The 144,179-nt window shown below is 40.4% G+C and overlaps 1 protein-coding gene and 1 pseudogene across 1 annotated transcript; both read right to left on the bottom strand.

Annotated features, from left to right (window-relative positions):
• Positions 1-54,619: 54,619 nt before the first annotated feature.
• LOC141420949 (U2 spliceosomal RNA) lies at positions 54,620-54,787 on the bottom strand (annotated as a pseudogene).
• Positions 54,788-59,897: 5,110 nt separating this feature from the next.
• On the bottom strand, positions 59,898-120,069 carry Rala (RAS like proto-oncogene A). The gene is made up of 5 exons (XM_074065355.1): positions 119,818-120,069; positions 76,933-77,083; positions 75,335-75,543; positions 68,671-68,845; positions 59,898-61,900 (listed from the first exon to the last, which is right to left on the bottom strand). Exons 2-5 carry the CDS (start codon positions 77,044-77,046, stop codon positions 61,778-61,780), a joined length of 621 nt encoding a protein of 206 aa, XP_073921456.1. The 5' UTR covers positions 77,047-77,083; positions 119,818-120,069; the 3' UTR covers positions 59,898-61,777.
• Between the last annotated feature and the right edge of the window lie 24,110 nt (positions 120,070-144,179).

Raw genomic sequence — 144,179 nt, 5'->3', positions numbered from 1 at the left:
GTTTGGTATTTATTTAGGGTTCCTATGATTTCATTTATTTGTTTCGGTATTTTCTCATATTCTTTAGTTTTTTTTTCTTGGAATTTCTTGAGTGCTCCCTGTATGTTTTATTGACCATGTCTAGTAGCACCTGTATGAAATTCTCATTAATTACTTGTAGAATTTCTTCTTTCAGGGTTTTCTTGTGGTCTTCGTTTGATTCCTTGGAATAGTTTATCTCTGTTTTATTGGAGTTTGGATTTGGGTATCTGTTTTCTTCATTTTGCTCTAAATCCTGCACTATATTTTTGTGGGGAGAATGGTTTGCAGCCCTTTTTCTTCTTCCCATATTTCCCCTAGGTACCATTTCTAGTTCCTGGACTATATGTAATTTAGTATTACCTGGGTTACAATATTAATACTAACAAAATCGTGAGAGAAGGATAAAAAAGAGAAAGAGAAGGAACGATAAAAGGAAGAGAGAAGAAAGAAAAAAAATGGGAGAGATAGTGGGTGATCAAACAGCAAACCAGGCAGCCAAATCCTTAAAGAAGGGAGAAAAAAAAATGAAAGAAAAAGAAAAAAAGCACCAGTTATGAAACAGTAGAATTGCAGGGTTAGTTGTTCTGTTACTCCTTTAGTGTTCATTCCTGTCTGTGTGAGTCTTTCTCTAGTGGTGGCCCAAGTGGGAGCCTGGTGTAGTGGTTATCTGGAATGCCTGCAGAGCTGGGGTCAGCTCCACTGGAGGGGAGAGGATCCTGGCAGGCTGGTGCATGCAGCTGTCTCACACCAAGCTGTGCCTGTCCCAGTGGGGCGGGGCTCCAGTTCCACACGGAGCTGGAGCCCAGTAGGGCCTGAGGGGTGGGGGTCCGGTCTTCCCACGCATAGCTGGGGCTCAGCAGGGCCTGAAGGGTGGTTGGTTTGGGGATGGGGTTTGGCACGGCTGGGGGATGGGGATCCTGGTGGTCGTGAATCTGCCTCAGCCTGAGAGGTGGGGATCCCACCGTGCATGGGCCCGGCACGGGGCCATGGCGTGGCGCAGCCCAAGGGGTGGAGAGTCTGGCAGAACAGAGCTGTGGTTCTGCAGGCCTACGGGGCAGGGATTTGGCAGGCCAGCTGTTCTTTTATTACTTTATGGTGTGGAAAAGCCTTCCACGATCTAAGGGTTTAGAGTGCTGTATTTTTGGCTCTTCTTGGTGCTTTACCTCAGCCAGGCGTGTCTCCAGCTTCTCTTCAGGATCTCTGGTTCAGGAGTTCACGAGGTCTTTGGCTTTGTCTCCATTGCCATCTTGGATCTCCCTCCTTCTTCTTGATGGCTTATAAAATTCCACTGTCTATAAATACCACATTTTCTTATTCATTCATCAGTTGTGGGACATCTTGGCTAATTCCATAGTTTAGCTATTGTCAATAATGCTGCAATAAACATGAATGTGACGGTGTCTTTATTGTAACCTGACTTACATTCCTTTGAATATATCCCTAGTAGTATTGCTGTGTCATATGGTAGTTCTATTTTTAGTTTTTTGAGAAATCTCCATACTGTTTTCTGAGTGGTTGTACTAATTTACATTCCCACCTGCAGTGTATTAGGGTTCCTGTTCCCTCATATCCTCCCCAACATTTGTTGTTGTTTGTGTTCTTGATGATAACCATTCAAACAGTAGTGCAGTGGAATCTTAATGTGGTTTTGATTTGCATTTCCCTTATGACCAGGGATGTTGAGCATCTTTTCATGTGTTCTTTTGACCATTTTTACTTCTTCCTTTGAGAAAGTTCTGTTTAGTTCATTTACCAATTTCTTCATTGGGTCGTTGATTTTTGGAGGTAGTTTAGTTTTTTTTTAGTACTGGACTTTTGTTTTTTTTCTTTTACTTTTTGATGGAACTGAGGTTTGAACTCAGGGCTTCACATTTGCAAAGTGGGTGCTCTACCACTTCAGTCATATATCCAGTCCTGGGAGTTTAGGTTTCAGCTTTTTGTATATTGTGATTATTAATCTCTTGTTAGATGTATAGCTGGTAAAGATTTTCTCACATTCTGTGGGCTGCCTCTTCAGTCTGGTGACCATTTCTTTTTTGTGAAGGAGGTTTTTCATTTCAAGTAGTCTCATTTGTCAATCTTTTCTCTTAGTTGCTGAGTCATTGGAATTCTATTTAGGAAGCTATTGTTTATGCCTATAAATTCCAGTGTATTCCCTAGTCTTTTCTACACTACTTTCAAAGTGTCAGGTCTTATATTAAGGTCATTAATCCAGTTTGACTTGATATTTGTACATGATGAAAGACATAGTTCTAGTATCAATTTTCTGCATATAGATATCTAGTGTTTTCAGCAACATTTGTTGAAGTGACTGTCTTTTATCAATCATATGTTTCAGGCACCTTTGCAAAAAATCAAAGCTGAAAGGATTCATATCTGGGTCATCTATTCTATCCCAATGGTCTTCATGTCTGTTTTTGTGTCAGTACCCTGTTGTTTTTATTTCTATGACTGCATAATATAGTTTGAAGTTGAGTATCTTGATACCTCCAGTGTTGCTTTTTTTGCTCAGTATTTCCTTGGCTATTCCCAGTCTTTTGTGTTTCCAACTGAACTATCTTGTCACAGGCCCCATTCAACCCCTGAAGGGCCACATGCACATCCAACATGTAAGACCTGTGCAGTTTTAATTGTTGTGGGCGCGGGGTAAGCCGGAACCTTATCTACAATGGCATCAGGAGTCACTTTCATCTTACCCAACCAGACAACCCCCAAGAACTTGACTGTCAAGTCAGGCCTTTGCCGCTTGTTTTCAGCGGTCACCCATCCACATTACTTCAAATGTGCATAAGAGAGGAACAACAATCTCCAAATCAACAAGAGAACTACACAGTGAGTAGATGGCCTCCACCAAGGACAGTCATTACATCAGCCCATCACAGAGTGGATAGATGGGCCTCCATTAGGGTCAGCCATCATGTGCCCCATTTCACTGTGGGGAGATAGCCTCCTGAGATCCCCTCTAAGTCTTCTCAGGGTTTCTGTACCATGAGCAAACCTTCACTGACAGCCTCTGCTTTGGGCTCAGCATCTGCCTCAGCAGTAGGTTGGGACCCTGTGACATTTGATCTGGGCTCTGCCTCTACTGCTGATGAACTGTGCCCTTGCTTACAGCAGCTTGGCTCAGTTTCTCTCTTTGTTGCAGCACTGGCTACTGCTGTCATTCCTCCCTCTCCTGGGCCCCAGGGACTGGGCAGTGGCTGTGGAGGTAGAGCTGCCTCCCCTTTTGCTTGCTTGCTGTTGTTGCACAGGACACCTGCTGCCTCTGATGTCTCCAAACCATGTCTACCAGCTTGAGCCCAGCTGGCCTTTGGTATTATTGTTTACCTTACAGTAATGGCATTGAAATTCCAAGATTATATAGGTTTGTGGGGAGAAGGCAGCAAGGCAAGGGGAGGAGGGGGATTGAAGCGCCAGCTCCCTCCTCCCCATCCTTAGTTCAGTCAGCCCCCTCTGGACAAGGCTTGTGTCCTGACCATGGCATCTGCTTGGCCCAGCCTGCATCTCTACTCACAGGTGGCACTGCCCCACATAAGGTATGAGCATTGCCATCAAGGAGTTCAACAGTTTTATCTCTCTCATTACCTGGCCCATGGTTATTCTAATTAAACATAGCCTGCCAAATACCTGTTCTCACAGTCTCTGGGTCAGATCTGTGACTGCCATTTACTAAGGACCTCGGGATAAAACTTGTTCCGTCTGGCAGGCAGCCGCAATCCAACTTAAAAGAGAATAGTTCCCCTGCCTATACTGAGAATTGTTCAGCAGCCTCTGTCTCAAGGCTAGCTGCAGGGTGACTCCAGCTAACATTTTTATCTCTGGAGCTGAGAACATCACTCTTTCCACCCCGTATAGCAATGTGATGCCAATGGCTCTCTGGCCCTTTGCCAGAGCTATCTAATTCTACTAATTTTGCTTGTTTGCAGAAGCAGTAGGCCATAAATTCTGTCATCTGTTGGGGGCCCAGCTGCCTGACCCCCAGGGGCTATCAGCTTCATTTTCTGAATTATTACCTGCCAGGCATGGAATGTGATGTCAGGCATCTCCTCTTCGTGAGATGCGTTGACCATCACCAGAGGAGTAGCAGACACAGCTGGGATACCAGCACTTGCTGCTTATAAATCTGCCTTCAGAGCCTAGATGCTCAGTTCCAGGGCATCTTCCTTGTCTCCTAGTTCCCGTAGTCCAACTGCTTCAGCAGGAGCCTTCTCCATGACATTTCTTAACTCTGTAAGAAAGAGTTAGCCCCGCCCCACCCCTGGGGCTGTTTTGGCACTTTGCTTTTCTTTAGTCTTACTACAAAAGTGAGAGTCTTCTTCAGGCTGGCTGGTTGCTCGCCATGCCTGGGGTGGGGCACATGCTGCTAGCAAGCCATGCTGCTAGCAAGCTTGTCATTGCCATGCCTGCATCCTTTCATCGCCCAAGGTTGTGAATGGCTTCTTACTGGGCAGGTGTGAATCCTGTCACTCTACCATAAATGCAGTTCTATATACGGCTGCTCAATTTCCTGATAGCTGTGTCAATTGTGAGTCAAATACCCTGCTTCAAGCAGATAGGTTCTTTGACTCGAGCAGACCTGGGGTTCAAACAGGAGCCATGAAGGAGTTTATATGCTTTATTATCCATTGCAGCCATCAGCCAGTCAGTCAGTCAGTCCCAGCAATAGCAGCAGCAGCTCTTGTGCAGCTGCTCAGTGTAGGGCGTTTTATGCCAATATAGACAAAAGTGGCATCTAGCCAAGTTATTACATCTACTGGGCATGGGAATCCAGCTATTAATTTCACAGCTAGCTGTCCTTGAGTGGTCACTTGGTAACAGTGTACTAACCTCTACCGCTTGCCTGGGTACAGGCGATTCGCTCAATAACCGCTTTCCTTACATCCTTTACAAAGAAAATGCTAATTAACATTTTACATTATTTTCTCTCTCTTATTTTCATCGATCCCTCCAAGCAATGAAACTCCACTATGTACCAGGTACTTGTCCACGGTGGAAATGAAGATAGGACAGGTAAACCAGGCCTTTCAGATGCCCTCACATCTGTTAGGGCAGGCGGGGCTAGGCCAGGGAAACAACAGCTTATACCTTCAGGTGCTGAACAGCCTTTCATTTTTTAGCTAGTGTCATAATGCAAAATCATTACTCAGTGTTCTATTTTTAAGCAAATCCGTCCCAGTAGTAATTTTCAATTTTACTTGTTACCAATATCAGACTTTCAGACAATGAAAATATAATAGAAAAAGCAAGCCACTTTTTATTGTTCCTTCTCACCCACTATTCATCTGCATTTTGTCTTAAACAGAGCAGGTGCCCAGTGGAACACTGTTTGGATTGCTCTCTTTCAGTTCCCAACCTAAAGAAATGGTAATGCACCTTATGACCACTAGGTGGGGGTGAGCGTCAAAGAGAAGCCAAGGAATCCCAAACTAGAAAGCTCTATGGGTAACAAAGGATTCAGGTGGATTCCTCATGTCCTTATTAATTAAGGCTTCTAATTAAGGAAATGTATTACTACTGGGAAATTGCATTAGGCGTAGAAAGGTAGTAGCTAGAAGTCTTTTAGTTTTAGAAAAAGCAGAAAATCATGAAAAATAAGGTTAGCTCTCTTTCTTAAACGAATGAGTCCTAGGATATAAATATCTGAATGAACTAATGCCTTTAATGAGGTAGTGGGCACTTTAATACTTAATTCTGATTTTTCTAGTCTACCTTGTAGATAGAGGTACTTTAGCCAGAGCTGACATGATCAGTTCTGCTTTTTTCATGGCTGTTTTTTTCAGGTTGTTTCCCTCTTTGGCCATAGCCACAAATGCTACTATGAGCAGCAGCACACTTTAGTTTTCTTTCTTTTTTTTGTGGCAGTATGAGGTAATCAACATAGGACCTTGCACCCCTTAGGCAGAGCTCTATATTGAAGCCACACTACCAGCTGTTTTTTCTTTAGTTGTGTTTCACAGAGGTTCTCACACTTTTTGCTTGGGCTGGCCTTGCACTTTGATCCCCCCATGTAGGTAGCAGTACAGGCACATGCCCACCAAGCCTGGCTTATTCTTTGAGACAGGATCTCACTAACCTTTTGCCCAAGGTGGCCTTGAACCTCATTCTTCCCAATCTTTCCATCTGATTAGCTGAGAGGACAGGAATAGGTTCCATTTCTGTTTTTTTTCCTACATTGCATATTTTCAAGAATATGAAGTAGAAATAAAATTATTTATATGGAATAAAAATGATAGATGGCGTTATACATTCATTTCCAAGCAAATATACCTTGTTTACCAAACACTGCTCTTGATACTAGAGGTATAAAAAAGACTTGGTTCAATTTCACTTCATTTTTCCTCAGTTCAAACAGAATTTGTTACAGAATATCTTATAATTCTGTGAAAGTTGTTAATTATTTGCAAAAAAATAGTTTGAATTCATCTAAGCAGGGTCACCAGAGTAGGGAAAAATAAAAGCCAAATATTTCAATTCTGTCTCTCTTGCTCTACTGTGGATGGTACCGAGGGCTTCTCATGCCAGGCACGTGCTCTGTTGGGAAGGTCACCTACAGTACTCTGTAGTGTTCTGAGACAAGGCCTCATGACTTGCTACAGCAAACCTTCAATTGAGATGCTGGGATTATAGGGTGGCCTTCCAAAGCTGGCTTAAATTCAATCTGAAATGCAAACTGTGGCATTGGTTAAGAAAGTCTTTTCTAATCCTGATTTCTAGAGTATTTTCATCCCTTGTTCTTTATCTGTTGATGACCACATCTTTCTTCCATAGTGTGATCATAAGCAAATATACACTCTCTACTTTTGAATGCTAATGCATTCTTGTATTCCATATTAATCCTGCTTGCACACGATTTCTTATTCTACTGGTGTATTTGTGAGTCCATGGGCTGATATTTTGTTGAGGATCCCTCCTCTGCACTAAGAGGACTATTGGCCTCGGGAGTGCTTTTCTTCTAATGCTATCTCTAGTTTTGGCATCCTGGTGATTTATTTCTTCCAAATGAACTCTGGTAACAGTGAGTAAAATGAGTTGAGAAATGCTTCTGTAGTTTGCACTATCTGGATTTTTTTTAAAAATGTAGAACAGATATTTTCCTTAGATAAATTTACAATTTATTAATGAAGTTGTGTCTGAGTTTTCTTTGTACGAAGGTTCTTAGCTATAAATTTGTTTATAAATATCAGATTATTCACTTAATCTAGTTATTCTTTAGTGAGCTATGGTAGGGTGTATCTTTGAATAACTGTTTCATTTTATCTGCTATTGAATTTATGGACATAAAACTGTGTGGATTATTTCCTTACTAGCCTTTGAATATATCATCTGTAGTGAGACCCTTGCTTTCATATTCTATATTGATAATTTACATGATTCCTTTTTGTTTTCCTTAGTTGGGCTGGTTAAAGATTTATGAATTTGTCTTCAAGAAATGTGGTTGTCCTGGGGGACTGCCTCAAGTTGCAGAGCACCTGCGTAGTAAACATGAGGCCCTAGTTCAAACCCCAGTACTGCCAAAAAGAATTTGTGCTTATGGTTTTACTGAATTTATCTGTTGTTGAACCTTGAGCAGTGTCTTCTTTCCTAAAGCTTCCCCTGGTTACTATGTCTGATCACTTCCCAGAGTCCTGAGATTGCTGATTCTGATCTCTTCCCCCTTCAGCTTAATGGGTGCTTTCCTGGAGAGACTGAGTCCAGTCGTTCCCCCTCAGCCATTTCTTTAGCAAATGGTATTTTTTCAGAACACCCAAATTCCAGTGGTTGTTCCAGGCTCTGTGACAGCACCTCCAACCTCTAACCAGGAGTCCCTAGGGAGCAGTGTGCCACAACCAGTTTCATGAGCCTGAAATGAACACTTGCTCTGGGCAAGGTGGATGTGTGTTTCCTCCAGCCTGCTTGACAAGAGGGCTGGCCTTTCCTAATTCTGCACAAAATAGTGTGAGAAATCTGCAAGATTTCTTATTTCCTCATGAAATGTGTAATTCTGTCTCATTATTAACACAGGAAATATAAGAAAAAAATGATAAGGACCTTGGTATTTGTGAAAACTTATTTTAATATTAAAATTTAATGTTATATTCCTATTTATTCCATGTGCACATTACACCAGGTAATCTGTAGTGAAGGTGACAGAGCCTAGTATAATTATTGTAATATGATGCCCATGGCAGTGTAACTTTCCTAGGCCTTCTCAGAGGGAAGGTCCAGCTGGTTCCACATTTGCCTGCAGGGCCCTCCATGAAGGCTTTTGAATTTACGATATGGTCCTGTATGGATGTAGACATATTTGAAGTCTTTTGGATGCTGAGCTCTGGTGGGAGAGTAGCAGAGATGTAGTCAGTGGCAGTCACTGGAACGCCCCCACCATTACAGAACCTCTACTCAACCAGGTCTGCCCATGGCCCCAGTACACCTCTAGCTCAGCTCCTGGACACAAAAGGCTCCCTCCCAGTGATTCCTGGCAAGGAGTGGACTGTGCATTGGCCCTGAGGAAACCTAATGACACTTTCTCAGACAAGGACGCTAGCACACCCTACTTAGCCTGGAGCTGGCAAAGGGTCATCACACACCCCTTCACTGGTGCCCATCTGGTTTGCACTTCCCACAACAGCTGGTTTACTGGACTCTAGTCATCTGTGCTGAAATGCCGCCCTCTCATAGGTGAAGATTCCAAGGATTAGAAAAGGAAAATTCTTGCCCTAGGTCGCCTAAGCCTGGGTCTTGGGAGACCTTCATATCCAGTGGGCTCCAGGAATCCAGCAAGTCTTTCTACTGGGCGGCTCTTTCCCACTAGAGTACATGGCCTAGAGTCTTCTCTCAACAAGCCCTTCAATGGGATCATGCTGCTGTGGGCATTGTCACTTCTGATCCTCATTTCTTGCCCTCTCTAGGTCTCCTCTTTCTATTCTGTATGACTGGAGCTTCTCCAATTCTATCTCCATAACCAAAATGGTGCAATAAGCTCCAGGGTATTGGAATACAATGTCTAGGGATGGGTGGTGACACTGCTCATTGTCTAGCCTAATGTCAGGACTAGGATGCTTAGCTCCTTGGAACAAAAGCAGAAAATGGACAACATGTACATTTGACTTCTGGGGTCCATGTAGATCCAATGGACTTTTCTGTGTGATTAAGCCCTCTGTCAGATTCTCCAGTGTCCTGTGTGCCATGGGGCACTGCAATGGGATCGTCTGCTTTCATGGGGTGAATGTAGAGGTCTAGGGAAAGGTTTTCTCTGCTCTGGGGGGAGCCCTTAGGCTAATCATGGGCAAGACTTCCTCACTTTCCTCACAGTGGAATCAGGTGAGCATGAGAAAAGCTGGAGAAGAGGAAGAAAGGCCCGGGAAGGCGCAAACGTGACAAGACAGGGCCCGTGGGCACAAGGAGAGGACTATGATGATCAGCCATGCCATTTGATGGATTCCCTAGGGTGGACACAGTCACAGGGGAAGGGAGCTGCACCTAGGAGGGCTGTGCACCCTGCCTCCTTTTGGGCATGAACCTGCAGGTACAAAGGACTTGGAACTTTCCAAGGTTTCTGAACCTAAACTGCTTGCTCTGAGCCTGGGCTTCTTTATTCTGTTCTTCTTGGGGTGCCTTGGCTCCCCACAATGTGTGTTTCTTGTCACACACATCAATTTTAACATGTCACCCTTCAAATAACACAATTCCCATTCTTTTGTGATTTTTCTTCTTTTAGCTGTGCTATGATTTGTAACAGGGGCCTTCTGCATGCTAGGAAAACGCTTTACCCCAGAGCTCCAACCCCAGCCCCTGATTCTTTCTGAAGTGTACATTTTCTAGGATAGTCAGAAAGCCACCCTGACTGGGACTGGTCAGTCTGGGTCCTCTGCCCAGGAGACAAAACTTTCCTGTCCATTCCTCATTTCTACCTAATCATATTATTGGCTGTGCAAAGCCATGGAGGTTCAGCAGGCACTGGGGTAGTGAGGAGACCCGGGAACATGAAGGGTTTTCCTTGTTCAGGGTACTCTGTGCTCAATTCCCACTCTGATCCTGTGTCTATGTGTTCTGGGCCAGAGGGCCTTGTTGCCTATCTGATTCTCCAACTTACCGGAATCAGCTGTGATGACCTCCAGCCATTTGCCGTCCTCAGACTCATGCTGATCCCGTGTGGGTCTCTCCAAGGAACTGGAAATAGCAGCTGGGGTAATATCCAGGCTGCTCACCTGGATCTGAACAGACAACAAGCCATCAAGCCAAGGGCCCTAGAGTGGCTACCAATTTATAGTGGCCAGGCCCCTTGTGCTACGAACTGAGCTCTAAGTGCAGGGCTCACGGCTGGCTCAAGTGATCCTCACTTTTTCCCCATCAATGACAGTATCCCCTATGTAATGAGGTAGGCTCTTGCCAAATGCTCCTAGCCCACATCTCTCACAACAGCCTGTGACCTCCTCCCATGCCACCTTGGAAAGGTTGCAGGGATGACAAGATCAATGAGCCTGGCCAATTGATACATCTATTGTGCAGCTCTAGGACAGGGGGAGACAGTCAGATGCCAAGGAGCCTTCTACAGGTGGCTCCTAATGGGAGCCAGAAGCTGCAGCAGTGGACAACACAGCCTTGATTCCCAGCTGCCTCTCATCTGAGGTTCAGAATGCATGTGAGACTCAGACTCTGTGCTATGCAGTGGCTGCTAATGACAGCTCTTGCAGAGTCTGGCAGCAAGAAGTTCAGTCGTGCTGGTGTGCCGTGGGGCACCTGACAGATCATGGGGAAGGCAGGGCTGTAAGTGACTCACCTGTCGCCGGAAACCAGCACACGCGAGGAGTCACCCCTTGTATGACTAAACATATATGAGCAGGTCCCATGGCCCCAGGTTCACATGACATCCAGACCCTGACACTGCTGGTCGTCTCCAGGGCCATCAGTCTGCTGTGGCTCCCACTCTCCCAGGCTTGATTGCAATTGCAGCTCCCTCAGCAGCCTCTCTGTACCTTGGCCAACATCCCATGGGTAGGCCATAAGCCACTGCTGGCCCTCTCTAATCTAACTCCTACTAGCTCCGTCTTCCTCCAAGAGAAAGTCAAGGTCTTCTCTGCCACTTGGCCCTAGCCCATTCCCGACCTCATCTCCTCCATTTCTGCTCCTTCACTTCTGGCCTCTTTATTGTCCCCTTGGCCTCCTGCAAGCTGGGCCCTCTGCTCCCTTCCACACTGCTGGTCAGGAAGTGAGTAGTAGACACTCCCTTACGCTGGCCTATCCATCCTTCCTGAACATGAGGTAGTCAGCAAGAGGGGACGAATGGTGTCCAGGGTTCCATGCTTGCGTGCAGCCTGGCTGAGTGAGGACAATGAGTGAGTGGCCTGCCATCTGGCTCATAAGGATGGCCTAGGGTCTGCTGACATCATACATGTTGACCCAAACAATATAACCGTCACCCTTGTCTTGTTGTACAGCAAGGAGAGGGAGATAGACAGCTCTGGGACAGGGTGCTGTGGGCACATGTGTTCACCACAGGGGTGGTGGAGCCTGACATTGGGGAGAGGCTGCTGGAGGCCGACATGATGTGGGTGCTCCTGTCGGGATGAGGGGGAGGCTGACTGCCAGAACTGTGGGAGACAGAAACCTCAGTAGAAGCTCAGACCCTGCAGGGTTCCTCAGCATGGCACCAGATCTAGGTGCTTCTGGAGCCATGTTCATGAGCTGGAGCTTCCAAACTCCTGTATGGACATAAGAGGGAAGAAAACTGGCAATAGGAGAGGAAGGGATGATCAGATCATCACCTTCTCTTTGCTGTCATCGCAGGCTTCCAGCATAATGCTTTTTCAAGGTTCTCCTTGTCAGTGCTAGATGAGCTGGCCGAGTTCAGGCTCCATGGGTCACTGATGTTCCCGCTGCTGAGATCAGGACTAAACGTCATTTCATTGCAGGGCTTGCAGAGGGAGCTGCCGCTCATTTTTATGCCTGTCTTGGAGTCCTGGTGGCTGAATATAGGGGCTGCCTTACTTCAGGGACCTCTCTAAGTACATATCCCAACCCCATTACCCAGCTGGACTCTGCTCAAGGTTCTCAGTTCTTAGATAATGAACAGGATCTCATTCTGAAGGATCAACCCATTTCTCAGATGAGGACACTGAGGCTGGCAGATTGAGGTCACACACCCCAGACCCAGGGTGGGTCAGAGGTGAGGTGGGATGCCCAAACTAGCCTGACAGGTTCACATTTCCACTTCCCAGGACCTCTCTATCCCTCCACTACCTGGAATCAGGCACTTACTTGTTCAGGCATTTCCCCACGGCTCTCCTCCTCTTGGTCTTTAGAGTGTGGCTGGCTGTCTTTGCCGGGGGCTCCAATGCGCAGGATAGGTGGTAGCTAGGACACAGGTCGCTGTGAACCTACTAGGAGCCACACTCTGGTTCCTACTCAGTGCCTGTCTTGGAAGTTTGTGCCCAGATCTCAGACATTACCAGGCAACAATGTGACATAGTAACAGAGCAAAGGCTGCAGGCTCTCGGGAGCCAGCCCTACATGTGCTCCAATCTCTCTGCCCCCAGTACCTGCCCAGCCTCACCTCTCATTCACGCTGAGGGGCTCCATGGCCTGAAACAAGGCCAGGAAATGCTCATCTGGCATGATACAGTCATGATTGCAGGCTGACTGCAGAACACTGATCTCTGAGATGATTTTGAATTCCTGAGCAGGGAGAGGACAGGATAGTGACAAGCCTGGTTCGTTGTCCTCAGTGACCAGCCTCTGGGTCATTACTCTGCGTCACCTCTCCTGTCACTCCCATGCAGGCTCCTTGCTGTTCTCACAGCAGGATTCAAACAGCCACTCCCAGGAAGCAGTCCTAGCTCCTACCTCAACATCCCACTTTCCTGTGATGGCCCATCCTTTCTGCATCAAATGTTCCCATATCTCAAGAGGCAAGGCCTGCGTAAGTACACCACCGTAGGGCATTCCTGCAGTGCGGGCAGCATTTGCTCACCTTTCTCTGCTTTTGCAAGTTAATCAGCCTCCCCTAGAAGACACACAGCCAAGGTGGTTAGTAAAGAACCCCAGCAGGATTCTAGCCTTTCTGTTTTATTCTGCACTACCAAGAGTGGCCACCAGGGGATAGGGAGCATCACACTTGGACAAGGCCTGGCTTTCAGGCCTGGGCAGGGCTACTTGGGGTCACAGATTCAGGGTCCTTATTGCCCAGCACTCTCTGAAGACATCAGAGACTGAAGCTTTAGGGGAAAAAGCCCTGTTTGTCCCACAGGCTGACTGAGCTTAGAGGGACTGCTGTCACGTTCCCATGGTCACCACCTGATAGATGTGCCAAGTGCACCTGCAGCTCTGACGTCAGGTAGCTCTGTATATCACCAGGTAGTACAGGTGAAGTTGTTAGAACCTGATCAGCTGTGAGGTTCTCTCTATTAGATCTCAAGGGTCAGCAAGGGGCCCTCTCTACCTAGCGCCTGTTCCACAGCCCCGTGTTCACTCACATGTATGTGATCTTTCATTTTATTTTCCAGCCTTGCCATCATAGTTAGGAACATGCCCAGGTATGGAACGGCACCTTCGATGACACACTGTAGTTTTGGGTGGGGGACAATAAGCAAAGTCCAGGGTCCCTATTGCTGACCACATCTCAACTTGCCTCTAGCCACCACCAGGGCCTCCCAGTGAGAATAGACTAGGAACCAAGGCAACCATTCCTGAGAGCTCCGTGTCCTGTGTACAATTCCCAGATTGGCATTTGTCCCATCTCCCAGGCATTTCTCCCTTCCCACCACCTCCCCTTAGGTTCTGTAGGCCCTGCTCTGGTGCCTGCAGGACATCTCTTATGATGCCTGGTGTTCAGTGTGCTGGAGGTGGGAGGGTCCAGAGGCCATGTCAGATGTGCATTTCAGGCAGTGCTACCACAAGTGGGAAGCTCTAGTGAAGCCATCGCCACTGCTGCTTCCAGGGTGTCCCTGGCTTTGGGCATGGTCACTCACCGAGACTCTCCTGTAGCCCATGGCCTCTGTTGATGTTCATGCACATGGTGGCCCATTTGGAAGTCTCTCCCTGCCAAGATTGAGACAGTGTTAGCAAGGCCATCCTCCTCTCAAAACTCACTTCTTCACTTCTCAATCCTTGTGCCTGGGAGTGTCCCGAATGGCTGTGGCAATAATCCTGACACCTGCTATGGCAATTCTAGATTAGGCCCTGTCAAAACACTCACTGAAGCCAGGTGTAAGTGGTTCATGCCTTTAATCCTAGCTACTCAGGCAGCTGAGATCAGGAGGAAGGAGGTTCGAGGTCAGCCTGGGTAAAAACTTCTCACGACTCTATCTTGAAAAGCCCATTACAAAAAAGGGCTCAAGGTGTAGGCTCTAAGTTCAAGCTCCAGTGCACAAAACAAACAAACAAAAACAACGTGCATTGATGGCAGTCCTGGTATGGTAACCTGGCCTCCCTGTTCCTGTTTCATCTGTAAAATGCAGATGACCATATACCTGTGTTATGGGGACAGTGAGGACTCAATGTCTCCTTCTTCCACTGGTGCTGTGCTGACTCACCCCTATGGCCAAATCCACTTCAGGACTCCTGTACCTTCCTTTTCTCCCTACCCACTTGTCTCTGATGAAGGTAGAACCCCAGGCTCATCACCCATCCAAATGTCAGATGAGAAAACAGACCCAGAGAGATGTGTTGACATGCACAGCATTTGGCAGGGGGTGAAGGGAGCAGGAGCCTAGCTCCCATTTGTTCCTGAACAGAGTCCTGTCCTACAGCCCTTCCATGTGTGCTATGGTTCCTAGCAGAGAGGAACCACAAATGGAGAGAGAAAAAATGTGAGTCTCCTGCCTACCCCAGTCCTCGGTCACTGTTCCCTGAAGCATACTGAGCCTGTGCCAAAGGTTTACTATCTCTGTGGTGACACTCACGATGTTCTCCACCATGAAAATGCCCTTTTACTCCCTCTGGTATCCAATCCCCTAACAGATAACTCCCCTGGGATGTGCATCCCACACAGAAAGGTGACAGAAACCTGGATTCATGAGAATCGGATGGGATGGCTTTGGAGGCAGTGCCATTTGCTTCAAACCACTCAATAGTTGGGCTGATGCTACCCAGTAGCAGGAGCCCACAGACTACCTCATTTTGCTGCTTCTTCCACCTCCACAAACACTTGACTGCCTCAACGGCATTCCATTACTAGAGACTTCCTGTTTCCAAACTCTACCCCACCTGCCTGAACACAAAAACTTTCTTCATCCAGAAGACAGGGGTCTGGACTTACTCAGAAACTTTTTCTCTTAGGAATTAATGTCCCTGCCCCCTTTGCCTATTGTACTCAGATTCCCACCTACCTCAACGAGCCCCTCTCTGCTCAGGCAGTAGATTGTCTCAGGAGTCAAAACACTGGACAGACTTTGGAATATCTGAAGGCTGTTGCTGCAGGAAGGGCAGAGAGAAGGTGACGGGTAGGGTGGGGAAGGATAGGAGTGTGAATCCATTTTCTTTTAGTACCATGACTAAAAGTCTTCCAATATGATTGAAGAAGGGGTTTGCAAATGGTTCCACTGAGCACTAAGGTCGCATGGGTCTGGAGCAGGAAGTTCCTGCTTGTACAGTAGGGTCCCTACCCATTAACTTGAGGGGTGATAATTTGGGTTTAATCCTCAAATGCTGTGCCTACAATGTAAGTGTGAAAACCTCCCGAGTGACCCTGCCCTGTGTGAAGCAGTCTAGAAATCCAAACCCTGTCACAGACTTACTGGGCTCATGTACAGTTGTGGACATCAGCAGCCCCTGTCCCCCAGGATTGCAGCTGGGCTCATTGAGGGGTGATGGCAGCCCAGGTGCATCTTAGGAGAGAAGTACACTCACCTGGAGACGTCTTTCCAGGTCTTCTTCAGGCGGTGGATGGCCTTGCTGTGCAGAGCAGCCAGAATGGCACAGAGGGAGGAGAAGTTGTTGAGAGCTCGACATTCCTGGGAATGAGGACACTGTGAGGCATGGGTGGAGCTCCTGCCTCACGCCCTGGGGCTGAGCCTCTTCTGATGAGATGCATGGTGGGGAGCTCCAGGGTGATGCCATAGACCAAGGGGTAAGCAGAGGATCATGTTAACGCAAACCAAGTATAGAAAAAGAAGAGGGACTCTTGCTGTGGCTGTGCACTATGACTTTCTAGCCAGTGTGGCCCTAGGCCTGGGGCCCTGGCATCCATGTTGAGGTTCTTGAGATCAGAGAAAGGAGAACAGGGTGTCCCCAGCCCCTCTTGCAGCATACCCAGGCCACCGCAATCCAGTGCTCCACTACTTTGGCCCTGTCTGCAGCCTCCATGCTCTGGTCCCCCAGGCAGGTGGTGATGACACAAGTGGTGACTTTGTGGAAGTGAGTGACAGTGGCCTGGATGGTGGGTGCCACATGCCCCTTGTCATCCTTTTTCCAGTGGGTGCAGATGTAGTCCAGGCAGTGGTAGGGCACCACCTTCTTCAACAGCTCCTGGGGATGGGCTGAATGTCACCTGCCCTGATGCAACTACTACCCCGTTGTCCAGGTTGGCTCCCAGTGATAAGGGCTGGAACTTGGGGAGCTGAGGATGTGGTTCCAGCCTTATCCACTGTCCAGATTTTGCTCCCTGGTCACTGAGGACACCTAGCACATGAGTTACAAAATTAATAGATGCCAGGGAAGAAAGAGTGGATTTTCTAATAAAAATCTCAGTCTACTCATCAGAAAGTGGCTCAACCTGCACAGCCAAGGTGGCACCTCTGCCCTCCACCAGGAAAACCTTCTATCTGTCTCCACTCTGAAACAATTTTGGTACAACCAGTGGGTAGAACTGTGTCTGCCATGGTTCTAGTGCACTTCAGGCCCTGAATGAGTGCTGAAGCTAAAGAGGCGTCCAGGACAGATAAGAAGTGATCCATGGGACTTGGATGCACCTCTCATTCAATCCCTAAATCTTCATAGTTACTGGGGTTGGTCCCAACTCCACTGTCGGAATGGGAAAGGAGGCTTTAGGTTTAAATCGCTGTCATGGCTTTTGCACCAGTGGAGCTGGGATTTGGACTTAAAAGTGGCTTGGTACCAGGGTTTGGCAAGTCTGGGCAGCAGAGGCCAGGAGGAAGCCCACCCATACCCTGCCCTGTGGAGGCACTCACAGCATCCATCAGTGTTAACTGTTCTGCCACCAGTTGCGGAGGGAAGAACAAGATGGAAGGCTCTTCCTCGCTCAATGTGCTATCTATAGACACAAGGGATTCCCAGGAAGAATCCCTTGATGAAAATGGTGACAGAGCTGGCTCAAACTCTATGGCATATGAGCAAGCTGGATCCAGTTCTGGAGCAGGTGCTGGACATGATCCATGCTGTGAAGGTAGCAAATGGATTGGTGCTTGCTCCAGGGCAAGTGCTAGAATTGACTCTGACTCTGAGTCTTCTGATGACACCAGCTCTGGATCTGATGGTGGTGTTGCAACTGGGTTGTGTACCATAAACGGTGCTTCAATATGTTCCACCTGTGGAGTTGTTCTCAGACAAAGCACTGGAGATGGAGAGAGAGATGAGGAGGAAGACAAGAGCCCCAACAAGACTTCCTCGTGCTGAGCCTCTGCAAAGGCAGAGAAGTCCCCTGCTCGCCAGAGAAGCCATCAACAGGATGTCTTGCTGGAGTGTAGTCCACCCCCTGCAGGGCCCCTGGCGCTGCCTTACTCCTGGCCCCATGGCAGCCCTGGGCCCTCCTGCTTGTGGGGCCAGCACAGACCCCTCCTCGTATGTTCTATGTTCTCCCCAGGCTCCTCACCCTTAGACTTCTCCTTGCTGGGTGCCAGGTGCTCCATCTGGGCAAGGAGAAGTTTGGCATGGCTCTCTTCATCTGAGCCAGGAGGTTGACTTGCAGGTAATTCATCAGCTTCTTGAGGCAAATGAAGTTCAGAGGTTCAGTGAAGTCTTCTGAGTATTGTTTTAGCCAAGTGCCCACGATGAATGACATGGCTCTGGGGACAGACAGGCAGGCCTGAGAGTCAGAGGCCTGGCCTCTTCTCCTGGCCTTCCCACAGCACACCTGTGGGAACTGGACTCCTGTGATTGTCCCGTCCAATCAGAGGCCAGCACACCTCTGAGTCCAAGCCCCTTTAGCAGTCCAGGCAGTGGCAGGCCAAGTAAACAGGCAGGAGCCACAGACAAACTCCACGGGGGCCACCCTAGATCAAAGGTGTGAGCTGTTCTTCCCCTTCAGGGAAGCTCCTCACCCTACTCCGTGTGCCATGCGTCCTAGGCATCTGTATCCTAGACTGCCACGTCCACGAGGCCCGGTCCTCCTGTGTGGCATCTACAGCACTCACCTACTGTGGTGCCTGCTGCTCCCTTCTGCATCAGCCATGTGTGGGCTGCTTTCCTGTGACAGTGTTCTCTTAGTGGCACAACCTTTCCCTGAGCAGTCCTTGATTCCCTGGAAACTGCTGAGTGCCCACTGCTAAGGAGTGAGCGCTCACACCTTCTGTGGGCTACGATATCCAACAGGGTGGGCAAGTCTGGCTGCAATGGGCTGTGGTACAGTTGATGGCTTCTCACAGGCAGCTCTGAGGCCCCAGACCATCAACTTCCCAAGAACTCAGTACCCCACCCACTCGCCCTGTCAGGACAGCTCTCTGTCTTCCTCCACGTGCAGGTAAAGCCCTAGACCAAGGTCCTTTAGTAGAAATTATGAGAGGTATGGGACCACAGTTTGCCATCTTTCCCCAACCCATCCCAAATGTCCTCACTGTGGAGACAGAAAACCACCCTATTGTCCGAACGGCTACTCACTTCTTGAGTTGCTCCTGTGGTCCACCATCCTCAGTGGAGTAGAGGAGGAAGGAGGCATATCTAGGGGAGGTTGTGAGGGTTTCACTCTACTGTACTGCTTGTTATGTCTAGTGACCCTGTGTTACTTCCCAATAGCCATGGAACCACTTAAGTCAGGGATTTTTCTGCTCCTCTTAGTGAATTTTACTAAGTGTCTGGAAATGTGCCCCCACAACAGATACTACTCTATATTTGTGCAATGAACGAGTCCAACTGTCTCCTTCCAGATACCTCAGTGGGCTTGGGGCCCCTTGGCTACATTAGGTTAGGGACCCCCGATGTTAGCTTGAGCCACTTTTAAAAGTGGGGAAAATGCTTTGCCCAGTTCTCAGGGAAGTGAGGCCTCAGGCAAAGAGCTTCTTCATTGGGGAGGGGAAGTCACACAGAGCAGCTGAGAGCGCCCTGGGCAGCCCACTGTGCTGGGGCAGTCCTCCCCCGCCAATACCCATAAGCACTTCCAGGGTCCATCCCATCTATCCTGTTAACTCCCAATGAGGGTTGATCTCTGAGTAGCCCAGTACCCACAATCACATTGGGCACAAGAGACGACAGGCATGCCCAATCCTAGCCAGTAGGTAGGGAGTCCTCTACCCTGCAGGTGACCCTTACCTAGTTAACAGCAGGTCCAGCACCTGCTGTGTGGTGGCAAAACGTCGATAAGTGCATAGAAAGATAGGGATGTCCATTGGGTCCCCGAAGAGCAGGGCAGGCACCAGGTGGTCCACCAGCTGCTGCAGAGTGCCTGCTTTGAGCATCCCTGCCTTGCAGGGGTCAGCCAGGGTCGGGGCCAACTCTTTTGCTCCTAGGATGGGAAAAGTAAGAGACAGCTAGTCACACCATCAAACTGGAGAAAGACTCATCGCCATACTGGAAAGTGAAAACAGCCTGGAAAGAATTTTCCAGAACACACACCCACATCAACATCCACATAGACACACACACACACAGACACACACAGACACAGACTCTCTCTCTCTCTCTCTCTCTCTCTCTCTCTCTCTCTCTGGCAAGTATTTGGTGCTTCCTGGACACATCTGGGTGATGGGCTGGCCCTCCTTCACCTGCCCTTGGTTGCCCTGAGTCACCTTTGGGATCCTGTGGCAAAATCTCCAGAGACGGCCAGAGCGAGGGCTGACCCAGCGTCTTGAGACGTGGTCATGACCTTCACTCGGGCCTGAGCCTTCGCATACACGGAGACAGCAAGAGAACATGTTTGCCTCTTCACGTTCTCCAGAGAAGTGAGCTGGGTGGGGTTGTGCTGGAATGGAAGTGCCTGGTACCCAGGTTCCATGTTCCACTTTGCCCATTGTCAAGACTGTGAGGTCATTTCTGGAGGTGCCTTCATTTCAGCCTTTTCCATAAAGAGCCCCCCAGGGATCCCGTGGGCTACTGACTTCCCCACCCACACCTATGTGAGAAACTGGACAGTGGCACAGCCACATTTCCCCAACACACAGTCAGGGGCAGACTGTGTGCCATCAGTGCCCCAGCTTTTTTATTTTTCTTAACTGGGGTTTAAACTCAGGGCTTTGCACTCTACTGCTTCAGTCATACCTTCAGTCTGGTGACCCAGCTTTGAAGAGACACATCAACATTCAAACCCTACCCTCCTTCCAACCACTGTGTGTGACCCAGTACAAGTCACTGTGTCTGTCATGACCTCCCCAGTCTCCCCACTGCTGTGTGGGGATCAACTTAGCATCTGGTTCCTAGGATGTCACCAGTTGTACATTTCCACAAATTCCTGGGTTCCCTGTAAATACGATTGATGGTGTCACTCGGTGATGGTGTACTAACTGAGAGATGTACAGAGACACAAAGAATGAAAAGTTACACAGACATCCTCTGTCTCAAAACAAAAATAGGAAAAATAAGCCAACTAAGGCTTGGGTTCCACAGTGGAAGCTAGGGAGAGTCACAATTTCACACAACTATGTGTACATGAGAGGCTTATATAAGCATACATTCACATGCCAGAGACACATGGACATGCACTCCCAGGTATACTCGTGTATAATGTGTGCACACTCACACAAAGACACACAAGGAGGTAAACAGACACGTGCACACATGCATGTGCAGAAGCAAGATGATGCCATGGCTCTGTGGTACAGATGTGGGAGCAGAAGAGAAGATGAATGACAGGTCAGGGACAAGAGAGCGGTGGGATGGTTGAGTCAGAGGTTTGTCTCTTGAGCCCTCCTGGGGTCTGGCAGGAGGGTTGAGGTAGCATCCCTGGGAGGAAGTGGATTTGGGATCATTCTAGGGATCATTCTAGGCTGATGGGCTCCAGGACTGGGGCTAAGAACAGCTAGAGATTTGAGAAGTCAGAGAACCAGTTGGAAGGGGGACACAGGATTCAGAGAGTGGAGAAAAAAGAGGGAAACTCAGATCATAGGGGTTGGAGCTGGAGGAGTCATTGGGCATCATGAGAGCTGTCCTTGGAGTTTTGAGATCTCGGGGGAACGTGGAGGTGTGGGGACTTTGATTAGTGTGGGAACTGGGGCCCTTGTGTGGGCAAGTGTCTCCAGAGTGTCTGTCAGGACCAGGGCTGACCCTGGCACCTGTGGAGGGAGAGAGCACTTGCCATCCTCTGGGGCACTTCTGCTCTGATAGCCTCTTCCCTTCACAGGCAGTCATGATGGCTATTACACAAATTAAATATTCCATTCATCCATTCAAATAAATTTGTGCATCCAGCCCAGCAGTGTATTGGGGGTGGGGTATTGATGGGCCTGGAGGACCTCAGAATCACTTTGAGGATGATGCTGATGTAGCCAGGTGTATTGCTGAGGCAGGAGAGAGGTTATGTATCTGCCTTGGTCCAAAACATACACCACAGCACATACAGGGAAGCTACAAGATGTGCGGGGAAGAAACTAGACCAGGAGCCCTCCTCACAGCTCATGGTGTGGAGACTTAGTCTGGCTCTTATCAGAAAACTTTTTTTAAGGACACATAACATTTGTTCATAGCTATGATGTATCATGTGATGTTTCCATACAAGTGTACTTTGTGTAATGGTGAAGCCTAGGCAAGCATTTCTATGTTCTCAAACAGTCATTGTGTCTTTGTCATGAAAACATTCAATACCTTTCTCTTCAAGCTTTCAGGTGATGTACATTATTATTACATACAACTTGTTCCCACTTTTCAGACATTAATAAGAATTTTTAGAAGAATTTGTTCAAATTAAATAATTTCATATTTCTATGCATAGTCGCAAAATCAAAAATTGACATTCTCGAGAATTAATACTAGCAATCTCTGATACAGTGCTTACTATGTGTCAGGCACTGGTTTAAATGCTCATTTAATTCTCACAAGCACTGTGAGATAGGAACTATTATCTGTTCTACAGAAGGAGAAACTGAGACAGAGAGGGCTAAGGAACTTTCCCATAGCTACAGTTCTGAAGAGCAACAGGGCAGGGTTTAGACTGATTAGCCTGGATCCAGTAGTTCTGCTCTTATGTTCTACATTATTTGATCCTAGAATAGAAATGGGTTACTCTTCAGGAAACTGTCCTCCATATTAAGGTTAGAGGTGATGAAAACAATGTCCTCATTGCCTGCTTCTATTTTCTTTCTTGGTCTCCTTGCTGTTCTCACAATTAGTGAGCTGGAGGCATACCTGCCACAAAACACATCATGCTAAGACAACTTTTACACATTGACCTCCCATTCACCAAGAGGACTTCTGTGAGTCAAGTCCATGGCACATGGTTAGATAAGTTAAATGCACAGGTATTCCATGAAAAAGCGCTGTGAATATTTGTATCAACTGTATTTTGTGTATTCCACATAAAGACACTTATCTCAAGTCTCTCAATGATAATTTTTTTGTATTTATTTATTTTTTATTTAATGTTTTCATTAACATATATTAGTTGTACAGGGGTTTTTATTGTGACATTTCCATATATGCTTACAGTGTACTTAGGTTAGGTTCAACACAACCATCATTCTCCCTCATTCCCCTACTTAAAGCAATTTCTCTTTTTAAATTGTTTATACATTTATTCATATGTGTATACATTGTTGGGCCATCTCTCCCTCCTGTGCCCCACGCCCCTCTTCTCCCCTCCACCCACGCTTCCAAGCAAAACATGTTCTTGCCCTCTTGTCCAGTTTTGTTGAAGAGAAACCAGAGATAATAAGAAAGACATAGCAATTTTGGCTAGCTTGACGTAAAGATAGCTAACAGAGAGATTCCTAGCATTGCTTCCATGCACATGTATATTACAACCCGAATTGGTTCATCTCTACCAGACCACTTCACTACTTCCCAGTAACCTTCCCATAGTGGCCTCTGCCAGTTTAAGATTACTTTATTCACTCCTCTACAGTAGGCACATCAACACTTTCTAGTTTTAGGTTTCCTTCCTTTTCCCTATTCCTCCTGTACATGTTCTCCCCTTCATATGTGACCCATATCGAATAAAATCACTGCATTTATTTTAGGTCTATAATCTGCATATGAGGGAACATGCTGTTCGTTTGCCTTCTGAGCCTGACTAACTTTACTTATCATGATGCTTTCCAGTTCTATCCATTTACTTGCGAATATAAGATACCATTCTTCTTCATGGCTGAGTAAAATTCCATTGTGTATAAATACCACATTTCCTTAATCCACTCGTCAGTAGTGGGGCATGTTGGCTGTTTCCATAAATGGCTATTGTGAATAGTGCTGCAATAAACATGGGTGTGCAGGTGTCTTTGGGTATTTCCCTAGGAGTGGGATTGCTGGACCATATGGAAGATCTATGTTTAGTTTTTTAAGAAGCCTCCATATTGTTTTCCAAAGTGGTTGTACTAGCTTAAATTCCCACCAGCAGTGTGTAAGTGCTCCTTTTTCCCCGCATCCTTGCCAACATTTGTTGGTGGTGTTTTTGATGACAGCTATTCTAACAGGGGTGAGGTGGAATCACAGTGTGGTTTTGTTTTGAATTTCCTTTATGGCCAGGGATGGTGAGCATTTTTTCATGTGTTTTTTGGCCATTTGGATTTCTTCCTTTGAAAAAGTTCTGTTTAGTTCTGTTGCCCACTTCTTTGTTGGTTCATTGATTTTGGGGGGGGGGCGTTAGTTTTTTGAGCTCCCTGTATATTCTGGTTATTAGTCCTTTTCAATGTATATAGCCAGTGAATATTTTTTCCCACTCTGTGGGTGGTCACTTCAGTTTAGAGACCATTTCTTTTGTTGTGCAGAAGCTTTTTAATTTCATGTGGTCCCATTTGTCCATTCTTTCTCTTAGTTGCTCTACTACTGGAGTTCTACTGAGGAAGTCCTTACCTATACCTATTGCTTCCACAGTATTCCCTGCTCTTTCCTGTACTACTTCAAGGTTTCAGGTCTGATATTAGGTTCTTAGTCCACTTTGAGTTGATACTAGTAGAGGGTGATAGGAATGAATCTAGTTTTAGTTTCCTCAGGCAGATAACCACTTTTCGCATCAACATTTGTTGAAGAGGCTGTCTATTCTCCATCGTATGTTTTTGGTGCCTTTGTCAAAACTAAGGTGGGCATAGCTGTGTGGATTCATATCCGGGTCCTCTATTCTGTTCCACTGGTCTTCATATTTGTTTTTGTGCCAATAGCACGCTGTTTTTATAGCTATGGCTCGGTAATATAGTTTGGAGTTGGGTATCATAATACCTCCGGTGTTGCTCTTGTTGCTGAGTATTGCCTTGGCTATTGGCAGTCTCTTGTGTTTCCAAATGAACTTTAGGGTAGATTTTTCAATCTCTATGATGAATGTTATTGGGATTTGATGGGAATTGCATTGAACATGTAGATTGCTTTTGGTAATATAGCCATTTTTCCTATGTTGATTCTATAATCCATGAGCATGGGAGAGCTTTCCACCTTCTGTGGTCTTCCTCAATCTTTTTCTTCATAGGTTTGTAGTTCTCCTTATAGAGGTCATTCACATCCTTTGTTAAGTTTACTCCTAGGTATTTGATTTTTTTTGAGGCTATTGTAAATGGGATTGGTTTCCTATATTCTTTCTCAATTTGTTAATTGTGGTGTATAGAAAGGCTACTGATTTTTTGTAAGTTGATTTTGTATCCTGCTACATTGCTGAAGCTGTTTATGGTGTCCCGGAGTTTTGAGATAGTATTTTGGGTCTTTGAGGTATAGGATCATGTCATCTACAAATAGGGATATTTGATAGTTTACCTATTTGTATTCCTTTTATTACTTCATCTTCCTTATTGCTCTGTATAGGAATTCCAGGACTATGTTGAATAGGAGTGGGGAGAATGGGCACCCTTGTCTTGTTCCTGATTTTAGGGGAAATTGTTTCAGTTTTTCTCCATTATGTATGATGTTGGTTATAGGTTTGTCATTTAAAGCCTTTATAATGTTGAAGCACATTCCTTTTATTCCTAGTTTTCTTAAAGCTTTTATCATGAAGTGGTGTTGAATCTTATCAAAGGCTTTTTCTGCATCTATTGAGATGATCAAGTGATTTTTGTCTTTGCTTCTATTAATGTGGTATATTACATTTATTGGTTTGTGTATGTTGAACCATCCCTGCCTCCCTAGGATGAAGCTGACTTAGTCATGGTGAATGATCTTTTTGATGTGTTGTTGAATTCAGTTTGCCATTATTTTATTGAGGATTTTTGCCCCAGTGTTCATTAATGAGATTAGTTCTCCTTTTTGGATGTGTCTTTGCCTGGTTTTGGGATGAGTGTAATGCTGTCTTCATAGAATGAGTTAGGCAGTGTTCCTTCCCTTTCTATTTTGTGGAAAAGTTTAAGGAGAGTTGATATTAGTTCTTCTTTAAAGGTCTGATAGAATTCAGCACACAATCTGTCTGGTCCTGGACTTCTCTTTTTTGGGAGACTCTTTATTGCTGCTTCAATTATATTTTATATTTTTTATTATATATTTTCTTATATTTGCTGAGGCTTGTTTTGTGCCCTAAGATATGATCAATTTTGGAGATAGTTCCATGGGCTACTGAGAAGAATGTATATTGTGCAGATGTTGGATGGAATATTCTGTAGATATCAGTTAAGTCCATTTGATATATGGTGTGATTTAGTTTTAGAATTTCTTTATTGATTTTTTTGTTTGGATGACCTATCTATTGGTGATGGGGAGTATTAAAGTCTCCCACTACCACTATGTTGCAGTCTATATGTTTTTAGGTCCTTCAGAGTATATTTGAAATTGGGTGCACTGACAGAAAATAATTGCTATTTCCTTTTGGTGTATTTCCCTTTTTAGTAGTATGAAGTGTCCTTCTTTATCTCATTTTATCAATGTGAGTTTGAAGTCTACTTTGTCCAAGATAAGTATTGCCACTCCTGTTTGGTTTTGGGTAAATCTTCTTCCAGCTGCTTGTTTCTGTCAATGAGATAGGTCTCCTGTAAACAACAGATTTTTGTATCTTCCTTTTTAATCCAATTTACCAAATGGTGCCTTTTAATGGGGGAGTTGCATCCATAAACATTCAGTATTAATATTATTGGGTATGTGGTCATCCTGTCATTTAGTTGTTTTTGTTGTTTAAGGGTTTGTGTGCAGTCAAATCAATGCTACTGTATGATTCCTTGTCTTTTCTTCTCCTGTGGTTTGATACTTCCTATCCTCTTGTGGTTTTGTTTGCTTTCATCTTCTGTGTGCAGAATTCCTTGGAGAATCTTTTGTAGTGCTGGCTTGGTGGTCATATATTGTATTAGTGTCTACTTATCATGGAAGATTTTTATTGGTCCATCTATTTTGAATGATAGTTTTGCTGGGTGGAGTATCCTATGGTTGAAGTTATTTTTATTCAGTGCCCCAAATTCCTCACTCCATGCCCTTCTTTGCTTTTAAGGTTTCCATCGAGAAATATGCTATGATTTTGATGGGTTTACCTTTGTATGTTATTTTTTCTCTCTTACAGACTTCATTATTCTTTCTCTATTCTCTGTGCTTGTTGTTTTAATGATAATATGTCATTGGGAGGTTCTATTTTGGTCAAGTCTGTTTGGTGTCCTAGAGGCTTCCTGTACCTGAATGGGCAATACTTTCTTGAGATTTGGGAAATTTTCTGTTATTATTTTATTGACTATATTATGAATCCCTTTTGCTTGGACTTCTCCTTCTTCAATACCCATGAGTCTCAGGTTTGGTCTTTTGATGGAGTCAGTGACTTCCTGTATATTCCTTTCAAACTCTTGAGTTGTTTCACTAACATTTCGTCAGCTTTTTGTTTAATTTCTATTTTATCTTGGAGTTCTGAGATTCTGTCTTCCATTTGTTCTAGTCTGCTGGAGTGGCCTTCACTGTGTTTTGTGTTTCTGTTTGATTCTTTTTTCTGAGGCTTTCCATATCTTTGGTCACCTCCTCTTTAATATTTTTAATTTTCAGCTTTAATTCATTTATGTCTCTATCTTTAGTGTTCTCTGTTTCACTTTGGTGTTTGTTTAGGGTATCTCTGAGTTCTTTCATTTGTGTTAGTGTCTTCTCATGTTCTTTATTTTTAGTGTCTTGAAATTTCTTGAGTGCATCTTGTACATTTTGGTTACCATGTCTAGTATCTTCTCCATAAAATTCTCAGTGATTTCTTCTTTGAGGGTGTTTTTGTGGACATTGCTGAGTTCCTTAGTGTCACTTATAATTGTTTTGTTGGGGTCAGGAACTGGTTATCTGCTTTCTTCATTTCCCTCTGAATCCTGTATTGAATTATTTTTTTGAGGAGAGTGGTTTCCATCCCTTCTTCTTCCCATCACTCCACTTGGTGCTGTGCAACTATGTGCTTGATAGATTAGTTGATGGTTTTAGTTGCCTGTTTTCTTTCCCTTGATTTAATTTTTGTGTTGTGACTGTCTTGGTTGTTAGCTAGGTTAGTGTGCTATTTCTGTCCCTGGCCTGGAGATGTAATTTAGCAATAACTAATTCACAGTTTCAATGCCTGACCAGTTCTTTATATATTCTAAAGAAGACCCCTTGGTGGTATTATCTATAAATAGTGGGAGTTGGGGGGTTAATGTTTGTTAGAATCACTATAGAAGTGTGGGAAATTGGTTAGGGTGGCACTAAAAGGGGAGGTGGGAAGTGGGGTGAGTGAGTGGGAGAAGCAATGTGGGGGCTGCTGTGTTTTGTGGCCCTTTTGTGTGTTTGGGAGTATTTCTGTTGTTGTAGTGGAGGGTGCCTGTGCCAGGGATTGCAGGGGGTTGGTTTTGTGTAAAGTTGGTATAGTATTTTGATCAGCAGGTGGTGAATGTGCAGGAGGGAGGGAACAATAGAATTTCAGTCTTAGTTTAAGTTCTGGAGTTACTCCTTCAGTATCCAATCCTGGTATTGGCATAGAAGCAGAAGCTCTGATGTGGTCTCACCAGGTAGTTGGCTTGTGAGCAGTGTTTTGTGCTTCTGTCTACCAGTTTAATTGAAATTGTGAGGTGAGGTAGGTTTGCCAGATCATGCAGAGTGGTTGGAGCTATTGTTTTCCTCAGCTGCAACACTGTTTGGTCATCTCCTCCCCGGCGAGGTGGAGCAGTTCAGTTTTGAATGCTGCCCTCTGGTTCAGGAGATCAGGTCTGCGATCTACTACCTGCTCTTCTTTGGGAGGTGACTTATCACTGTGTTTCTTCACTGAGAGTTCAGCACTGAGAGTTTAGTTCTTTGCCCTGCCCCCTTTCTCTGGGGGCAGGTTCAGCAACCACCCATCCCTTCCTCTGTCTGTGTTAGATTACAGTGTGCTGTTTGTTTTTCAGTTTTATTGGTGGGGGGAGGGAGATCAGACTACCCAGGGACTGTGCTGGTTTATATTCCCTGGAGGTGGATAGCGGAGTCCCGCGTTGTGCGTGGTGCTCACCTGTTCACTCTGCCAATTGATGTGCAGTCAGGTTTGGAGCCACAGTGGTGGCGGTGGGGCGAGATGGCACCAACTTTTGTCCGTGTTGTGTGGCCTGGGGAGGCTTTCCAAGGGCTGGGAGTTCAGGATATTGCAGAGTTTGATTCTGGTTGATGCTCTATTTCTGCTTGATGGAGGAAGGAGAAGAGAAGGGAAAAAAAGAGAGAGAGAAAAATCTCCATGGGGGAGGAGGGTTTCCCTGGGGTTGGACCCATCTTGTTGACTGTGCTGTGGGTCGCAGCTGTTAGGTGCAATTAAAGGCTGGTTGGGGGTCAGTCTTGAATTTTTTTCTGCACCTAATGTGATGGCAGTTTTTATTTTGGCTAAAAACATTCAGAATTCCCCAAGTGTGGCTCCGTCTCAAGCAGGTTTTTGGAGTCACGGAGCTTAGACTTTCTGCTTCTGTACCCTAGTTGCCATCTTGGATCTCTCTTCTCAATGATAATTTTTTTTTAAAAAAAAAAAAACAAAACTCTATGTTCTACGCTACTAAAAGAAAGGAAACATTTCTGGCAAAAATTCTCAAAACTTTCTCCATTGTGAGTTCTTTTTACTGTTTTTGGAATTCTTTTCCTCATAGACTTCACTATTTGAAGTTTACTGTTGTCAAACAAGTCACAATGAATAATTATTAATATTCCCCATTATAGGAACCAAAGTCCTATACAACTGCCAATTACACATTCTGAGCAATAACAAAGGTACTACTATAACTGAAGATACTACTTTATTAAAATTCTATAATATTATTCAGTATTTTTGCGAGATATCATGACATCTAATTGTAACTAAATATATGCTTTCCAGTATGTTGTGGAAGACTTCTTCTTTGTTTGCTTTTCAGTTAAATTGTAGTAACTTCAAATACCTACCTATCTCCTAGTAAGCATCAGTAATTCTACAAATACATTTGTGGTTTTCTAATGTTCTCAAACTGTACCACAGAACAGACATTATGCTCATTTCACTAAGAAATCCAGATCTCAAGACCTGACATTAAACATCAAGTAAACCCAAAGTCCACATGATACCAGATGTGTCTGACTTAACCCATTGCTCTTTTCAGTTTACAGGTAGCTCTTCCTCTCCTGGGAGCCCTTGAGAAGTCACAAGGCAAGGACTTTGTCATAGGCCAAGAATAGAGAGCTTAAAAAAAATGCTTTTAGTATTCCCAACACAAAGCACAGGTTGTGGCAAGCAAGTGCTTGAAATAGCTCCTGGATTCCAGCATGGCTGTCACAGACTGCAAGCCATGGGGGCCGTCATGGAGCACATTACCAGGTGTGGGACAGCCTCTGTGGGAAAGTGTTCTCACCATTTGATCCATCAAATTACACAAGATCCAAATGTATATTCAAACGCCATGTGCAAGGATGTTTATTCACTCTACAGCTTCCTAGAGCAGCTCCAAATTATCCCAAAAAACCAACAAGAAGGGAGGTGCAACTCAGGAATGCCAGTAAATCCCCCAAGCGGCTCTCAGCACTGTGGATCTGTGTCCCCAGCTCCCAGCCTCAGAGCCCAGGACTTCTGACTCCCCTGCTCCCCCACTCATGCACAGCCCTGCAGAGCAGGAGGTCCTAGCTCCCCTCCCAGCCCCAATGCTGGAGGACTGCTTGGATGAGGCAGAAAGATGAGCAGTGCAGGGCAGGACTAAAGGTGATGATGCTGCTGAACTTATATCAGGCCCCCGACTGCACAAGGAAGAACATGCAGTTGGACTGTCATTTTTCAGGTTCCCAAGGGACCAGGCCAGATGCCAGAAGTGGGTAGAGAATTGTAGGACAGCAAACTTAGAAGATAAAACCCCTGACCAACTAAATAAACACCACCGACTATGTGCTAAACACTTTGAAACCTCCATGATCTGTAGAACTATACATTTTGCAGAGGCATAACAAAACTAAAGAATGATTGGGTTCTTTTATTTCTCAAAATTAATTGAAGCAGATACCTTTGAAGTCATTGGGAGAGTCCTTATATGACAGTTTGAGATAATACAATACCAACAATATTTGACATTACCAGTCAGAACAGCAAGCACCTCAAGCCTCTTAAAGGCTTATCTCTTGTACCTTCAGTCATGGAACAGCTCGAATTTAATACATCAGAGGACATCATGCTGACATGTACAGAAGTGATTTACCCAATCCTGACATGCTCTCAGTTGAGCTTCATTGTTGGAGAATCAAGTGGAAATAGTAAAGCCTACATCCACCATTTATGAAGTCCTCCCTCGACTAACATCAAGTTTTCCCTAATGTGTATGCCTTGCTGAAGTTCAAGGACCTCTTGGAAGTATCCCTGGGCCCTATGTCCCAGCCTTTGCCAGACACCATCATACTGGAAGAGTATGGTGGTCTCTAAAGAGCACTTGCTTGCTTCCTGGGGAACCCCTTCAGAAGAAAAGAGTGAAAACTGCAATGAGAGTTTGAACAGTTTATGAACAATATTGTCATGATTACACAGTGGGGAGCTGACTAGGGGGTTACTAGTTTTCAGCATCTCTAATCAAAGATGAGATCTGAAGTTTATCACATTGGGTGAACTTTAGGCATTCTTCCATAGACTGGCCTCTGGTCAACAACTGACCCTATCTGTATAGTTTTACAGGCACTTGGGTATTTATTGCCAATGGTCTGGCCATCTGGTCCAGCCAATAGCAACAACAATTTCTTTTTCTTTTCTTTAAAATTTCTAAAAATTATACTTGGGATTAAACCCAGAGCCTTATGCATGCTAGGCAAGTTCTCTACCACTGAGCTAACCTTTTTCAATTATTTTGTGAGACTGGGTCTTGCTAAGTTGCCCAGGCTGGCCTTGAACTTGCAATCCTCCTGCCTCAGCCTCCTAAATAGCTGAGATTGCAGGGGTGTCCCACTACACCCAGCTGGCAACAGTTTCTTATCCAAGGTTATGCCCTTTGGGTAAAGACTCTGAGAACCTTGCTTCATAGATAATATAAAGTATAAATCGATCACAAAGGACTCTGCACATACAGAAGTCACAGTCTCAGTGCTCACTAAAACACTTCCTATCCCTTTGAAGTTCCAAACTTATTGACAGTGATGATGACACACATTTCACTCCACACAATATGCAATGCTGAGCTCCCCAACAAGGCATTCAACAGAACTCTCACCTCCTTTACCATACTCAGGCTGTGGGCTTCCTAGAGCACCATGATGGTTTACTCTCACAAGTTAAGATTCAACTAAACAATACAGAGAACACATCAGTCATCAGTCAGACATCAACAGTGAATTTTAATGAAAAGTCTTAATCAATTTTTTATATTTGACTGCTGACACCTTTCAACATCTACCGCTCACCTGTTCCTCTTGATCTACATCTAAGCAAGCTGATAAGAAAACTCAACAATCTCCCTCTTTCAGCACTGACAGAAAGTTCAGACTATAGGAACCTCAGCCAATGAGGGAAATATTTCCCCAGCCTCACGCCCAATCACCTTAAAACACCAAGCCTGTCACCTATCACTGCTTTCTCAAGTCATTTATATACCTTCTTGGGAGTCTGCCCTGCTCTCCTAGAAAGCGTCATATATAAGAAACCTCCTCATGCCCTCTGTTTTTGGCAGTACTAGGGTTTGAACGCAGGGCCTCATGCTTGCTAGGCAGGTGCTCTACCACTTGAGCCACTCTGCCAGCCCAAAATAACACATTTTTTAAAATAAAAAAATAGCTGTTTTCCAAAATACGAAAACATTTAGTGAGAAGAATGGTATTGTTTTACATCTTCTGAAAATCCCTGTAATGCCTAGCTCATATCTGCTTCTTTATTGTCTTTTATAATGTGTTGTTGAAGTCTAAATGTTTGAAGGAAATCAATTGTGTTAGTCAGCTTTCTGTCACTGTGACAAAATATCTGACTGGCTGCTTGTGGCTCGCACCTGCAATCCTACCTACTCAGGAGGCAGAGATCCAGAGACTGTGGTTCAAAGCCAGCCTGGGAAAATGGTTTGTGAGACCCTATCTTGAAAAAAAACAACACAAAAAAGGGCTGGTGAAGTGGCTCAAGCAGTAGTGCACCTGCCTAGCAAGCATGCGGCCTGAGTTCAAACCCTAGTGCTGCCAAAAATTAAAAATCTGATATGATCAACTTACAAGCAGGATAGTTTTATCTGGGCTCATGATTTCAGAGGTTTCAGTTCATGGACACTTGGCCCTGTTGCTTTGGGCCTGTGGAGGTGCAGTATACCATGATAGGAGCATGTGGCAAAGCAGGCCTCATGATGGCCAGGAAGCAAAAAGAGAAAGGGAGGACCTGGTGTCCCATACTCCCTTCGAGTGCATACTCCTAATGACCTAACTTCCTTCCACTAGGCCCCACCTCTTAAAAGTTCCACTACTTCACAATAGCACCACAGACTGAGGGCCAGCCTTGGACACGTGGGCCTTTGGGAAACATTTCAGATCCTAACTGCAGCATGTATCCCCACTGACATGGGTGGAAAGTAGAAGAGCATCCTAATAGCATTTTTAGATTATGTAGCTTTGATACTACTTTGAAATTACCAAAAATTTGCAAGTGGTAGTTTCTGAAACCACATCAACTAAATTTTTGTATTTTGCACAATAAAATCTGCTCATCTTTTACCTATGTGCGAATTTGTAACATTATTTATTCATCATCTAGAAAATATTGATTAATAAATGGGAGACTTTGCTCCCATTTCCTGCATGGAAACAGGAAATGTTTCTCTCTTTTTCTTCCCCCCCCACCACCTTTACCCTGTTACACTAAAATGAATCCTCAGTAAAACTTCAAAAAAAAAAAAAAAAAGACAATATTGATTAATTGGGCTGGGGGTGTGGCTCAAATGGTAGAGTGCCTGCCTAGCAAGCATGAGACTCTGTTAAATACCCAGGATATCCAAAAAAATTAAATAAATAAGAAAGTGTTGATTAATGGAGTCATACAAATATAAATTTGACACATTGCCCTAGGCAATATAAAAAATTATCTATGTTAATATGTCTACTAATGTCATCAGAAAAGTATGTATTAAGAAATTGTCAAGCTCATAGTCGTGGGTACAACTTTTCCAAATTTCTAATTTTAGCTTAAAAGTTCAAATTTTATCGTTGGCAATAGACACTGACAATCATTTTTCTTCAAGGAGCAGATTCACTTCATTCATTTTGAAGGAAATACCAGCCAAACACCCAAGTCTGAATAACTCTAGTGTGTCTTTTGGGCATTCTTTCAAGTAATCCATGAAAAACAAAGCTGGTTCTATTTGCAATTCAAATAATGGATCAAGTGCCTTTCCTAACCAGCCATTATATTTCAGTTTGCAGCAAAAAATGTATTTATTTCACCATAAAGGGACATCAACTCTAAAATCTGAGGTCCAAAGTCTCACCTAAATATCACCCAAGTCAGATATGGGTGACACAACTCATCCCCAGGCAAAATTCCTTTCCAGCTGTGAACCTATGAAGCCAGAAAAGACATATGCTTCCAAAAATATGATAGTGGGATAGACATTTTTACTATAAAAGGGAGAGATAAAAAAGAAGGAAGAGGTGATACATCCCTAGTAAGTCCAAATCTTAGCATTGCAAATTCTTTCGGCTTGGGGAAAGTCCTCTTTGGTTTGATGCTCTGTTCTCCAAGACACTTGGGTGCAGCATCACCTCCATGACTTGGAAGGGTGGCCCCACACCTTTGGTCTCTGTGGCAGCTCTATCCATGTGACTCAGCTGGGTGGCAGTCCCATCCTTTGAAACTGAAGAGGAGGCAGCCTTGCTCTTGGAGCCTAAGATGGGAGTGGCAGCCCTGATGATCTCCAAATTGCCTTTGGAGTCCTTCTTTCCTTTTCTTGAAGAATGGTGCGTGTTCCTAGCAGAATGGCTTTATGGTCCAATCATATCAACTCCAAGAGGTCAGATAGTCTTCATTCCACCCTACCTCCTCAGTCCACTAGTTCATGCTGGCAGTTGTCTCTGCTGGTGTAATTCCATCTCTACTTCTGGCTTCGTTGAGATGGCTGATTACATTTAGTTGTCTTCTTTATCAAGTGGTTGTTCAGCCACATCCTTAGTGTTTTGGGCACAACCTGTCTCATTTTTTGCAATACGGATGGGCTAAGAATTTTCCAAACCTTCAAGTCAGGTTCTTTTTTGCTTAACAATTCCTTCTTCAGTTCATCTCTGTCTTTCCTCTTATCTTACTCTAAGAAGCCAAGAGGAATCAAGCCCTTCCTTTTACACTGTACTGAGAAATCTCTGAAGCTAACTGTCATTACATGTAATTTCATTACATGAAAATTCTATCTTCCACTAGACATTACAATGCAGTCAGCCAAATTCTTTGCCACTTTATAACAAAGACCATCTTTCCTGCAACTTTTAATAACATGTCCTGTATTTCCATCTGAGACATCACCAGAGTCTTCCTTAATATCTATTCCAAGATTCCTTTCCAGTCTCTTCTGTACTACTCACTATTCAGTTCCAAATCCATTGTCACATTTTTAGGTATTTGTTATGGCAGCATGGTACTTCTCAGCAAAGTCTGTCTCAGGTTCTCCAGAGACACAGAACCAACAGAAGATGTAGACACAAGAGCGATTTATTGTAAAGAATTGGCTCACATGACACCTGCAGTTGGTGAGCTGGAAACCCAAGATATCCAGTGGTGTAGTTCCACTAAAAGTCTGAAGGACTGAGAAGCAGGAGAGAAGATGTTACGTTCCAGTTCAAGTTTGAGTCCTAAGGTAGCTCAAAGATGGTCAGGCAGTGGCCAGGCACAGAGGCTCAAGCTTGAAATCCTAGCTACTAGAGAGGCAGATATAGGAAGGATCAAGGTTCCAGGCCAGTCACGGGAAAAAAAAAAAAAGTTCCTGAGACCCCATCTCATCTCAACCAATAGCTGGGTTGAAATGCATGCCTGACATCCCAGCTGTGTGGGGAAGCACAAGTTCTAGGCCATCCATCCTGAGCATAAAGTGAGACCTATCTCAAAAATAACCAATGCAAAAAGGACTGGAGACATGACTCAAGCGGGAAAGTGCATCTTCCTAGCAAGAAGAGGCTCTGAGTTCAACCCCAGTACCATCAGGCAGAGGGAATATATTATCCCTTGCTCAGTCTTTTATTTTATTTAGGTCTGTAATGGATTGGATGAGACTCCCACAAATAGGGAGGGCAATCTACTTTACACAGTCTAATGACTTCAATGTTAAACTAATTCAGAACACACGTAATGCTTAATCAAATATCTGGGTACTGCATGGCCCAGTCAAGTTGACACCTAAAATTAACTATCATATAAGGATAATAGTTTCCTTTCCCAAAATGAATGAGAACAAGACTGCCTCCAGAATGAAGGGAAGTCTGGAAAGTGGCACGTGAGAAATAATTGAAAGAACAGAGTATGATAATCCAAAGGAGTTTTAGCACAGGCAGATGGCTGCTTCAAATACCCAAAGGAGTTTCTCGTGGACAAGAGAGCATGCTTGCTCAGTGTGGTCCTGAGGAAGGGCAAGTTTGGGCAACAAGCTCTGACTACCATTTGAGGAAGTGGAGAAGAGCTTGGTGTTCACAGCAGCAAGTTACTTCAGCTGTTAAGCTAGCTGTGCCTGTTCCTACACAAGGAAAATAGATTGTAACAGTGCCTACCCTAAAGCATTGTGAGCACCAAGTGAGATTCCACACCAAAGAGGCTTCCAGTGCCATGAGTTTTAGATCAAATATAATACACTAGGAATTCTGGCCCGTCTAAGCAAAGTAATTATTTTCCCACTATCATAAGTATCCAAGAAGTACCTGGAAGACCACTTATGGAGAATATTAGAATTCATATGCTGTGTGTGCCATTTAACTAGAAGACTTTTTATTTACTAGGGATGGCATCCAGGCCTTGTGCATGCTAGGCAAGTGCTGTACCACTGAGCTTTATCCCCAGCCCTTAGCAGGCTTCTATGACTACTCAGGTTTCTATCACTACTCAAAGTGTGGTCTGGGGACCAGCAACATCAGCAGCACCTGGGAGGGTCTTACAAATGCAGAGTTTTGGACTGCATCCTGTCCCCTGAATCAGACTCTGAATCTTAGCAAGATCCCTCTGCTCCAGGCATGCTCACTACAGTTTGAGGAGACCAGCTCTATCACAGCCACTGCTTCAGGGTTCTGTGATGAAAGGGACCAGCCAATTCAATGGAGGCTCACAGGAATCCCAGGTTATTAATTAGGTTTTCTGAAGACTCTAACACTTTCTCTGCCAGACTGAAGAGATGTAGCACTCTCCTCTGTTCCCCGCCTTTGTTTTTATTTTTTAAATTTTACAGTTACAATTTATTTTAGAGGTATTTCCATGTCACCACATCTTAATGGTGTCATTACAGTCTTACAGCAGTGCAGTCACGAATGCTACGAGAAAATTGAATTGGCTCCAATGCAGTTGCTATATTAGGGGACTATCTGAGCATAATGTAAATTTCACATTTGCTTATGTATGATTTTGTCTGCAAGAAATACCAGGTGAGTGTGGAACCCTCCTGAGATGGGCTATAAGAGGAATCCATAAGCAGCACAGGCACACACCTTCTCCAGTCACCCAGGCTTCCTACTGAGCTGTGAGCCACACCCATGCATGAGATGGGGCTCTCTGGAAGAAAGACTCCCAATTCCTTAGGAAAGAGATCTGTCACTGCATTTTGCCTTTGCAAACCAAATGCCCAAATCTCTTTTCTGGATAGTTCACTCCAAAACCTGGAATGGCAAATTCACAAGTAATACAGACATTTAAAGAGACATTAAAACCTGTCAAATACAAGAGACTCACATTTCCTTCTGACATTAGAAAGATTCTTTTCTGAATACTTTCTGGAGGCTCATGTGATTAAAACAGGAGAAAAAGAGTGAGAAAAACTATGTTGCCAGGAGGTGGCGCCTGGTGCACGAGCTTGCCAGGACATAGCCTAGGAAAGAGAGGCTGTTGAAACTCAGCCTTGCAGGGAAGAGAGCTTCCAAAATAAGTTGGCAGCTAGGAAACTTTAGAGCAGAGTGGTGGTCAGATGAGGTGGGGATTTTAATTGCCCAACAGCAAACCAGAAAACTGAAGAACAACTTTTTGCTCTCCTCCACTAACTCCTCAACATTAACTTTTGATTTTTAAACTCCTTCTGGTACATAAGAATTACTCAAGATGTGTTGACAGAGTCAGTGTGATGGACCCAGACCAAGATTCAGGTCAGCAAGTTCTGTGTTATGTGAAAAGCATTCAGGTGGACCCTGATGGGGTAGGGTCATAGAACACAGCCATAATTACAGTAGTCCCCCTGTTTTTGCTTTCTGCTGTTTCAGTTACTTGCAGACAACTGTGGCTTGGAAAATTATAGAATGTGAACAATTCATAAAATTTAAACTGTGTGCTATCCTGAGCAGTGTGATGAAATCTCACACTGTCCTGTTCTGTCCAGCCCAGATGGGAATTGTCCCTTTTCCACCATATCCATGCTGTATACGCTACTCGCCTGTTAGTCACTCAGGAGCTTTCTGGGTTATTAGATCGACTGTGCAACATCATGTGTTTGTGTTCAAGTGGCCCTTATTTTACTTAATATTGACACCAAAGGGCAGTTTGAATATTCCAAAGAGAAGCTGTAGCGCGTTTTAAGTGAAACTTGGGTGTTCTCAATTTTTAACAAGGAAAGGAAAAAAACTCATACAGAGATGGCTAAGTCTACAATAGGAAATCATCTACTGTGAAATTGTGAAGAAGGAAAAAGAAATTGTGCTAATTTCACAACCACACCTCCAACTGCAAAATTTATGGTCACAGAACGTGATAAGTGCTTACTTAAGTGGGAAAGAAAAAATGGAAGACATTAAATTTGTAAATATATTTATAGGAAAAAAACATAGTGTCTATAAGGGTGTGGTGCTACCCATGATTTCAGGCATCCATAGGGGGTCTTGGAACACGTTCCCCTGTGGATAAGGTGAGGTTACCATATTTTAGTTACAACAAAAATGTTACAGTTCTAGGTTTGAATGCAATAAGAAATGACATTGAATCTCACCTCCCACTTTACAAACCCCTTTCACTTCTAAGCTCTTGAGATGCAGGATTATCCTTCTAAAAGGTAGAAAACTGAGCCACCAAGCCAGCCCACAAACCAAGCCTTTGGCTTCTGGATCCAGTGCCTCTCTAAGGTCCCTGTCAAAGTGAGACCAGAATAAAAGGTTACTCCAACGGTCTCAAAACATAGTGCCTGGACCAGAATCACCTGGGAACTTGTTAAAGCCTGATTGGGGGGGCCCCACCCAGCTCTGCAGAATCAGCCACTCAAGGGTGGCTCAGTAGTGTTTTAACAAACCTGCTAGTGCTGCCGAGGCTGTAGGATGCAGCTTGGGAAGCACTGGGTTATTTCAGCCAGACCCTGAAACCTAAATCATCCTCAGAGTTCAGATCCCCCACACAGCTGCTGGAGAAATCCCAGGGATGGAGAGTTGGGGAGAGGTGGACTTAGGGCAGGCCTGTTTCTCAACCTTTCCCTATCTAGTCATAAACCAGTCCCTGGGGACCTGCTGATGATTTGTTCTGCTTCTCTGCCTGGCCACACCCTGTTCCTATTTCCACCCTTCTCCCCAGGAGGTCTATCTGATATCAGATAAACTTGTATCTGACTCAGCCCCTCTTCTTCCCTCCCGCAGGCCATCTGGATCCTGCGGACCTCAGCCCAGCCCAGCCTGGGTCCTGGTGCAAGCTGGGCCTAAGAAGGAAGGCTTGAAGGAGCACCAGCCCCACTGTCCAGGTCCTTGGTCCCTACTGCCTACTGCTTGCTGACACACACTGCATACTGCTAATCGTGACTGTTTGGCTCTTGAAAACTGAGAATTCCCAGCCTCCCACATGTAGTTATGTGATACCTCCTTTCCTCTGCAGAGCCAGGCTCAAACACCCGCCTTTGTGACATCTTTCTACTAGCCCTCCCCACCTCCCCTTTTCCAGGAAAAGTGAACCAGCTCTTCCTCTGAACTCCTGTGATTTCTTGGGCTTACCTCACAGCATTTACCTCACTGTTTTATAATTCTGGACTTATTCTTCTGAAAGCCTTCTTGGATTCCCAGTGTCTATATCTGTTCCTGGTTCAAAGTAGGGCATCAATAAATGTTCCTTTGACGGAATGAATGTTTGATTTCCTCCTAATTTCAGGCTGAGATCAGTATACTGCATTTATGTACCTGGATTCAGAGCACCTGGAGAGCAGTGAGGTACTTAGCAAGCAAGGGTGACTGTGTACGTGGAGGAGTCAGAGCATGTATCATTGCCTCCTGGGTCATCCTCACTGGGTTGAATAATCTAGAGCCCTCTCTGCACTCTCCACTCCTTTTACCTCTTACGAACAAATGTGGCATCCCTGGACCCTTTCTCTTTAAGCCAAGACTGCCAAATCTCACTAACTGTTGAAAGAATAGCAGAAATTTTTGACTTCTGAATAAGGAAGCCACATAATTTGTCACCCAAACAGGGGTTCTTTGGAGAGTGAAAGGGGCAGTAATACTAAAGGCACAGACAGATAGGGAGGTATGGGCACCCCAGCTCTGAGCCAGAGTTGCTTGAGCCCACCTATATTCAGGAGCAGCTTTGGCTAGGCAGGGTGCCCAGGTAGAAGATGGACAGGGAACAGACAGCCAAAGGGTTTAATGCCTGAGGTTGACTGCATTTTTCCATGCAAACTAATGCCAAATTTTGAACTAGGCCAATGTAGGAAGACATTAAATCTCAAAGGTCATGTGTGACCTCTGGCTGCCTCAGGGATGTCCTTATTTTGGGATTTCCCAGACTTTCTCAGTGAGTTCCCTCTTAGAACCCTTCTCCCCAGGTCCCCTAGATGCTCAGCAACCCCAGGAAAACACTGACCTAATCACAACCTCCAATCTGTGTAAGTGCTCTGACTAAACACTGCTTTCACACATCTCATCTCTTGGGCCACACAATGGCTTTCTGGGAGGGGTGAATTTAGAATGACCAGTCACAAAAACACATAGCAGCAGACTGTAAGTAAAAGGAATTCTGTGTGTACAAATATACCCTCTCCTCTGATGGGCAGCCTTTTGCATGATTAAATGTAGTCATGCCATCATGTATAATCATACTGTACCAAATCAGGGGATGAAATTATCTTCATATCAAAGCATCCTCCAGATTACAAAAGGGTCCTTTTAAGAATCAACTTCTTGGCTAGATGCAGTGGTTCACACCTGTAATCCCAGCTACTTAAGGATTGTGATTCATGGCCAGCCAGGCAAAAAGCTGGCAAAATCCTATCTCATCAAATAAGCAAGGCCTGATAGAACACACCTGTAATTGCAGGTACAGGGGAGGCGTAGGTAGAAGGATTTTGGTCCCACGCTGGCCCCAGGCAAACAGCATGAATGAGACCCCCTATCTGAAAAATATTAAAGGAAAACAACAAAAGCAAGCTGGGGTGTTATGGTTTGTACTGTAGAGTGCCTGCCTGACAAGTAGGAGATGCTGAGTTCAAATCCCAGTACTGCCCTCCCCCAAAGCAGCTTCTACACATTATTACAGACTTAATAGTGGGAGAAACTAAAAGGCGGTGTGTTCCAAATAACATTAAAAATAAAAGGGCTGGAAGCATGGCTCAAGTAATAGAGTACCTGCCTAGCAAGTGCAAAGCCCTGAGTTCAAACTCTGGTACTGCCCCCCAAAAATTAAGATAGCAAGTCATGTTAGCTCACAGCTGTAATCCCAGCACTTGGGAGGTTGAGGCAGGAGGATTTTGAGTTCTAGTCCAGCGTGGGCTACATGGGAAGATCCTGTCTCAAAACAAAACAAACACAAATCAATCTGAAACTATTATGCTAAAAAACGAGTTTTTCTACTCTTATTTTTAAATGGTCATTTTGAGGCAGGCTAGATCAGGGAAAACTGAGAAATAGCAGCCGGGAATTTGCAAATAAGCATTGTACTAATGAATAGCTTGATTGAAAGTGTATAAATACTGCTTTCTCTGCTTTAAGCCTTTTACCTCCTCTAACAAGCTGCAACATTTATTAAAAAGTTAAAAAAAAAAGGGGGAGTGGGGTGGGGTGGGGGAGCAAAAAGCAGCTTTCTCCTTCTGACCTTGCCCACTTGCCCAGAAATAATTCGTGCGCTCTGGGAACTGAGCAAGGGTATCTTAAAGAAGGACACTTATCCTAGGAAAGACCACCTGGGAAAATGACTCCTTTGGGCACAGGAAATTTTTTTAAAGATGACACCTATCTTAAAGAGAGCAGCCTTTGAAGTCTTTGGCCCAGTTGATAAAACAATGTAACAGCAAAAATGATAAAATATAGCAAGTATCAGAACAAAGAGGAGCTCTCTCTCCTATGGTGAAGTTAAGCTAAGCCCCCAACTCTCTTTTTCTCTATAAATACCCCTGGCGTAAGAGCACTCATTGCACTTGTTATTAGATGTGTCCTCACCCGTGTCTGGGTGTGTACTATCTTTCTATCTTTGCTTTGCTTTACTAATACATTTTCTTGGTCTCTACCTTGATGTGTCCTAAAATTCTTTTTTGTGACAACATCATGAACTTGGTACCCAAGGTCCATGTGGAGAGGCCTCCTCCCATGTGGAGACCCGGTCACTGGAATGTGGCGGTTCACTAACAATTTTACCAGCCATGTTTTTAGTTTTCTAGGTAGAAAGCACAAGTACCAGATGTGCAGTTCAATATTAGAACCAGAGAGTGAAAGAGCCCAACGAACTAGGTGACAGGCCCCAATTCACATAGTTACAAAGGGGCAGGCATCAGAGTAGAATTCTGTCTCCATCGGCAAAGCCTGGGATGTTCCCCTCAGCCAGCGCTGTCTGACACCCCTCCCAGCCCCCAGCCCCTGATACCACCAACACCCCCACTCCCCTGGGTCCTTCCAGCCAGGAACAAGCTGTCCAAGGTGCTGCTATTGGCTGTCTAATCAGGAATCTTCAGCACTTGATCCACAGGAAGCCAAAGGTCTAAGCCAGACCTTGTCTCAGCATCCTTCAAGGCCCAGCAAAGTGTGACCCCACACCAGACTTGGTACCCAGGTAGCACATTCAGCCCTCCCTCCAACACCCTGGAAACCAAGATATTTCTCCCCAATATATGAAGGATTGTGGAGCTAAAGACAAGATGCAAGGGAAATCTCTGCCCTCCACCTGTTTCCCTAAAAGCAAGATGAAAAAAGTCCTAAAGACAGCATGTGGACTCTCCTTTAGGACTCTGCCTTATCAGCTCAGAGGCCAAGGCCCCCAGGAACCTGGGAGCAGATGGCTCTTTTGCCAGGATTTCCGCCCACCTTTGGAGCCTAAGACTGTGGTGCTTTTTGTCTTGTCATTTATCTAACATGTATTACTCTTCGCTGAAGAGCTCATGTACGTCAAGACCGTAGGCCATGGCCTTGAGTTACTTTTGAAGTGAGGATACTCCTGTGTGATGTGCACTGCATACCTGAGTAGATTTACTTGTTTTTCTCATTTTTCTTTTGTTACAGAGTTCTGTTCTGACTAAAAATTTAGGTGGACCGAGAACAATGAAATGTTTCTCCTCTAATCTTCTACATCCCAGGGGAGGGAGTTTTTGGTTCTCCCTAGTACCATGCCCTCTCTTTTCCCATCTCTGGGCCTTCCCCATGCTGTCCCCTGTCTGGAAAGTTCTTGCTTACACTGGATTAACTGCTGACTTTCTCTAGCCACAGGACCGCGAGCTCTGTGTGTGCTTTTTGGTTTGCTTTTCTCTTTAGCACTTGGGTACCTGGTACATCATTACCTTGGGGGTGATCCAGCTTTAGGTGTTCCTTTCTTTCAGCCCAAGTAGAAAGTGTCCACAGTGACTTCTGAACTGAGAACGCTTCCAACACTGTCATGCAATTTCTTCAGAATTCCACGTTACCTTTGTATCACCATTAAATTAAAAAACAACGGGAAGCTGGGCATGGTGGTGTACACCTGTAATCGGTAATTCCAGCACTTGGGAAGTGGACGTAGGAGGATTATGAGGCCAGTCTACACTACATACAGAGACCCTATCTAAAAAAAAGTTAAAGGGACACATTACTAAGCAACTACAATTTTTAAACAGTTGTTGATAAAAGAGATAGTAAATAAAAATTTCCTTAAGACTTTGAATTCCTAACCAAAAAAAAAAAAAATCTAGTACACTTGCTGTTCTGGCCAATATTTCTGTTTCTCTTATTTTTAGTGACATATAACAATATGTTTTATTCTTTCTATTAAAGTTTCAAAATTAAAAAAAAAAAAGACTTTGAATTCCTAAGTAATAGTCCCTGATTTCTTTTGCAATATGTAATGTAAATACCAGTCCGGAGGAAAAGCCTATTCACAAAGCAACAAAAGACACAAACTACATTGAAATAAATAAACTTAAAAAGAAATGCTTAGGAATGATATAAAGAAAGCTACAAAATTTTGCCAACATATGTACAGATTTTAATAAATAAACACTGGGTGAGAATTCTAAAAATTAAAATATTAAATTAATCCATGGTCTTCACTATCTAAATCAAATCACTATCTAAATCAAAATATTAATGTTATTTTTCTGACATTTTTGCCATGTAAAATATGTCTGTATGGGAGAATCATATGCAAAGATAGCCCACAGATTCTGAAAAAGAAAAACAATGAAGGCTTGCTCCCCCTTAACACTCAAAGACATGAACAAAATTGTTCATAATAACATTATTGATAATAGCCAAAAGTTAGATAAAATCCAAAATGTCCATCAACAGCAGAATAAATTGTATATTCATATAGCATAAGAAATGAATTCTTGCTACACCTAACCCATGGGTGAGTCAGACATAACAATGAGTCATCAAAGACTGTATTCAATGTGATTCATTTACTAACAGCTCAAAAGTAGGCAAAACAAGTCAAGGGTGATAGAAATCAGAAAAGAGATTACCTTTCGGGAAGTCAAGGCTGGTAGGCGAACAAGGGAGGCCATTGAAGTGATGGTTACAAGTGAGTAAGCACTTTTTAAAAAATCCAATATTGGGCTGGAAGTGTCAGTCAAGAGGCAGATGACAAAAAAGCCTCAGATGACAAAACCAGGTAAATATACTGATAGTTTCATGCCTGCCTAGCAGGTGTGAAACCCAAAGTTCAAACCCCAGTACCACCAAAACAAAAGTTTAGCAAAAATGCAGCAATGAAAATAAATCTGCTGTTGTATTCAATAACATGAATGATAAATTCATAAAGATAATTCTGAGTGCAAGAAGTAAGACACAAATTAGTACACACTGTCTTTATATTTATATAAAACTAAAACAGGAAAATCAATCTACTGCGTCCAATGTCACAGGAATGGTTTTGAGTGAAAAGGTGAGAGCAGCAAATGATAGGGAGGAAGCAGAAGATGGTGGAGTATTGAGTTTTTTCTGTTTCTTGGTCTGGGAGGTATTTACACAGGTAGATTCCCTTTGGGATATTTGATCAAATCATATGTATAGTTTTCGTAATTTGTGTATCTCTGATATCGTTGAATTAAAAATTTTATTGTATTTATTTGAGGTTCATAACATGATGTTTTGATACATGTACATAACATGATTTATCTTCATATATATGTATATATATGAACATATACATATAGAGTGAAGTGATTATTATAGTCAAGCAAATTAACATACCATTATATATCTTCCTTCCTTTTTTCCCTCCTTCCTTCCTTCCCTTACTTTCTGTGTTTGTGTGTGTGTTAAAAACATCCAAAATATACTCTTGGTAAATTACTGGTATATAGTGTTAGTAATTATAATTTTCATGTTGTAGATGAGGTCTCACCTTATTTGTCCTATATAACAGCAGTTTGTACTCTTTGACCTACATTTTTCCACTTTCCCCTACTCCTCAGGGCCTCCATCACCATAGCCACCACCATACTGTTTCTGTGTATTCAGTTTCTTTTCTTTTCCCTTCTTTTTGTTTTTCTTGTTTGTTTATTCTTCAAAATTTTTTTGCTTTTCAGTTTTAAAAAATATATGCATTCCTTTTGATCTTGCAATTCTGCTTTTAGGACCTTTCCTAAGGAAAGAATAACAAAGGCTCCCCAAAATGCACAAAGATATGTATTAAGGTACTGTTTATAATAAATAAAAAAAATAGAACCACCTAATGATCGGTTGACTGGATGAATAATTTATGAGACATGCTCAGTGAAACACTATCCAGATCAACTGTAAATGATACAGATCTGCATTTACTGACAAAGAAAAAGTCTCATTTAAAGGCTCAGATGACAAAAGCCGGCAAATATACTGATATTTTCAAATACAGCACCAAAGTATTTTCTGTAGTAACTTAGGGTGGAAGGTTATGCATGATTATTATTCTTTTTGATTATATTTTGTCCCTATCCTTTCTAGGGACATGCCCCCATGTTTTAAAATAAAGTCAGTCCTTTTATTTACCTTAAGACAGCCCAGCCAACAAGGTGTGTGGTGTTTGTGCCTATAATCCCAGGAATCAGGGGGCTGATGCAGGAAGGTTACAACTCTGAGGCTATTTAGCAAGCCCCAGGCCTGTCTGAAACAAAACAAAACAAAATTAAAAACTCCTTTTTTTCCCAGACCAATGAAAGTAAAGAGAGTTGTATTCAAGGATTTGAAGGACTCAACATACGTAAAGCCTTTGTCATTGATTGACACCAAGAAGACACCAGTTAATGTTACTGTCCTTGTCCTGTCTTTGATATGTCCAAGTAACCTAAATTTCAGAATTTGTATTTCAGATGCACAAAAATCATTTCAAAAGATGCCCAATTTTCTACGGGCTTAAAAATCAGTCTATACTCTGTCTTGTTCTGATGAAGTTTTATTTTTTTAAGTAAAGGAAGTGAGATTGCTGGGCCACGGCAGAATTCTCCTATTTAAACCATCTACAGGTTGAGTTGCTGCACTTGATCCGAGTTTGGTCTATGAAGAAGCAACACTGGAAGGGACCTCAGGAAAACCGGTCATTTGTGAGGTTCTCGACTATACTCCTCTAGACTGTGGTAATCTAACAGCATAGAGTTGGCAGAGCTCTTCTGGAGAGCAGTAGGTGGGCTCTTGGACTACATTTGTCTACTCAGATAGTTAACCCAGTGACTTCAGACAGACAGGACTTGCCCCATCCAACCATCCCTGGCTGCAAAGTTTCTGTGCTCTAAGTGTCCATTCCCAAACCAGAAGCACAAACCACAGGCATAAGTACAGCATTTGGTTGTCAGGGAGAGAACTGGGATCCCTTTCAGAAATCATCTCATGCCCCACCAGTTAGGAAGTCCCTTCCCCAATGTGACAAGTCCTACTGTAAATCCCAATGCCTTCATGAAGTTCCAAAAGAGGAAAATGTAGTTATTAGTACATGAAATTTATGTGACTTAGGAGGCGGAAGTCTATTTACAACGTGACACTGCAATTTTTTCATTACTATAGAAACTAAAAACAAAGATTAGTTATGTATACTATGATACACGAGACTACATTGACAAGAAAATTTTCCTATTTTATTCAATGAAACAGCTGCCCTGTCTCTTCACTTCTTCAAACAACAGTATCTAAAAGTTACATACCACTTAGTGATACTTCATTTGTGGTAACTTCTCTGGTCCCCGTAACTACAGAAAAGGCAGGTAATATTTTGTGGCCAAATTACAGTGAGGTCACTGAGATAGTCAGCCAATCAGACCCAGCAGTCCAAGCCTTGGTAGTCTACTTTGTCCTCATCCATCTCTTTCAGTGGCTTTTGTGGTCTGGCTAAAGTCCAGTCTCCCTGGTTCAGGCTTCTTGGTGATAAAACCAGAGCTTTGAGACCTCCATGCACCCCAGAGATGGCTTCTGGCCACCATCAAGATTGGATGGCTGGAGGTACCGCTCAGTGGTAGAGCCCATGCTTAGCATGTATGAGGTCCTGGGTTAGTCTGCAGGACACACACACACACACACACACACACACACACACACACACAGAGTTGGTAATGCTGGGTTAGTCATAGTTGACTGGGGATGACATTGCTGAGATTGCTGGCCTCACTACCAGCCAGATTGCCAATCCCAAGTAGAGACCAACCCCTTTGTCCCATGGAGGTTGCTCCCACCAACTGCCAATAAGGAGACACTGAAGGCGCTCCCCTTCATACCTAACGGTGATGTTCGATTGAGTTGTCATTGCAACCTCCAGGGGAACTTTTAAAATCGAATCTCCTAGGCCCCACATGGACCACTTACATGGGGTTCCCTAGAGGGTGGGCTCAGGCATCAGTACTCTTTAAAATTCCCAGGTAATTCCAACATGAAAGCAAAGTTAAAGACAACTGTTTACTGTCTGTCACTGGCAAAGGAGGGGCTAGACCTCGGTAGAAAAGAACTCCAAAGTGAACTCTTAGAAATGATTAGGAAATGGGCTGGAGATATAGGTCAGTGAGAGAGTTCTGGGGAATGACTAGAAACCCAGCACAGGACTGCAACCTGGCTCTCCTTTCTTTTCAGTTTGTTTATTAAAGACATTAAAGTGGGCAAGATTCAATTTTCTTGTGACAGGGAACCAAAAAAGAAGCATCAGTAATAAACACACAACACACCATTATTATTTCAAATTAGGAGATAACTGTGCTAGGCTACTTAATCCTGAGTACTGCGCAGGTGACCTAGCTAAATTTCTACTCCACCCAAATCTTTTTTTTTTTTTTATTGGCCATACTGGAGTTTGAACTCAGAGCTCACACTTGCTAGGAAGGTGCTCTATGGCTTGAGCCATGCCTCCAGCCCCAGATCTTATGTATCTTTGAGGATAGGTTGCCTGTAGACCTGAAGTCTTCTTCAGTGGGCCAGCCCAAACAGGTTGGATCTAAAAGGTCTGCCAGAGTGATGCCAGACAACCCCCAACTTCATTAGAATCCTATCTGAATGCTAAATGACATACCCTCTAGTGCCATGACAGTTGACAAAATTGACATGGCAGTGAATGGAAAGAACCATAAATTTGCAAAAAGAGGCAGTGACTGTATTCCTGAAAATCTTCACCCATTCACAGAAAAGACATAAAGAATGAGTATCCCTTTTATTAGTTTCTCCCCTCCTCCATAATGGGATTTGAACTCAGGGTCCCATAACCTCCCCTTCATGTTTTTACTATCTATCTATAACCCCTGCCAACTCCCATGGGTTCTTGGCCATTGCTCAATTGGTTCTTGGTCTTGTTATTGATTCAACATCTCTGACAGGGACCCCTTTGTTAGCAGATTCAGAAAAAAGGGGAAAAGTTTGTGTTTTCAATAAATAGATCAGAATTCGATGGTCCTTGATAGTTTAATCCCTTATTCATTCATTCTTTCTTTTACTTTAAAACAAATTCCAGAAATTGTGTCACTTCTACATCCTTCCTTGATGTACATCTGCACATAATATTTAACCAGTTTTTGAGTATCAAGGAAGGCGTTCTAGAGGAAGTAATACGTAAGCTGAAATCAGAAGGATGGAGTGGGGCTGGACTTGCAGTTCTGTTTTAGAGTGCTTGCCTAGATTCCTGGATTTCATCTCTAGCAACAGACACGCATGCATGTGCACACTCAGGCACGTGCTGAAATGCAGGCAGGAGAGCTGAAATAAAGAGTGGGGGATGCTGTAAAGGGAACAACCTGTGCAAAGACTTCATTATACATTTCAAGGAAGAGGGAACTGGAGTATTGAAGTGAAGAGTTAAGTTGTGTTCCTTTTACAAATGCTGTGAGCCTCAGGTTCCAGAAGGCCTAAGTTAGCTAGAAGAATGAGAAAGGAAAAAATAGCATCTGAAAATGTTTCTCTAGCTTACTCTTGTGATTTGATGAAAAGGAGCAGCATTAATGAACAACACCTGAAACAGAAACTAGAGATGTCCACTGCATGGAGAAGGAAAGACTGGCGTTACAGTTCTTCCAGCCTCCATACACTATATTCTCCTGGCCTCCATCTCAAAGCTGGTGCTCTCTTTAGAGAAGGACATGCCTGAGTGACAAAGGGAGTGCTATGGTTTATGTACCCCTAGGCTGCATGTACTGACATTTAATTTCCACACGAGGAATTAAGAGGGCAGAAACTTAACTGGAATTTGGTGTTTAGAGGTAGGGCTTTTGGGAGGTGATTAGGATTAGATAAGGTCATAAGCGGATAAGATGGGACCCCATGATTGAATACTGGTGGTTTTATAAGAAGAGGGAGAGAGATCAGAAGGTCTGTCTGTCAGCTATCTGTCTGTCTATCTATCTATCTATCTATCTACACACACACACACACCCTGACTTTTTACATGTACCTCCTCAGGACTCTGCCAGCAAGAAGGCCATCACTAGATGAAGGCAATCACTAGATGCGGTCACGCTACCTTGGACTTCCAGGACAGTGAGCCAAAATAAACCTCGTTTCATTACAATTTACCCAGTCCATGGTATTGTGTTACAGTGATGAAAAGTACAGAAAGCTTGACCAGGACCCTCTTGAACCAAGCCTTCCCTGCTCTGAGTGTCCACTTTCAGTTCTTCCTTGAGGCAAAGAACATCTGGTCTATCTGGTCTCAAGGCATCACCTGACCAAGCAAAATACATATTCAGGGGACTTGGTTCTCTTTCAGAGCATCCTCCCTCCTTGCTGGCAGAGGTAGGCTGGCTCCCTCCTTCAGGCTGTTAAGTCAGTAGTGGGAGCTTATCTCATGGTGGTTAATTTCTTCTGAGATTTACTCACAGAAGTGGAGATATCAGTGTTTTAAATAGAAGAATGAAGTGCACAATACACTGCTGAGTACGCAGGCCACGAGAGATCAGAGCTGGCAACATCCACCTGCAGAGACGGTACTTGAGGTGAGAGGCCACGTTAGGCCAGTGCCCCGGGGGGATGCCAACATTTAAGTGCTCAGCAGAGCAGTCACACTGCATCTTGGTTTTATTTCCTTAAGCTCTATAATTGCCTCTGTTTCATTATTTTTCTTATACTCAATTATGTTCCCATAGTAAAAAAACAAAACAAAACTGCAAAACCATTTATTATAGCACAGTACTGTGGCCCAGTCTTTGGGGATAGTGAGATTGGGAAGAATCAGGGGTCCCATTCTACAGAAAGGTGGGGTGCAGGCCTCACTGCAGGAGCTGATGAAGCCTCCAGCTCTAACGCCCTTCCACTGTACTCCCAAGGTCCCCAACCTAACAGGTGAGGAAACTGAGGCCAGAGCAAGGGCGGGTTTAGAATCCAGACTCCAATTCTGAAGCCAGAGCTACTTGCAGATTATCAGAGGGAGCCCCTTTGCCCTGGTTCTACATATAAAAGCCTGATGCCCAGAGCGGGAAAGAGACAAGTCCAAAGCCTTGATGATCCAGGCTCCCGGCCTGGAGGTCCCGGTAGAGGTCGGACCCGGCCTCTACATGCCTCCCTTCTGTTCTCCAGGCGGGAGCGAGGCCCCAGCAGCAAGGATGTGGGTTTCCGGCGCAGCCGCCCCTGCTCTGGGATCCCCTCTCCTCCAGCAGCCCGCGAGGCCTACGTGGGCTCGCAGATGCAGCCTGCTCTCAGTCGTCACGGAAACCTCCTCCCTGGTCTCCAGGGATCACAGCTCTGCCTCTCTCTGTCTTGCCTTCCTTCTTCCCCACGCCGTGTGTGGGTGGGGGCGGGGGGGAAAGAAATATCCACCAATGAGAGAGAGGTATTCCCATGACGTCAACAGTACCCGGGAGGATTTCGAGGCTTTGGCTTTAAGCACACCTGGAGCCTCTGGCCAGGATTTGGTAAGAGTCAGAGAAACAGTTTCCTCTCCTCCTAGGTGTCCCAAGACACCTATTGTGTTCCCTCCAAATGCATCTCATCCCTTTCTCCCACCTGTCCCTTCTGAATTCAGTTTCAGTACTGGCACCACCTTTACCTGCGGCCCTTGGGTACAGCAGGCATGGTCAGAAAAAGCTTCTCTGAGTAATCCGGTCTCAGACTTTTGAATTTGAGCCTGAATTCTAAACTCTCACTCCAACCTATGCTCATTTATGATCATTTATGCCAAACTAAGCGAACGGATCATGATCAGACATGGTCCTTAGAGGGTGTCTTTCTTTCCTCCCTCCCTCCCTCCCTCCCTCCCTCCCTCCCTCCCTTCCTTCGTATTTAGGGATGGGGTCTGGCTATGTTGCCTAGACTGGCCTGGAACTCAAGTGATTCTCCTGCCTCAGCTTCCTGAGTAGCTGGGACTACAGACAAGTGCCATTGCACCAGCTGAGGGTGTCTTTTGTTAACAGCATACTAACAATCTCCCAAACCCTACTGCTAAGAGGTGTGGTGTTAGGACTACCTCTCTGGCCCCTGCATGGTGTCCATCCTCTCTCAGTAGGTTCTCTCCCCCTCAGTCTCAGCCTCAAGGATTCATCCAGGAACAACAGGGCTGATTTTGAAATGCTTCTTCAGCCTTGTCCTGAGCTATGGTCCTCAGGAAGTAGTAAGTGAGACATGGGACAGGGACATGGTGTCAGGGTTTGAGGAAATTGGGAGGTGATCAAGGAGAAAGATACTGTCAGAGATTTTTCAATGCTGCAGATTGGTAAAAAGAATTTACCAAGACAAGCAAGTAGGAGGAAAAAAAAAAAAAGTTGATAAGGATACAGAGAAGTAGTGAGCAGCTGAGCCTAAAGGAGTGCTGAATGAAGGTTGGGGTAGGTTTATTTATGGAATGCAAAGCGAAAGCAGAACAAAGGTGCACCCTCAGTGAGAAGATGGGCAGACTCAAGAAAGAATGCTGTGCTGGAGGTTCCAAGACCTCAAACTTTTATTGGGGTGTGTAGAGATGGGGGTGGTCAGTCCTGGAAAATTGGGTTATGTGTCATTTACCTCTTGAAGACTGAGGTACATGTCATCAACTCCTCCCACGTGTTGGGTGGGGAATGTTTTGGGCCTTGGATGGTCAGACTAGGGCTGTTGTTTTGTGTGGGCTCCAGGGGCTGTATGTCAGCAAGATCCTGCTGTATGTCACAAGCCATTTTGTTAACATCAGCCATGGTTCTCAGCCATCAGGTTTCTCAACTGCCTACTTAGTCCTCAGCAGATGTGACCACAATTATATGAAAGTTGAGGGTAGAACTGTGGTTACCAGAGGCTGGGGACGGTAGGAGGGAGGGAGCAGTGATGGGGAAAGGTCCATCCGTGGGTATTAAGTTATACTTAGGTAAGAGCAAGAAATTCCAGTTGGGCTGGGGAGCATGGCTGAAGTAGTAGAGTGCATGAATTCAGAATGTAGTGCAGGAAAAAAAAATTCTGGGGCTGGAGGCATGGCTCAGGCGGTAAAGTGTCTACCTAGCAAGCGCAAAGCCCTGAGTTCAAATCCCAGTACTACCTCTTCCTGCCCCCCAAAAAATAAAATTCTGGGGCATAGCAGTGTGTCTGTAGATAATAGTAATGTACCATACATTTCAAAAACTAGAAGAAAGCATTTTAATGTACTCACCATGGAGAAATGATAAATGTTTGAGGAGAAAGATATGTTTAGCCTGAGTTAAACATTGTACAATGTATGCATGTATCAAAACGTCACATGGAACCCCATCAATATGTATATTTTTAATGTATACTTTTATGTATCAGTTAAAGAGTAAATGAAATTAATGGAACAAATAAAAGGTATGACCATGAAAGGCAGGGACACATTGGAAAAGAACCAATTCCCTGTGTACGAGAACTGGCTGCCACAGCAGAAGGTGCAATGAGACTGAGGAAAGAGAGAGAAATAAAGTGCTATTTATGGAGGATTAATGGCCAGAGCTGTATTTTGGGTGGCAGCAAGACAGGAGCAAAGGGTTAAATGTTAAGTTAAACTAAGGCAGGCCACAGCCAGCTGCAATGTACCTGGCCTTTCTAAAAACCTACTAACATGTCCAAAGCCAGTTAAAAAAAGGAACAAAAAAGAGTCAGGGCTGAGCATGGTGACACAGAGCTAGGCAGGAGGATGGAAAGTTTGAAGCCAGTCCAGGCTACATAGCAAGTTCCAGGCCAGCCTAGGTTACATAGTGAGCCCCATCTCAAAAAACCAAAACCAAAAGCAAATCCAGCTTCAGCATTAATAACTCTCAAAGCATTCTGCTGACTATCCTGATGTCTGTTTGTTCTATGGGATTAGGATACATGCCTTTCCTTTCTCCTCTCCCTCTCTGTCCCCTCCTCCTCCTTCTTTATGCTGGGGTTTCCTGGTGGTCCAAGGTAATCACAGGGGTCCTTATAAGGAGAATCAGAGCCAGTTATGGTGGCACACACTTGTAATCCCAGCACTCAGGAGACTGAGGCAGGAGGATTGTAAGTTCAATGCCAGCCTGGGCTACATAGTGAGACCCTGTCTCAAAAAAGATGGGGGACTGGTGTGGTAGCTCATACCTATAATCCTAGCCTCTTGGGAAGTACAAGTAGGAGGATCACACTCTAGGCTGATCCAGGCAAAAAAATAGGAGACATTATCCAAAAAATAACTAAAGCAAGAAGGACTTGGGAGTATGGCTAAAATGGTAGAATGCTTGCCTAGCAAGCACAAGGCCCTGAGTTCAAACCCCAGTACTGAAAAAAAGGGAGGGGGGAGCAGAGAGATCAGAATGAGAGTCAGAGGACATAGGACGATGGAAGCAGAAAGCTTAGTGATAATGTACCATGAGCCAAGGAATGCAGATAACCTCTAGATGTGGAAATGGCAGAAATTTTTTCTAGAGCCTCCAAAAGAATGCTGTTCTGGCAACAACTGGTTTTAATCTAATAAAACCCATTTTGTATTTCTGACCTCTACAACTCTAATAATAAATGTGTGTGTGTGTGTGTGTGTGTGTGTGTGTGTGAGAGAGAGAGAGAGAGAGAGAGAGAGAGAGAGAGAGGTAGAGAGACACAAAGAGAGAGAGAGACAGACAGACAGAGACAGAGAGACAGAGAGATAGAGAGTCCTCCAAGGGGTTGCTGTATTACTGGAGGTACTGCCAAATCAGATTGATGCAAGGAGTAGATAGAACAAGCTATTTTGCTCCGAAAATCTATTTAATATGTTGTCCTCAAGTAAATATTCAACTCATAATAATAGATACTACATTTGATCTTAGCCAAAAAGCCAAGAAGCAATAAAATTGTGTAGCCTTTGTGGTAAGTTTGTTACAGCAGCAATAGGAAATGAATGAACCAGGCTCACCAGGCCCTGCATGGGCTGAGCTGCAAGCTCTCCCAGCATGCACTGTGCTCCCTCCCCACTGAGCTCTGCATTTCAGCCAGGCTGGTTCCTTGTAAACCTTTCTCTGTGCATGCAAGTCTCCATGCCAGGAAAGCTCTCCTTTGTTCTTCTTTGTCAAATACCATTTGTTTCCTATCCCAGTTTATTCCTCCAGCCCACCATTCCTTCCAGGCAAAGCCCACTTTTGTTCAGGAATCTACTCTTTTCTTCATAGGACAGGCCAGTGGTCCAACCTAGTTCTGGGGTGTGTGTGTGTGTGGGGGGGGAGGTGAGTCATCTTGATTGTCTTAGCAACAGGATAACTCATTCCCCTTGTCATTGAATAGACTAGGTACCATGTGCTTCTAGCCAGAGAACTCAGGAGATTCCTGCTTTATGATTTCAGGAAAAGGTTTTCTGGGAGAGTATGTTTGTTTTTGCCATGCTAGGGATCAAAACTATGGCCTTGCACATGTCTGGGCAAGAGTTCTACCACTGATCTCTATGCTCATCCCTGAAGGTTTTTTTTTTCCCTAATATTTAAATCATTTATTGCTATTAAGTACAGCATCTCCATATGCACACTGTACATACACAGCTTTTTCTTTCTTTCTTTTTTTTTTGCAGGACTGGGGATTGATCACAGGTCTTTGTGTATTTTAGGCAAGTGCACTCCCAGTGAGCTACAGCCCCAGTCCCATAGATAGTTTTTTGAACACTGGAAATCAGGCTCAATTACAGCCTGCCTGCTTTGCACATCCTGCAAAAGCTCACCACCATATCTTTGCTAAAAGAGATAAAGTAGAGCCTTTTAGTTATAAGATGCCACACTGCCATGGTGCTTTGGAGTACCCCTGCTCTGCTGCTGAAGGACATCTCTGAGACATGTAAGTCCCTCTCTGATCCCCTTCTCTCTGCCCCCACTTAAGCCTCTAGATAATCTCATGCTGTGAAACCAAGCACTGCCCAACAAGCTTGTGTGCATGGCAGGGATCCAGCCTGACATGACGATAGCTTTCTTGGTCAATGCTTCCACTGGTCATGAAAAAAATTAACTCTAATGAGACTTAACGATGATGACTTAATTGATGAATGAGTGAGTGAGTGGAAGAGTGAATGCACACTGTCATGGAGCAGAAGGAACTTGCTCCCAAGTATAGCAGTTTCTAGATGAGAAGCACTCTGTGATGCTGTCCTATGAGTGTGCAGGCCCTGATGTTATCTAAGCCCCTGTCATAATTCCTGGTTCTGGGTCTAAATTAAGAGAACATGACAAGGCTGGGCATGTAGTTCAAGTGGAACAGTCCTTCCCTGACATGCATGAGGCTGCAAGTTCAACCCCAGCACCACAAAAGCCACATTAGAGAAAATGACATCATCCATAGGGAAATGAGAAAAGTAATTTATTCACAGTTTTGGCCAAAATTGGAGAGAGAGAAACTCTCAATCTGTCCTTGCCTTGCTCACAGCAGCGTCACAATTGTACCCTTGTACCCATTCACCATTACCCTGGCCCCCACCCTTCCCAGGCTACTTCTTTGAGGTCAATTTTGGCTTCCAGTGGCTGTATTCCTGACCTCTCCTTCTTTCCAGGGTCTTCATACTCCATGCTCCCCATCTCACTGGCAAGAATTTCTGATTCTGATGTGAGGTACTAGAGTAGGGTAGAAAAAGCATGAAGGACTCAGTTTACTGGTATAGGACTAAGTACTAATAGGTATTCTCTAGCTAGCACAGACAACCTGGTCTTATAAACTTCACTTCCCTGTCCCCATAATTTGTCACCTAAGGGTCCTTTCAGGGCTAAGATTCAGGGAATACAGAAGGGGAACAACTTGAGTCTCTAGCTCCTTCAACCAGAGTCCCCTAGTTCCTTCTCTGCTGAAATGCCAACTGAAAATATATGGACTCAAGCCATATTTCATGTTTTAATAAGTGCCAAATACAATGTCACACAGGAACTACTTTTATTAAGAGGGCTTAGGCACAGTTAAAACTTCCCTCTGCTTTAAAAAAAAACTTGCCCTGTAATAAAAATAGCTTATTCTTAGCTGTGCATGGGCACATGCCCACAATTCCAGCATTTAGGAGGCTAAGGCAAGAGCATCGTGAGTTTGAGGACAGCCTGGGCTACAATAGCAAGGCCCTGTCTTGAAAACAAAACACACACACACACACACACACACACACACACACACAAATAGCCTATTCTTTGTGTAATCCTCACCATAACTATAGTTAGACAATGAATGCCCATTTTACAATCAAGAACCTGAATTTTGAGGAAGTGTCTTAAAGTCAAGGAGAAGGGCTGTAGGCTGAATTTGAGTTTCAGTTTATCAGGCTATGGGAACCCTCATTCTGTTGTTCAGTCTCCATTTAAAGCACCCCCAGCCTCCATGCAGAACTTGGAAACAAACAGCTAGGAATTAGCAGCCAGATCTGCATCCTGATTCTCGTTCTTCCATTATGGGTGCGAGGCTGGGAATAGCTTCTAAGGTGCCTTTTAGGACAACTTCTAGGATCCTAGGAAAACCATCTAAGTGTCTTCCCACCACATCTGATCTCCTTTACAAAGATCAGTTCATCAGTAAGATTTGGCATGTGACTATGCAACTCTCAGGGTACAATCTGAAATGTGACTCCGCATCTGCAGTAGACCAGCTGCCTGGCAACAAGGGTCCAGAAGTAGTTTAATCCTCAGACCAGTTCCTTTCCCTCCCAGCTCAACAAACACTCACTCTTCTTTCTTGGATGTTTCAAACACTCTACCCATAGGAGTATTTTCTAACTTCTAGATGCTTGAAGGTACCTAACTGCTTTAGCTGTTTCGTGTTCCTTGGGGGATTCTGGTAAAAGCAATCTTGTCCTTCTATCAGATTAGCTATGCAAGTTGTCACAGCTTAGAGGCTCTCTTAAACAGATCTCGGTGCTCCCAGTCTTCTCCCTCTTCCCATCCCTAGAAAGGGTGCCTGAGTACAGATCAAGAATGCGGGTGACTAAACTTCCCTCCTCGCCCATTTGCCTTGTGTCTTCAGGCCATGGTCTACAACAGCTGCATGCAGAGCTGCTGGAGCCAAGGACTGGGAAATTATTTTGCACTTAAATAAACATGGGATGAGAGTGCTGGGCTGCCAAAGGCAGCCTCTTTTGTGATGTTATGGAAGAAAAGCACAGTAAAGCCCAACCCCAACAGCTGAGCTCTGCACGGGTTCCCCTCCCAGCCCGTGATCTTAGTATAACCAGGCTGCAGGCAGAGGTTTTTTTTCTTCTGTTTACAACCTTGAACGAGTAGGATATCTTGGCAGTTTCTTTAGTACAGGCCGAACACTTAGCTACAATCTGAACTCCACTCTGCTTCTCTTCCACTCTTCAGTGATTAAGAATATAGATGGACTGGGCGCTGGTGGCTCATGCCTGTAATTCTAGCTTCTTAGGAGGCTGAGATGGGGAGAACTGAAGTTCCAGGCCAGCCGGGGCAAACAGTTCTTGAGACCCCCATCTCCAAAATAACCAGAGCAAAATGGATGGGAGGGGTGCTCAAGTGATAAGTGTCTGCTTTGCAAGCTCAAAGTCCTGAGTTTAAACCCCAGTCCTACCAAGAAACCCACCCCCAACCCCTTCCCCCCCAAAACCAAACAAAAAGAATACAGAAATATAGATGGTGAACCTGATTACTTGCTCCCAATCCCATTTAATAATTACCAACTTTGTGATCTTGGACCACAAAGGTTCTCCAGGTTCAAAATAAAGGCTAACATACATGAGTACAGTATCTTACCTGTAGGATATGCTGTTTGTTATTATTCAGTGGATCGGCAATCATAGGAAATAGTGGTCTAGCCCAGAATTGGACTTACTCTGATCTGCTTTTGACTTCACTTCCTTCCATTGTGCATGGAGTGTAGGTACTTCCCAGTGTCATTTCTACAATTGCTCATTTGTCCTTCACCTGCATGTCCCAGTATACCAAGTAGGTGGTCCATAAAAATCTATTGAAAACAAGGCATGCAATGAAGATGTTGGTTGAGCTGCCACTCTTGACTTCTAGAGTAATTTTAAAAAGGAGACTCCTAACACTGGTTTAAATAGAGAGGATTACTCTGAAACCTCAACAGGAATTTTAGTGAATGTTTTGGGAGCTTGACTGGAGACTGTAGTAGGGGAGCACAGCTATTTGCATACCTTTGACCAGAACCATCCTCTTTTGACCAATCACGCAGCTTCAGGAGGGATGCATGTGGAATGGTGAAGAGGGAAGGGGACAGCCACCTTGTCAGTCAGATCAGCTGAAATCAACCCTGGTGATCATTGCCCTCACATCCGTGAGTATTTTGATAGCTCACCCTTAATATATATGTAAACACTACATATATATGTAGTAATATATACCAATTTTTTCCATCCTAGTCACAAAATTTTGATTTAGTGTTTAGATGTGCTGATTTGGTCTGAGATTAGAACTTAATCTTTGGTGGATAGTATTTAACATCAAGTCCCATGTTGATGTTAATTTGAATTATTCTACTTTGACATAAATGTATTAATTCTAGCACTGCTTCTAGGTTAAAATATTAAAATTAACTTTATTTTGAAAGACTGTGCTCAACATTGGGTCAAAAGTGGGTTTCTAATTTAAAGGCTATTCAATAGTTAGTGGCCATCCAAACAGGGCAGTCACAATTTGGAATTTAAATTGTCTCTAGAGGTAGTTCTGATTAGAACAGGAATATAAACTCTGCCACCCACTCATTTTAAAGTTTAGAAGCACTCTAAAAGCCACACATACATTTTTGATTTTCATTGACAGCATAAAGTGTAGTTTCCATGCCATTGTGCTCATGGAGTCTTCCATTCCTGAGCCTTACCTAAAACATGAGCACAGATGACCCTTATTTAGAAAGTCTGGCATTACACAAAGAAATTCCCCAACTGAAGGCTCAAAAGATTGAGTTGTTTATCACCATAAAAATATCCCAGACAATAAAGTAGAAATGTCATACTGTAAACATCAATTAACACCACAAACATTTTAAAAAAGGAAGTTTATTGGTCTTTAAATGGCTCAAATTGCAAATAAACGAATTGGGTAGTGGCATCAGCCTAAGACATATGATGCATCTTTGTCATTTGGCTTCATAGCACCTCAGTACCCAGGAGAGGAAAGGTCTCAAAGCAAAGACACAATGTTAGTGGTTAGGACCCCTGGTTCAGTAAGACTGCAATGAGTACACGTGGAGACTGCTGGCTGGGCCTGCTGGCCGAGTTGCAGTGGTAACTTTAATTCTGCACATGGCATAGCCTACGAAAAATGTGAAATGGAAGATGTACATCTCAAACCCTTTGAGGACAAATATTTAACATGACAAGCTGGATGAAATTATCTAGAGAGCTAAGTTGCTAAAAATCCTATTTCTGATAACCTTGCCAACACACCTGTTACTTGGAATGCCTGAACACATCTTTGACCTGTTGAAATGAGGACTGAACAAGAAAGAAAAACTTTGTTGAATCAACTGTCTTAGCCTCATTCCAAAGAGGAAAAGAAAAATCTGATAGTGGTTTATTTCCCATTGAAATTATGTTCCCAAAACAGTGTGCTAGAAATTCTTTCAATGGAAATGCCACACAATGGTGACACAGCCAACTGTTTGGTCTGTGTGTGCCAAACATGTTTTCTGCATTATACCTGGGTTTGATTACTTGATGTTCACTTTAGGAAAATGTAGCTACAGTTTTTTCACTGTGACCATAAAAAGACTACAGACACTCATCTAAAAAGTCCCACAAAGCCAAACTGTAACCTCATAAGTACAAATTTAGAAAGAACAGGTGGCAAGCATGAGAATCTCCCAAAGTGTTCTAGTGCAAAATACATTAGCACTTTGACATTTCTTTCTGTGCCCTCCTCCCAGAAGATTAAAAACTTAACACTTATATGCTCACCACTGCAGCGTGATTCCCAGGGACCAGCATCCCAGAGAAAGGGGGTTCATCCAAACGTAACTGGTACTACATACTCGTAGTCTAAAATTATTTTATAGGTATATGCTGGCCCTTCGTTTTAAACTACCTTATAGTTTATTAAAAGCAATCAGGGTGCTCTGGACTTTATCTTCAAGAACCAGAGTATGGCACACATTTTTAGTCTGAACAGATTCCGAGCTGTCAGTAATTTCTCAAGAATCTTCTGTATAGAAGCTGCACTCCATCTAGCAAGATAAGATCTCTCACTAGGACACTTGGAGCCAGTGAGAACACAGCCAGAATGATTCAACCAGATATTTTTCCATTTCTAAATTAAGGCATATTCAAAAATTTCCACGTACAAGTTTACACCACTTTTCTAAGTTAATCACCAGGTAATTAATGCAGATTCACAGATGAATTATTCTCAGTTTAACTATATGCAACAACCATACCATAAGTTTTCCTCTATATTTGTATAACAATGGTTAAAAAAGTGATACAGTTTAACTATTCATGTTCACAATTGTCATTTTTCAAGGCAGTAGAAGACCAAGACATTTTAAAATGATATAAAATTTAAGCTTTATAATAAACACCAGAGGAAGTGGCCTTTCCTCCCGTTTCCCCACCCATCTCACCTCTTTATTTAACAGTTCAAGAAAGACTGCCCGAGAAACACAAGCTCACACGCTACATTCAGGACTGTGATAGATGTAGGCAATATGAAATAAGCTGAACTTTGCTTCTTGGTGAAGCCACATTAATTTCTTTTTTTAAGTGAATTTGACTTTCAGTGCAGTTCCAATTCATGCTTTTAGTGATACATAACAATTTCCAAAATGTTAAAGTAACTTCAGTCAATTGAGCCTTCAATGGCAATGCTTATAAATTATATTTATTAGTATGGTCAAGATAAGAAAGGAATTTGGGCTTCGATTATAAAATGCAGCATCTTTCTCTGATTCTCTTGGCTAAACTTTTCCTCTTCTTTTTTCCATTCTTTTCTTTGCTGTCTTCCATCTTTCTGGCTCGAATTTCCCTCATTAAGTCAAAAAATACCTAGAAAGAAGAAAGTGGGATAAATAAAGTAAGCAGACAATATGAGAACCATAGCAGTAAACCCGGGGGCAACAGAAGACTAAACTTTTAAGACCTCCCACTCCCCTTCACCCTTGGGGATCGGACATAGGGCCTCACACACTACGCAACTAGGCTAACACTGAGCTGTGCTTCTGCCCTTAAGAGCTCTTGGTCAGGAGAGGAAAACAGAAAAGTAAAGTCTGAGTCTTCTAGCATCTTGAGAAAACTGGGAAAACATTTTTCTGAATTATACTTTTTGACAAAAATAATAAAACATGAGCTTGCTATTCCAATTTTCATGATGAAAAAAGTACTACAACATGATAGTGCTAAAGATGACTCAAAGGATTACATGTGAGTAATTATGATCAATAAATGTATCTTGTTAATTCATATTTAATAGTCATGATTAATAAAATCTGGATTGAATAACTATCAATTATGTTCAGTAACTTACTTTCTCAGCTTCATTTTAAAAGTTTTTCAGAAGAGGTAAGGAAAACAGGTACTTTCTTTCATCATCTTGATGCTAGACACGTTTTTGCAATACAGAGAATCAATTTTTGTCTGAGTACAGGAATTTGCAAATAATGAGAAATAAACACAATAATGACGAATTTCCATATAATTTAAAAGTTAAATTACAGATGTACTCTTCTGTAACAGAGAAGGGCTGGAAGGATGTAGACTCAGACTATATATAAACATTTCTGTGTGTGTGTGTGTGTGTGTGTGTGTGTGTGTGTGTGTGTGTGAGAGAGAGAGAGAGAGAGAGAGAGAGAGAGAGACAAGTGGATGAGTCAATTTTTTTGGTGGTACTGGTGTTTGAACTCAGGGCCTCATGCTTGCTAGGCTGGTGTTCTACCACTTGAGCTACTCTACAAGCCTAGGATGATCAACTTTTATGGTTCACAGTTTTGCTTTTTTTTGAGACAAGGTCTTGCCATATAGTCCACACTGGCCTTGAACTCATAATCCTCTTGTTTTAGGCTTCAATGTTTACATTCTTTTTTTAAAAAAATTCAGGTATTATTTAAAAAAAAACTCAGTAAGACTAAAAACAAGCAAGATATAAAAGAAAATGAATGTTGTATGTAAACAAATGTATGTATGTAATGACTGATGTGCTTTTCCAAACATGCCTTTAACTCTCCAATGGAAACCACTAAGGTTTGCACACAGTGCAAGATAGTATAGAGAGCTACTGGTGTGCATGTAGGATGGGAGTATGATTGTGTTTGCTTGTATTTTCAAAATCAAACAGTGAAGTGGTAAGCCAAACACAAATAATTGTATATTCAGAAGGAAGGGAAGAAGTAGAGGGAATAGTGAAGCATATCTGAATATACCTTGTTATGTAATTTCTACTTTGGAAATATTAATGTTTTTTACACACTAAAGAGTTTAATTAAAATAAAAAGCAAGCTGGGTGCTAGTGGTTCATGCCTATGAATCCTAGCTACTTAGAATGCAAACCTCAGGAATGAGGTTCGAAGCCAGCTCCAGGTAAATAGTTCTTGAGATCCTCTCTTGAAAATACCCAACACAAAAAAGGGCTGGTGGAGTGGCTCAAGTGGTAGACTGTCTGCCTAGCAAGCATGAAGTTCTGAGTTCAAACACCAGCCAGTACCACCAAAAAAAAAAAAAAAATCTCTAAAGTACTGAAGATAAAAACAAAACAAAAATAAATACAACTAAGTATATCTCAAGTTAGTGACACAACTGTGTAGAGGAAAGAACTATTTCAGGGGTAAACATACCGTACAGAGTATCCAGTGTGAAAGAAAAGATATATGTACAAAATCAAAGAGATAAGAACCTATAATGATAAATTTCAATTGGGCATAATGATATGAGCTCAAAAAGCTTTTTTTCCCTTCCTTTTGATAATATCTATTTTCTAGCACTATTCACTGAAGGCCACAAAGCAATGACAACCCAATAGCAAGGAGTAAGATTGTGGCTGCTAAATACCATTCTACCAAATGGAACCAAGTTTCCTTGGATAAATGGCTGGAGCAAGAAATAAGAAAGTTTAGGTCAGAAAATGAGAATGCTGGGCGTAGTGGCCTACAGGTGTGTGGTCTCAACATGGGAGGCTCAGGCAGGAGGATGGAGAGCTTGAACCCAGCATGGGCTAAAGAGCAAATTCCAAGCCAACCTGAGCTGTATACTGAGACCTTTGTCTTAGAACAAAACAAAACACAGTAAAACAAAAGAGAAAGTGAGGATGTTATCCATGGAGTCAAACGGACACAGGACCACAGGTAGGTGCATACATGGTTAAAAATGGGGAAAATTATGCATAAACACACACATAAAGAATACAATAGACTAAAATACAACAATGACATAAATCTCATGAGTTTTTGCCCCTACTTGCTGGCATTCTTCTTCTATAGAGAAGAGTTTTCTGAAGACCTCTAATTCAAATCCAGGGCTGACTAGCTGGGGCAGGAAGCCTAATTCTAATTAAATGTAACTACTAGAATACTCCCAGTATTGCTTTCCAATGCAGTTACAATGCCATGAAAAGGGGATTATAAGAAGGGTTAATCTCTAATTTTAGATGAGTCTTTGCCATGGACTTTCAGTGAATTGCTGTTAGGAACTAACAAGGTCATTTTAACTAGAAAACACAGTGGGAAACTTAAAGTATGCATCAGTGAATTTAATGAGTCAAAGCTAAAGTAAGTCCTGTTGTAAGTGCCAAGTAAAGGAGACAAGTAACTAGGGATATGAATAAAGAACTGGTTCCAATGAACTAGAGAAATAACAATTCCCTAAGTACAAGGCTTCTTTAAACTTCTTCCATTATTCTTCGAAATTATTTCTCTCCCTATCTCTCTCAGCACTCTCTTCTCCTCTTGCCTCCCTCTTTCTCTTTTCTCATTTTAATGCAACCCAGTATGTACAAAATTTGGTTATTCTAATTTTAGACCACAGACCATAAAAAATCCCTCCTCACATAAATTAAAGCCAGACCAAACAAACAAACAGGCTCACAATGCTTAACTTAAAATACGTGTGGTTGAAAATCTATTATAACACATTTGCCTTCACCATTTTCTCTGTTTTTAAGTACTTAGAAGCCCCTAGCTCACATCATAGACAATACTAAGTTTTCAAATGGATTAAGATTCTACTACAAAATCAATACAAAAAGAAAGCAAAAAATTACATGAATTTTTAAAAGTTTAGAATGGTAGAGAGGTCTTTCTAAGCAAACCACAGAACCTACAAATCAAAACACTATCAAGTTTCAACATAACTTTTAATATTTTTCCATGACAAAAATCAAAATAAGCCAAGTAAAAAGACATGGTACAGAGGAGGAGACAATATTCACCACAGATATAAATAGACAAATGGTTAATGTCCTTAATGTTTACCAAAATGATGAATCGAAATAAGCCATTAGATAAATGGGCAGAAGGAACTGCGCAACTCTCAGAAGATAAATAGCCAATGAATCAATCAGAAGATGCGCAGCCTCATCACTAATCAGGAAACACAAAGTAAGCAATGAATGACCAATTTTACTGACAAGTTTTAAAGGCTGTATTACTGGGGCTGGCAAGGCTGTGTGGGAAGGGTGGACCATAAGGACAGCTATTCTAGAGTGACTTGTCATTACAATTTAAAATTGGCTGTCTTGACACAAGTCATGGTTCCTCTTTGGATATCTACTTGCTCCACTTCTATCTGTTCTGACAGGATATTCCTTACAATTACGAGCCTCTAGCCCGTGATTCCTCTGTGCCAGGCCATGCCCGAGGTTAACGGGTGGTTGTTAGGACACTTTTCAGAGATCTAAAAATCTGCCCTCTGGCTAGGTGTGGTGATGTACACCTGTAATCCTAGCACTGGAGAGGATCATAAGTTCAAGGCCAGCCTGGGCTACATAAAGAGACTCTATTTCAAAATAAAAAGTAAATAAATAAAATCTATCTCTTTGAAATATCCATCCAATGGTCTATTTGGAATGCAGATGAGGATAGGAATGGGTACAGTGATCTTTGTTCTGTGACAAGAGTCGACTGCTTCCCAATTCAGTAGCAGAAAATATGATTTCTAGAAGTTGATGACGTACAAAATGGGACTAGCAGAGACTACCCCAACTGTCATTTTGAGTAAAAGTGTGAGGAAAGAACTGTGGGCCGATGTTGCCAGCAACCCTGTGCCCTTGAGCCAGTTATGTCACCTCTCCACATCCAAGCAGTGAACATGGGCAGAGGATGTGTGCCTCATGCATTTAAGAAGTAAATGCCAGTGCCCAGCTCTTGTAACTACTCATGAGAATTATAGTTCTTCCAACAATTAGATTCTTTCCTCAGAAAAAAATGAAAAAAACAAATAACCTAATTCTAGACATTGACTAGGGCTGCAGGTTACTTTAATCCAGTCACTGAGGTACTTTACCTGGTGCCACTCTCAGCTGTAGCAGTACATGAAATTACAGTTTTCAGTATGAATATGTACCTCAGTTTATAAGCAGCTTCATCTACTCTAACTCTGTTTTGGAGAGATAATCACTGACTGCCACTGAGCATTTCCTCCATGCATTTCCAGAGACGTGCTGCTCTCCGTCAAGAGGCAGAATCTATTGAGGACTAGGTAGGACCCTGTGTCCACCCTGACCACTAGAATGAGGCTGAAATGTGCTTCGCAACTCCAGCCATTATGTCAGGAAAGATGGATGGTTTTTGCCTGGTTCTTATTCTCCTGTGACCCTTCCCTTTGGAACTTTGCCACTGTGCTAAGAAAGTTTGAGCTAGCACACATGGAAAAGCCCACGTGGAAAGAACTGAGGCATCCCTGGACAGCAGCCAGCACTGACTGGCTGAGCTGACATGTGTGAACAAGTCCTTAGAACCCAAGTTTAGATACTTCCAGTGTGTAGACTTGAAGCTTTTCAGCAGAGGCATCTGACATGTGCAGCAGAGACAAGAAATCTCCACGGTGGCCCATGGTGATTGATTCTTGGCCACAGAATCTGTGAGCAGAATAAATGAAATGAAATGTCCTCCACAGGCCTTTGTGTCCCCAGTGGCAGCAATATTTTGAGAGGCTCTGGAAACTTCAGTAGGTGGGACCCAATTCGAAGAAGTAGGTCACTGGGGGCATATTTTTGAAGATTTTACCTGGTCCCCAGTCCCTACCTTGTTTCTGCTTCCTGTCTGCCATGGGGTGACTGGCCTCCTCCTCTGCATGCTCCCACTACCCTGATGTTCTGCCTCACCACGGAGCACCTCACCTTCCTGCACCATGCCTGGTCCTGTTTCCAGACCATTTTCCCACTGACCTGTTGGTCTTCTTACTGTCCTGTGGGAGCTCTGATGATACCACCAGAGCACCCAGGGCCTCCGATGCCAGCAATGATCACTACAAGGACTGCAACAACACAGCTGTACTTTGTGAGGACTGTTATTATTCACCTGTCTCTTCAGTCCCCTTGGATCAGGTCATTTTTACAATGTGCTCTACAACCTGCTCAGGACATGAGCCAGGAGGAAAGAATACCTGCGCCCTATGACAATGCTGAACACTATCTTTCAAAGTCTCATACACGCCCAATTTAAAAGCACGTTTTCATAAGCGCTCTAAAAATATTCTCTCTATCCTTCGAGAAAACTGTACAGTATACTGAGTAGAAATCCTTATAGCACTCATTTTATACAAGTATCTTGGGCCTGTAGCTTCCTGACCATTTACTAAAACATTTAAGACACAATGACAGTCCTAAGACCTACAGCAAGTGAACAGCATCTCTCATCTTTTTTTAACCACCCGCTTTCTGAATCAGAGTTATAGGTCTATAGGTACAAGCATACCATCCCACAAAAACTTGAGGCCACTCACAGCAGTGCCAAAGTGTGGTCTACTAGTGCACAGTCTGCATCACCTGGGAACTTGCAAGAAACAAATTTTCAGTCTCCAAATGAAGCAAACCTCTGGGGGTAAGACACAATGAGGTATAGCCGTCCAGCTTTACAGGCAATTTGCACATGAGTGTAAAGGGCATCACTGTAGAGCTTCAGTACTTGGGAGCAGAAGAAGGCCCTACCTGTAGGCCTTCAAGTACCTGGGCCTCCTCAGCCCCAAGGGCAGTTTCCAAACAGCAGATGAAATACAATTTGGGAAGCTGCCAGGAACCTGGCAGAGGGTTCCATGTGGTTCCCAGTAAGGGCCACTCTGTGTAAGTGGTAAGATAAGGGAGGAGGGAGAAGATTTCCCGTTCTACTCAGGGGGCAGGGAATGTTGTAGCAGGGATAGCAATTTTACAATCCTCTTATCTGGGAGTTGCTTCCCCTTAGAGAACGTCAATGTCCCTGGGTAGGAATCAGGCCAGGGATGAGCACATTCAGTGCTGGCATTCTGGGATCTATACATATCATAACATGTAGAAGTTATGTTGATATTTCTTTCTCTACACAACTCCTTTTGAACTGTAGAGCTCCTTCACGGTAAGAAAAAAAAAAAACAGGGATTGAAGTCAGGAATGCCATCAGTGCTTTAAAAAAGGCACATTTCACTATAGTGTCTCATGTTTTAATGTCTCTTAAGAAGCTAAGGACAAGGTGAAGTAAACTTCTAATATGTCGTACTTGAGCATTCAGGGATGATTAAAAATCAGCATGTTTTAAACCTCTACTTGGATCTCACAGACTAGGTCAAATGAAGTTCACTTAAAAAGCAAATGAACCTATTTTTAGCATAATGTAGTAATAAAGTGAGCCACATTTTACCTTGTCAACATTAGCTCGTGTTTTAGCAGATGTTTCCACATAGTTAACATTCCATTGGTCCGCTCTGTTTTTTGCCTCTTCTACAGAAACCTGCCTTTTATCTTCCAAATCTGATTTGTTACCAACCAGTAGAAATGGAACATTCTCATCTTCTTTTACTCTTAAAATCTGCTCCCTGGATAAGAGAAAATGAGAAATAAGTATCAGCATAACCTCTTCATGTTAAAATAACAAGCAGCACCTGCTATCAGTACAATTAGATATGCTTCTACACAGAGACAAGAAGTTCGTCATTACGTACAGAAACAATAAATACTTCTTCCTGTTGCGCCAACTGTTTCAGAAAGACAGTCACTTAAAAATGTTGTGTTCTTTTATACTATTATGTAATAATATTATGGCAGTAGCAGAAAAATTATGAAGATATACTCTAGTTCAGTTTCCCCAATTATTCGATATTAGTGTGGGACAATTAATGCACCATTAATAATATATTATTATTCAAATCCAAACTTTATTCAGACATTTTAAGTTCTGGCATTTTCTTCTTTTTAACATTTTTATAGTATATCATAGTTAAACTTGGAGTTCTGGTGTTTTCTGCTTGTTTTTTTCTGTGGTGCTGGAGTTGGAACACAGGGACTCTAGCATGCTAGGCAAGTGCTCTATCTACCACTGCCCCACATCCTCAGCTAGACATTCTTAGTTTCTACATAACATCTTTTTTCTGTTCTAGGAGCTCATCCAGGATACCACATGACATTTACTTTCCTTAGACTCTATTTGGCTGTGATGGCTCTTAGACATTTCCTTGTTTTTGATGACCTTGACCTTGTGAGGTACTGGTTAATTTGTAGAATGTATCACGGTTGGGATTTGTATAATGTTTTTTGTGTAATTAAACTGGGGTTATGGGTTTCTGGGAGGATGATCACAGAGGTAGAGTCTTATTCTTACCACTATTCAAAGGCTCAAAAAAATCTTTTCTGGCAGTACTGGGGGTTGAACTCAGGGCTTCATACTTGCAAATCAGGTGCTCTACAGCTTGAGCCACACTCCCAGTCCCCTTGAAATGTTTTTAAAGCTTCACACATGCCAGAAATAATTGGGTATAGCTCTTGAGCATAGATTTTTGTATTTAGAGATAAATTATGTACTGTGAAGGTGTTACCAGTTTTAAAGTACACTGATTCTGCTCTTCCTACTCATGTGACTGAGCAAAGTACTTCTTTGCCTCAGTTTCCTCACCTATAAAATGGGACTGATGATAACTTCCTTATATGGTTGCTATGAGGATTAAATGTAAACTGCTTATAATTGTGAATGGTATAGAGTAAATATTCAATACATGTTAGCTGTTCTTATGAGTATCTACTGGGAGAAGATGATCAAAATTTAACTTTTTTTGGGGGGGGTGTACTGAGGATTGAACCCAGGTTCTAGTGCACTAGGCCAAGTGCTCTACTACTGACTACATCCTCACCCCTTCATACTTGTTTTATTTTGAGACTGAGTCTAAATTGCCCAGGCTGCCTTTGAACTTATAATCCTCCTGCCTTAGCCTCTTTAGTAGCTGGGAGTACAGGAGTATGTTACCACATTGGCTTTGACTTAGACTTATTATCTTGCTATCTCACACATGCCTTGCCTTTGAAATTATTAAGAGATGCTGAAACTATAGGAATATAAATATTTTAAGATTAAGAGAAATGAGAAAATTAATGGACTATTTGAACAGCAAATAGCAAAATACATTTGATTCTGCAAGGATCTTACAGAAATGCTTAAGAAATGGAGTAAAAATCTTCATGGTGGTTTATCTTCAGATTGATTTATTTTGTGCTCCTTAAACAATGCTTCCTGATTACTACCTCAACCTTTACCACCAATAACATCTTATTGATGGCTAGGACCAGTTTGAAGTGCTTTGTATACACCATCTCATTTATTTCTCACCCAAATCTATGTAATACTCTTATCATTCTTATCCTACAGGTAAGGAGACTGAAGCATAACTTAGGCAAAGTCACAATTAGAACTAGAATCTGAACCTGAGAAAGGTAACCCCAGAGAACACACTCAACTTCTAAATTATATGAGGGCTCCCCTAATGAAATACCAAGGGGAACAAACCCAAACCGTGGTCAAGAAGGCTTAGCTCCCAACAGTCCTTCATAGCAACAGGCCCTACCCTCTGACATGGAGCAAACACCAAAAGGTCTAGCATTATAATGAGATTCTCCATGTTAAACATTTTCTCACATAGCACAGTTAGAAACTGGTTGAAGGTAAATGTCATGATTATATATAGTGATCAGATCCAATCTGTGGGACATGTGGTAAAAGAAAGAAAGTGTTGGCATATAAAGACAATTTTACTTTTCTGAATAAAATGCTTTAGTTGTTTCAGGTGAGGGTTAGAATTGATATAACAAAATAATAAGAGACATCACTTGTGACATTACACAATGTCACAAGAGATTTCTTATACTTTTTATATTTTATTATTTTTTGGTATCGGGACTTGAACCCTGGGCATCACACATGCTAGATGAACACTCTATCACTTGAGCAATGCTCCCAGCCCTTTTGTTCTTGTTTTGGTTTTTTTTTTTTCTGACAGGGTCTCACTATCTTTGCCCAGGACTGGCCTCAAACTCAAGATCCTCTTGCCACTGCCTTCCAAGAAGCTGGGATCAGAGGTGTGAGCCATCAAGTCTGGATAGGATATTTTAATTATATGATTTAAAAGTAATGCCTTGTAGGGCTGGGGCCTGGCTCAAGTGGTAGAGTGCCTGCCAAGGAAGCATGAGGCCATGAGATCAGTGCAGACAAAAATAATGTGCTCTATAAAATACTTTATACATTTAAAAAATAAACAGTAGAGCCAGGTGCCAGTGACTCATGCGTGAAATCCTAGCTACTCAGGAGGCAGAGATCACAAGCATCACGGTTTGAAGCCAACCCCAGGCAAATAGTTCACAAGATTCTATCCTGAAAAAAAAAATCACCACAAAAAGGGGCTGGCAGAATGGCTCAAGTGGGAAGAATGCCTGCCTAGCAAGCATGAGGCCCTGAGTTCAAATCCCAGTGCCGCATAATAAAAAAAATGAATAGTAGAGAATAGGAAATACAACATATTCCATTTTAAAAATACAGATTGAACTCGGGGCCTTGTACTTGGTAAGCAAGCCCTCTGCTGCTGAAGCCACACCCTTATCCCTTTTTGCTTTAGTTTGTTTTTGATAGGGTCTTGTGCTTCTGCCCAGGCCAATCTCAGACAGAGATCCTTCTGTCTCAGCGTCTCGCATACCTGGGATTATAGGCTTGCACTCTCATCCCCTCATCCAGACCAGTCATGTGGTTTTACGAAAGAGTTCAGTAGGTTAAGGAAAGCCAGGATAGTATCACTGTTAAACTCAGGAATATGGAGGCAGACCTCAAGGATTTCAACCCTCTACTATTCCTAATTGCACAATCTATGGCAAGTCACTTAATTTTCTTGTGTTTCAGTTTCTCATTAAAAATTTTGGGTAATACTTTTTAAAAAATCAAATTTAAGAATTCACTAATTGCAAGCATTATCTTACGTATTACCAAGAAAAACTATCAATTATACTAAGATGCCAAGACAGCTCTAACTTTGAGAAATGGTAAAATGTAAAAAACATACACCTTAGTATGTAAACTATAGTACTACTATATTATATAGGGAAGTTGAGTAACTGAATTTATGTTAATGCTTAGAACAGTGTCTGGCCCATGGTAGGTGCTATATGAGTACTACGGGGTGCTATTATTGCTATTATTCATGTTATTATTGTTACTTCATTCATCTGATTATTTCTATGGAACAAACATTCTAACAGTGTCAATGCTTAAATCAAGTTCTCTGACCTAAATTCTCAGTTCTTCTACCATACATATATAAAGAGAGAGAAAGAGAGAGAGAGAGAGAGAGAAACACTAAGGATCACACAGAAAGATGCTTGCTTCTTTCACTGATTTGAAATTACTGTAAACATCCTTTAGAAAATGTTAAAAAGCAGCCGGGCACTGGTGGCTCATACCTATAATCCTAGCTACTTGGGAGACAGAGATTGTAAGTATTGCGATTCAAGGTCAAATAGTTCACAAGACCCATCTCCAAAATAATCAGAACAAAATGGACTGAAGGTGTGGTTCAAGCAGCAGAGTGTCTGTTTTGCAAGTGTGAAGCCCTGAGTTCAGACCCCAGTCCCACCAAAAAAGAAAAACAATGTTAAAAATCACTGTATCTGGATGCTATATGCTAAGCTGCACATCCCCATGTGGCACAATGTTTCCTACTGCTTACGTAATTTCTTGCAAAAGGCATGCCAGCACTCACCATTATTGCTATTAAATTTATGATATACATGTAAAGAGGATTTTGGCCAACCACAATGTTTTTCAAATGCTGTCACTTTCTTTAACAGTTACCTTTGTGATAGGCAGAATAAACAAAAGATGTTAATGACAACTGATTCACCACTCAGTCTTACTAATTATTATGAAGGTGGGCATGACTCAGGTGTTTCTGACTCCAGCATTTCTAGATTTCTAGTCTCTCTCTCATATATATATATATATATACACACATATATGTATATGTTAATAAATACCTACTAAGTTACTCTTAGTCAGTACTACAAGAAGTCCAATACTGAAATTACAGTGTGACCAATGCTATCTACATGACCATGGAAAAACCTGTACCTAGTAAGTCAAAGGTTAGAAAACAATATTCTTTAGAGTTAGGAGGGTGGATTTATTAGCTTTCCTGCGTGTTAGAGGAAGCAGTTACAACTTTCATATACATTTTGCTTAATGTGTATACCCTTTAAATACTGTTTTAGAGGCTGTCATAGAATTTTAGAATATGCAGGTCTCCTTGAAATCTGACCCAGTTTCTTCATCTTTGACATAAGAAAAGTGAGCACCAAGTCAAATCAAATGTTTATTAAACATGTACTGTATTGCTATATAACTGCAACTATGTCAAAGATGGGTACTAGGGATAATGAGATAATGGGCTCTGCTCTAGAGTTTTTACCTGAGCAAAACCCAGCTCAGTGTGAGTATGGTAAGTGTAATACTGGAACTGTAGTAAGTACATCACTAATGGAGATGAGGAAGCAATGGATCTACATTGGTGATGGAGATGACTAGGAAGGCTAAAGGGAGGAGCTATCATTTGTGCTACACTTGTAGACTAGACCATGTGGAGTGCCTCTTGTAATCAGTCAGACATTCTCCAAAATACTTTTCCCACTGCTGGTGAGTCAGTAGGACCATTTTTATTTATAGGCAGGGCAGTGCATTGGAGGTATACCAGAAGAGTAATGAATCATCTTTGTTTTCTGTAACAGTAAGATTCTCTCTCTCTCAGCATAAAAATACCTTATTCTTTTGAGATGCCACTTTAGTAACTATGGTGACAAAATTTATTCCGTTACTTAGAACAGGGCCTGGTACATAATAAACTCTCATATATTTGTTGAATGAATGAATAGCGTTGACACTTACATAACTTTCAGCATGTCTCCCAGGTTTGTAAGTTGCAGGACTTACTACTCTGTCCTTTATCACATGAAATTCCTTCTTTACAGAACCAACAAACTTAATTTTACAAGTAAGTCAATACTTAAAATTTTTTCAATGACATGCCTTTCTTGCAAAGAATGTTATATCTTAGAATTCTTTAAAGTTCATGAGACTTTCAAGTGTACATAAAATGGAATTATCTGTATAATCCCTCACTCTGTTTTTTGCTCTTCAATCCAAAGTGTCTTCTTTCTCCTTTGTGAAATTCTTCTCTTTTTCAGGCTTATCTATTTCATCAGTTTCTCACCCCTTTTCCTTTCTGGATCCTCTATGAGGACCACTGCCCATATTTCCTACTTTTGTGCTAAATTTGTTCTTGCTTATGCACCTTATTGTATTCAACTATTCTGTGTAAATCTTGATTAGAGGTACAATGCATGCTTCTTTTGTGTCCCTCATTGCCAAAGCAGACTCGCAACACAGAAGTAAAAATTATACAATTAAAGAACATGTTTGATTATGAATTTGTAACACTACTCAAGAACTTCATTATGCCAAATTCCTCTTAGATATGTACCACTTTCCCATTCACTGAAGCCAGATTTTGACTAAGGAAACAGTAAATAAGATATATTGTAGAACATAACCAAGTGTGCCAGTCTACACTGGTATTATTTCTATTTTACAAATTCAGTCCATAAAGTTATTTCTAGTTTAAAAATTCAGGGTACCTGCACTGTAAAGAGAATGGCAATGTGCACCCTGAGCACATTCCTCAGGTGCTGAGAAATCAATGACTAACACAAATAAACTCTCAGGCAGTAGTAGTCTTTTATTCTGAAGAGAAATACTTCAATAAAGCAAAAAGGGACTCTGAGTATTTGAGGCTGCCACAAATTCAAGTTCCCATATATCTGGCATTTGGAAAGGTATAAGATTATGTAAAATATGTGTGTCTACATAGTGGACAGAGTCATATAGTGACATCAAAGTAGGAATACACATAATTAGGGACAGTAAAAGACTAACTAGCTGTCCACTGTTTCTGGGGAAGAACTGTTGTACAGTGTGCCATGAACAACACTGTCCTCAAACATACCTGAAGTCGGCTGTGGCTGCAAAGGACTCCATCTCTGTAATAGAGAAGACGCATAGGAAGCCCTCTCCACTTCGGAAGTAGTTGTCTCTAATTGCAGCATAGTCTTCTTGCCCAGCTGTATCCAAGATATCGATCTGTACCTCCTCCCCATCCAACACTACCTTCTTCCTGTAGCTGTCTGCTTTGGTAGGCTCATAATCTTCCACAAACTAGAAGGGATCAAACAATACACCCATTTTTAAATTATTGTTATTTTCAAAACTTCTTATTTTGAAATCATTATAGACTTGCATAAAGTTGTCAAAAAAGTATAGAGATTCATGTATCTTTACCAGTTCCCCCCACAATGGTTAAAGACTACATTCATTTTAGATAACTCACCAACTTCCTTATTTGCAAAAAAGGGTGGGGGGGGTTAAACTATTTACCTCTAAACTGTTTATAGCTTGAAAATCATGCATGCTTTTCTTTCTTAAAACACTGCACGTGCAAAAAACTGATTGTTTTTATCAAATTTATAAGAACCCCTTTCTAAGTAATTCTAAATAGAAATGTTTTTGTGCCAGAACTGTGGAAATAACTTGTAAGTCAGTATTTAGATAAGCACTGAGAAAGTACCATTTCTTTTCTTTTATTGACGTTTTGTAGTCAAATCTTAAACTTTAACCTCTCTTTGTTGTATCTTGAGCCTTTTGATACCATTGTTAGCATGTGTGTACAAACAAACTTTATGGGGGGTTTTAAAATTAGTTTGTATATAATTTTTTTCATTATATGATATTTCTTACTTATTTGTAGAATTTAAGCCCTACTAGAATTTAACCCCTTGAGAGCAGAGACTTTAACTACGCTTAAGGTCAATGCATCTCCAAAGTCTAGAACAGTGTCTAGTATATGGCACATATTCTTAAATAATTATTTTTAAGTGGACAGTGTTTTTATAAGTATAAATCACTCAACATTCTCACATATTTGTACGTTATCATACCATTCACTGAACATTAGAACACTGAGTGTTTTACTTTTGGCTTCCTTATTGTCAAGGAGGAGACTGATACAAATATTATAGTAAGCCTGCTTTCTTCATGAACCTATTACACATGGTTTTGACCAACCACAGTAAAAAAATTTTTTAAATTTCAAAAACATGTGGTGTATATGTGGGTTAGATTCCCACCCACTTATATACCCATAGCTCAGTCAGTTCCATGTTATCAACTATGTTTATATTGTTCTGTGATCTGCTGATTGTTTCCCTGCCCTTAATTTTGTGAAAATATGCCTCCCAAAAAGTACATGGTGCCCCAAAAGGTCAATGTGTTTAATAAGTGATATAGTGAAACTCTGAGATTTATTGAAAGGCACAGATATTCAGTGAAAGTTGAGTGGCATTTTGTTTTGTTTTTAAAGAATGTTGAGTTTCTCAACTTGTGAAATAAAGTTATACAGAAATGCAGACTCTGAGATTAAAAGTAGAAAAAAAATATTAGCAGCTTTCAAGGATTCAAAGAATTAATCTAAAACAGCACTAAAACTAAGATAGAAAACTACTCTCTCAAAGCCCAAGCTTGGATATTCATTGTGAAATTAGCCCTTACCTCATCATACATGAACTGCAGAGTCAGAGCAGACTTGCCTACACCACCACTGCCCACCATGATGACTTTGTGTAATGCCAAAGAATTCTGACCCTTGGGCTTATTTGCAGCCATCTTGTGTTGTGGAGTTTTCAGCAGGATTCAGAAAAATCTAAGAATGAAAGAACAAGTAATACTCAGTGCATTCTTAAGAATTTCAGCATAGGAAAGAGATATGATGTCCTTAGGGTTCAAGATACTAGTTTTCATTCTGCAGTGATTGTAAACAGGTGGCTAATGAAGTATGGTCACTTAGGGAAAGAACTACTTACCAGAGAATGACATGGCAAAGCAACAAGCAAGTGACTCGAGGGCATTTTTCTCATAATAGTTTCCATAATGAGCTGTGACCAAATGTGAACATTTCCTAAGGCAACCACATGCTGACAGTAATAGGGTATTAGCACTGGAATACATTCACAGAGATTATGAAAACAGGTTACAGGATCACTTTGTTTTCATATCAATCCATATTGGCAGTACTTAAATAAAGAGATGCGCCCTCTGATTTCAGTACAAACAAATGAGCAAAAAAGGATTCCCATGCCTGATGTTAAAGACTGCACTGAAATGCTTGCCATATTCTAAAAGAAGAAAACTTATCCCAACAACTTGGTAAAAGAATTGCAAATAGAATTCAACACTGCATCTCCCAACACTGGGTTTCTTGGGGTGGATACCCAATCTAATTTAAATACTAGGAGCTGGCATGCTTCACCTTCCTCATGCATTTGTTTAATACATTCAAGTGTTCCAGTATGAAGAAGACCAGTGCCTAATGAAGTTGTAATGGTGATGGGCACTAATAGCATCCAATAGCTTTAGTCACAGGGTTAGACCTTAGGAAAAATGCTGTGAGATCACAAAAAATACTGTGTAGAGGCTCAAGCAAAGAGACTTTGTTCTTAGTGTATGTGGAGGGTGGGGCACTGCACCTTCCTCCTTAGCATATCTCTGACATGTGTGGTCACAGACAACAGCTTTCCTAAGTTGCAGCTCACAGACCGTGCCCATTCTGCTTAGTTCCCTTTCTCTCTCTCTTAGCTCAATTACATCAAAACCAGCATTGGTTTCCTGTTCTTTAAATGCTCTTCTCCGCCTCTTGGCCTTTGCCATCAGTTTGCTGTTTGGCATATTCTAATTTGATCTAGTTAATTCTTCTCAGTTTTTGGGTTTCCGCCATATCTGAAACTCTCAATATAAATTAGGCTTTCCCTTGCCCTGTGTTCTCAGGCAGCATCTGATACTTTCCCTTTATAACTCTTACCACAATTTGAATTGCTTGAGTGTGTGGTTGTTCAATATGGTTCTTCTCTAGTACAGTAGACTAGAAGCAACTTGTGCAGGGACCGTTTCTATTTGATTTTCCTTATGCTTAATGTAACTAACATGCCTTGGCCAAATTAGCCATTTACTGCATATGTGTAGAATGAATATTTGCAGCCAGATGTAAGGTTTGGGGAACACTATAGACTGAACGGCTATAAAGCAGCCACTACTACTTCAATCCCAAGTAGGGCAAGGACAGTCTGCCCTGGGTCTATGCCTCACATGTGGCTGAACAGGGCACTCAAGAACTGGGCACTACTTTCGGCCTCACCCTGGAATCATGCCTATTTGCTCAATACAGAAAAGTATTCAAACAAACCAACCACAACTCTACTATCCATTTAACATGAACATGTTAACACACTTCCCTTGAGACTGCTTTTACTCTGTATTTAGCACAATCATACCTATAATTTTTGATCCTGTTCTTATCATTATATCACAAATATTTTAGCAGAAGCAGCCTGAAGTATAATGGGTACAGCAAAAATGCATACATAAGACTTCAATTCAACAAACAAGGATTGAGTCCCTCTTTTAACCTGGGTGGAAAATGTAATTGTTAAATTCTGAGTGTTTACCCTGCTCAAAAACAGTGATAATTATAGAATGCTTCAGATAACTAAAAGATCTAAAGATGCTAAATCCAAGCCAGTTTACAGAGTGTTATTCCTAAATATAACAGGATATGATTTATTTCTCACTATTATGATCCAAATTTGCTGTAATCATTTCACAGCTACATAACTACTATTTTATTTGTAAAACAGTAAGTACCACATGAGCTTAGGGTGTTAGCTTATCAATTAATACTCTTTAAGAGTTCAGGGCTAGAGGTGTGGCTAAAGTGGCAGAGCACCTGCCTAGCAAGTGCAAGGCTCTGAGTTCAACCTCCCTCCCAACCACAAAAAAAAAGAAAGAAAAAAAAATAGGGTTTTATGTGTGTATGTGTTTAAAGCAAACATTCAACAATTACACCAAATGGGTTAAAGCACTTCTCCTTCCAGAACAATTTAGAATATACTCTATGATTCAGAAATTTTAAAAAGGCAGAGATTCTCAAGGACCTTTTTCCAGAGTGCAGATATGCCTAATAACTGAGACACACACTGCAGACTTCCAAGAGGCTATCCAGGAAAAGCAGCTCCCATCAAGAAAATACTGCTTGGTTCCCATTAAATAAACTTAGCACATGTATAGCTTATCCTTACCCCTGGTAAGTTAGGTCTCTAACTTACCTGGTAACTTACCTGGTAAGTTTCCGTCTCTGTGACCAAGTACCTTAGAAAAGCCTCACCCCAGTGATGAAATTTCCTTCCACTAGACCCTACCTCCTAAAGGTTCTACCACCTTCCAATAGTGCCACAGGTTGGTGGCCAAGTCTTTAACACATGGCCTTTGGGAAAGATTTAACAACCAAACTCCAACGCTTAGTCTAGAGGTTGTTTGAATTGTAAACTGCCAATGCCCCTGCCTACCATAAGTTAAAGACATAAATTTTAAAATTCCATCAGTACTAAATACAATTTAAAAAAAGGGGGTAATGGAATAAAGAGTGGGGAGATAGGCTACTAAACCAGTCAAAGTATGACTAGTCTGAAGAGGTGACATTTCACATGTGAGACCTGAACCTCAGCTAGCCAAGGGCAAAGCATTCTAGACACAAGAACCCTAAGACGGAAGAGAATTGGCATATTCTAGGGACCAGAAGCAGGCTGTTAAGGATGAAGCTCAGAGAGTAATAGGAGTACCACAAGGCAAGGCAGAAAGGTATACAAAGACTAACTCACAAAATGCCTCAAAGACCACAGAAAGGTGTTAGAATTTGATTATGATTGCATTAGGAAGACTCTGGAGTGGCTCTGAGCAGGAGAGTGCCATAATTTCATTTATGTTTTTAAAAATTTTGCCCTGGCTGGTGTGTGAGAACAGATGGTAGAAGTGCAAGAGGTGAAAGTATAGGAGGCTACCCTAGTAGTCCATGCAAGAGAGATCAGAGGCCTGGGCTGCAGTAGCAGCACAGAACAGATAATACTAATTTTACCACATAAACTGGTACTGTCTGAACTACGATCTGTACCTGGGACAACAAAAATAAACATCTCCCGAGCACTCACTAACCCTTGGCATTGTTCTGAGTACTTTGTACATACATACTCAGGTGAGTGCCACATTTCACATATTAACAATTGTGTGAGGATGTACTATTTTAACTTTATTAAACAGATAAGGAATCTGGGTCACAGAAGGTGACTACTTCAAGGTGGGTCAGGATTCAAAGTGAGGCATGCCATGCTATCTAGGGTAATTTGGGAGAAACAACTGACAGTATTTACTCAATGAGTGGGTGAGGGAACATAAGAGTAACAAGTATAGTTCTGACCTAAATACCTGAATATGAATATCTAAGACAGAGAAAGACTAGGATGGAACAGATCTGGGAAAGAAATCCTAAGCTCTGCTTACACATTAGACATCTCATCAGAGTTGATGAATAGGAAACTGGATGGTCTAGCCTGTAGTTCAGGGGTGAGGGTAGAGATGGAGACAAAAATATAAACGTCAGTTTATAGGTTATACTTAAAAGTCACAAACTGAACAGGTTCTCTTTAAGAGTAAGATGAAAATGGATATGAGAAGGCAGCAGAGGAAAGAGCCCCGAGACAACTCAATACGCTGGCTCAGTAGAGAGAAACTGAGTGGTGTGCAGTCCTTGAAGCTGGTAAACTCAAATTCTGCTGAGAGACTGATGGAATATAGTAAGAAGAGAGATGAACAAAGAACTGATTACTAGGTTTGTCAAGATGGAGACTGCTGGTGACCTGGGGAAAACTCATTTTACCAATAAGGTGAGAATGGGGTGGGTTGAATATGAGGGACACAAATGGATCTTAATTCTGAGGATGGATAAACTGAGTCACAACTTGGAGGTGTTACCTGGAATAGGGTTTGTTGCTTTTTAGTACTGTTTAAGACATTTGTTGGCAATCATCCAAAAAGGGACAAAATTTAATGATTAGAGAAGAGTGTGATTCCAGGAGCTAAGTTCTCTAGTGCATCAGAGGAGTTGGGTACTAGAGTACAACAGGGTCAGGGACATCTCTTCTTTTGTATTGGGAGGTGAGGCCAGGCAAAGAACAAGAGTACAGATGAAGGCTGCAGGCGGGTTTCTTAAGTTAACTGTTCTACATTTCTTCAGTGAAATATGGTCATAGATAATTTAGTGGGAAAGTGAGAATTCAAAAACAAGCTTGCTAGATACATCAATGAATAACATATACAGAAACAGCTCTAAATACATACGATGGTACAGCGTTTAACAAAGGTGGCATTTCACATTGGGAGGGGAAGGAAGGAGACTAATAAATGTTGTTGGGACAACTGGTGAGTCATCTGTAAAAAACCAAAGTTGGATCTATTCTCTCATAAATATAGTCTAAGTAAATCAAAGATTGAAATTATAAAATGAAATCACAAAGACATGAGAAAAAAAATACCATGAGACATGGTAGTACATGCCTGAAATCTCAGCTATGTGGGAAGTAGAGATACGATCATGGCTTGAAGCCAGCCTGGGCAAAAGGTAGGGAGACCCTATCTCAAAAACAAGCCAGGTGTGCTGGTGCATGCCAGTGATCCCAGCTATGAGGGTAAGAAGACCTAGTCTGAGATTAGCCTTGGACAAAAACCATGAGACCTTATCTGTAAAATAAGTAAAGCAAAAAGGGCTGGGGGTGTGGCTCAAGTGGTAGAGAACTTGCCTGGCAAGCGCAAGGCCCTGAGTTCAAACCATCGCCCCCCAAAAAGAAAAAGGTTTTTATGTTTATAATGTAAACAAACAAAAAAAAATATGCAACAGGGAATGTATATGGTCTTCAAACCTAAAATATTTATTCTTGGCCCTTTACAGAAAAAGAATCTATGGTGCAGAAAAAATAGGCACATTCAATCACTGCTAGTATAAGTGTAAATTTGATACAAGAAACAAAAAAATGAGGAAGGCCTTTATGCACCGATATACAAGAAACTCAGGCAAATTAAGTGCAAAACAAAACAAGAGGCATATCCTGTATGCTAAAAAGCTAAGAACAAAATGAATTATTTAGGATTTCCTTGTTTATGTATTTGGAAGAATATAAAAAACAGTAATAAGGCTGACTACAAGGATGGAAACTATGTCACTGGTGGACTGAGTGGGAGAGCAACTTTTCGGCATGTACCAGTTTGTACATTTTGATTTTTGTATCACATAAACACATAGCTTGTTTTTAAAATAAAATTAGTCATAAATCAATAATACAAGTTGCTTATTTCTTATACTCACTTGGCATGTTTACTTGACACTTTATGTAAACTAGGAACTGGAGGACTGAATGTAAATTTTAACTCAAGTATGACTTACCCATGTTTGGATACATTTGTATCATTCCTCTTCAAATGACAGTGATCCATCCTTGTTTCAAATTGTCACTTATTTGATTCCTCAATTATTTTTTATGTCTTACACTTCAACCTTTTAAAATGATACCCTCAAATAATACCATAGAGGCTATTTAGTTATGGCTGGGTACCAAGTTTTCAACTCCACTCTATTTCTCTGTTTCATGTAGAAACTAGACACCTATACTATGCTTGCAAGGTTCTTTGTAATTATAAGCTTCCTGAGTTATCTCCTTCCTTCTCTCCTCCTTCTTCCCTAGCTGCTCCCCCTCCACAAATACAATGAATGCCTACCTTTTTATGTAAGGCTATTATAGGTATTGTAATTCCACAGACATAGGCCCTATGTGTTTAGTTAATGAATATACCGTATTAGCTTCCTGTCACCACTGTAACAAATTACCACAATCTTAATGGCTTAAGACAACACAAATTGATTCTCTTTCAGTTCTGAATGCTAGAAGTCCAAAATGAGTGCATTAAGTATCTAAATTCCAAGCTTTAGGAGGGCTGATACCTTCAGGAGGCTCTAACTGAGAATGTGCTCTCATATCTAGAGACTGGCATTCCTTCCTTGGCCTCTGGCTGCACTGCTACAATCTGGGCTGCATTGCTACAAGCTGTACTCCTATGGCCATACTGCCTTCTCTAGTGTAGTCAAACTTCCCTCCACCACCTGCTTTATAAGATACTTGTGATACATCTAGGGCCATGCAGATGATCCAGAACAACTTCCCATATCAAAGTGCTTTTGTATACCACGGGCGGTACTGTGGATTGAATTCAGGGACTCCTGCTTGCTAGGTGGGTGCTCTAACACTTAAGCCACTCTCCTAGGCTTTTATGTTTTGGTTATTTTTTGAGATCGGGTCTTGCTTTATGTCCAGGCAGATCTGGACTATAATCCTCCTTTTGTGCTTCACGGTGTAGCTGGGATGACAGGCATGCACTCCCATGCCCAGCCATTGGCTGAGATGGAGTCTCATGAACTTTTTCCCTAGGCTGGACTGCAATCCTTCCAATCTTCACCTCCTGAATAGCTAGGACTACAGGCTTGAGCCATCATACTCTGCTCAAGATTATTAATCACACTGCAAAATTCCCTTTTGCACATAGGGTATCATTCAGAAGTTCCAGGAACATGTAGATTTTGTGGGCCATGAGAAGAGGGTCAAGGAGCTTTGGATAACAAATCTACAATCTAAACTCCAAGATCTCATTTGCAATTTTAAGAAATGTTCTAATAATCAACTTAGTTTTCTAACACTTACTAAAGAATACAAGTAAGATATAAAACAGTCTCCTGCTCCCCAAAACAAAGCCCAAGTGTCTTTATATTTCCACAGTTCATTATTATCATCTTCAGACTTCTGTCATAAAGAGGCTATGTCAGGCTTTCGTCTAGCAAAAATCCTGGTTGGTAAAATTTGCAAGTGAGTCCTTGCTAATAAAGAAATTCAGTGAAGCGCTCCCCTCCTCCCACTTGAATGTACACTAAAAGCCTGTGGCCACTTGAGTTCATGTCTTGCTGCTGGAGCTGAGCTTCGTAAGTCTTAAGCAGGGGCAGTTCGAATCACTGAAGCTCTCAAAATGAAAGTATTTCATATGAAAAATTCACAATGACACCTCACACAACCAAGGAAATGATACACAATTATATTTTAAAGGGACTTAAAGGGACGGAGGTGGTAGTTTAAGGGGTAGAGTACCTACATGCCTCGCAAGGGTGCAGCCCTAAGTTCAAACCCCAAAACTGCCAAAAAAGAAAGGGATTTAAAACCATTCAGGTTTATTACCAGGACCAGATAAATCACCGGTGTATTTTCTCAACTGTTAACACCAGGCATCATTAATACTATTTAATATTCTAATATATAAAGAAAACTTTCAAGTTTCTTTTACAGAGCTACCTTAGCAACACTAAGTCCTAACAAAGACAGAATAAAGGAAAAGGTGATTGACTTGACTTATATACATAAATAAGATGTAAAAAGTCTAAACAAAAAATGTTAGCAACCTGGGTGCTGGCGATGCACGTCTATAATCCTAGCTACTTCAGAGGGAGCTTGAGATCAGGAGGATCCTGGTTCGAGGCCAGCCTGGACAAATAGTTTACAAGACTTCATCTCTAAAAATAACCAGAGCAAACTGGAGGTGTGGCTCAAGTGGCAGAGCACCTGCTTTGCAAGCATGAAGCCCTGAGTTCAAACCTCAGTCCCACCAAAAATATTTTTAAAAAAGAAACTAGCACATTAAAAGAATAAATTAAAATGATCAGATTGGGATTCAGACATGAAAGAATAGCTTAGTATTTTAGGAAGTAAAAACAGTTCCTAATACTAATAGAGGAGAAAAAAATCATGATTTCCTCCACAGGGTTTAGAATGATATTTAATAAAATTCAAAGCTCACGGTTCATGAAAGCTCTTTAATGCAGCAGAAAAAGATAGTGTCCATGAAGCACACATAAAAACTGGTTATTTAAAATCCCAAATCATAAAAACACCGTACTTAATAACAAAATGAATGCCATTTCCACCAATGTCTGCTATCATCACTCTTACCTAGTACTGGTCAGGAGGTAGCACCCGATAACATTAAAAAGAGAAACAAGGAACAAATGATCATTAACAAATAATACCATTTCAAACCTAGACCGACCAAAGGAATTAACTGAAAAATTATTACAAACAGAAGATTTCAAATCAATATAATCAACATATTATATAAAATTAATTTTCAAATAACCAGTTAAGGCTTAATTTTACACAGCACTCACAACCATATAACTCACATATATATAACTGAGGATAAATTTAACACATTCTGTATAATATATACATGAATATACAATTATCACTGTGGTAACACAAAAAGTGGCTCAAATGAAGACAGATCCTGTTTTTGGGACAGGAAGACCTACATTGGTAAACACCCAAATTCCTGACGATAAAAAGTCTATTGATTTGTGGGACCAATACTGGGGTTTGACTCAGGGCCTTGTACTTGTTAGACACTCTACTACCCCCAGTCCTTTTGCTATTCTTTGGATAGGGTCTTGCATTTTTGCTTAGGGTGGTCTCAGACCATGATCCTCCTTACCTACTATGTCTGCATAGTTGTGATTATAGGCATGTACCACACACCTGGTTATACTGAGTTTTGGGGGGAGAGGCTCACTAACTTTTTGCACTGGTTGGCTTTGAACCATGATCCTCTGGATTTCTGCCTTCTGTTAATTTTTAGTATCTAAAAATTAAAAATTTCTTGACCATTAAGTCAAAAAGCTAAAGGACCATTTAATCCAGGCATGACTGCAGACACCTGTGATCCCAGAACTTGAGAGGTTGAGGCAGGAGGATGGTAAATTCCAGGCCAGCCTCAATTATGTAGTGAGTCCTTGTCTCAAAAAAAAACCCTAAATGACCTGACTTGGGAGTCATCTGATCTGTCTCCTACATTTTCTTTACTCTAAAATTTATAAAGATAATGTCTGATGCTGAAACCTGGTTTGAATTTTTTCTTTAAGGGTAAGTAAGTTGTTTTATATACAATAAAACTTGTCATTTTTTTTTTTGAGGCAGATTTTTGATGTGTATCCCAGGTTGGCCTGGAGCTTGTGATCCTCCTGCTTCCGTCTCTCAGAGTGCTAGTATTGTAGGAGCTTACACACAGCCAGCTTCTCTCTTTTAAGCGTACAGTTTGATGGGTTTGATAAATGTATAGTCATGTGACATCACTGCAATCAGAAATACAGAGCATGCTCATTACTTCAGTCTCCTCTCTCGCCTGGACATCAATTTTTTCCATCATGCTGGCAGCCACTGACCTGATGTCAAGTCCCTGTCACTTTGCATTTTCCAGAATGCTACATAAATGGGCCACATTGTACTGAGGTCTTTGAGTTTGATTTCTTTCACTTGGCTTAGTCTTCTGTGACATGCCTGTATCACTGTATGTACCAACACATGCATCTTTTCATATTGCTGAAGGTATTCCATTGCCTGGAAGCAGTATGAATATTAGGTTGTTTCTATTGTTGAAGTTTTATGGATAAAGCAGCTTTACACGTGCAGGTCTATGTACACATACATGTTTTCGTTTCCCTTAGGTAAATACCCAGGAGTGGGACTGAGAGGTTGTGACATAAGTATGCGTTTAAATGTTTCCCAAAGTGGCTGTGCCTCTTTCTTGGTAAACATTTTATAGCTAAAATGGTACAAACCCAGAATATTCTAGTATTTTGTTTAGGTAAACACATGGAGAGCTGTTTTCCTGTTTTTTTTTTTTTTTGCAGGGGGAGCTGGGGACCAAACCCAGAGCCATGCTCATGCTAAGCTGTGCTCCACAACTGACTTATGTCCCAGCCCTAGAAAAGCATTTTTTAAAATTACATTTTCTCCTTTTACTTCAGATGCAGAAACACTTTTTTACCTGTTGCATATTTTTATGAAACATGCAAATCATCAATTAAAATATAAAAATAAAATAGTTTCTACAGCAATCATAAGGACTATGCTTCTTAATCATGAAGCTCTAAGTTAAGGTTACATATAATTGGAATTCTGAAATGAATCAGAGCTAATGACCTAATAAAAGTGGATAATGATTGAGGAGTTCTTGTTTTTAATCCCAGTTCTGCTTCTGATGGTTTGATTTTGAGCAAGTGACAACTTCCCTGAGCTCATTTTGATTTACAAAATACGGGAAATAGTCTTGCAATAGAATTTTCTGAAATAATGGGAATATCCTCTGCTCTGTCCAATATTGTAGTCACTATCCACACACTGAGGTTGAACACTTGATTGTGGCTGGTGTAATAAGGAACTGAATTCTGAAACTTAATTCTAATGAAGTAGCCATATGTGACTAATGTGACAGCTGAAGAAGTCTAGACTCAGTCTCATTCATTCATTCATTCATTCAGCAAGCATTCCAGTGTCTACAATCTCCCAAGAACCAGGGGAACTTTCTGTGTCTGAGTAGTTAACATGGAGGAAAACCAAAACTGTGCTAATACAATATGCTTCAACAGGCATATGCAAAAAGCACCATGCCCTCACAGAGGAGAGATCAGCTTTCTAGGGGCAGGGGTAGGGATGTAGATAGAAGAGTTGGTGTGTAGAAATGAAGGAAATCAATAGACCGACCTTTCAAAAGATCAAAACATTTTTAAAGAAACAGGCTAAGCATACCCTAAGTATAAGCAGTTTGCTGACCCAAGTCCCATGATTTTGCCACACTATAACCCTGAATGTTTTCAGCAATGTTGAGACATTGCTGAAATGTCTCAATGTTGAAATGGAACTTGAAAGGTGGAACAGCAAGACTGATACTGATAACTGGTATTTACAACTATTCTAACATTTGTCTTTAAGTTACGTGTTCAAAATAGCATCATGTAGTTTAGGAAAGCATTAATAATTATTAATTATACACAGTATGTTTTGCTTCCGTATTCCTACGCTAACTCTAGAAGGCTACGTCATATTTTGAATTTTTAATCATGTGAATGTATTACTTACTTGAAAAATACATAAAATGTTTTTATTTACTGACTTTAACAGCTGCAAAACTGAAAGCAAAATAATACTCAAAGCCAGGAAGTGGCCAGTCGAGGTAGCTCACGCCTGTAATCCTAGTTACTTGGGAGGCTGAGTTTGGGAGGATCCTGGGTCCAGACCAGCAGGCTAGCCTGAGCAATTAGTTCTCAAGACCCCACGTCCCCCCAAAAAAGAGCAAAATGGACTGGAGGTGTGGCTCAAGTGGTAGAGTGTCTGCTTTGCAAGTATGAAACCCTGAGTTCAAACCTGATCCCACCAAAACAAACAACAAAACAAAACAAAAAAGTGTAACAGATCTAATTTTAAAGAGTATAATTTATGTAATTAATGCCTGCTTTAGGTTCTGTATATAAGCTATAAAAGTAAGTCTGTTAGTTTGAGGTTCTCTTATTGATAGATTTATGAACTTGGTAGTCTTTGAAAACTTTGCTGATTAAAAAATACAATCAGAATAAAATAAACCACGCCTGAATGGTCCAGCTTAAAAGTGAGTAGGATGCTCGAGGTCCTGGGTTCGGTCCTCAACACCAACTCCCCCTTGCAAGAAAGAGTAGGGCACTTAGTTAAACGAGTAAGATTTAGATAACCACATACTAAAGAAATTTTGACAAAAGCTGGTAAGTAAATAGTGATTTGCAAATGAAAAAAGAATTTTTGAGGTAAATTCTGGGTATGTAGCCCGGACTGTCCTGGAACTGGTGTTCTGCTTTAGTATCATTAAGTACTGGATTACAGGAATGCAGGCTGCAAACAACAAGAGTCTAAATATACACCTGTTTTATATGAAAACATGTGTAACATTCTGCTTTTTAATGCATGTTTCATTAATCAGTTAGCTCTCTCTTTGTATAGTGGTTTCTCTGTTCTTTGCCTTTGGATTTCCTTTTTGTTACTTTATCCTTTGCCCACACTCTGCATCAACATATATTTACTCTGAGTGGGGTAGTGTAGCAGGCACTGGGCTGGGTTGGGGGTGGGATTTCTATGTAAATGAGTGAGTCAGGATGCCTAACTTTGATGATCTTAAAATCAAGTAGAGAGATGCAGGCAAGGGTGTGTGCCTGTGAAATTCATTACACAATTTTGTCTTCTGCAGCCCTTTCTACTTAAATCACTCTTGCTTTTCTATATTATTTAGTTGACTTCATAACTATGTTTGTTATTCTTTTCAAGATGGGATCTCACTACATTGTCTAAGCTGGTCTTGAACTCATAGGCTCAAGCAATCCTCCAGCCTCGGCCTCCCAAGTAGGTGGGATTAAGTTGTGCGCCACCATACCCAGTCATAACTAATTTTTAATGGCTATGTAATATATCATCCTACAGATGTTGCAGTTATTAAATTTCATAATTTAAGACATCAGAGATTTCAAATTCTTTAATATTATAATGGATGACAACCTATTTCTGCATTTAAAATGTTTTCCATGAGATAGATTCTGAGAAATGAAAGATTAATGAATGAATTATTTAGGGTTTATTATACATAATGGCCAATTGCTCTTTCAAAGCATTGTATTCCAGCACGTACAACTGTTCGCAACATTCCTACTAGCAATGGGTATTCTTTTTAACGTGTTAATTATACACTGCACTGGGAAAAAGACATTGTATTTCTAATTACATTTTTGATTATATAATGTGAACATTTTTTCTATGTGTTTATGTACTTTGTGAATTGTTAGCTCTTTCCTTCACTCATCTGGCAATAGTATTTCCTGTATCACATTTTATATAGTTTCCTGTCACCAATGACTTAGCTTTCTTTTTCCTTGTGTTCCTAGCTCACTATAACAGATTTCCTTTGTCCTTGTAGAGTTGCTTTCCACAACAGATCAGGAAGAGACTATGTCCATGTGGATTTAATGGACATGCTTTACTTTAGGATCAATGGGAATGAAGAGGTCTAACAGGTTGGTTCCTTCTCTAAATATCAAAACAAGGAGAGTTCCCCAGTGCTTCCAAAAAACAAAACAATACAAAAGCAAGGAGGATTTACTTTGATTTGCTAAAACTTTCATTAGAACTCTCAGTCTTCCCAGGCTGATAATTCAAAAACAAATTTTTCTGGAATTAGAATTTCCAAAAATAGCATGGGAACCAATGCCGTTGCAATCTCTGTATGGTTTGCAGGTAGGTAGGATACACACTTTTTATCTATACTCCTTCAATTGATACCATGTCCTATTACTTCTTCTTCTCCCTATTTCTACTGACTCATGCTTAGAGTTTCTCCAGAACTCTAAGGGGAAGAAGAGATTCCACTTGGAGTCTTCAGTCATGGGTATGCTGAGCTGGGGCTTCCTCACCCAGTTCCATCCATAACAGCATCTGCTTTCTGTCTTCTAGAACCTGCAAAGTCCACTTTACTCATGGTCACTCCATCTGTTCCCCAACTTCAGTGCTGGTATGAATCTACAAATTTCTGTCTGTAAATTCTTCTGTCATTTCACAGAGAGTTGGAAACAAGAGGAGACAGACCGCTGGGTTGTCTATTGGCTTTTACTACAAATTGGAATTAAAATACTGAGGTAACTTGATTTGGAATTCCCAAATATTTCAAATTTAGAAACTAGAAATTCCCAAATATTTCAAATTCAGGTACTCAATTAAAATGAACTTGGATTTTAAAGACTACTACTATTTGGTACCAACCTTAAGAATAAATTAGTTTCCTGATATTGGATAACCAAAGAGTCATAAACAAAGACAAAAGTTTAAGATTAGACAATATCTGGCATAAAAAGATGTGAGAATGAGGTACAATGGGAGACATAAGCAGGGAGAGCCAGTAGTCTTCATTGCCATAGGGAAGGGGTGAAATGATTCTTCCCCCAAAACATGTTCTCTTCATAGTATGTGGACAGGATGGCTAACATTAGAAATTTATACGAGGGTTTACTGTTCAATCAAGACCTTGAATACTACCTACCAAACTTATTTTTGCAAACCAGGAATTTAAAACTGAAGATTTACTCTATCATCCACAAAGATTCCCTTTGTGGAAATTAACCTTAAGCCCTTTTATAGATCACCTGTTGAATTGCTAACTCTATGAAGCTGTGGTTGAATAGCCAGGAAGGATAGAGAAAGGGGGTGGATATAATGTAGTAACCTTCAAAATCTTGACTGGCCACACATAGCATCACACATCCACCCAGTTAGATTAACATTTTGGTATGTACTGTAAGATGCTTACTATATACATAAGCTTTTAAATTTAAATTTAAAAAATACCTCTCTAATGAATAGAACAAATACTTTACCTGAGGTTACGCTTAATGAAAACTGAGAATTACCAGTTAAACATTCTGTCACAAATTTGTTTATCACAGGCTCATTTCCAAAGGCTATCTTGAATGTTACTGTACTCTTCATTCTATTATTAGTGTTCATCATCCCTCTTCATGAACAGCACCTTTTGGAAGTTGAGTCCCTTCTTCTCTCAACACTTTTCATGATTTTAAAAGTAATACAAGCTTGGGGCACCAGTGGCTCATGCCTGTAATCCTAGCTACTTGGGAGGCAGAGATCAGGAGGATCAAAGGTCAAGCCCCAGGCAAATAGTTCACAAGACCTTTTACCTCAAAAATATCCAACACACACACACACACACACACACACACAAGTGGCTCAAGTGTTAAGAGCATCTGCTTAGCAAGTGTGAGGCCCTGAGTTCAAACACCACTACCACCAAAAAAAAAAAAAAAAGAGTAACACATCCACATCATATATAACTTGGAAAGTAAAAAGAAGCAGGGAAATATCACATCTGTGGCTTTATAACATTGTATAAAGTATTAACATTGAATTTTTATCTTCTTCTAGGATTATCTTGTACAAAGCATTCACCCAATCATGTGGTTCAGGACTAGAAAAATTCTAAGGAAAGCAGGAAAAAGAAAAAAATGGAAATTAAAAAAAAATCACAATACCTGGGCAAGACAATAACTTTGTGGAAATTTTCTTCTATCTATTGAATACTTAATTCTATTTAGACACCTTTTCAGCTATTTAGTTATCTCACAAACTCCTCACATTTCATAGGTGAGGAAATTGAGCTACATAGAGCTTTTTAAAAATGCCACAGTCACAATACTGATGTGAAGCCAGAATTAAAATACCCAAGCCCTAAGTATTTACCATTTAAACTTTACTATAGAGTTGACCGTACACAAGGCTTGGGGCCTAGCTGGTTTTAGAGGAAATTTCTTTTAAATATTAAAAAGAAAATTTTCATAGGTAGCACAGAAAATCTGCCCCAATAATTTTATTTAGTCACTGATACTAAAATAGCAATAATCATACCAAAAAACTATTATAATCTCATTTGTGAATATAGAAATATCATAAAATACCAACACATGAATTTTATCTCAGTAAAAGAATAATCTGTTACAGTTTAGTGTTTTATTCCAGAAGCGCAATAGTATCTTAATATTAAGAATTCTATAAAATACAATCATATGAATAGGCTCAATGAGAAAATCCATATAATCACTGTAAGAAAAAGAAAAAGGCATTAAATAAAATTCAGTATTTCTTTATGATAAAAGGTCTTCTGAGTTAAACACAATAGATTACCCTTTGTAAGTACATGCATATATGTATCTAATTAAATACATCAAAATTTGAGAGCCATTTTTGCACAGAAGCCACACTAAACTTGTCTGTATTTAGAAAAACATACATGTCACAACAGGAAGCACACCTCATTTTTAAGAAATGCAAGTAAGTGTGTGACTGGTACAAGAAAGATCACAAGTGTCTTTGTCGGGGTTTCAGTACTGTTTTTTGCAGTTGCCAATGAACAAGAGTAATTTTGCTCAAAATTCTGGGCTTATTTAGAGCCCAGTTACCCAGAGATTCTAAAGCTAGTAAGAAGAGCAGATCACACAAATTACCACGAATGAACAGAGAGCTGCTCTTCAAAGAAACTGCCCTCCATTTTTCTCTTGGCTGCATTAAAATGATGAGTCATGTAGGTATGCTCCATTGTGAGTCATTAAGGTAAGTTAATAATGAATTTGTGGCCTGCTTATGATTGTTAATTCCCTTCTTCATGAAAAGGCAAAGTGGTTTTGGAATGTGAAAATCCTAAATCTAAGTTATCTGAAAAATAATATGAAGTTACAAACTAGGAATACAAAAAAGACTCAGATTTTCCGAGACAATCATGAGAACATATGACAGCACAGAGTTTTCTTCCTAAGAAATCTAAATTTGTGATTTGATCATATCTTAAAACTTAAAATGATAGTAATTTCTGGAGTCATAAAACTAAAGTTTCAGTTCATCATCAGACAACTGTCTAAACACACTAGTCTGTATAAAAGAATTAATACATTAAGGACTAGAGCTGTGGCTCAAGCAGTAGAGCACCTGTCTAGGAAGCTCAAAGCTTTGAGCTCAAACCATAGTACTGGAAAAAAAAAAAAAAAAGAAAGAAAGAAAAAAAAATTAATACATTAAAAGAAAAATAGCTTCAAGAGAAAATTCTCTCACAGGTCTTCTGAAGCAAGAGTAGAATCCCCAGATTCATCTGGAGATCTTTTTTCAAAATGTGTTTATCATGGAGATACTACTTCAGTGGTCTGGGATAAGGGTGGTGTATAAAAAGGCTGCCTGGATAATTCTAATTCACATAGAGCTTGATGGTAGAGCATGTGCAAGGTCCTGGGTTCAATCCCTAGCACCAGAACAAACAAATAAAAAAAAATTACCACTGTATATCTATGGTTAAACTATATGAAATTGCCAACATGAGGGCTTTTTGTTTTTAACATACAGAAACAGCAGTTTCATTTGGTTCCTGTAATAGAAAGTGGCCAGGAAATAAAAACAGCTAACATGTAGTATTACAGTTCTTCCTTGGTATCTGTGGAAGACTGGTTCCAGAATTCTTGCAGATATCAAAATCTGAGAATGTTCAGGTCCCTTCTATAACCTATGCACACCCTACTGCATACTTTAGGTCATATGTAGATTACTTATAATATCTAACACAATGTAAAAGTTATCTAAGTAGTTGTGGTAACTTTATTGCTTAGGGAGTAATGGTGAAAAAGTCTGTACTTGTTCAGTACAGATGCAACACACTAAAGACTTGGTACCAACAGGAACATGGTTCCAACGAGACCCTGGTTGAGGAAAATCTGCACATACCAAGGATGCATAGAGTTTAACAGTGTACTGTGGATGTTTAATTCACTTTTCCCAAAATGCCCCTCACCTCCACTTAAACACATGCTGCCTTTAAACAAATCTCAAATTTTCACTTTAATCATTTAAATTAATCTCATTACATGCCCTTTTTGACTTGGGAGGATTATCGTAACTTTTACCTTGCATTTTGGACACCATTTGATTTTGGGAAGGTACAATTTCACAAAATAAAGGGCAAGGAAACACTCAGCAGATTACGTATCAATCTATGTATTTTGGCAGTACTAGGATTTAAACTCAGGGTCTTGTGCTTGCTAGTCAGGAGCTCTACCACTTGATCCACACTCCCAGCCTTTTACACAACAATTTAAACAAAAATGAGATAACACAGAACTGAAAGCTTCTCATCATAAACTGAAATACACATGTAATACATTCAGTCTGATGTTTTGTTGAATTCAGGGATGCAGAACCCATAGATACAGAAGTCCAACTGTATGTACTTGTTGAAAGTTCTGACAACACTAGGCCAAGAGGTGGGTAAAAATATACCTAGACTTTGTATGGGGAGGAGAGAAGGATGGAGAGGTAGTTGAGAAAGAAGAGAAGCAGGATCATAGACGCGCTTAGATGAAGACCATTTGAGTTATAGATGGACTGATGGTGGCAGAAGAGATCAGGAATATTAAGACAAACCCCACACTGTCTATGGAATCAAGGGGTGACCTCTCTTTAAGAGGCTTTTTAAGTATAGTCATGACTCATTAATAATGGTCCAATATCACATAGGCTGGGCAGCAGGCTAAGGCCTCTAGTCTTTTAAAACTTTATTAAAAAGCAATCATACATTTCAAATTCAAATATTAAATGTGCATCAAAATTCAATCTAATGACTAAAAGCAGTTATAGCATCTTATCATCAGTTAAGGCTTAACAGGTTTGAACTAATAGAGTAGTCACCAAAGAGGTAACCTTTGGAAGGTCTAGGCCCCACAGAAAGTGGGCTTTTCCTGGGGACTTCCTCCAATACAGTATACTTGTCTGCTTCTTTCAACATTACAATATGATATGATTTTAACAAGCTGCTTCCTTTTATTATTATTATTTTTTTGAGACAGGGTCTCAAAAGTCAGCCCAGGCTGGCTTTGAACTCATGATCCTCCTGCCTCTGCTTCCAAATGTTGGAATTACAGAGATGCACAATCACACCCAGCTAAGTTGCATTCATTATTACCTAGAAGTTTCACCATAAGGTTTATGAAAATGAAGAACCTCAGAAGGAAGCCTAGACTAATCCAAGCCTTTCATTTTTCATACAAGGAAATAAGGGCTCCAGAAGAGTTAATTCACTTGCAAAAAATTCCAGAGTGAGTTGTGGTAGAGTTAACACTGGAACTGACCCAGGGTGGTATGATTCAAGAGATTCAAGGGACAAGCTGGGCGTATTTGCTTCACTTGGTAACTGCACTAACACTGTTAACTTCCACATTCACAATCTGTCATACTAGAGGACTGAGTTTAACTTACTATGTCTGTGCTTAACTTCCTGCAGGATTGACCAAAGTATGACCCAACAGTTTGTTATGCCAGGTGTTTAAAAACATGGTCTTGGTTGCACAGTGACAGGTACTGTATGAAGACAGACTGTTTCAATGGATACTTTTTAACAACAAAGCATTCTAGCTACCAGATAATTGGCTAGAGCTCATAAATCACCCTTTTTCCTTTTTGGGTTCTTGTTGCTGCCATGAATCAGCAGTGGTCTTATAACTAATCTCAAATTAGTGAGCCTTGTTTCTAAATATTTGAAAGGAAGAAAAATAAAAGATTAAAGCCCTTAAATGCTATTTTATGAGATTTCAAATTGAGAAACCGTAAGCATGAACAGATGAAGCTGTATTTGTTTAATTCTAGTAGAATAAATTCTTAGGCCTAAATATAACTGTCATTCTCATAAACCCAAGGAACATTCAGAAATGAGAAAATTCAGATTTAAATTTTGAAATGGTAGTTACATTTCAGTTGATAGTTACATTTCAGGATGGAACTGTAATGAAGACAGCATAGGAATAAATAAATATTAGGGTTTTGGCTTTGACACTCCAAAAAACTACATACTGACTAAAATACCAAAGGAATTACAAAGCCCCTTATATGAATATTGCCTGCATTTTTATGTAGGATTAACCTACTATAATAAAAAGTGAAATTAGTTTGACTCAGCTTACTTAAAATTCTTCAAAGACTGTACATTGCTTGTAGGTTAAAATCACAATTCCTTAATGTTGTCTTCCATGCGATCTGACTCTGCTCATTTCCTTTTTCATGCCTCACCCCTTAAATTGTATATATTTTGATCTTGACACATTTTGCAATTTCTATTAATGAAATACTTGTGGACAATGTGGGGACATTCTGGTTAATAACAAAAAGCAAAGTGGATTTGTAGGCAGCTGAACAATGTCAGGTCCCCTGTAGGGACTGACAAGACATGACTTGAATAAAGAAACAACTATCAGAATATTTTCAAAATGCCATGTTCAGATCTATGTATCATTTTTAATAGGAAAAAGCTAGAGTTAGAGTACAAAGAAAGTATAAGAATGGGAAAATAAACCATTGATTATCAAAAGTTTACCTATGTAAATTTTATAACTTTATTTGTCACAGCCTATCGAGGAACAAGTTTTAAGGTCATCCTACTGTGATCCTTCCCTTCTCCTCCACTTCTCCCCACACATTGCTCTGATTTCAGTAACTAGAGGTTAGTTAGCACTTTCTAAGAGTATATAAAAATGAAATCATGCAATGTGTACTGCTTTCTTCACTTACATACATTTATTAAAATTACAAAGTCCTTCTAATGGATACATAAAACAAAATTATATGTATTGATGGGGCAAAATATACTTTTTTTTCTGACTTCTTTCACCCAGCACAATTTTGAGAATCATTCCTCTTATTTATACCAATATCTCACTTCCTTTTATTGCTGAGTAGTACCACACAGCAGAGATATACTATAATTCATTATCCTGTTGATGGACATTTCCGTGGCTTATAGTTTTCACCACCTGTTAACAAAGGGGAAAAGACAATGCAATAAAGAGAGGATAATCTTTTCAACAATGATGCTGAAACAATGAGATATCCATATGCAAAAACATGAACTTAAATCCATATATCATACCACTTAAAAAGTAATTTAAAATATAATATTCTAAAGGTAAAACTTAAAACCACAAAACCAGAAGAAAGCATACATTAGGCATGTAACCTTATGTTGGATAATGATTTCTTAGACTCAACACCAAAAGCAAAATCCATAGACAATCAAATAGATAAATGTGATTTAAAATTTAAAACTTCTGCTCTTGAAAATACAGTTAAGAAAATGAAAAGATAAGCCATGGACTGGGAGATAATTTTTAGAATTTAAAGCTAAAGTTACTGAGGAAAAGACAAAAACAGGCAGAGTCTATCTTACTAGCAGAATCTTTTATTTATTATTGTTAAAAAATGGAGCAAACTTTCTGTAAGCTCCCATCAAAGAATTCAAGCAGAGAAAGAAAAGGAATAGGAGACCATGCTGATTAAATTCCTTCTTTTAATTAATTCTACATACACATTACAGAATGTGTCTATTTCTAAGATGACCAATGAAGGATGTGAGGGCAATCTGGCTGTGTCATCTGTTACCTCGCTAGGATTGATTTGGCTCATCTGGATGGCTAGGTGGGTGTACCCTTCCTCCCTCACTGCTCTATGTGCGTCCCTCCTGCGAACAACTAGTACATATATGTACATTTGGAAAAGAAACTAGAAAACGACTTGGGAGAACACTAATCAGTATTGTAAAATTCTGAGCTACTCCATCAGAAGGAACAGGAACCTTACTTAAGAATCCCTGACTGAGCGGGCTGGAGATGTAGCTCAGCAGAGTCGCCTCGCTTATCATATACAAGGCTCTGGGTTTAATTGCCAGTATAACAAAATTAAAAAAAAATTTTTTTAAATCCAGTTGAAGGCATGGGTAGGAAAAGGAAAGCCAGCAAAGCAGATAAGTGAGACTCTCCCATATCTGTTATGTCACCTTACCTGAAGTTATCAAGTACTATGCATGAAACACTGGACTCAGAAGCTGGGTTAGCTTTTATAACAATAATGTTCAGAAAAGCCTCCCCTCCCCACATAGAACAGAACTGTCAGAGATAATTCTGCTGAGTTGAGTTGATATTTCATGCAATGTTCTCAATTACTACAACCATATTAATTTTATATAAGATTTGACTACAATGAAATCCAATCTTCTGATAAGACAGCCACTTACTAAAGCCACTATATAGCAAATGGCAAATCGCAAGTGTTCTTGGTTCGTATCTTTGTATGTAGGTGTTACGAGGCTCAGGAGTTGAAGAGACATTAGAATTGCATCCAGCGAGACAGGTTTATGTAACATGTTTATAGTGAGTGTGCTATTTTTGCAAATTACCTGACAATATGAATATCCCAACCCTCCTTGAGAACCCAATAAAATCCTCAATTCAGAAGCCTACCATGTCCCTACTTAAAAACTAATTTCGACATTGAGTGTAGTCATTGCTTTTGCTAATTTGCCGTGTGAATGTGAATTATTAGTAAGAACTAGTATTTGGAAGGAAAAACAGCTGTCAGGATCATGTTTGGGCATACAGAATTAGTACAAATAGTATTTACGTATGAATTTTATTTTTAACAGGTATGAATTAGTACAATAGAAAAAAACAGATAGCAAACTAAAATGTCAATAAGACTAACCTGACTAGAGGAATATGCAATGCTTAATTTCCAGGGCTTTTTGCTTATCTGTATTCTAGGTTTCTACTGTGAGTGTTACTTTTGCAATCAGAAAATAAAAAAACTTAGTGAAATAGAGAAAATATTTAAAATAGTGTTCGCAGTTAGAATCATAATCAAATGGTCACAAATAGCAACTCCTGATATTCATATTCTTATGGTAGGAGCATCCCCTATTGTAGCAGGGTTGGTCTGTGTGACCAATATAAAATAGCAGAAGTGAAAGGATGTCATTTCCAGGATTCAGTTATAATTCTGAGACCTCTGTCCTGGACTTCTATTGAAGTGGCAAGAAACTGAAGCCTCCCATCAATAGCCATGTGAGTAAGTTAGGAGGCAGACTCTGGACCTAGCCAAGTTTCTGGTGACTGCAGCCGTGGCTGACACCTTGATTGTAGCCTAATGAGAGAGTAGCCAAGTTGATTCTAGATTCATGAACTACAGAAACTATGAGATAAATGCATGTTGTTCTACGAAGCTAAGACTGAGGAAACTTATAACATATCAATATTTAACTATACAGTTTGTTTACAATTTTGGAGACATGATTTGCCTGCAATATCCCCCTAAAAGCTCACGTGCTGAAGGTGTGGCTCCCCAATGCGGGAGGGCTCAGAAGTAGAGGTTCAGAAGAGATTAGGATGGAATCATAGCTAACTGGGCCACTGGGAGGTGATGGAAACTTCAGGAAATGGGGCATAGTTGGACAAAGTAGATCACTGAGGATGGAGATCATCCTGCCCCTTAATGCCTGCCTAAGGTAATCAGCTTTGCTCCACCACACACTCCATGCTATGATGTTCTGCCTCACCACAGCCTCAGAAACAATGGTGCCAAGTGACCACAGACTAAAACCTGTGAAACTGTGGTCAAAAATAAATCTTTTCTCCTTTAAGTTGATTTTCTCTGGTATTTTTGTCACAGTAATAGAAAGCTTACTAACACAGAAACAAGGACTTTTATAAGAACTCATCTTCGGAAAAAAGGACCTAGAAGTCGAGTGTGATGGTACATGCCTGTAATCTCAGCACTTAGGAGGCTGAGCTATGAGTAATCACAAGTTTGAGGTCAACCTGGGCTACACAAACAAACAAACAAACAAACAAAAAACGGGGCTGGCCGCTGGTGGCTCACACATGTAATCCTAGCTACTCAAGAGGCAGAGGTCAGGAGGATCTCAGTTGGAATCCAGCCTGGACAAATAGTTCTTGAGACCCCATCTTGAAAATACTCAACACAAGATAAAGAGCTAGCAGAGTGGCTCAAGTGGTAGAGCACCTACTTAGCAAGCATAAGGCCCTGCACTCAAGCCCCAGTACAACAAAAAAAAAAACAAAAAACAACAGCCAACAAAAAACAACCTATGCTGTAATTCATTCTGCTCTAAATTCAAGGTTCAGATTTCCTGTTTGATTTCACTAAAACCAGAAAAGATAATTGAATACCTTCACCAAAATGTTTAGTTCCCTAGATTTGTCTTCCACTTCTTTGCCTCTCCCACTCATATTTCAACCTGCCTTCTTCAGTTACTGTAAATCTAGGGTCAGTAATCTCTTTCTAGTAAATACTTAAAGCTTTGCAGCACTTGTTCAACTCTGTGGTTCAAAAGCAATCAGACAATACCAAGGTGAAAGAGTATGGCTGTGTTCCAAACTTATGTTTTAAAAACAGGCAGTGAGCTGGATTTGGCTCCTGATCCTTTCTATAAATGAAATTCATCAAGAACCTAGTAATCCCAGTGCTTCCACTTATGCAGCAGACTCCATTCCCTCTAGTCAACGCAATAGATACTGCTCCAAAAATAGTCCCCTTTTCGTACATCAGTCTGTTTCTCTTTATGGGATCCAAACTTTTTTTTTTTAAACCTCAAAACACAAACAAAAAAACTCAACTCTACTCACATTTTTCAATCTGTCTCTAATTTTGCTCCTCTCATCGTCTCCCAAGCCTTCTCTTACTTATTCTTGTTAAGGTCATCAATGGCCAACTTTCAATCTTTAACTATACCATGCTTATCGGTAGCAGTTGACTAAAGTGACCATTCCCTCTTTTCTAAAACATTTTCTGGGGCTGAGGGGTGTGGCTTTCAAGTGGTAGAGTGCCTGCCTAGCAAGAGTAAGGCCTTCAGTTTAAACCCCTATACCTCCAAAATAAATAAATAAACAAACAAACCATTTTCTTTGCTTGATTTCTAGGATACCACAATTAACCTGTTTTTATACAATCTCTGTAGCTGCTTCTTTTTTATCAACCTCATTCTAAACATCGATGGATCTAATGGTTTAGTTTGGACCTTTGTTTTCTATCTACACTCATGACTTCACTCAGATCTTAGGCCGTTTGTGTTGTTATGACTATGTACCTGAGACTGATTGATTTATAAAAGAGAAATTTACTTCTCACAGTTCTAGAGGCTGACAATCTAAGACCAAGATGTCAAGGTCTGGCATCTAGTGAGGGCTACGCTGTTTCAAGATGGTACCTTGTCACTACATCCTCCAAAGGGGATGTCGTCCTCATATGGTGGAAGACAAGAGCAAAAAGGGGCACACTTAGTTCCTTCCAGCCCTTTCATTAGGGCTGCCTCATGACCTAATCACTTCCTGATGGTCCCACTACTTATCATTGCATTGGGATTGCATTTCATGAAGTTTAGAAATTACATTCAAATCATAGTATGCCATGAATATGAGGATGACACCCAAATTTGTAATTCTGGATTTCAATTCTTCCCTGAGGACCAGATTCATATTCAACTGCCTACATAACACCTAAAACTGGTTGTCTAATAGGAACCTCTTGCCCAAACTCCAAACTGTCCAAAATTCCACTCTTAGTTTCACCTACCCAGCCTGCTTCTTTCTCTCTTAGCTTCCCTCTATCAGTAAAGGGTAACCCCTTTCTTCAAGTTGCTCAGACCAAAAACCTTGGAGTCATTCTTCACTGTCTTTCACGGTCCTCATCTTATCTGCTGGCAAATTTGGGAGTTTTACCCTCAAAATAAATTCATTCCTGAAAAGACTTCCCATATCATCTGAATGAAAAGCATTACCATGGTGTATAAGGTCCTGTACACTTTAAAAAAAATTACTTAATTTTATTTGTGATTGGGATCAAACCTAGATCCTTGAACAGCTAAGCAAGCATCTACCACTAAGCTATATCCTCAGCCCAGTAGCTGTTTTCTTCTTTCTTTCTTTCTTTTCTATTTTTTTGGAGACAGAATTCTGGCTACATAGTCCAGACTGGCCTCAAATTTACAACTCTTCTACTTTTGCCTCCCAATGCTGGGCTTACAAGGGGTAAACAATCATGCCCAACAAGGTCCTATGTACTTTTGACATTCCCTCTATTGGTAGATAAATATATGGCTCACTCCTCATAGCCTTTAGGATGTCCCTCTGTTAAGCATAAGAATCATGCAGGTGAGGATTTTGTAGTTTGTTGGTTGTTATATCTCAGTCACTTTGGATAGTGCCTGACCCACAGAAAGTCCTCAAGAAATATTTGTTGAATGAGTAACTATCAAAACAGGTAAAGAAGTATTTTCTAAGTTGATGGAAAACTTATTAGCAAAACTTTACATTTTATATATCAATGAAATTCTCAGTTTCACAGTGTTTTTAAACAATATTATATGAGAAAGAGGGCTAGAATATGAAACAATGGGATGGCTTCTACTGCTTACCATCCTCTAAAGATTTTGGTTTTTTGCTGCTTGCAAACCTTTAAAGACCATGGTTTTGGTCTTTAAAGAGTTTTGAGCCAGTTTAAAATCTATAAAATTCCAATAATTTGGATGACTTCACAGAGTTTTACAAAATCATATCATCTATGAAGGTTTGTGGACAGGAGTAAAAGTTTGACTTCCTGGAAAAAAAAAATATAGAAGTGTCACACTGGCTGATAAACTGGTGAAACAAACACCTATTTAAGGGCTTAAAATGTTTAAGGCTTTATGCTAGACACTTGAGAAACTTCTCTCTGTCTTTAACAGTAACACAGAAAAGTAGGCAAGGATTTTCACTTTCTTTTTATTTTTGTAATGGACCACGTAAATGAGCTCCCCAATGTTACATAACAATTGCCTCAGCCCATTTAGGGTGCTAGACAAAATACAATATACTGGATTTAAAAACAACAGACATTTATTTCTTAGTTCTGGAAGTCCAAGATCAAGGTATGGCAGATTTGGTATCTGGTAAGAACCCAATTCTTCATAGATGGCTATCTTCTCAGCATAACCTCACATGGTAGGAAAGGTGAGGGATTTCTCTGAGGCCTCTTATATGGTACCAATCTCATTCTGAGGGATTTGCCCTCATGACTTAATTACCTTCCAAAGTTTCCACCTCCTGGTATCATCACCTTGGGTTAGGATTTCAACCTATAAATTTATAGAGTATACACATTTAGTCCATTGCGAACACATCTGAAGTCATACAGACAGTAAATACCTGAGCTGGAATTCAAAAACAGAGCTATGAAACTCCGAACCTACATCATTTCCAATGTACCACAATACTTCAAGTTTTAGTTATAGGACACAATAAGCTGCAATAGCCAGCCACAGATACCTAAGGGACAACTTCAACTTCAACACAGACAATCAATATAATAGATTCTACCTCTGGCATATTTACAAAAAACATCTTCACAGCTGAGCAATTACCAAGGATATTCCCAGATTTTCATGTATTCTATACTGTACAAATGCTTTTCACATGAAATTACTAAACTCTTGCTAAAAGCATAGGTGAGTTTACTGTTTTACAAACTCAATGGTAGTGATGCTTTGACAGGGATTACTTCTAGGTCTTATTTTTTCCCTAGGTTTTAAACCTAGGGAAACAACCCATAAATATTCTGGACTGTGTATTTTAAATCAAAGATTTAAAGATATAACAAAATTTGATGCAGTTTAAATCCATAAGAAGGAATGACAGTATTCTATTTGACTACTATTGGGTATGGCAAAGCAACACCCCAATCAACTGCTAGGTATTGGAGGAAAATGAGATGAAAGACTAAATAAGGTACTTCTGAATCAAAAAGAAAGCAACTGTTAACCAGATAGTTTAAAAAAGTACTCACAATCATTCTTACATGAAAAATGTAACTGTTTCACAGAGGGTAATAACAGCATTCTTTAAATACTTATCAACTGATTGCAGGGGAAATGGGCCAGATTGTGCTATGACACAGGGGGAAGTGAAGCTGGGAGAAATTTTAACATATTCCAGATGGGAAAACCTTGGTAATTTCAACATGGCTTTAAGAAATGATAAATTACCTCCCAAAATAATCATCCATGAGTAAATACCTATTATTTGCCAAGTATTCTCTTAACATATGCATACTAATAACCATAAAAACTGCCCAAGACCATAATCAATGAGACACAATTTAGCTGCCAAATGCAGGAATAAAGTGTTTTGACTTTTGAGCGTATTTTTTAATTTATTTTTAACTGATATGAAAAAACTATACAGATTAGAGGGGTATCATGTTATGACTTGATACATATATATACTGTGTAATGTTTAAATCAGGTTAAACGTAAATTTATCTCCTCAAACATTTACAATTTCTTTATGGTGAAAACCTTCAAAATGCATTCTTCCAGCTTCTTGAAATGTACAGTATATTATTGCTATGTATAGTCACCCTACTGTGCAACAACACACTATATTCAACAAAGATTTTGAGTTCAGAATTTTTTATGTCTCACAAATCCCTGAATTTAATTCTTTAAAAAAAAATCTAGATGCCTCGAAATCATTATGATTGATTATAATCCTGTTATTACAGGCTATTACAAATTCATGGTAGTTTTCTTAGATTCATTAACTCCAGAATTTGTAACTGAATTCTACTGGCATTCTACAGTCTTTCTGCCTTTTGTCTCTCTTCTTCACAGGTGTCCCTTGCCGGGCACCAACTGCCTGTGTGCCTGCCTTCAGCAGCATCCCTTCACCTCTGAAAATCATTTGGAAGCTATCTACCAGGCTTACCATTAGGGGGTTGTTATTGCTGGTGCTGGCTTACTTGTGTCCTGGACGTTAGATGCCAAATCATCTGTAGCCCTAGGATCTTGGCATTTCTACTCTGGATGCTCAAAAGTGGTTTTGTTTCTTGTTTGTTTTTTTAAAACTTTACTTCCTAACTCTTAATGATGCAGCCTAACTTTCCTCATCTTCTACTTCACATGATTGTGTGTAGATGATTAAATGGAAATAATGAATCTGCAATTACCTAGGTGAGGATGTGACCAGAGAAGGAAATCTACATATTCTAGTAACTTCCTCCTTCCTCTTCAAGTATTTCACATTTAAGGTATAAAACTTGAGCTTTAAATAAGTGAACATTATTGTATTATTTTTAGAAGCTTGCAGTCAGGACAGTTAGAAACTAACTAAAGAAATGAAGGATATGTGCCTTGAACTGGCAGACTCTTGGGAAGTCAGCAGGAGAATTTTATGGCTGCTAGATTCCACTATTTGAATAAAGGTATACATGGTAAATGACTATTCTCAAGTCTGTCACCAGATGTACTGTTTTAAGAAGTGCTCAAAAATGTGTTTGTACACTAAGTGCTACTCCAGACAGCAAAACAAGGAATAAAGAGAAGTCACAAGATAATACACTTCAGTTTGAAACAAAGACAGATTTTTAAATTTAAACATCTAAAAATGAAGCAGTTTTCTATAGCAGCATTGCTACAAGTGTTTAAGAAGGGCTAGTCATGGGATAGATTTGAGATTTTTGTAAAGGGTGTTAAGAAAAATCAGCATTTGTCACCCCAAAATAAGCCTCTGAACTAAAAATTTTTGAACTGGAGGCAACTGAAGTGGTAGCAACCAAAGGAATAGCTTTCTCTACCCCTTTCTGCTTAAAGACAGGACATAAATTCTCCTTTACTAGAAACAACTATAGACTCCACCAGCAGTATATGCAAATAGATCTTATTCCATTAGCTTCTTCCCAGTTTCCTGCCAGTTTATCCCCCCACATTCCTGCCCTTGAAAGCCTAAAGCACTTTTTCATTTGGATTTTTTTCCTGCACATTGAGGCATGCATCCAAATTTGTTTTTCTCTTGCTAGTCTGCTTTGTTATAATGCCCATTCCCATGAAGAACTAAGATGAGGACTGGAGGTATGGCTCAAGCAGTAGAGCATCTGCTTTGCAAGCACAAGCCCTTCCAGTCCCATCAAAAAAGAAAAAAGCAAAACAAAACAAAACAAAAAACTAAGATAGGTGGAGATGATCTTTAGCCTCTCCTGCAGGTGGGAAAATATATGAGACCTTTTATGATCCATTCCAACTCTGATGGATGCTACATTTTATACAGACAATCCAAAACCAGAAGTGTTCATTTTTGTATTTAACTTTCATGCTAAAAATAAATCCTAAAGGGTATTATATGAAAGAAATGCAAGATCCACACAGTATCCAATGTTACCTGTTCAACTACATGAACAAATACAAATTATATTTATCTATTATGGGTTTACATAAGAAGCACTTCAAGTGAAAATTTTCTTTTTTTTTTGAGCAGGAAAATCACAAGTATATCAACAGTACCATTACCATCACTACATACATCATATACCCACGATCATGAAAAGGAACTGGGAACAATCCTTATTTTTAAAAAAGATTACTTCAAAGATGAATCGTATAACATATGGACTCTGACACAGCTTAAGAATCCAAGTGAAGTGAACATGGAGGAGAAGCAAACTATAAAAAATCAATTTCAGCAATCTGTAGGCATGTTGGAACTTCAAGATATAGCCCCCACTCAGAGCTAAAAAAAAAAAAAAACTATATAAAGCCAGGCATGGTGGCACATTTCTGTAATCACAGCTACTCAGGAGTTGGAGGCAGGAGGACCTCAAATTCTAGGTCCAGACAAAGTTAGTGAGACCCTATCTCGAAAATGAAGTATAAGCAAAAGGGCTGGGTCCATGACTCAGGTGAGAAAGGAGCAAGACCCTGTGTTCAATCCCCAGTACCTCAAACAAACAAAAAAGAAAACTACATAAAACAATGTCGATGAGAAGTGTGGTAGGGGTCAGCCACAATGATCAAGTTTTTGTTATCATTGCTAATAAGATCCCTTTACCTCCTTGAGAGGTAGGAAAAGGTAAGTGGGATGTTTTCGCTTATTCCACATGCCACACCTGCTTGTTTAGATAAGAAAAGACTAGTAAAGTCTGATTTAGAGTGAAAATTAATCAGATAACATGATTTTTTCACATAGTCCACATATTAACTTTATATCTGATATCTCAAAAAAAGTGAGCAAAAATGATACAACACACCTGAAGAAACAAATACATGATTTATCTGTTCGGCACCCTTCCTCTAGAGGGAACTATCCACTCCTTATTCCAATGCAACAGGACTAAGTCAGGATGTTCCATCTCCCTCAAAAGCAAGGCAGAAGACCAGCCTGCCCAAAGTATTCTATCCCTTGGGCTTTACTGGCAAGAGCAGTGGCTCTCTATGCTGAGCTGGGAAGAAATGAATGTGGAGAGGAAGGTGGTCGTGTTCCTGACCACATGAAGAAAGTCCTTCAGTAAAAATGAAGGGAGAAGACCTTCAGTAAAAATGAAGGGAGCAGAAGAAGGAAGAGAAAAATAGCAAAATTCTGTTTTGTTGAACTGGATTTCTTCTTTTTATAACTGAAAGAGTTGTGACACCTATTGTATTTTTTATTTGCACTTCATGGTTCAGACAGAAATTGTTCCTCACTGTTTAATTGTAGAGTGACTATGCTGGTGCCATCCTCATCCTTAACCACTAACTTTCCTTTAATCCTAAACATGTAGAGGAATCAAAAAGAGTTAGCTTGGGTGGAGGGTATGGCTCAAGTGGTAGAGAGCCTGGCAGGCAAGAGCAAAGCCCTGAGTTCAAACTCCAGTACTGCCAAAAACAAAAAAAAAGAAAGGAGTTAGCCTTTATTCTGACCCTCAAAAAAAAAGCCCCACAGTAAATTAGAAAACATTAAGTAATGTTCAACGTTCATGGTTAGTATCATTACCAAAAACCCCCAGCATTTACAGGAGAAAACATTTATCAGTCACGCATATCTGATTAAAGACTTGTATGTAGAATACAGAAAGAACTCTTATAACTTAGAAACAAGAAGACAGCAACCCAATTTAAAAAGAAACCCAAAAGAGATACATGAATGGCTAATATGCATATGAAAAGATACTGAACAACATCAGTCATTAGGGATATGCAAATAAAAATTACAAGGAGATAGCATTTCATACCCACTCTGACTACATTATGAAACAACAATAAAAACAGACTTACAACACCTACTGGTAGAGATGCTAAGTAATAAGAGTCCTCAAACACTGATGGTGGGAATGCAAAATAATATGCAGCCAATTTGGAAAACCATATGCGATTTCTTAAAAAGTTAAATATAATGTACTATATAACCCAGCAATTATACTACTAGGTATATACTATGAGAAATGAAGATACATGTAGACTTTTATATGAATGGTCATAGGAGGATTATTCTTGTTAGGCAGGTGCTCTACCACAGGAGGATTATTCTTAATAATCAAAAATGGAAATAATCCAAATTTCTATCAGCTGGTGAAAGGATAAAGCAAAAAAAAAATGTACTATATCCATAGGACAGAATGCCTCAACATGAACAGACCAGAAAAACATTACGCCACGTCAAAAAAGCCAGACATGAAAGACTATACATTGTATGACTCATTTTTAGTATATTCTCCAAAAAGACAGAATATAAACTAATGGTTGCCTGGTGTTGGAGGTGAAAGTGGGAATGGGGATTAACTGTAATGGAAATATGGGATCTTGTCAAGGTTTGAAAACTGTGATTTAAAATGTTTTAAAACCAGATTATAGTGATGGCTACATGACTCAGAAGTTATTAAGAGCTAGGGATATAAGCTCAGTGATAGTCTGTTTAACATGTATGAGGCCCTGGGTTCAATTCCCAGCACCAAAAAAAGTTCATTAAGAAGGAAAAGAAGATTAAAGAAATAATCAGGAGATAAAAATCATGAACCTTGATTGGATCCTGGATTGTGGGAGGGGGAAGAATAGCTATTAAAAACATTAGGCTAGGTGTTGTAGCTCATGGCTATTAATCCCAGCACTTGGAAGGCTAAAGAAGGAGGGCTGTGGATTTGAGCCCAGCCTGGGCGACATAGTAAGACCCTTTCTCAAATAAACAAACAAAAAGCCCCAAACCAAGCCAAACCAAACCAGCAACATTAGGACACAACTGGGAAACCTGATTTTGGACTAGATACTAGATAATATTACACAATTACTGCTAATTTTCTTAGGTGGTTATGCAGGAAAATACCTTTGTTCTCAGAAGATGCAGCCTGAAGAATGCAGAGATGAAGTTTTTGGGAATAGCTTTTAAACAGCTCAATAATAAGAGCTTGTATCCTTAGAAAGAAAAAGCAAACATAGCAAAGTAATCATGACAGCCAGTAAATCCAGGGGTGGGGCTTGCAGGCACTCAGTGTCCTGCTCTTCTAACTTTGCTGTATGTGTGAAATGCTTCAAAATAAAAACTTCAAAGTAGCACTCTCATTTTAACTGTAACCACATCTAAAAGAAATAACCAGTGCAGTTCTTTGTGCATTTCAGATAGGGACACAAAGTTGACATCCAAATACAGTCATCTCCTAGGTTTATGACTGTGTTAACATACAGAAACTAGGGAACAAATGAGAGCTGAAGGAACACAATTAATTATGCAAACTGAACAAGTCAAAGCTTTATGAAAATGCTCACATTAACAAATTTGTTTTGAAGTATCATTTAACTCAAAGCAACATAATTATTAATTGGTGCTGAAATCTTTAAGTTACAGGTGTGACCAAAAAAACAATTGTTGAATGACAGCAACTTTTTCCAGTTGGAAAAATACCAGACACACTGTCTCTCTCTCTTTGGTTTGTGAGTGTCTTTTTTTGTTTTGTGTTTCCTTTTTTGAGATAGGATCTCACTATAGAGCCCAGGATGGCCTGGAACTCCCTATGTTGCCCAGTCTGGCCTTTCTAGACACAGAAATAGACACAAATATGGCCTCATAAAGAACAAATGAAAATCTGGGTGTGGTGGTGCAAGCCTGTAATCCCAGCACTTGGAAGGCTAAGGCAGGAAGACCACAGTTTCAGGTCAGCCCAGATTACACTGCAAGACCCTGTCTGAGAGGAAAGAGGGGAGGGGGGGAAGAGAGAGAGTAAGAGAGAGAGAGACTATGTATACAAAAGTGCTAAATTTCATTTTTAAAATGTAGTTATACTTTGAATTATGATGTGCATAGGACAAGATTTAGTATCATTTTTGGTGACTTAGGTTGTAATTGAGGTGCCTCAATTTTGCGTCAACATTACACTATCAATTCACTTAAAGATAGTGTCAGCATTTGTTATAATTCCCTTTCATTACTCTTAGACATTATGTCCTAATTATTACTCCACAATTTCCAACAGTGTATTTAAACAGTTTAAAACTCATCAAAAATTCTAATGTAAAACAGAAATCTTGTTAATAAACCAAAGAAAAGATCAACTAGAAGTTCAAAGTCACACTTAAGTTTTTATAATAAAGAAACAATTCTTGGCATTGGACAGCAAATTAAGATATCTAAGAAGAAAAAGGATATTTCATACACACAGGACAGCTTAAATAAAGTACCTGAGCAGATGAAAGAACATGGAAATCACGCCCACTGGAATGGCTAAAACCATAATGATGGACAATGCTATAATTCCAGCACTTGGGAGGCTGAGGAAGAGGATTGTGAGTTTGAGATCAGCCTGGGCTGCAAAGTGAGCAGCTGTCTAAAAAAACCTAAAATATAAAATAAACAAAAAATGATGAACAATAACAAGTGTTGGTGAAGATGTGAAAAAACTGGCAACACTCACACACTACTAGTTGTATATATCCTCACCAAATGGTGCAGTCACCTTATAAAACAATTTGATGGGATATGGCTCTAGTGTAGAGCTCCTGTCTAGGAAGCCCTGAGTTCAAACCCCAGTACTAGAAAAAAAAAAAAAAGAGTTCAGTGATTCCTCAAAATGTTAAACACAGGGCTGGGAATGTAGTTCAATATTAGAGCACTTGACTACCACACAAGATGCCCTAGTTTGGGTCCCCAACACCACAAAAACAAAAATGTTAAACAGTTATCCTATGACACAGCAATTTCATTTCTAGGTACCTAGAAACCATGTACATCAATGGTTATGATAACATTATTCAATATAAACCAAAAAAGTGGAAGCATCCAAAAGTCAATCAACTAATGAGCGGACAAAGTGGCATATCCATACAATGGAACATCAAGCCATAAAAAAGAATGAAACATTCATACATACTATAACATGGATGAAACTTGAAAACATTGTATTAAATCAAAGTAGGCAGACACAAAAGACCACATATTGTATGATTCTATTTATGGAATTCTGTCATGTCCAGAATATGCAAATCTGTAGATAGGAAGTAGTTTAATAGTTGCCAGGGGTTATGGGGCAGGAATTATCTGGAGTAATGGCTAATGAGCATGGTTTGCTTTCTTAGGGATAACGAGAGTATTCTGGAATTAGTGGTAAAAAAAAAAAAAAACCAAAAACTGAACTGTATACTTTTAAAAAAGTGCATTTTATAGTATGTGAATTATAATTAGTCCCTTCACTGGAGAGAGAAAAAAAAAAGCAAAGGACAGAAAAAGACAATTCACAGAAAAAGAATATAAATGACCAATGAATGTACAAAAAGTTCAAGCAGTTATAACCAGACAGATAGAAGCTTAAAACAAATAGTTTTATGAACTGAACCAAAGCAAAGGCTAAGAAGAGATAAGCAGAGCAAATGAGCAAGTTTTATTATATTCTTAGGGACCAAGAAAGCTATTAAAAATCACAAGCAGCAAATAACAACAAATGAAATAACAGGCCTAAAGAATTAGGGAGACCTTGGAGACTAAAAGGGCAGTGGGAAATTACTAATTATCCAAGCATCAAGTGATTAGAGCTGGTGTCCCAGAAACCTAAGGTCTCAGAGGCTAGAGATATTCTTTCACAATGTAAATGTCATAGGCAAGAAAAGATGACAGGAGCAGGCACGGTGACACATGCCTATATCCCAGCACTAGGAATGTTGAGGCAGGAGGATCTTGAGTTTGAGGCCAATGGTGGGTTCCAAGCCAGCCTGGGATACAGAACAAGACACTGTGAAAGAAGAGAGGGAAGGCAAACTGAGAGATGACAGAGAGGGGAGGGGAGAGGAGCAGAGCCAGGTGTGTTCGTACACAACTGCAGTCCCAGCTACCCGGGATGCTAAAGAGGGAGGATCATTTTAAATAGATAAATAAACATAGATAGACAGATATAGATAAATGGAAAAGAGAAGTGCAAAGGAGGAGGAGGAGAGGGAGGGAAGGAGGTAGGCAGGATAGAAAAAAACAGATTTCCCTCAGACTAAAAAGCAGAGAAGAGGCAGTTAAGACAAAAAGAAGAAACAGAAAAGATCATTCTCCAAGCCCTGAATCATGGTAGCAACAAGGTACTCAATCTCAACTCCAAGTAAAATATCACGCCAGTGACTCCACAAGACTCAAAGAGAAAAAAGGCTACATGCATCACAGGGAAAGTGGGGATGGATCCATGACAAACTGGGAGAAGATCACAATGAAAGAACTATGTGGAGAAGCATGAAGAACACTCAGGACTGTTGTATGACCTGGGAAACTGTGGAGCAGTTCTTACCTTGCTTATCACTGTATTTTGCTACTCCTCACCAGGAAAGTCAATCTTGACTGCCTCTTGCCTGTGAAGAGCCACATCTATCTCCATTAAGTCTCTCTTAAAGACATAGTGGAGAAGTGGAATCTTTGAAAGGCATATCCATAACTAACTTAATATCCATACTTAATGTATTCATCTGTATGCCCACAGAGAAGATTATACAATGATGCATTCAGTACCTCTATTACATTAACATTACTTAACATTGTTCTGGAGGTATCAATCACTGCAATTAGGTAAGATAAGCAGAGGTATATATACTGAAAAAGGGGGAAACCCACTATTTACAGATGATACCATAATATATCTGGAAAGTCTACATACAATGATAAAAGTAACTTAGTAAGAATTTGACAAGGTAGCAGGAAAACATGCAGAAATCAATATTCATATACATGAGTAATAACCATTTAGAAGACATAATTGATAAGAACACCATTACAGCAACAAAAAATAGGAATAAACTTAACAGGAAATGTTCAAAACTTACATAAAGAAAACTATTAGTCATTTCCCAAAGACACAAAAGTAGATTTAGAAAAAAAAGATATAGCTTGATCTAGGTGTTCATGTAACCAAGATATCAGTTTTCCCTAAGTAAAATCATAGGTTTAATGCAATTCTAATAAAAAAAAAAAACAGCAACAAATCTCTTAATGGAGTTTAACAAATTAATGTTTAAGTTCATATGGAAAAACAGGATAAAGGAAAACACTGAAGAGGAGGTACTTTAATGGGGGACTACCCCTAATCAAATAACATACTACAACATACCAATAACTCTATATAGTGAAAATTTATACAAAGCTGGGCTGGCAGTGTGGCTTGAGTGCTGGAGTGGGTAGAGTGGTAAAGTAGCAAGCACAAAGCCCTGAGTTCAAATCCCAGGACTGTCAAAAAAAATTATATAAAGCCTCTACAATTAAAACAGTATAGTACTGGTACATAGTGGTCAGACAATCCAATAGGGTAAAATACACCTGACTGCTTATAGTCTGTATCAAATATACATACACACACACACACATACACACACAAACATATGTCAATAACAACAGAAAACTATACTGAGATACCATTTCCTATCTACTAGACTGGCAAAAATTCAAAAACTGACAATATACTCTGCTGTTGAAGCTATGGGGAATTGCACTCATATACTGTGGGTAGAAATGCTAAATAGTACAACCCCACAGGGAGAATTTGGCATTACCTAACAAATCTATATATGCATTTATTCTAAAGATATGCTTCCAAAAACACATGTATGCAAAGTTTTTCATTTGTAATTGCAAAATATTAATAATTAAATGTCCAAGTAGGACACTGGTTGAAAAATCATGATACATACAATGGAATACTACATAGTTAAGAATAAACGTTACATAGTTTGTGTGCACTATTTTTTCAAATGGCTTCTAAGTTGTTAGAAAATGGATACTTACTAAGTTGTCTGGATCTAACTACTTAATGAAAACCATCAGATGTTCCTTTTGACCTAGGAATGCTGTGAAAAAAATTACTGATAGTAAGAGTGCTATCAGTGAAGTGAGAAAGTTTATGACTTCTGATAATGGCCTGTGAAGGTGTTTGGCAGAGGAGAAGTGAGAGAGGGTGTGTGTATTTGTTAGTAATAAGGTTACCATGGATCAAGGTCAACAAAATTTGCAATAAGATAATGAAAGCACTGTCCTCACTGTAGTAAGTACTGGAACAGATGTCATGGCAACACAGAAGAAGAGCAGCAAGCTAGCCTAGTCATTTTCTCCTTTTTTTAGACAGAGTAGTCCACATTGGCTTTTAAGTCATGTTCTCCTGCCTCAGCCTCCTAAATGCTAGGATTACAGGGGTATCACCACACACAGCTATCTAGTCCAACCTTGACTTTTTTTTTTTCTTTTTGAGGAATGGGGACCAGAGAAAGAACCTAACCTAGATATAATTTTTTGGAAAGGCATAATACAAACAGAGAATGAAGGAGTACCAGGAGTATAATAGATGGGGATGAAGAGGAGGGGCTAGAATTCCAGGAAAAAAAAATGGGAGAACAAATAAACACTAACGTTTCAGGAGCTGAGTATCATGGAAGAGAAAGGAGGCTAGTGTGTTAGTTGAGTACATCTGAAAGGTTTTATATATGAGATTAAGGATAAAAAGGAGTTTGAATATATTAAGTCAAAAAGGAGCCACAGGGATGGCAAAGTGTCTCAAGTGGTAGAACACCTGCCTAGCAAGCATGAGGTCCTGAGTTCAACTCCCAGTACTCAGAAAAAAGGAAAAAGTCACAAAAGTATTTCAATCATAATTAGTCTAGGTAAAGATGAGGAAGATTAGAGAGAAGCCAACCATGGGCTAGAAGGGAGCTGAAGTGATCCAGAATATATCTAGATAGAATGTTTGTACTAGAGCATTTGTAATTCAGTATGGCAATCTCCATTTTCAATGGGTTACTATGCTAGTGACTCACCCTCATTTAAAACACACACACACACACACACACACACACACACACACGAGATCCTGTGGTTTAGATTATCACAATCATAATCTCTGTAGGACAAGACTTTCATTTCATCTTCACAATGCATTTGGAAGTCAAAGTAATTTCATAACCTCTCATGCTTTTACTGTCTAAAACGACATTGTCAAACCCTATCACTTAGTTTAAAAGTGAGTTCAGCAATGAAAGTGGATCTAAACTTTTAAGGAAATTATGTGTGTCAAGTATTTTGTCTATTACAGGATGCTAGCTTTGAAAGCCTTTAAGAAGAACATTGTAATATTTTTTGGATGTTTGCTTTTGGGGGGCTTGTATACACCACCCTCTTGACTCTGAGAAAATAAATCTTTACCTTCATGTATAATTAAATCAAAGATGCAAATTCTCTTTAAAATTTACTAGCTTATAAAAATGCACAGAGCTTAAAATTCATTTTTTCTATATAGTAACCAAATCCTCCTGAAGCAAGAAGGTAGTAAGAAAGGTGTTTAAGACCTAAAGAAAAAACAATGAATAACTGTTACTGAAGAGAGCTAGAAAATGAACTATTTTTATGTATAGTGTATTATTTTATTTCTTTTAAACCAGGAAATGAATTCATCCTTTGGACTAAGGCCATTTTAAAAAAATGCACAGGTGCTGGGTACAGTGGCTCATACCTATAATCCCAGCTACTCAGAAGGCAGAGATCAAGAGAATTACAGTTTGAGGTCAGTATGAACAAAAAGTAGGCAATATCCAATCTCAACAAAAAAACTGGGCATGGTAGTGCATGCCTGTCATCCCAGCTACACAGGAGATATAAAATATGAAAATTGTGGTCTAGGTCCTTCTGAGTAAAAATGCAAGACCCTATTTAAAAAATAATTAAAGCAAAAAGGGCTAGAGGCTTGGCTCAAGTGGCAGAGCGCCCGCCTAGGCAGCATGAGGTCCTGAGTTCAGTCCCCAGTACCACCACATGCACACACACAAAGCACAGGCTTGGAATAAGTGAAGAAAGTTCTACTAGCAGGGAATACCAATTAGAACTCTTACCAAGAGTTCAATGACTTTTATTCCTTCATACTAAACCAAAGAGATGATGATTACGGTTTCAAGTGGTAAAAACAGACACAGCACACCTTTGCTTTTTAAAACAACAACAACAAAACATTCTTCCTACTGTCCCATGACATCTCTCCTATCTCCAATAGTGGAAGAAAGAACTAGAAAACAACATAGTTTCAAGTTCATGTCACAATGACTAGGTTTATAGTATTCTTCTCAAACAGGGAATACTTAGATACTTTAGAGGTAAAAAGCAGTAATCAAAATACCAGAATATTAATACTCTACCAGGCTACCTGTAAGAACAATGGCCAACTATTTCTCATCGAGGCACACAAACACTGTCTGTGACCATGATGGCCACTGTGGATACAGTAACACTGGATTTGTAGGTGCACTGGAGGTAAAGAAGAGAGCAGCTGTTACTTGGGGTCCCTGGGCAGGGTCACTGGTGACTCCACTTTATGGCCAAGAATGCTAAGATCAGAGTCTTCACTTTCCGGAAGCTCAGATCAATCAGAACCATCTTTCTCAGCCTTTAGGATCAACTGCACTATTCGGTGCTCTCAGAATTTGCTACTGTACTTTCATATCTGGGCTCTACTACATACCACCTGAGGGTTCGAGCCTCGGATAAACAGTTTCACTTAACCTTAGTAAAGTATGGGGAAGCTATCCATCTTGCAGAGGTATTGTCAGATTAGAAACAATATAAGCAAAGCTCTTATCACAGAGCTTGGCAGGAAATCAGTATATGAGAACTGTTATTTCCAAGACAGTTGATGAATCAAAGAATTTTGCTGAGATAAGAAATTACAGGTCTCCCTCTCCTTAGTCCAACAATAGGAACATTTTATAAAATAATGAAAATCATTAACTCTCTCCTACCTCTTCAAAATCATCATCTCTTTCTTCATTAACATTCACAGCTTCTTATTCCAGTACTTTAAAAGTGATTGTCCTTGCCACTCATCTACCAAAGAATACAAGTGCATACTTCAATGACAGACCCAGACACAAGAAGTGATATTGGCACATTTATTCATGTTCTGCAGGAGCAGAGCTTTGGAAAACCAATGCAAAACCACCACCAGATACCAGGGGACGAAAGATGTCAGCACTTTGTTCTCACTTACACCTTCTTAAAATGAAAATAATTCAACCATCTATTGACAAAAATAAATATTCCCTCACAAATCATGTACAAGATTTCTTCCTATAATCAGTCTTTTTTTTTGGTCTGAAAATCCTGGAAAAAGTGTGGTAAGGAAGTATTGCTTCAAAAGTAAGTATACAGATTACTGCACACTCATCAGAGACACTAGAGAGCATTTGGATCTTGGAACCAAAATGTGAAAATTCCTATTGTAAATCACGCCAAGGTCATATGAGGATGTCACAGCATTTTCATGTATCCATGGAAAGAATGAGCCATGCTAAGCAATTCTGCGATGCACCATTTTCCAAACAGTATTAACTACCAGTTTCCTCTTTCTAATTAAGATTGAGCATGGTTATCAACTCCAAACATAAACTTACTGCCTTTCACCAGGAAATCTCTTCCGGCTAACCCTGGATATGCTCAAGTAGTAAATACTTGGAACACTGGAAAACAAGCTGTTATAGTACCCAGACACAGCCCACCAAGTATTTTAACCTTTCAGGAGAGGAGAGATTTTTGGAAGGCAAAGAATAATTATTAAATTGTTCTTTGAGCCTGTTGAAGAACTGAAAGACAAAGCAAAATGTGTATGTGCTGAGAACCTGAAACAAACAAAAAAGCAAAAACTGTAGTCCAACAAAATAAATGACTTCCTTTTTGTGGTGCTGAGTTTTGAATCCAAAACCTTATGCATGCTAGGCCAAGTGCTCTACCACTAAGCTACATTTACCCCCAGGCAAAATAAATTACTTCTGGAAGGTGACTGTGAGATCACCTACATATTCATTCAACCCAGTGAAGAAATATGTGAACGCTTCCATGTTTTAGGCACATTGCATGGAAACACACTGCCCCGAAAAAATTCAAGGTCTAAAAACAATGTCTTGAGAGTCCTAGGAGTCATTTTATAATAATACTGTATTAATAGAGGCAAAAAAATACGGTAATAAGATACATGTAAATACATTAATGAACACAAGCTAAAAGGAATGCCTTCTTACTGTGAGTTTACTAACGAAATGTGTTTTCCAATTTTTGGAACATGTTTAAAGTTGTAATTTACTCCCAGGAAAAGAAGTGATTATGACACACGTTTTAGAAAGGTCCCCCCATACACACACACACATATCACCCTGAAATTAGGTGCTTTTCAGCTTGACAGGTCGGGCGTGGCACCGGAGTTCTCACACTACCTCAATGACACTTGGATGAGCTCTCATAAACCTGGACATACAGGTTTTCACGCAAAGGCCAGTTAACTCTTAATTCCCCCCAAACCTAGAAACAACTCTGCCATTTCTGCCCACTATCACCCCTGCCCACTTACGAACACCTATGCCCAAGCAAAGAAGAGACACCCTTCACCCAAAATCGCTATCTACACTGTCTTCCTCTTTCAGGGGCTAGGTTATCAGAATGCACACTAACCCTGTGCAAGAGCCCACCGCCAGATGTTCAGTTCAGTGAGGAGCGTCTAATCGCCAGTCTGAAAAAGCCATTCCTCCGCCAACCCTGGCGAAGATGCTTAAAAAGCGACTGCTCGGCTACGAGCAAGGAGTGGAGTGGAAAGAAAGGGAAGGAGGAGCGAGGGTGGAGTGAGGCGCGGGGACTGCAGCGGCGGCGAGTCCCCCAGGTCGCGGGAACCGCCCGGGCGGGGACCTCAGAGCCGCGCGCCCGCCGAATTGCGGCGTGACCTTCCGATGAGGCCAAGTCCGAGGGGTTGCCGGGCGCGGGGGACCTCGCCGCAGCATCCCCGCTGTCTGGGCGCACTCGCCGGCACGGCGGCGAACACAGCGCCCCGAATTCGAGCTGGGACTCGTTCCAGGGCAGAACGAGGGACATGCAATCTCGGCAGCCGGACGCTGCGCCTGGGCCTCAGTCCGCCGCCTCCTGGACACACCCCCGCCGCCGCCACGGCGGCCCCAGCCCCTCCCGGAGCGGCCCGGGAGAGCAGCACTCACCTGCACCGCGAGCCGGTCAGCCGCCCCGCGAGCTCCAGAAGCCTCGGCTGGGCTGGTTCTGGCTGGAGGGTGCTCGGCCCCGTTGTCCAAGAGGCTCGGCGCCGGTAGTGGCAGAAGGAGGAGTCCGACGAGCGGCTGGGAGCGTCGGTGGCTGGAGAAGGAGGAGGATTCCGGAGCTCGGTTCTGGGGAGATCCGCCCTCCTCCTGGCCGCTCTGCAGCAGCCCCCACAGATCACTTCCGGGGCGCTGGGGAGCGGGGCGGGGCCGTCGGAAGAGCTACTTCCTGTCTGCGGCACCGAAGGGAGAGATCGCCGGCTAGGGCGGGAGAACAATGCCTTGGAGGGCGCTGACCAGCTGGCCTCCTCCCCCCCGCACCCACCCCGCAGCCGCGTTCCGAGGGCGGTCTCGTTGTCTTTCCGGCGGTCCCACCCCTGGGTTCTCTGCTACCCGCGAGGTGGAGTCACCTCCCGCGGGCCCGGGAGTGGCCGCGGGCCTCGCGGAGTTCCCGGATTTCGGCGTTGGCGCCGCGACGTCCTTGTCTCTTTTGGGGACCAAGAGGGGGTTCTTGGGGAAAGGAAGGGAGACGGGGGCCGCCATCTTGCTTGCCGGGGGCATCCCCTTCTTCCCTGCGTCTTGGGTGGAGGCGGGTGGGTCTGTAGCATGGAGTTTTCCCAGACTGCAGGCAGCAACATGGCTTGTCGCGGGCCGACTTGTAGGAGGAGGGTCATCGCCCCCCTGGCTGGTCTCAGCCGCTACCCAGGCCTCATGTCCGACTGCTTACCCCTGGAGAACTGGCGCCCGCGGTTGGTCCGCGAATCCTTTAGATGGGGTTCGGGTCCCTTTCCACACTGTAGGGGCACCGGCGGCCCCACCACGCAGATTTGGCGCTTTAAGTTAGAAGTAGTTTCACTAAATCAGTTACTTTATGTAAATCCCTCCACGGGTTCGAAATAGATCGTTTGCCCAACATCCGTTAGCCACCACAGACTCTTCCCTCTTTACATTTACTTATTCTCTTAAACACTACCACCACCACTTCATTTGCATACCACCTCCGTGTTTGGTGTTACCCTTTAAAAGACTGCCCAGCCAAATGGGCAGACAGACATGAAAGCAAATAATTGGGTTTGGAAGTATGGTGTGTCAAGGTGTACAGAGGAAAGAATGGATGACTTTACTATCTGTAGGGTTAGAGTTTTAAAAATAAGTGGGCATTTTTCCAGCACAAAAATAGAGGGGATGGCAAAGCAGTATCCAAACAGGACGCACAGCGCGGGGACAAAAGTGTATTGAGAAGGCTGAGTAGTAACTACAGGTCTTAAAGTTCAAGCATTGGTTGCTGAAAAAGATGAAGCTACAGACGAGCCAAATCCTGAAAACGCTCCCCTGTCCTGGTAAGGCAATGAGAGAGGAATGACCCTGGACAGATTGACAGTTTAAGCTATTCTTTTGTTGGTGGAGGACAGATGGGGGGTGGGGGAAGGGTGAAGAAGAGTCAAGGCAAGCAATCTATAAATAAGGGGATATTGCAGAAGTCAGGGAGACAAAGGATGAAGATCCCTTGGAGAGTAGTAGTGAGCATTCAAAAGAGATGGATTTCTAAAATATTGAGACTAAATCAACTGACAAATGATTGCTGGGGACAACTGGTAGGTAAGAAAAAGGAAATGGCAATGATGCTTTAAAATTTTGCTTTGAGAGAGGGGGAGGATAAAGGTGTATTTTGCCGAATGAGACAAGGAAGGTTGGGTTATGGGAGGGGAACTTTGTAGTTTGAAGTAAGAATGGTCTTGTTTAATGGCAGTTCAGAGCTCTGGGGAGAAAGTGGGCGGAACCTAGTTGTATTACCACATCCACATCCTAGCAGACTACAGTCTCACTTCACTGAGCACAGTTTCAAAACCACTTCTCCGTGATTTTACTTGGGAAAATTTCTGAAATAACTACATTTAAAAACAACAACAATAAATGTGGTGATACATGCCCATCCACTATCTAGACCAATATTGTAATGCCTAATGGTCTAAGGACGGTAAAAGTCAGATGTGCCAGAAATGGAATATAACAGTACTAGCTAGTATAGCATCATAAACTCACATAAAATACCTATTTAGATATATTTAAATTTTTTGTCACTACTGGGATTTGAACTTACGGCCTCATGCTTGCTAGCCAGGCACTCTGCCAGCCCTTTTTTGTGTTGGGTATTTTCTACATACTCGCTGGTGCTGACCCCAAACTGAAATCCTCCTGAAATCCTCTGCCTCCTGAATAGCTAGGATTACAGGCATCAGCTCATCAATGCCTGGCTATATTTATATATTTTTTAAACTTTAACCATTAATAATAGCTTAAACTAGCGACAAACCAAGTATTGAGGATGATGGACCGCACAAGTATCTGTTGAATAGAGGACTAGAAGGATGACTTCAAGAATGAGCAGTAGAAGCACCATGAAAGTCAAATTTAGATTCATTAGCAGCCTGTCCCAGCTGCTGCTTAGTTGTTCACAACTATGCTAAGTAGCATAATGTCAGAAATAGAACAGTTCGTTTTGAGCGGAAGCTTCAGAAAGCTATAAATAAGAAAAGCCCTATAAATAATAGCAGCAAAACAAAACAAAGACTATTAGTTTTTGCTCTGTATTCCTGTAAAACAATTTTTGAACACAAAGTGAAAAACCCATTGACTTACCTTTAGTTCTTAGATTGTTTAAGTACATTATTCCCAATTTTCGTAAAATAGAAATACATTTAGATGTATTAAACAGCCATATAATGGATAACACACTGAACTGAAATTGAAAACAACTTGAGTCCCTTTTTATTAGTTGTTCGCCATATGACCCTAGGAAAGTCACTTAACCTTTCCGTGCCCTAGTTTCTCTGACTATAAAATAAAGATAATAACTTTCTACCAGTCTACCTGTCAGATAATTATAAGAAATAACAAATTAATGCTGTAAGAGCTCTTTGAAGAATTTAGATGAAAAGGCATCATTAAAAGTATATTAATAATTAGCACTAATATCTAGTAGAACTTATAAGCACTCATTCTTGAAATTGCTGCCTGGGCAACTCAAAGAACATGAAAGATCCTGTTTTAAAATAGACTTAGGTTTCCCCTTGTGAATTTACTTTTTATTATTTATGATCAAACCTTATATATTAAATACAGTGTGTTAGTAAAAAAAAGGGAGGGAGATTTTAGCAAACACTATTATGTTCACTGCTACTCACAGCTGATAAATGCTTTTGGGGAAAACACAAGGTAGGTATGGTTTTGTGAGAACCATCAGAATTAATGATTTCTACAGTCACTTAACTGGGATATTGTACTAAAAACATTACTCATGTTTCTATAGCATAACAAGAATTTACGTGCAGTTACATGTTTGTCTATAACATTAGAATGAGCATTCGTGGGCTCAGAGTGGCAGTGCACATCTGTGAATCCCAGCTATTCTGGAGGCAGAGGTAGGAGATCACTGTTAGAGGTCAGCCTGGCCAAAAGTGCAAGATCCTATCTGAAAAACAAAAGCAAAAGGACTGCGGGGTGTGGTGCAAGTGGTAGAACACTTGCCTAAGCACAAATCCCTGAGTTCAGCCCCCAGTACCACGAGCATTCCTGTGAACCTGTCATTTGCATTACTAATAGTGAAATACATAATCTTGTGTGATTTTTTTTCCAGTGTCTATCCCTAAAGTAGATGAATTTTTTTCATTAAGTTGGTGACTTCAGTATTTTTTTTTTGGTGGAACTGGGATTTGAACTCAGAGCCTCATACTTACTAGGCAGACACTCTGACCATTTGAGCCACTCTGCCAGCCCCAGTATTTCTTTTTCGAAAGATCTATGCATATATGAACATTTTAATATATATTCATGGATATATAGTGTGCATATGTATTTTATACAAATTATTATATATCAATTTATAAAACTATGTGAAGGTACATTAAGTATACATCTAGAAACAACAACAGAAAAGCCTCCTAGATGTATTTGGGGCCAGATAAAAAAGTAGTTAATTTCAACTTGTCATCAGTGAAAAAACAACTCAAATTCATGAGTTATTTTAATAATTAGTGTTCTGAACATTATCTGTCTGTAAGACCCATGACAGTTTAACACGTGTATAGTTTAATTTTGTTTTTATAACAACTACGAAACTTGCATTGTTCAAAGAAATAGGCTCAGAGGGTTTAAAGACATGCCTAAGCATCTAAAGACTTGCTGTAATTATTGTAAAGTGGCAGAGTCAAACCTGTCCTGAGCTTCTCAAATGCATTACTTCTTCTAGTATGCTATTATCTAGTATGGTCATCAGCTGAATATGACAACTATGCCAGAACATATTTGTAATTTGGGCATTTTTTTTGCAGGCTCTATAAAACTTAAGCCAAATTTAATTTTTTAAAAAAAATTACAATTCTTACCACCCTGAAGTCAGCCACTTTGTTTTATTTATCTTTGTATCCTTCATGGTATCAGGCAAGTTCTCTGAAAATATTTATTGAATAAATTTTAAAAATTGTAGTTAATTAAACAAGAAAAAAATCCTAAAAATTCCCTCTGAAACTTATAGTAGCATGTGTGTTCAGATTTTCTGCACATTCAGGTAAAAGTAGTTTGTTTTATACTTTAAGTTGTTGGGACCATTGCCTTAGTTTCCTGCTTAGCTTTTATTGACATCATGCCTTAGAGAGGGGTAGGTGTAAGTATATTTTAAAGGTGAGAGTCACCTCTGTGAACCTGTCTGTCTGGGGTTAGATATTTCAGATGACCTATATTGTTGCGGTCACTCTAGTGAGAACACATAGAAGAATGGGGTTATGAAACTTAGGTATTTATAGCCTGCCCCTTCATGTCCACCCTTGTGGACCAAATATTTTTATACTGTTTCTTTAAGGAGGTTAGTAAAGACTATTCAGTGGCTACCAAATACAGCTGCTCATCATAATTACTTCTATAACTTTAAGGACAATTTAGATTCTCAAGTCCCACACTAAGCAGTCCATTAAAACATCTTGGGTAAAACACTCTCCCTCATGTTTGTTTTATTTATTTATTTATTTATTTGTGGTACTTAGGTTTGAACTCAGGGCCTGGTGCTTTCCTAGCCACCTCCCCCAGCCTTCCCTTCAGATTTTGATGATCAGATGAGTTTGGGAAGTTCTGATTTCAATAATTTGCACAAGGTCACACAAAACCCTAAATAGAGCCAGAAACTAACTCAAATCTCATGAGTCCAAGTAAATATCTTTTCACTGGACTTTTGCTATCATTTTACTGACCATATAATGGGGCAGTGTGGAGAGATGAGGAGAAAAATAGCAATTTTTATATTTTTTTCCATGTTCTGTTACACAGTTTTAGGATTCAAGGAGCTAATATCTGTAGGGTGCTTAGAACAGTATCTGGCACATGGTAAGTAACTGTGTTAAATGAGTAAGCCTCCATTGTCTAATTGTAGTATTCACTTTTCCCAGGTTAAGTTAGGTAATTGGATTAATAATCTATGTAGAAAAATAAAATGGATGTAAATAAAGGTAGACTCCTCAACCTTCATTTGTTATGGAAGCCCTGAATTTGAATAGCTGAACATATTTTTATATTGTTTCTTTTAATCTTTTCTGATGTATTAAAAGAAATGTTAAAGATATAAGTAAAATTTTAGATGTATATCTATGAAGTATTTTAATATTCTCTTATTTAAGATATAGTTAAGGTATATGTGATAAGGTATTTTGCATTGACCTTCAACCATTGAACTAGCTTTAAAATGGATTCTTATTGTTATGTAATTAAGCATTCATTATTTAGAAACCATTGTCTGCTTGGATTGATCTTCCAAATGAAATAATTTCCTTAAATGAGGTAATAGATATGCTTATTCTATTTAATTCCCTACTTCTGTGCAAGTTTCTTCAGCCTTTCAATCTTGAACAAGTTTTTATACTTGTTAATTATAAATAAAATGATGCATTTTCATTACTAACAAATAACCCAATTTCATATTTTAAAGTGCTCTTTGATACATTTTGACAAAGTCTGTGAAAATTGCCTTTGGTCAGTATGTGTCACTATGAAAATTGATATCCATCTTACTTTTTGTTCAATTTTATAAACTATTATTTTTTGGGGGGATTACTACACTCCCAGCATCAATTTTTAATGGCTTCTATATTTAAATGTGTGTGTGTGTGTGTGTGTGTGTGTGTGTGTGTGTGTGTGTGTGCATTCAGAATAAACTTCATTAAAATGTCTTTGACAAAGGAGCTAAAAATATACGATGGAGAAATAGCAGCCTCTTCAACAAAAACTGTTGGGAAAACTAGTTAGCAGTCTGCAAAAAACTGAAACTAGATCCATGTATATCACCCTATACCAAGATTAACTCAAAATGGATTAAGGATCTTAATATCAGACCCCAAACTCTAAAGTTGATACAGGAAAGAGTAGGAAATACTCTGGAGTTAGTAGGTATAGGTAAGAACTTTCTCAATGAAACCCCAGCAGCACAGCAACTAAGAGATAGTATAGATAAATGGGACCTCATAAAGCTAAAAAGCTTCTGTTCATCAAAAGAAATGGTCTCTAAACTGAAGAGAACACCCACAGAGTGGGAGAAAATATTTGCCAACTATACATCAGACAAAGGACTGATAACCAGAATATATAGGGAGCTTAAAAAACTAAATTCTCCCAAAACTAATGAACCAATAAAGAAATGGGCACATGAACTAAACAGAACTTTCTCAAAAGAAGAAATTCAAATGGCCAAAAAAACACATGAAAAAATGCTCACCATCTCTAGCAATAAAGGAAATGCAAATTAAAACCACACTAAGATTCCACCTCACCCCTGTTACAATAGCCATCATCAGCAACACCACGAACAACAGGTGTTGGCGAGGATGTGGGGAAAAAGGAACCCTCTTACACTGTTGGTGGGGATGTAGACTAGTACAACCACTCTGGAAAAAAATTTGGAGGCTACTTAAAAAGCTAGACATTGATCTACCATTTGATCCAGCAATACCACTCTTGGGGATATACCCAAAAGATTGTGACACAGGTTACTCCAGAGGCACCTGCACACCCATGTTTATTGCAGCACTATTCACAATAGCCAAGTTATGGAAACAGCCAAGATGCCCCACCACTGACAAATGGGTTATAAAAATGTGGTATGCAGGTTACTCCAGAGGCACCTGCACACCCATGTTTATTGCGGCACTATTCACAATAGCCAAGTTATGGAAACAGCCAAGATGCCCCACCACTGACGAATGGATTAAGAAAATGTGGTATCTATACACAATGGAATTTTATGCAGCCATGAAGAAGAGCGAAATGTTATCATTCGCTGGTAAATGGATGGAGTTGGAGAACATCATTCTGAGTGAGGTTAGCCTGGCTCAAAAAACCAAAAATCGTATGTTCTCCCTCATATGTGGACATTAGATCAAGGGCAAACACAACAATGGGATTAGACTATGAGCACATGATAAAAGCGAGAGCACACAAGGGAGGGGTGAGGATAGGTAAGACACCTAAAAAATTAGCTAGCATTTGTTGCCCTTAACACAGAGAAACTAAAGCAGATACCTTAAATGCAACTGAGGCCAATAGGAATAAGGGGAACAGGTACTAGAGAAAAGGTTAGATCAAAAAGAATTAACCTAGAAGGTAACACCCACGCACAGGAAATCCATGTGAGTCAATACCCTGTATAGCTATCCTTATCTCAACCAGCAAAAACCCTTGTCCCTTCCTGTTATTGCTTATACTCTCTCTACAACAAAATTAGAAATAAGGGCAAAATAGTTTCTGCTGGGTATTGAGGGGGTGGGGGGGAGAGGGAGGGGGTGGAGTGGTGGTAAGGGAGGGGGTGGGGGCAGGGGGGATAAATGAACCAAGCCTTGTATGCACGTATGAATAATAAAAGAAAAAAAAAGATAAAAAAACAGTGGATTAACATAACAGAAACTTATTGCTTGCCCATGCTACATGTACAGAGATATTTTGTTCCTCATTATTAGGAATTCAGCTGCTAGAAGCACCAAGTAATACATGTTAACACAATCACTGTAGACACAGTGAACCTGATACTGGATGTAATTTCCCCTTTTATTATCCATTTCTTCTAGTACATATATTCACCTTTCTCAATAATGGGCTTATACTATCATTTCTTTATTGATTTTAAGCATTCTCTATTGACTTCGTTTTTTAATAGACAATTTTATAGACAAAAAACACATGTTAAGTCGGATTAGCCTTTTTCCTGCCTTTCCACTGAGAAGAAATCACAGTACCACAAGTCATTCTGTAAATATTTATTGGGTGGTTACTAGGATCAAGATACCAAGTCCCCTGAGTTATCTACCACATTTTCTTTTCTTTCTTTTTCATTTCTTTTTTTTTGCAGTATTGGGGCTTGAACTCAGGACTACACCTTGAGCCACTCCACCAGCCCTTTTTTGTGATGGGTTTTTCCAAGATAGGGTCTCGTGAACTATTTGCCCTGGCTGACTTTGAACCAAGATGCTCCTGGTCTCTGCCTCCTGAGTAGCTAGGATTACAGGCGTGAGCCACCAGCACTGGCTCACATTTTTATTTTTTTTCTCCTCTCCATTCTAAAACTCATCCATTAAACTTTCATTATCTCCCACTCCATCTTCTTTTCATTTCCTGCCTCTCAGTCTCTACCCCTTCTTTCATCAGTGGTCCAGTGGTCACTTAATCAACACAGGTGCCTTCTTTATATGTCCAAGGACTTTGTCATGTGTAGCATCCCAATTTTTTAACTTCTCTAGAGTGCTGTGCCAAGTATTTTATAGGCATTCAAGAAACTACTGACTATTGAAAGATTTTAGAACTATCAATAAATATATCTTTGTTTCTATGCCAATTTTTAAAAATTGCATGTCTTTTTACCCATATGGCAGTGTTACCACTGTTAATTTTAAAGTTATTTAGAAGTTTCCTTAGCTAAGTTAATTTTGCTGGTGGAACTAAAGGAATCAGGGAAGGGCAAATAAATACTAAGATCATTAGAGTTGGCCTGTTACTAAGGATTTCAATAGAAATGGAATCAGTGCAGAGGAAAGACCAAAATCAACCTAAAACAAATGTATTAATTAATTATCTATTGCTAATGTGACAAGTTGCCACAAGCTTAATGTCTTAAAATTTTTAACCAAGAGTAGTGTTATATAGCTGTAATCTCAGCACTTGGGAGACTGAGGGAGGAGAATCTCAAATTCGAGGTCAACCTAACCTACATAGTGAGTTTCAAGCCATCCTGAGCTACATAGCAAGTCTGTCTCAAAAAGCAAGGACTGGGAGTGTCAATTAGTAGTAGAGCACTTACCCAGAATGCATAGGGTCCTGGGTTTGATTTCTAGCAAACACACACATACACATACGTGTATATATACACACACACACACACACACACACACACGTTATTTTACAATTCTTTAGATAAGAAGTCCAACCTGAATTTGAGTAGGCTAAAATCAAAATGTTGGCAGGGTGGATCTAGAAGCTGCCTGACTATCTTGGTTTCTGGCTCCCTTCACCTTCAAAGCCAGCCATGTGAAGTCCGGTTAATCTCATGCTGCTATTTCTCTGGTTTTTACATCCAATCCCCATTGGCCCATTTGGATAACCAAGGATATTTCTTATTTTAAAGTCAGCTGATTATCAACCTGAATTCCATCTGCAATCTTAATTCCCCTCTGCTTTGTAACCTAATATATTTGCAGGTTTCAAGGATTAGGACATAAGACATTTTCATGGGGGCCATTGTTCTATCTAGCACAATGAACAAACAAAAGGGAAAGAATCCAGACAATCCCAAAGAAGAAAAAACTGTGACATTAAGTAAACATAATTTGGAGAAGTAGGTAATAATAGAGAACCAAGAAAGACAGCATAGTCCATAATGTTGGGAATACTTAACATTTTAATAGCATTATGAGGCTGAGAAGTACTTAGATATGTCATATAATTGTAGAAAGTAAAAGATTAAAGTCAATTCACACAGTAAAAAAACCCAACATTCCAAAAAGAGTAAAACTTTTACCACTTACCTCTTGTCTCAAACTTAAAATGATTATAATATTTTAAGCACTATTTTCCAAAGTTCCATACAAATTAAAAGTGATTATAACTCTACAATCACACAACTCAATGAATTGTGGATTGTAAATTGTTTAAAAGTAATTTATAGGCTGGGTGTGGTGGTGCATATCTGCAATTCCAACACTTGGGAAGTAGAGGCAGGAGAATCATGAGTTTGATGCCAGCCTAGGTTTCATAGTGAGACCCTATCTTAAAAAGTAAATTTAAGTTATTTATATGAGATTTCTCATAAATAACTGTATAATGCTCTCTCACATTTTTATTATTTTAGCACTACTTTGGGTACTATGTGTAGAATCTTTCCATTTTCCCCTAAACCTAGATAGAAAATACTGGTCACACCCTCATGTGTATGTATGCACAAATATAGCAACTGGGATATTATCTGTATCCTACCATCTGCCTGGTTTCATTTCCATGTCAGCAAAAGTCACTAGGGTGGAGTAGATTTGTGCAGCGCAGAATAACAGTTTCACTTTTTCCTTTTGTTCTGTTTAGGAGCCACTGACTAATCATTGTCAAAGAGAATGAGATTAGATTTCTGTTTCTTTTGTATTTGCATGAGGTTTCCCAATATTAAGCCAAAACCTGAACCACAAGTGGGTGTTTAATACGCTCGCATCCTTTTGTTTGCTAAAACCTTATTGAATGAAATTTGAAGTCTAAATCTCAAGTGTCTCTATACTTTTGAAATGACTGTTTAAAAATGCAATCTATATCTTTTATCCTTCCATTTAGAAGTAGGACAAAATTATGATTAAATTTTTGCACTTGGGAAACAGATACAAAAAATAAAGCTGTTAGTCCCCAAAGGGGAAAAATATGAAAGCAGTAAGTTAATAATAAAAATTTAAAGTTGTAGTGTTTTTTTTTATTTGTTTGCTTTTGTGGTACTGGGGTTTGAACATAGGGCCTTATGCTTGCTAGGTGGGTGCTCTACCACTTGAGCCACACCTCCTTGGAGATTTTGAGGAGATTTGGACCAGAAAAGTTCTCAAAAACTGTTTTATAATGATCCCTGTAGGTAAGGAAAAGGATCTTGTGGCCACTCTGTTTTTATTTTTTAATCAAAAGAACTCAGCGAGTTAAAAAAAAAAGTAGAGCAAGAATTGTAGTCATTCCCCAAATCCAGCAATAAATAACAAGGATAATCTAGAGAACACAGAGGAACTGAAGAAATTACTTGCTTTGGGAGCTCTTAGCCCATGTATTAGGCAGGGTTCTTCAGAGAAACAGAACCAGCAGTGTTTGTATGTGTAGAAGAGGGGTGAGAGGGGAAGAGAGAAGAATAGAGAATTGGTTTATGTGATAACGGAGTCTGCAAAGTTATAAGAACTGCAGGCAGCAAATTGGAGACCCAGGAAAAGTGGTGTGTAGTTCTAGTCTGAGCCCAAAGTCCTGAGAGTCAAGAGAGCTGATGGTATAAATTCAAGTTCAAATGCCAGCAAGCTCAAGACCAAGAAGAGCTGATGTTTTAGTAGGAGACAGAAGGCATGAAAACATTGATGTCCCACTTCATGGTCAGGCAGGCAGAGTTTCCTCTTACTTGAAAGTGAGTATTTTAATTCTGTCCAGGGCCTCAGATGATTGGATAAGGGCCAACTACATTAGGGAGGGCAATTTGCTTTACTCATTCAAATGTTAATCTCATCCATAAACAATCTCACAGACACACCCTGAATGTTTCACCCACTACCTAGGCACTCCATGCCCACTGAAGTTCCCAAGAAAATTAACCACCACAGACCATGAGATAGGATGATAGTTCACAAATAAGTTGCAGACCATGCTTGCAGTGTTACTTTGATCTTATCTCATTTCCCACCCAGAGCAAGAATCTCTGAAAAACAATGATGCTAGATGGCCATAAAGATTCTTCATGGAAGTTACCAATAGGGAAATCAGTATTTTGTAGGAAAATTCATGGACAGTTTTAACTATTGAGCAGCTCTATGTTATAGTGAACTGAAGAATGTCTCACTGTAATTTCCAGACATCTGTCCTACTTTTAATCATGGAGCTGTTCAGAATGAATATACACTCTATTCCAAATACTAACTCTTGAAACAAATTAAGGTTCCTGATACATTATATGTCTCAAAATGGAAGGAATTTGAATGTATTCACTGAGAGTAATGATAAAAGTTTAAGGTGATGCATATGTTAATTACCCTGTTGATCATTGCCCAATGTCTATAGGAATCAATACATCACATTGTAACGCATAAATATGTACAAATATATGTTGATCAAAAAAATCCCGTTGGTTGTTCTCATTCTACCCTAGAGACAATCTGCTTTCAATCATTAAAAGTGTATTCTTTTCCTAATAAACTTTGTTATCACTTTCACTACTAAAAACATCCTATTACATGCTTCCAAGTAATTTTTCTCAATTTAAACATTCCCAGATTATTTTTCTAATACTTCTAGTATATGACTTTTTTTTTTCTAGTATATGACTTTTTTTTTCTAGTATATGACTTTTTTTTCAGTACTGGGATTTGAACTCAGGACTCAAGGTGTACTTGAGTCAGTCAGCTCTTTTTCGTGATGGGTTTTTTTCGAGATATGGTCTCTTGTACTATTTGGCCAGGCTAGCTTCGAACCATTATCTTCCAGATCTCTGCCTCCTGAGTAGCTAAGATTATAGGCTTGAGCTATGGTCGACTGGACTATGATTTATTTATATACTCTAGTTTTGTCTGTTTTCAAAAAACGTTAATCTATGTTCTAACTCCTTCACACTAGAAAACAAAATCAATTTTGCTTCTCTACTTATATTCTCCCCATATAAATAAAGGGAATTTGAGAGAACCACTATAATCATTATTTATTACTATAGTACTAGTAATCAAACTAATCTTTATGTTGTAAGTTGTCCAATCCAAATACTTTGCATAAATTATTTCCATATAAATGCATATACATATACACACATATGCATATAATATCTGATTCATATTAACACAACAATCCTGCAATGTATTGTTTTCTTTGAGACTCAAATGTCAGTGGTGGTTGTACCATGTACCCAACAACCCTGATTTTGTTAGGTATTTACTTATCCCCCTTGTGACTAGGGGAATGATAGGGATGAATCCTGTTTGGTCTAAGCTAATTAAGGTGTTTCAGAATGAGAGCAATCCTCCCTGCCAGAGATTGGTTCAATGGCAGTCATATGATAAGAGTACTAGCCAATTAGACATACACGAAACTGCTAGAGTTGCTTCATGTGAAGGTTTCCTCATTCTAAGAAGATGATCCCAAGAAAAATATGGGATGTGTTGGGCACTGCTGTAGCCATTTTGCCATCAGTTGAAAATGTCAGCGTGAACATATTGAGAGAACTTTGGTATTAACTAACCCTCCATAATTCCTGTCATATGAGATGGTGAACTCCCTTATTATTATTTAATTCAAGTTGAATCATAGTTATCTGTCAACGTCATCTTTTTTGTTTATGTGTTTATTTGAGATAGGGTCTTGCTGTTTAGACCAGGCTGGCCTCCTGCCTTCAGCCTCCTGAGTGCTGGGTTACAGACATCTTTGTACCATTACAACCAGCCAAAGTACGTCTTAATAGATAAATTTTGCCCTTAAATATTTCAAAAATTTAGTTAATCCTCATCTCATAACTGAGGGAAATCCAATCTTTCTTTTAATTCCTCCAAGCTGACTTTCTCCAAATCCATCTTCCTGATACTGAACTGGAGCTCTGTGCTGATCCAGCCATGGAACACAACTTCTTTTTCTCAATTAAGAAAATCCGGGGGGAAGGAAGGCTAATAAAATTTAAATAAATGTTAAAAAAAAATAAGATGGTAAATATGCTTAAACTTATTTTTTACTAGTGGTAAAAGAGAAAAATGTAAATGCAATCAGAATTTTTTTCATATGTCTGTTACTTAAGAGCTAATATCTTATTTAAAGAGTCTCATAAACTACTTAAAATAGAAAGAAGAAAATACTGAGGAAGATAAACTTGACCTTAATTTGATAGCAACAAACAACAAAAATAATGAATAAAGCATAGAAGTTGGAATTAAAAAAAAAAGAAAATCCACTCACAGTAGATACACAAAGCTCTGTGTGTGTGTGTGTGTGTGTGTGTGTGTGTGTGTGTGAGAGAGAGAGAGAGAGAGAGAGAGAGAGAGAGAGAGAGAGAGAGAAATCATTATTAAAGGTATTAAAGGTCTAGGGTTAAAGGAACTGAGTTTACTCCAGAGAAACATCTTAAATGGATTTTTAGATATTCTTGCTTTTGAACAGCCTCAGTAATTCTGTTGGAATTTTGCACTGGTCACTTTCACAGTCAGCAGTCTGGTTTCATTCTGGCTAACCTTCTCAGGATGAAGCACTTCACAATTCCTATATCATATTTTCAAATCAGTTCAGTTTTCCACCTATTTAGGGACTGTTACAGTTTGAATATGACATGTCCCCACAGGCTCAAGGGTTGAAGTCTTGGTCCCAGCAGGTGTCACCATTTTGGGAGGTGATGGAAGCTTTAGGAGGTAAGAACTGGCTGGAGGAAAATCACTAGAGGCGTATTTTGAAGATAACCTGGTCTCTGGTCCCTTCCTCTCTCTCTGCTTTCTGTCTGCCATGAAGTGAATGGCCTCTGTTAAGTGATTCCATCTCATCACAGGCCCAGAATCAATGGAACACATCTATGGACTGGAACCTCTGAAACCGTGAGCCAAAATAATTCCTTCCTCCCTTTAATTATTTATGTCAGGTATTTTGTCACAGTAATGAACACACTGACTAGCATAGGGACTCTGGTTTACTTTTGCATATCAAAACTCATTACATGCTCTGCTAAATTGAGGACTACCTACTTTGGGTCTTTCTTTAGAGGGGCATAGAAAATTTGGCAGAACATTTGGATTTCTATCTCTCTCTTCTAAAAGCCTCTGCAAATGGAAGGAAGCAACACAGTGAGTACAGTCATCCTTCAGTACCGCAAGGGATTGGTTCCAGGATGCCTGTGGCTATCCAAATCCACTAATGCTCAAGTTCCTTACACAGAACTATATAGTATTTGCATATAACCCATATGTATCCTCTCATGTACTTTACCTCTAGGTCACTTATAATAATTAATACAATGTAAATGTTATGAAAATAGGTATTATACTATATTGTTTAAGTCTGTATATGTTCAATACAGATACAGTTTTTTTCTGGATATTTTGTTTGTTGGTAGGACTGGGGTTTGAACTCAGGGCTTCCATTTGCAAAGCAAGCACTCTACTGTTTGAGCCACACCTGTGGTCCATTTTGCTCTGATTATTTTGGAGATGGGTCTCATGAACTATTTGCCTGGGGTGGTCTCGAACTGCCATTCTCCCCATCTTAGCCTCATAAGCAGCTAGGATTATAGTAAGTGTGAGCCACCAGTGCTTGACTTTTTCTGAATATTTTAAACCCAAGGTTGGCTGAACCCACAGGTGCAGAACCTGAAGGTATAGACGACTGACTATAATTTTTCCATTAATGAATTCTGCCACTCCACCTTAGAATGAAGAAGAAACTATCATCATTTTAGGTTTTATGTAACATTTCTTTTTTCTGTGATACACAAGAATACCAATACAAAAAATAATTGCTCTAGAATATTTGCAAAGTTAATCGCTTCAGAACCTTTGAAGCTTTTTATAGATTTCTACAACATGAAAATCCCTCATTTCATTATGAATTTCTATTCACAGTAAGACTTTTTAAAAAGTTCAGAAACTTCTTGTCTAATTAGCTCTGTGGTCTATTCAGTATCAAGGAAGCCAAGCTGTATTACTGTTTTTGCTTGTCACTCGAGTAGCTGGATTGGGCTATTAGTATCTTTCTGGCTGTAAATTAATGGTTTTCTCAAGGATATGCTCTATAGGCCTAATCAGTGCTGAATTTTTTGAATTTTTTTTGGGAAAGTTTTAGGAAGGATTTATTTTAGTATAACTGGACATGGTATAGAAAAGGTAGGGGAGAGAGAGGAAAACATTTTCTATTCCCCACACAGGAAATAGGAGCAAAGACTCCGTCAGTGCTGAGTTTAATAATGTATCTCTAACCACATGTTCTCTTAGGTCTCTTTTGTCCTTTTTGACTGGCTGTCTTCTTGAGTCCATTTAATTTGCTCCTCAAAGGACGCAAATGACTCATGTGATCCAAGAACAATTATTACACAAAAATCTTCATTAATTACTCTTATTTGGCCCTGTTTTACAAAGTAATCTGCTTTCTTAATCCATTTTTTCATTCATTCATTCACTATTTACTCTGTTTATTTGTGTGTGTGTGAGTGGTATGGGGGTTGAACTCAGGGCTCCACTCCTGCTAGGCAGGTGATCTACCACTTGAATCACTCTACTAGTCCTTAGTTTTTTTTGTGTGTATGTGTGGTGTTGGGGTTGAACCCAAGGCTTTGTGCATGCTAAATAAGCACTGTATCATTGAGCTACATCCCCAGCCCCTGTTTTCTATATGCAGCCACTGGTTTTTTTTTGAAATTTTTCAAAATATAACAGGCATTTTTATTTTAAAAAAAATTATATTTTCATTTTTATAATATAAAAATAATTTTATATTATTAAGAAAATATAAAAATAAATATAAAATATATTTATATTTTTTCATTTTTATTTTATTTTATTTTCATTTATATTTTCAAAAAATAACAGGCATTTGAAGATGCTGCTGCTGCTAACTTGTTTGATTAGTCTGCTAGGGCTGCCATAACAAAGTCCCACAAACTGAGTGGCTTAAACAACAGAAATTTATTGTCTCAAAAAAATTATTGTCTCAGAGCTATGAAGGCTACAAATCCAAGACCAAGGTGTCAGAGGAGTTTGTTCTTTCTGAGAGGAAAGGCATGGAACAGATTCCTTGCTCCTCAAAGGAAAGAAATCTCTTAGAGTACACAGAGGCAAGATACAGAAGGATTCCATGCCTTTCCCTAGCAGTTGGTGCTTTGCTGGCAATCTTTGTGTTCTTTGGATTGCAGATGCATTATCTCGATATCTGTCTTCACCTTCCCATACAGTGCTCCCTGGTATGCATGTCTGTTTCCAACTTTCTCCTTTAGAGAAGGATACCAGTACATTGGAGCAAAGGCTGACTTGATTCCAGTATGACCTTACCTTAATTATATCAGCAATTATATTTCCAAATAAGGTGACATTCTGAAGTATTGGGGGTCAGGACTTCAACATATGAATTTTGGGGGACACAATTCAACTCATAATGCTTGTAATTAAAATTATGCTTTATTATACTTGTTCTTCCATTTTTTCAAAAACTATTTACTGCCTATGTTCCAAACACTATGCGAGGTACTAGAAATACAATGATAAAGAAAATATAGTTCTTTCCCTCAAGAAACTTATTTACTTAATATCTCTTTGTTTATACCCTCTTCACTTCTAAGGAAATGAAGTTAAAAAGGAACTATAAATGATTAAAGATTATATGGCAGGATAGCTAAAAACAATAATGACCAGCATTTGTTGAACTCTATGCAAAGATCATCATGTAAATGATCTCATTTAATCCTTAAAACAACGCTACAGGACTGTAGGTATAGCACAAGTGTTTGAGTTCAAACCACCACATCACCAAAAATAACAATAAAATACTTCAAGGTAGGGGTATTACCATCACTCCTATTTAGAGATAGAAAGCCAAGGTTCTGAAAAGCCTAGCAAGTGGCAGAATGGCAGGCACATTATTTACCACAGCGTGCTAAATACAATGGTACGAATATGCACAAGGAGCACACAAGAAAGCCAGGTTGTTGCCCAGAAAAAGGAGACACTGAAGTCACATGATGAATAATTACTGTTAGAAGCAATTTACAGAGTGCTAGATCTAATAAGATTTTATTAGTTCTCAAATGTTCAGAATATAAGTGCCTTTTTTTTTGCAGACTCTAAAAGAAATATTATTTTGGTGATAGTCACATGTGACTGCCTGTACCTCACACACATAGTCTGATGATAATTTTATACTATATTTTTAACTTGACTTTTTTTTTTTTTAGTGGAACTGAAGTTTGAACTCAGGGCTTAATGCTTGCAAAGTAGGCACTCTATTACTTGAGCTACACCGCCAGTCCATTTTGTTTTGGTTATTTTAGAGATGAGGTCTCAAAAACTATTTGGGCTGGTCTCAAACCAAGAACCTCCCAGTCTCAGCCTTTCAACTAGCTAGGATTTTAGGTGTGAGCCACCAGTATGCCTTGGTTATAACTGTGACTTGTTTCATAAGGTCACATATGAAAATTTCCATTCAGAAAGTTTTGGATTTTGGAGCATTTTGGATTTTGGATTTTCAGAATGAGACACTCAACCTACATATCTTAATAAAACTATTTTTAAACGGCCATTTACAGTGAACTCCAAAGTCAACTCCTGTAGGCCAGCACATAAAGGCTTTTTGAACTGAGTTGCCTTTGTGGCCTTGTTAGGTTCCTCTGCAGTGTCTCCCATTTTCTCTGGGACATGTCCAGAGGGCTGATCCTTTCTCTTGTCAGCTTATGCCACTGGATGTGAACTCATATCCCCTTTATTCAGCAACTTACCATGCAAACCTCCAGAAAAACTGTGCAAAATCTTCATTAATAAGGAGAAGATAATTGAATGGAATGCTTGGAAATATTCCCAGAAATGTCCTCAACCATGGAAAAAAAAACCCTAGCCTATAATATTATAGTATTTATACTCAGTCATCCACAGGAATAGAATTGAGGGTAAGTCAGGACAAGGAAAGAGTCCTATTAGTGTAGATGTTCAGAAGGAAAGGTAGCCTGGTTGCTGCTCTATTTTGAGGTACTAGAGTTTGAACATAGGGACTTGCACTTGTTAGGCAAGTGCTGCACTACTTGTCCATGTTCCCAGCCCAAACCTGGCTGCTTCTTTTCAACAGAAAAGTTAGGGGGATTCCAAGATGGCGGCTAGAGGGAGGAAGCAGAAAGCAAGCCTCCTATAGTGAAATCTTGGAGAGATGCTGGAGACACACTTTGCAGGCAAAATCACAGAAAAGAGACAAAACTTTGACCCCTCCACACCTCCAGCCAGCGCAGAGAATCTCCACTTCAGGTTAAATGGAGAAACAAGGAGGGCCTCCGGGGCTGCCAGTCACCTGCACCCAGACGGCTTGGGAAGACATGGACAAGGTGAGCTTCGTGGTACCATGGTACTCCCACAGACAAGCCTGGGCCAGAGCAGCATAGCCCCCTGGACAGACTGACCTCCACCTGGGGAAAAAAGAGAAACTGACTAATAAGCAATAAGAACAATAAAGACACACGGGAAAGAGGGTGGGGCGCACTGAGCGCCAAAGATTGGGGGAAGGGAATCCCTCCCGGAACTGTAAATAAACAAGCCGGGCGGGCAGGAGAGGCTCCGGTGGGAGCGGAGGCGCACGCCCAGCAACCAGGAGCGGGAAAGCTTGTGAGAGTGACGGAGGGAGGAAAACTCCACAGGAAAGGAGGGAAGACCCACTTCCCACATGAACTGTAAATAAACATGCAGGCCTGAGAAAGCAGGTGCAGTGTCACCTTTCCCAGCGTGCTTGGAAAGGGAAAAGCTTGTAGCAGAGGCTCACGCACAGGAGAACCCTGAGTAAACAAAGCCTGCAGGGCCAGGTGAGTGCTAAGCTCACCCCAGAGATCTGCATAAATAATGCCGCCAGCAACAGCAGGCTGACAGCAGCAGGCAGGCAAGCCACAGCTGCAGATACCATTCTCAGAACTGTCTCCAGACTCTTTTTTTTTTCTCTTTTTCTCTCTACCTTTGATGAGAGAACAACCGAATTACACCTGCATGCTGAAAAACTTACTGAAACTGTGTTGCATTTGAACTTGGGACACTTGGTGGGGTTTTGTGTGTGTGTGTGTGTGTGTGTGTGTGTGTGTGTAGTTTTGTTCTACTTTATGCGTCCCCTTTGATGAGACAACTACAGAACAACATCTGAGGCACCAACTCCAGGACTGGAGATTGAGACGGACACCCAAATTATTAAGACTGAAACTGCATTGCATATAAACTTGGAAGTTTTTTGGTTTTTTTTTTTAATTTTCTATTTTCCATTTTATTTTAATTCATTTATATATATAGATATTTCTTTCATTTACTTATTTATTATTTTTATTCTTATCTTTATTTATTTTTATTTTTTATTTTCAATCCTCTCTCTGTCTCTCTAATGCCTGTTCAGCTTACTGTTGATTAGTACACTAATGCTCCCTGTTTATACCTTTGAAACTTTCTTGTCTGACTCCTTGTTCTGTATTCTCCTTCTTGTCTGTATATTTGTTTTTCCCTTTTCTTTAACTTCTTGCTTTCCATCTCCACTCACCATTCCATTCTAAATATTACCATTGTTATTATTATAAGCTAGAAAATACTTAATTGCACACAGTACAGGGACAATAACAACACCAAAGACCATGATGAGAAGACAGAGAAAACAGGGCAACCAGTTTCCCCACAGCAAAAAATTAATACAGGAACCAGAGGGGAATGAAGAAAACAGATACTTAGATCCAGACTCCAACAAAATGAAGATAAACTATGCCAAAGGACCCAATGAAGCCCACAAGAATAATTTAAAAGAAGACATACTATAGGTACTCAATGAGAATTTTATAGAGATGATACTGGATAGGGTCAACCAAAATGTACAGGAGACACTCAAGAAATTCCAAGACAACAAAAATAGAGAATTTGAAAAAGCAAAAGAAGAAATAAGGGAAACCATAGAAGCACTGTATAAACACCAAAGTGAAACACACAACACAATGAATAAACAGATAAATGAACTCAGGACAAAAATAGACATTAAAGAGGAAACCACCCAGGATATGGAAAACCTCAGAAAAAAGAATGAAACAGAACTGCAAAACAAAACGGAAGGCCAATCCAGCAGAATAGAACAAACAGAAGACAGAGTCTCAGAACTTGAAGATGAAATGGTAATTAAAGGAAAAACTGAAGAACTATTAATTAAACAACTCAAGACCTGTGAAAAGAAAATGCAAGAAATCACTGACTCCATCGAAAGACCAAACTTGAGAATCATGGGCATCGAAGAAGGAGAAGAGGTGCAAGCAAAGGGAATGCATAATATATTCAACAAAATAATAACAGAAAATTTCCCAAATCTAGAGAAAGATATTCCCATACAGATGCAAGAGGCCTCCAGGACACCAAACAGACCAGCTGAAAATAGAACTACCCCACGACATATCATCATTAAAACAACAAGTTCAGAAACTAGGGAAAGAATATTGAAGGTTGTAAGAGAGAAAAAACAAGTAACAGACAAAGGTACGCCCATCAAAATCACAGCAGACTTCTCAACAAAAACATTAAAAGCAAGAAGAGCATGGGGTGAGATCTTCTGGGCACTGAATGAAAATAACTTCAACCCCAGGACACTCTACCCAGCAAAACTATCATTCAAAATAGATGGAGCAATAAAAGTCCTCCATGATAAGCAGAAACTAAAACAATATGTGTTCACAAAGCCACCACTACAAAAAATTCTTCAAGGGATTCTGCACACAGAAAGTGAAACCCAACTTAACCATGAAAAGACAGGCAGCACCAAAAACAGGAAAAGAAAAGGCCAGACAGTAGAGAGTAACCTCAACTTAGGTATACACAATCAAACCTTCAAACAACTAAGACAACTAAATGACAGGAATCACCACATACCTATCAGTACTAACACTTAATGTTATTAGACTTAATTCACCTATCAAAAGGCACCACTTGACGAAATGGATTAAAAGAGAAGATCCAACATTTGTTGCTTACAGGAGACCCACCTCACTGACAGAAATAAGCATAGGCTTAGGATGAAAGACTGGAAGAAGATTTACCAAGCTAATGGCCCCCGAACACAGGCAGGAGTAGCAATACTTATCTCTGACAAAGTAGACTTCAAACCTACATTGATCAAACGAGACAAAGAAGGACATTCCATACTAATAAATAGGGAAATAGACCAAAAGGAAATAATAATCATCAACCTGTATGCACCCAATGTCAACTCACCCAATTTCATCAAACATACCCTGAAAGACCTAAAAGCATATATTAACACCAACACAGTGGTTGTGGGAGACTTTAACACCCCATTATCATCAATAGATAGGTCATCCAAACAAAAAATCAATAAAGAAATCCAAGATCTAAAATATACAATAGATCAAATGGACCTACTTGATGTCTACAGAACATTTCATCCAACTTCTACACAATATGCATTCTTCTCAGCAGCCCATGGAACCTTCTCCAAAATAGATCATATCCTAGGGCACAAAGCAAGTCTCAGCAAAAATAAGAAAATAGAAATTATACCGTGCATACTATATGATCACAATGCAGGAAAAGTAGAACTCAACAACAAAAGTAAAGACAAAAAACACGCAAACAGCTGGAAACTAAATAACTCATTACTTAATGAAGAATGGATCATCGATGCAATAAAAGAGGAAATTAAAAAGTTCCTGGAAGTCAATGAAAATGAAAACACAACCTACCGGAACCTATGGGACACAGCTAAGGCAGTCTTGAGAGGAAAGTTTATAGCCATGAATGCATATATTAAAAAGATTGAAAGATTCCAAATCAATGACCTAATGATACATCTCCAACTCCTAGAAAAACAAGAACAAGCAAATCCCAAAACAAATAGAAGGAGAGAAATAATAAAAATAAGAGCTGAAATCAACGAAATAGAAACCAAAAAAAAATGTAAAGAATTAATGAAACAAAAAGTTAGTTCTGTGAAAAAATAAACAAGATCGATAGACCCCTGGCAAACCTGACTAAAATGAGGACAGAAAAAACCCAAATTAGTAGAATTAGGAATGCAAAAGGGGAGATAACAACAAACACCATGGAAGTCCAGGAAATCATCAGAGACTACTTTGAGAACCTATACTCAAATAAATTTGAAAATCTAAAAGAAATGGACAGATTTCTAGATACATATGATCATCCAAAACTGAACCAAGAGGAAATTAATCACCTGAATAGATCTATAACACAAAATGAAATTGAAGCAGCAATCAAGAGTCTCCCCAAAAAGAAAAGTCCAGGACCTGATGGATTCTCTGCTGAATTCTATCAGACCTTTAAAGAACAACTGATACCAACCCTCCTTAAACTGTTCCACGAAATAGAAAGGGAAGGAAAACTGCCAAACACATTTTATGAAGCCAGTATTACACTTATCCCAAAACCAGGCAAAGACACCTCCAAAAAGGAGAACTATAGGCCAATCTCCTTAATGAACATTGACACAAAAATCCTCAACAAAATAATGGCAAACCGAATTCAACAATACATCAAAAAGATTATTCACCACGACCAAGTAGGCTTCATCCCAGGGATGCAAGGGTGGTTCAACATACGAAAATCAATAAACGTAATAAACCACATTAACAGAAGCAGAGACAAAAACCACTTGATCATCTCAATAGATGCAGAAAAAAGCCTGTGATAAGATCCAACATCATTTCATGATAAAAGCTCTAAGAAAACTAGGAATAGAAGGAAAGTACCTCAACATTATAAAAGCTATATATGACAAACCTACAGCCAGCATTATACTTAACGGAGAAAAATTAAAACCATTCCCTCTAAAATCAGGAACCAGACAAGGATGCCCACTATCTCCACTCCTATTCAACATAGTACTGGAATTCCTAGCCAGAGCAATTAGGCAAGAAGAAGGAATAAAAGGAATACAAATAGGTAAAGAAACTGTCAAAAAATCCCTATTTGCAGACGACATGATCCTATACCTTAAAGACCCAAAAAACTCTACTCAGAAGCTTCTAGACACCATCAATAGCTATAGCAAGGTAGCAGGATATAAAATCAACATAGAAAAATCATTAGCATTTCTATACACTAACAATGAGAAAACTGAAAAAGAATGTATGAAAACAATTCCATTTACAATAGCCTCAAACATAATCAAATACCTAGGTTTCAACCTAACAAAAGATGTGAATGACCTCTGCAAGGAAAACTATAAACTTCTGAAGAAAGAGATTAAGGAAGACTATAGAAAGTGGAGAGATCTCCCATGCTCATGGATTGGTAGAATCAACATAGTAAAAATGTCGATACTCCCAAAAGTAATCTACATGTTTAATGCAATTCCCATCAAAATTCCAATGACATTTA

The sequence above is a fragment of the Castor canadensis genome, chromosome 2 (assembly GCF_047511655.1).
Source record: "Castor canadensis chromosome 2, mCasCan1.hap1v2, whole genome shotgun sequence".
Lineage (NCBI taxonomy): Eukaryota > Metazoa > Chordata > Mammalia > Rodentia > Castoridae > Castor > Castor canadensis.
Note: the sequence above shows the minus strand (reverse complement) of the source record. Positions and strands in the feature narration are given on the sequence as shown.

What these genes read in the sequence shown, in the direction of transcription:
- Rala (XM_074065355.1), bottom strand. Translation starts at nt 77,046, where the DNA reads ATGGCTGCAAATAAGCCCAAGGGTCAGAATTCTTTGGCATTACACAAA. An exon ending in TGCAGTTCATGTATGATGAG is followed by an intron (nt 75,544 to 76,932) that starts GTAAGGGCTAAT and finishes GATCCCTTCTAG; the next exon opens with TTTGTGGAAGATTATGAGCC. An exon ending in GCAGCCACAGCCGACTTCAG is followed by an intron (nt 68,846 to 75,334) that starts GTATGTTTGAGG and finishes TCTCTTATCCAG; the next exon opens with GGAGCAGATTTTAAGAGTAA.